Here is a 121735-nt window from a genome sequence, read left to right as displayed (position 1 = left end):
TGGGCAGTGTGGGGGGTGGGGCGGGATGGCCAAGGGGGTGGGCCAGCATCGACCCATGCATGCTTAATTGCTTAGGGTGGCCGGAGACCAACGAGATTGTCATCAAGATGACATTTAGGCCCAACATGAGAGCCTGCTGCTCCACAATAGTGCCCGAGCTTGGCGGCCCGCCGTCGCCTCGTGGCATTCGGGTCGGGAGCGCAAGGCCCGTGACCGGTCTCCCCGGGTCGTGATCAGGCGTACGACGGCTCGATCCGCTCGGTCGATTGAATTCGCGGGGGCTGCGAAATGGGAACGGGGATCCGTGCACCGAGCAGCGAAGTTAAGGCACGGGGTCCGGCGAACCGCTCGATGACGGGAAATACGGAGAGATGATACGGCGGGCATGGGCATTTGCACCTGCAAATGCTAGGAAGCATCCTGACTTTAATCTGTAAAAAAAAGGGTTCCATATCCTGCTTTCGAAAAGCATCGATGCGCGAACTTCCACTTGCTTTGGTCCTTCCTAAATCAAACGCTAGACATCGTTCACTTACAACTTTCGCAACCATTACACCCTTGAGTTTTACTTGGAAGACCAAAATGATCATCCCTAAGTTTTCCATCCGTGCCGACCGGATTGCTCGAGATCGTCGGTTCGGGATCCTGAGCGTCGGTTCGGGGGGCAAAAGCGAACTCAATTCAAAGAACCTCGAATGTCTCGATTTCTAGGATCGCGCATCTCTCTTCTTCTCGCTCTCTTCTCCTCGCCGAAACGGACCGAGCCCTCAATATGGACGGCTAAGGAGGGCATTAGTTCGCGAGAAATGGCATCAATTCACCTTTCCTGCCCTATGGCCTTTCGATTTGCGTACTTTATGCCTGCGCCTACGGCTTTTCTTGCGCACCGTGCCTCCGTAGATTTCGCCGGAAAAACAATAAAATCATAAACGTCAAGATCCGGATCCGTTAAACGATCGAGATTCATTGAATGTCGATCTAAACCACAAAATATCCACAGGGCGCCGCCACCACGATTTTGTACCTCCGTCCGGCCACCCCGTCAGTAATTTCCGATGCCACGTCAACTTCCGGGGACGCGATATCTAGCGACGGGTCAATTTATCTTTCAAGTGGGAGATTCACTATATATTTTCACAGATTTTTGCTGGGATTTGGCCTGGAAATATGGGGTAAAAGAAAGAGGCCGGAAACCCGAACGACGCGTTTGAGATGTAACCGCGCGCCTAGAGACTAGCAATCCCCCACCGGCTTATCGTCGCTCCACAAGAGTTCACTTATTATTAGTCACCATGCATGATGGGGTCCATGAAATAATTAAGTTCGTTTCGAAAAAAAAAAATGAACGGAACAAATCGCCCGTATTTATTAAGGTCGATCGGTTCTCGCTCCAGTTCTCAAAACCGGAGACCTAGGATCGGGAACACCGGACCAATGGAACCGGTCACTTAGGATTTAGTTTGCATTTTACTAATTTTTGCCAGTGAATTTATGTAAATGAAGTTTACTTGCGGTTTAGTTCACATTTTATTAATTTTTTTGATGGAAAAAAATTTAAAAAAGTATATGTAGTCGGTCCGGTTCCCCCCTTGGAATCGGGAACCATACCACATCGATCGGTTTGGTCCAGTCTGGGCGATTCTCGATTTGAGTGGTCCGTTTTGCACACCCCTAATATTTATGTCAATGTTTTCATTATCAATAATAATTTATGTATAAACATTTTCGTGAATAATGAAGATATTTTTTTATTAATTTATTATGCAAGCGATTTTATTTATTCATTTTTCGCGAAATAAACGCACCCTAAGTTCAGGACATATATGTGTATGCTTTTTTTTTTGTTACACCGCAGGTAAACTTAACAAATAATCATTCAAAGATTATCTCTAATATTTATTGAACAAAGTATAAATAGTTTTTGTATTTAATTTGTCCACGTTTAATTTATATTTTTTACGATTAGCAAATGTTACTTAAAAAGAACGAAAGTCGAACTCGGTATGGCCGCGCAATTCACTTTGTTTTCCATGAATTATCAACTAAATTGACTAGTTAGACCACTCATATTGTATTAAGGGTTAATACCACAAATATTCAAACCGGTAAACCTGTTACAAATTTACTCTGAACTGATTTTTTGACCACAAAAAATCTCAAACTGATACACTTACGACAAATTTACCTTCCGTCCATAAATTGGTAAATATGTGAGAAACGGAGGGATAAACTCTAAATTGGTACACCCGTTAAGCCACGTGTCATTCAACTCAGTAATTTAACGGTAAAATTTAATGAAAACTGACAAAGGATAAATTTGTCATAGATGTACTAGTTTAGAGTTTTTGGTGATCAACAAATTAGTTTGAGGTAAATTTATTACAGGTGTATCAGTCTGGGATTCTTTGTGGTATTACTATTAACATTTGTATTAACAAATAATGAATAAATTTTTTTAAAAATCGATCATTGACAAAAAAAAAAAAGAAAAAGCAAACAAACGTATTCGCCGAAAGGCCGATCGTTCTCGAGTTGCACCGTCGATTCGTGCGGCGGTGTCACCTCATGTCATGCATGCACGACGCCGTGGAAGCCCATGTGCTGCCCATTCACGGTCTTGCTCCCTCATCCTCAACCTCTCTAGTCAATAACATGACTTTTCTTTTTTTGGTCGGAATATAACATGACTTTTCATTCAGGGCAAAAGTTACCAAAAGTGTCGAATCATGCCCATTGCCATACATTTATTTTAAATTTTTTCTCTGCGATGCGAAAATCTCAAACTTGTACCGTCGCGAAACATGAAGTTCCGTCGATGAGGACCGTTAAAAATCTACTTACGTCGATGCCGGAAAGCAAACATTGCTGGCATGCACGCTCACGTGACCTAAGTGAAATAAAAATGACGCCGTTTTGACTGAAAAATTATCTGACGGGACCATGATGAAGGGTAAACGCGTCGCATAAGTTTGTGGCTTAAGTTTAGGGTAAATATGTTACGGTGAATATAGCTTGGAGGTTTTTATATCACAAAAAAAAAAAGTTCATGGTAGATGCATCACAATGACCATAATTTAGCATTGTTTTTTTAGCTGCTTTTTCCCTTTTAATCACATGTATTATTTATTTTTTTTCTTCCCTATTTGAACCACCTTATCCATCCAAAAAAATAATAAAGAAAGAAAATTAAATCCATGGTGCCCATGTGATCACCGAACCAAGAATTTGGCAGGTTGCTCTAAATTATCAAATTTATAGCCCCCCACTCCCCATGTGCCTTCACTTATTGTTTGCCTTGTCTCTTCTCCAATCGCCATTGCGTGCACGCTTCCTAGGGTTTCCCTCTTTTGAGATTGTAAATTTGCAATGCACATCGTCTCCTTTTTTGCTCGTTTCTCTCCTAATCGATGCACCTTAATCCGAATTCGAGCCGAGTCATGACATGATACCGATCGTGGCAACACGCGACATCTAGAAAAGTTAGATATGTTGGAGTACTCCCGGTTGGAGTACGCAGGCCACGGCGAGGAAAGAAATTAGGAGTTCGGCGCATCGTGGCGATTGAAATCAAAGTTCAGAGGCTCGATTGCGGAATGTACCTTTCTAGAAGCCAATCTGATCTTTACCTTAACTTTGTCTAGGTTCTAAGAGATTCGTCTCGATTCGTTGCCCTTGTTAATATTTACTCTCTTCGTGGAACTCTATTTAGATGGCCTATTATGTACAAGCCCGAACGAAATTGTTTCTTAAGCTCGATGGTTTGATTGTCGAAATATTGCCCGCTCGGCGTTCCACCATTTTCCTCCTTTTCAACGATTCCAAATCTATCGTGCTACGCGCTTCCCTTCTCCATCAATTGGTGTCGGAGTTGGATTCATACTTCACCATCTGGTATCGGAGCGAGTTCTTTGTCTCTTCGTCAATTATTATCAATTCTTGTTCCGTTCTACACCACAGCACCGAAGCAATATCTATTAGGGATAATGACACAAACAGTCCCTGAACTTTGACCCAATGTGCAATTTGGTCCCTGAACTTTTAATTTATTCAATGTAGTCCCTGAACTTTAGCCTAATGTTCAATTTGGTCCTTGAACTTTTAATCTGTTCAATGTGGTCCCTGAACTTTTAGCACATGTTCAATTTAGTCCATGGACTATATGAAAATGTTCAATGTAGTCCTTGCACTTGAATTAATAGAAGGACTACATTGAACATTTTCAAATAGCTCAGGGACTAAATTGAACACATACTAAAAGTTCAGGGACCACATTGAACAAATTAAAAGTTCAGGGACCAAATTGAATATCAGGCTAAAGTTCAGGGACTACATTGAATAAATTAAAAGTTCAGGGACCAAATTGCACATTGGGTCAAAGTTCATGGACTGTTTGTGTCATTTTCCCCTATCTATTACGCATTATTCGGTATCAGAGCAACTTTCGTCTTCATCAATTGGCACTCGTGCAACATATGCACATTATTGTTGTCCATTCTAATAATAATGATAGGGGATCATATGAAGTCTTGATCTAGCAAATAATTGCTCGATTCCCTAAGTTTTCTCTTGCGCACAAGGCTACTAGCCTAAAGCCATGTGAGAGCGCATGAGAAATGTGGCTGCATCTATGCAAGGCTTGCTCCAAATTTAGGGAAACCCTACGGTGCCAATCACAAGACAACTTCATCTCGACCACGTGAAAGTCACGATTGTTGATTAATTACAACCTAAATTCTGAGTGCATGAGAGAGAATCTGAACGTTAAATTGTAGTGGGTGTGAAATAAAATCAACTTACGAACCGTGTTTAAGAAAAAATTAGTCCTTTTTGTAATGTCAATGGGTATCCGAGACTTGCCGAGTATTCGAGTAATCTCTGCATTGGGGCGTGACACTATCCCGTCCCACATGAGCACCGGATGATTGCTCGAGCCACATATGTCTATGCTCTTAGGGCGGCCCCAAGAGAACGCGAAAGCGTAATGATTCGAACCCGTGTCTCGAACGAGGAAGACGAACACGTGTACCGCTCGAGCAACCCTGATTAATAAAGAATTAGCTGGTTCCATCATGGAAGTAGCTTAGGTCAGAGAGAGCTGAAATTGACAACTTGCAAACGCGAATTAACTCCACCATCTCATAATGAAATCAAGGCTTCTTAGAAAGAGTGAATGTTTTGGACATGAATGGTGGGTCAATGGCATTTGAAGGCTAATCATAGATGTACTATGTCTATGATTGATGAAATTATTGCCTTTTCCACCTCCACCATCAACCGTAGAATGATGAGAGTTAAGGTGGTAGTTTGGTGCTATTTAAGTTGTCTAACTCGTAGGCCCAAACATTGCAAATCCACCGCGTGATTTATGTTGGTCACGGATCATAATCCAAGTATTCGTGAAGCCCTAAAACTCAGTCCGACTCAAGTCGCTTTCTGGTATGCTTTTCATAAGGGAGAAATTAGGAATAAGGTAGAGAATCAGTGAAACTAGCTCGCGGGTTTGAGAGATAGAGGTGAAGTGCACATAGATAGTCGAACTGCTACGCCGAAAGGAGAGATCTAGACGGTCTCGCCATCTCGATTCTACGGAACTAGGCATATATGCACGAATCTGAGTCGCTAAAACAACTTTTAAAAAAAAACCAAAAAGAGAAAAAAGTTCCATTTTCATGGTACCTCCGTTTTAGTATCCAAATGGTCATGTAATATGCTTTTCCCCTGAAAATATATAAACTGACCAACATAAGTTGCTGAAGAGTCAAAGTTACAATGGTGCTCCATCGGCTCTGCCAAAATCTAGCCTCAACTCACCTACATCGACTTGGCCAAAATCTCGATGCAAATCCGCGGTCAGCCCTGCTAGTGCACTCGCCCTTCCGGCCTCCCCCTACGATCTCCCGTCGGCCTCGGCTGGGGTTACCATGGAAAATTGCAAACCTCGATGACCAAAGTTGTCCATGGCGTTCCCGACCTCATTCAGAGGTCGCGATGCCATGGGCAACCTGGAACGGAGGTCATCCAGGAGTGATGCAATGCGCAGAAAGAAAGAGAGAGAGTTATATTGGTTTGATAAATTAGATTTAATGTATCTAACATTACTTGAAAAGGAGAATTGTTGTTGCCAATTGTCAATTGCTCTTGCTGTGCACAACCTTCGTGAGAAGAAGGGCCAAATTTAAGAGGTGAGACGTGCTTCTTAGGTTTGCATAAACCAGATTCGTGTCTAACATTGACCATAAGGGTCTTACGTGAGCTCCGTACATAATTAAAAGTTCAAATTGCACTTGTTTATGAATTGCGATTTCCTTTTGTATCTTTCTTGCGTTCCAATCTTGTAATTTCCAAAAGCCTCTCGGTCTTCCAATCATTCGTCTTTTATATCTTTCTTGTGCTCAAATCTTATAATTTTCGAACGTCTCTCGATTGTCCAATGACTTATCTTTTTACAATAGTACAACTTCCTAAATCAAAGTTCAAAAATCAACCTTAGTAGAGCCCAAATCGACCACTTCAGCACTTTATTCGAGATAGATTCTACTTCGGCCATATACTGAGAAGACGACCCAATTTTAGAACCTTATTTGAAAATTTTCCTTTGATTTTTCACATTAAGAACGGAGCAAAAAGGTTGGATGCCTCGTGTCATGACAAAGAAACATTGATTTCATCTTTTGAAATTGACATTGAACCCATCATATAGATTAATGGATAAGCCTATGCTGAACCAGCATGCTACAAGCCGACACGAATTTTTTATTATTTATTATTCGGGACCGACAGAAATATATTGATAAGTGTGCTTTGACCGATCTTTAATCACTATTTATTTTTTTTATTTTATTTTGGTCAAATAATTACTCTTCATTTAGTTGCTGGACTTGCGTATGTTTTCCACACTCAGATCTAACTTACCATAGGAAACCATTTGTATATTTGTTTATAGAGTGATTGAACAAGGATTGATTTGATTCTTTTTTCTAAGCAAATGCCAGTACAGAATCTGCACTTTCACCGTACCCCTTGAAGTACAAAAATTTTCTTCACAATCACTTCAAATTGCATGTCCTCCTAAAAGATAAAAAGAGTCTCGCATATTAATTTATTTATTGGAATTAGAAGGCATAGCTCCATAGGTTGTCAACAATGGATAATATGTACAATCTCCTGCGCGTGACTGATATTAAATTCACGTGGAAACCGAATTAAAATATGGTTTGACTTAATCACCCATCTTCGCTTTGTGAATAGAAATTTTGCAACAACTTTTTAACAAAATGAAAGCTGGAGTTTTATTTATATATTATAGAGCTCACAACGTCAGTGACCAGCTCCAAAATGTCAAGATGGCCTAAGAAAATACGCGAGCATGATGATTCGAATCCACGCATAGAGCGAGGAAGACGAAGGCGTTTCCCACTCGAGCAACTCCGATGGAGTAAAGAAGTGATCAAATTTACCCCATGGAAGTAGCTAAGGCCAGAGAAAGCTGAATAGACACAACTTGCAAACATGAATTAAGCCCCCGCCATCTCATAAATGAAAGTAACACTTCTTCAATGAGTCGGTGTTTTGGACGTGAATGGTGGGCCAATGGCAATTTGGCGGGTGCTTCTGCTTTCTTATTTTTTCTGATACATAAAAAAGCTGCAAAGATGTGCTTTTCTGGTACATATCGAAGGCTAGTTATTGATGTACTATGTACATTGTTCCCGAAATTGTTGTCTTTTCCTCCACTTGCATCATCAACCATAACATGATGTGCTGTTCGTTGGCAGGCATCCGACATGTATCTCCCGAAGGTGGCACATGTGATGCATGTGTTCGCCGTCGGTGAAAATTTGATGGATTAATGAGATCGGACCTTATTAAAAATAAGATTCACTTCGAACCCCTTTTAAGAGAACGATCTCACTTGAGAATCTTATTTATAAATTTTTCTTGATTTCACCTCGAGAAACGGAGTGAAATGGTCGGATGCCTCGTGCTACGGAAAAAAAAACATTACTGATTTCACCTTTGTTATTTCAAAGATTAGATTGACATTTAGTAGGGAATGGAAGACATATAGTTAACGAGTGTGCTTTGACCGTTCAAACATTCGCTATTTATTTAGCAGCTGGTCTTTCCTATGTTGCTCCACCAGAGATCTAACTTACCTTTTATTAACATGTAGATGCTCAATATTTAAATTTGATCCTTTGAATATTTTGTTCATAGAGGGAATTGCGTATCGATTAATTCGATTCTTTTTTTTCAAAGCAAATGCTAGTACAGAATGCGCACCTTCGCCATACCCCTTGAAGTACAAAGAGTTTCTTGATAATCAATTTGATTTTTTATGTCGTATCGAAAAGGCCTTCACGTATTATTAGTTTATTTATTGGAATTCGAAGGCATCGCTCATTCGGTCGTCGACATTGCGTAATGTATATCCTCATCGACGGCAGCAGTGACAACCTATTCCTTCTAGCGCTCTCGACTAGTTTGGCCCGCAAGGTTGTTGAGCACTTCCGTGGACAACTCAGCGACAAAACCATTGAAATTGTCTCTCTTTATTCGAAAAGAATCGCCTTCGGAGCGAGCCGTCGTCATGGACGAGGAGAACCGACCCCGTGAGCACAATTCATGGGGACGAACACCAGAACAAGTAGAAAACTCATTTCGGTATGTGTTCTTTCTGTTTGAAACGTTCTCAAAAGACCCTAGAAGTCACAGAAGAGATTCAAAAAGGCCAGTTCACAAGCATATAAGTCGTGATCGTTCATGTCATTGGGGAAAGCAGGAGTTTGGGACAGAACTTCATTCCAGAAGACTAAAACTCAAGCAGACTCAATGGTACGATCATGTAATAGCCCTTGGAAGCACAAGGAAAATAGCTCTGCTTTGCTTTCTCGACTTGTCTTCCTTTTGGCTTACATCAATCGTTGTATATTACAGAATCGATACAACAAAAGAAATGGATTTTCCAAATCTTGCTAGCCAAAATTTGCGCTCGACTTTCCGCACGCCCTACCACCTCTTTCCAACGCAGAAGTTCGGGAGCAAATTTACTGCCAGATGCACTAGAATGAATGAATGAATGAAGAATGCCATCACCTGTTGGAAGTGAGAAGCGTCCGAGACAGTGTAAGGTGAATTTTCTTTTATTTTCCTAATGGAGCAAGATGAATTACCAACCGCAAAGACAATCTAACTCTCACGGTCAGCCCGCTTCTGCTGATTACTCCAAAGCGCCCATCGAGAAAGCACAGCAATGTGAAGAAACTCGTTGAAAAGATGTTTCGCCCACAAAAGCTCATTATATGTGTAAAGTGAGTCATCTGAGGTCTGCTGGCTTTGGGTTCCCAATTTTCTGTCAGTGGGTGATAGCAGCAACTCAGAAAAGAATCACTCTCTGAATTCATGTTGATAACAATGAGAACAGAAACTTGCTTTCTGATAATCAATCATGGACTCCCAACGTGACGAAAAGGTGTTGATAAGCCGTCGAATATATCTCTGTATGCCTCAAATGACCTCCCTGAGAGAAAGAAAATCGTCCCGTGGATGAGATTCTTCCACCCGAACTACTATTTCATCCCCAATGTCCCTCCCCACAGACACCCATGCCGAAGCTTGAAGTCCGACCTGAAACATAGTCCCAGATATTACTCAACAGAAGCATTCTTATTCTTACACGATAGGAATGTAATGACGGCCAGATAGCAAATCGAAATTACACCATTCCAAAAGGATTGCAGATACAACTCCGCGAAAATCAAAAGTACTTATAGGAGATTGCCATGGATCTTTTGTATCAGCTAACAATACTTTCTCAAAGGAAAATAACCTTATTTAGAAATATTAAGACCAATTCCATTTAGTTTTAGGTTGGGGTGCGGCAAATCTACCATGTGACGTCATAATGAGTTCCCCAACAAACTAGACAAGATGGTTTTGTCATATTAAAATAAGTATCCAGCCAAACGTAAATGATATAGACACAGTTGCTGTCCCATAGTCTGAGTGGTTCAGCTTCAGCCACTTCGCCACCTTCTATGAGAAAATCCTTGGATCCTCCCATGCCACACTGCTGTCGTAGACACGGTTTCGCTCAGAAATGAATAATAATGCACTACAAAGCAGTCACCTTCCCCCACCCCTTCCTTTTGTGATTATCTTTCTAAAATTTCCTTCCCTATATAGGGTTTGGCAATCAGACAGGCTCATCCACAAACTGACCCTTACCAGTCTAGATAGGTTGACATTCATATAGAAGGCAGATCTTCAAAAACACATGCTCAGTTCCTAAATCCTAACACTGAAGGGCAGGTTTAAGGTTAAAGATTCTAGTTAGCCATCTGAACCGACCCAGGACTTGGAGTCATAAGAATAAAGAAGTTAAAACTTACTCTGTTAAGAGGGTTAGACTGATTGATAATAAAATTTAAACTTGCATCTACTTGTAGAAGAATGCGACACTCTTCAAATCTGATTATTCGTACAGCGCATTAAACCGAAACTATAAAATGAAAAGGTCCTTACCCTATTTTCTTTTTCAAAAAAATGAAAAAAATATTTTCCTTGTTTGAGAAAGATAATCATCTCAATGGCTAGATGGAAACTGAAAAGAGATAAATCACCCATCATGCCATCCTCATAAATTTCTCAGCTCAACTGAATAAACCATACACTCCAGCATCTAGTAAATCAATGTCAAGGATCTACCACAATAATTCCAAGTGACAAACCGTTTTAATTAAGCAATTCAAAGGCAAATAACAAGCGCTCGGTAGATCTTATTAATGTTAAATATGCTCATTTGTCTCACACAGGCATAGATATATGTAACATAGAGGAGATGATGAACTACATAATCACAAGACGCAGAAGTTGCGAAGGATGCTCACCTCAACCAACAATAATGCTGCAATTCTGTCTTTAATAAATCTTAGAATCAGTGCATGATATCTCTTTTCCTTTGGTTGCCTTCTCAAAAATTCCAGTATCCAATAACGGAGACTCGTGTTGCAGATCTTCTTAGCAAGCCTAGCATTCATATTTACACTTGATGCAATCCCTTCAAGCTGTCCAGCTGAAAAAGGGAGAGATTCACCTCGAAGAAATGCCTTCAACTGCACAAGTGGACAAATCTAATTTCAGAAACCGGATAGCCCCTCAGCCAGGATAAATAATACAGGTTAAAATCCTCTACAATTCTTCTGTGGCTAAAACAATGACAATAAAATCACACTAGAGAGAAAAATCAAGAAAGTAGTGCTTTGAAGCAATCTCCTTAATCCTGGTGAAATTATGCTTCAGAGTCCATTTACAAGATAATTATTTCCTCTTTTTTGGATAAATAAAGAGAAATTCACTATTAGGCACCATGTGGGGCGATAATGCATTCACAAAAAAGAGCTTGAGGACTGTAAATTGCCATACTATGAAAAATATCTTTGCGAACAATGCATTGCATGGGAACACAGCTTGTTAAATCCATTCTTACTTATATCACAAAGGATAGCATGTTTTCTTAATATTCCACAACAAGCAATTACAGTGAAATAGACAACACTACCAACTGAATAAGTGCTACACTTCCCTTCCGATGACCCTTTCAACTCCCAGAAGCTTGACCATATAATTAATCATGAACTGAAATGCTTAGGTGCTTCTTGAGTCCTTTCTCCATTGTAATAATAAGCAGGAAAGATGGCTAAGGCAGAGTATAGTGCTTCTATATAAAATTTCTCCTTTTGTGGCCATTTTGTTTTCTTGACTTTTCATTCTTAATGGCAGGGTTCGGAATTCAGTGTTTCAAGTTTTGCCAACTTCTGTGAGGCTGATTAGAAATTAACGAAAATAAAAGAACTCACCTGATAATGAGCAAGAAGGTCCATATATCTACGGATAGGAGATGTAAATTGAACATAACCAGGAATTCCAAGAACGCCATGGCGTATGGGCTTCCTGAAGTCAAATTCTGCGGCACGCATAATCTTAACCAAAGCAGAACTCCTAACTGGTCCTTCTGGAAGGTGCGAGAATGCAGATACATCGATATTCGATTGTGGCTGCCCTCTGTAAGGCAAGGGAATGTTGTTTTGAGAACCATAGGAGGCTATAACTTCGCCGCAGAGTATCATCATTTCAGAGACAAGTCTCATTGCAGGGTCAGCTTGGTCTTCCACATAGAGTTTAATTTCCGGTTCTGGCTCCTCAGGATCAGGCACCTTTACGCGTGTTTCCAGAGTTGCTGTGTCTATTGCACCCTAAAAGTTTCAACAAATTAAATTTGGAAGAACGTGATAAATCAAGTCAAGTGAAGGAAAGGTTACTGCAGATTTACATATATATAGTCACTCTCAAGTCTAGATGTTCTAGAAGCACATACAAATCTATTCTTACATCTATCTTTCAAACCCGGGCCTGATCGATGAGAAATGGTATCAATTCAGGAAAGATAGATGAATGATACAAGCAAACTGTTCTTGAGCAATGTTTGGTTTTTTATACCACAAAACCAGGAAAGACTGTTTTGACACATTAACTCACTAGACACAAAGGGTTTCTTGTTTTTCTGGCTTGGTCATTTTCAAAACAGAACGTACTTGCTTTAAGAAATTCATTATTTGATTCATTGATCAATTTTATGCATTCTAATAGTGGAATAAAACCTCATATATATGACAACTAATTACACTAATTCAACCAAAAACCTAAGATTCAACCAAAACAGGTTGAAGCACTCTCAAGAATACATAAGATCCTCCAGAAATTTTACATTCATCATCCTTGAAATGAAGTAGTCAATACTATCAGATATATCAGGCCAACCTGTTGTCGACGCCATTGCAGTCGAAGAGTGGCTGCCTCTGATAGAATTTTCAATTCAATCTCCTCTTCTAAGCTCAGATGAATCAGCTCAGATGCACTCTCATAGGTCAGCATATACGTTGGTTTGATGATAGAATTATCAACTGCGAATTCTGCAATGCTATAGCACCACAATTTGAACTGTGTTATCATCTCTTGGAAATTCAAAATCCACAAGTTGACCACAAACAAGGAATGGAACACCCTATTACCATGAAGATGATAAATTTGAAGAAAGTAAACTAACATATATATTCATAGTTCAGATAGTGAGATAAGATTCCAGCTGTGTAAGCATTTGAATAATCCTCGTATATGGCAGTGATGGGAGGGGTCCCAGGAAAAATTAAGGGTCAAAACTCTGAGGGTTACCTCTTTTACCCACTTAAATGATTCCATATCATGATGTTCTTGCTTTTAACCGCACATAATCCAGAGGAACAAAGTACATACTCCTCTTTTCTTACAATAGTAAGACAATCGACCATAAAATTAACAAGCTCCAGGCCTGGAGTTATCACGGATAAATGGGCCAAAAAACCCTAGAGATTACCTTCCATCAGAGTGCAGGACAACAGAAACAGTAACGGCATTGCAGAGCTCTCCTTGTTTCAAACTCATTCCCGCCATAGCAAGTGTCTCAGGGAACATTGGATAGGTGGCCGTAGGCAAGAAAATAGAAGTTCCCCTCTTCATCGCTTCCCTAAATATCACAGACACACAGAGGATGAACCTCTAAATAGTATTTCTAGCCATATCAACTAATGAGTTACCAAAACTACCTATCAACTAAGCTTCCGGGTCGAACAAATCTGGCTGGGTCCGCAACATGTATCCAGACTTTGATTCGGCCATCCAGCAATCTTGTTGCACTCAAGGCATCATCAAGCTGCAAATCATTGCCAATTAGCCATTTGAGGTCACAGCATGTGAGAAAAACTCTCATTCTTTTTCTAAAACAGCACATCCATTCGAAATGCTTTAATTTGCTTGCCTTTTGTTTACATGTGATGAGAAGAAGGTAATGAGGATAAATATGCTAGTTACCCTTATTGTAGTTCAAAGCTCCCAATCAGCCACGAAAATTTTAATAGGGCTAACAATTCGTGTAAGCATGTCATAATGGCATTCATAATTAGTGTCGATTTTTGTTAGAATAAAACATCATAATGTTGATTCTACATGTCAAATAGTTAATTTATGATGGAAACGTGTTAATTCGTATGATTCGTGCCAAAATATAGGGCTGTGCGTATCATGTTGCGTCATATTTGAGTTCTCTTTCTGTAATTCATCTGTGTAAACGGTCCTGTCCAATATTACCAGCCCTAAATTAGAATATAAACTTTTGCTCTTATCTGGAAACATTTCACATATCAAACAGGTCATTAGTTCCTTCCAGCGTCCCTCCTACATATCATTTTCCAATCAAGTACATCCATCCTTCCTGCACTTACTCATATGCTCATATCTCACAGAAACAGATATTGGAGACTATAGTTCAAAGAAGCTAACAATAAATCAATTGATGCTTACCTCATCAGCCTCATCAACATCGATTGCATACACCTTCAGGTCAGTGAGATCTTTCCGGTCAGTCTAATCTCCAAAAAGAAAAAGAATGAAGGATTAAAAATCAAATTGAGGATTTAATAAAGAAAATAAACTTAATGGCCCATAACTTTGGTGGTTATTCGTGAATGCATCGTTGTTAGAACCTTACCCACAAATAGGTGGAAGCAATTGTTCTATCAACCATAGATGAAAGATTGCATACAAAGTTAGTTTAACCAATCTCAGACCTAAAAAGTGATTTCATTAACTTCGAAGCAAAAAATGTACATACCTCATCTAGGTCAACTAACTGTGACAGAAGAAGACTCTCAGCAGCTGATATTATCTCATCTGAATGCACGGTAGGGACATTCAGTTTTAACAGATCAAGATTGACATGTACGGGGAAATAGCCAATATCTATGAGAAGATTCACTGCAGATGAAGCTGTTTTTGTCAGTCCCATTGCCTTCAGGATCTGCCCGAACAATAAAGAAGAATAGTTACCATGCGACATTGCATTCATGCCAATAAAATGGAAGCGATCATAAGGCATAAATGGCTAAAATGAAAACTGATGCTCGTGAAATTGCATCACTAGTTTTGCTTCACCCAACCAAAAAACTATTAGTGTAATAAGTAATAATTGTTTTTCCCCTCATCATTCCAAGTGAAAAAACCCATAAAAAATTAAAGCCCAACACCACTAGTTCCCTCCACCCAAAAAAAAAAAAAACAGAGAGAGAGAGACACTGGTAAAGGGTTAACATGGATCTAGAAATGTACCACGCCCGCTAATTTCCTCTGCTCATCATTTTTGCATGCATCAATTGCGTAACATTCAAGAGACTCTATTTTCTTTCGAATTTTCTCTTCTGTAAGCCATGAAGATTTCCGAGGTTTAGCAGGGTAAGGCATCAACTTAGCAGATGTCAACAACTGAACAAACTCCTCAATTTCCTTCTCAGCAGCTTCTCGTGCAAGCTTCCTACGGATCTGTTCTTCCACCTAGCATATCATGTAGCCATAACCAGTGTTAAAAAAGGAAAACAAGAGAGAGAGTTCCGAAGATAAAAGGATGCAATATCTCATGTTTCAAATCCTTGAGAACACTTAAAGTCGAAGCTACTCAAAAAAGGAACCTTTTAAAGTTTTACTCTTGAATAATTCAAGGTGTCCGCATTCAAACTATACAAAATTAGAGTAGTCACTCAATAATTAAAAGTAGTATATTTAATCAAGATGGTGACTGGATACGGTTTCTCAAAAATGAAAAGTTTTGTGCAAGCGTTTTCAGAAAAATGTCATGCCCTCATTAATACTATAAATTGGGAGAGATTCAAAGTCATCTCACTGAAATTGCACTCTTCTGATAGAAGATATTCCAAGCTAAACTTCCTCCATCTTCACTGAATCAGCACTCTTTAGACATATAGTATGTTACCGACTACAAAGCTAACTATTCCATCAATTTGCCATCCAAATCTAACATGATATATTTTAAGAACAATAGTTTCTAAGAACAGAATATTCCTTCACATGTTATTCCATCCTATTGCAGACATTCTCAGTGTAGGATAAGCAACATGTACCTGTGCAGCAGGCCGAGGACCATAAATTCTACGCGAGCCTTTTGCTTCAATGACAGTGAAGTAAATTTCATCCTTTGAAAGCAAAAGATGTGCGCAATAGCTCTCCAAGGGTTCTGAACCGCCAAAGATCATCTGTAGAATAAGCCGAGGTTATTAAATGAAACGGCACAGCTAGCATCCCAAAATGCATCATATAGTACCTCCGCCAATTCTTCCGCTGTCACTGACTTATTTTTCTCCAGAAGCTCAACCCAAGCAAATTCAAGCAATGTTGGGTCCTGCATGAAGCCAAACAAAACTTACTTGCCAAGACAAAAACATGCCCGTGTTTGGAATATACAAGAGGAACTAACCAAGTTATCTTCAGCCCTCTGTAAAAAATCTGAAATTTCTTTCTGGTCAAAATTTTCAACACCGGGAACGATAAAAGTAATCTGCTGTGGCTTGATCGACGATGAGACACCATTCTGACATCAACCCGGGAATGAGTTAAGCAGCTACAACAATAGGTTCACGAAAGAAGATTTATTGCCAACAACTAGCAACCTATGCGCTTTAGTTGTATCAAGCAAAACCTGATCAGAAACCATCCAATTTTTCTTGCCATCGGGCCTCTGAGTGACTGCCAACAATACTTTCTCAGAATCTTTTTTGAACTCCAGCAGCAACCCTTTCTCCAGTGCTCGGTTCACAAGCTTATCTTGCAAAAGTTCTCCGCTGCCGGTGAGCGCCATTCTGTGATTAACAATATGATATTGAAAAATAATCAAAATTATCGAAGTAACACGCCGCCATCATCTATACCAAGCTCAAATGAGACGTAGGAATAGGAATTTCAACCATCGCGCACAAGAGCTGGAGAAATGATAGCCTATCAGGAGGACAGCTCAGATAAACTCGTCCGACGAGAAAATACTCTTAAGCAACAACTTATCGATACCAGGCTGACCAATGGCATCACCAAATGGATGTGTGTCGATAGAATGATCAATAATTAACCTAATCAGACTGAACTTGACACAGAGACCTCATCATTTTCGGCCCTCTCACGACTCGTCTATCACAGCTTCATCCACCCACTATCAAGGAGTGTCCTAATGAAGAACACCAGCTCGGAAACCACAATTGCGGAAGCAAGAAAACGAGGGAGCAGGACTTTTACTTGGAAGCAGAGCAGGCGAGCCTCCGCCGGCGCGACTCCCTAATCTCCTCGATGACGCCCTCGACGAGGCTGTGGACGCAATAGCTCCGCTCGCACCGGAGCGCCGCCGCCGCCGCCGCCGCCGACCACCGAGCCCTCGATCGCGCCGCCGCCGCCGGGTGGGGGGGCGCCCCGGGGGGGCGGCGGCGGGAGAAGCAGAGGCGGCGCAGGGCGCGGAGTGGGGGTGGGGAGCGGAGCACGGAGGAGGAGCAGCCGTTGGCGGCCCGAATCGTCGTCATCATGGTGGCTCCGATGTCGATCGACGGTTATCGGCGACGGACGGGAGAGGCGGGATTCATATCCGATACGAGCATCGAGCGAGGCGTGTTTTGTGCGCGCGGTTTGCTGCTTCTGTGGAGTGGAGTGATTGCTGCTTCTGCTTCGGTTCAAGCTTTTGTGTGGGAATTGCTCGCCGCCTCTAGTTTTTTCTTCTTTTCTTCCTTTTGCCTTTAGGAGAAAAAAAAAATTGAGATAAATATACTGAAAATCTTAAAATTTGTCAAAACCTGCCAAATCGGTGCAATCAAATCTTTCCGTTAATTCCGTCCAATTTGGCTAACGAGAAATTCTGGCGTGGCTTTTTTTTAATTATTTTCTCTATCCTATGTGGTGACGCTGACGTGGTTAAAGGTGATCATTTCGGTCAAAAAAACCTTTTAATACAAATTTTATTTAAATTAAAAAATAAGCAACAATTTAAAAAATACAAAAAACAAAAGGATGAAGGAAGAAGCAGGCGAGTTGGCAAACCTGGCGACCCCCAGTGGTGGCCCTTAAGGGTTGGCGAACCTGGCCCAGTTTGAGTGCGCTTGCGATCAGCGAGGTCGCCAAGCCTTGGCCAACCATTCCCCCACCATCACCGACCATCGAGCCACTGAGAGCGAGAGCGAGAGAGGGGTGGCGAGAGAGAGGCGACGGAAGTCATCGAAATTCACAGTAGAAGTGGAGCAGTTTGTCAATGGGGAATAAAGGATTTAGGATTTGAGTTTGTGTGATGGGTATGTAAAGAGTGATTTTCACACGTTGAGCATGCTGATGGATTATGTCCTAAACAGAATCAGAACAATTATACATATAATAAAAAAATTGACACACGAGTTTACTTAGATTCACCCCAGAATAGGGCTACGTTCTATAAAGGGATTCCACTATGATATTTAGGTTTTACAATCACAACCACTCGTCACAATGATTTCTCATATAAGTACAATATATAGGACTTAAAATTGGCCCGAAGCCCAAGTCTATCCGAATCCCTTTGATCCCACAACAAACGAGTCAGCAAACCCAATGTTGTTTCGGAAACCCCCGCCCGCTGTCCGAGCAGCGGAACCCCCGACATTCTGTGCGTAGGGGTCACATGTCGTCAGTTCATACTTCGATTTCCCCAAACTCACGTGGGCATGCCTAGTATGAGAAACAAGGGTCCCCGAAGTATTCGCTAACTCCAACATTCTCCCACTTGGTGGATACTTCACGCAAACGAGGCCATACCAACATCACTCCTCTTCAATCCAATCACAGCAGAGCACCATTCAAACTTCGCAACCGTGACGGCTTTAGTAAGGAAGTTTGAACTATTTTTTACCTTGTCGATCTTTTCAAGTTGAACTATTTTCTTCTCCACCTTCTCTCGGATAAAGTGATATTGTATGTCGATGTGCTTTGTACGTGAATGAAACGCTGGATTCTTAGCTAAATAAATAGCCCCTTGATTGTCGCATCTCACCTCCACGGTACCTTGCTCAAAACCAAGCTCCAAGCACAACCGCCGTAACCATATGGCCCCTTTTCCGGCATGAGTAAGAGCGATGTACTCAACCTCCGTAGAAGAGAGCGCTACCACGCATTGCTTCCGACTCATCCAACTCAGCGCAACTCTAAATAATGTGAAAACATACCCGCTAGTAGACCGTCTACTATCAATGTCTCCACCCCAATCTGCATCTACATGGCCCACGATATTGAGGATGTTTCCATTCCTTTGACCTTCAAAACATAAAGAAAAATTCCAAGTTCCACGAAGATACCTGAAAACCCTTTTTACTGCATTCCTATGTTCTCTACCCGGGTTGGACATATATCAGTTCAAGACTCCCACTGCTTGGGCTATATCCGGACGCGTGCACACCATAGCATATATCAAGCTACCCACTGCACTTGCGTACGGAACTCGGGCCATCTCTTCAGTCTCCTCATCCGTTTTAGGGCACTATTCGGCAGATAATTTGGTCCCTAAAGGTATGAGGGTACCAACAGGCTTGCAGTTCGTCATGTTGAATTTCTTCAACATTTCTTTGATGTATTTCTCTTGCCCTAGCCATAGCTTCCGTTTCCCACGGTCCCTGGTAATATGCATGCCCAAAATAAATTTGCAAGCCCTAAATCTTTTATATCGAACTTCCTAGCCAACAAATTTTTTTATGGATTTCACCATCTTCACGCTATTCCCGATTAACAACATATCATCCACGTATAGCGTGAGAATGACAAACTGATCGCCCACCCTCTTCACATAAACATAGTGGTAAGAATTTGAACGCACAAAATCAACCTGTAACATGTACGTGTCGAACTTCTGGTACCACATCTTCGGTGACTGTTTCAGCCCATAGAAAGACATTTTCAGCTTGCACACCAGATTCTCCTTTCATTTTGCTTCAAACCCTTCTAGTTGCCTCATATAAATCTTCCCCATGAAGGAAAGTCGTTTTCACATCCATCTATTCCACCTCAAGGTCATATGCAGCTGCTACAGACACAACAAATCGTATCGAGGTCAATTTCACCATGGGGGAAAAAATTTCGTCATAGTCAACTTCCTCGATCTGATAATACCCTTTGGCTATGAGCCTCGCCTTGTACTTTTCCATAGTACCATTCGGTTTCAATTTCCGCTTGAATACCCACTTACACCTAATTGCCTTTCTATCCTTAGGCAATTTACACAAGTTCCATGTCTCATTATGATCAAGGGACTGCATCTCATCTATCATTGCGAGCTCCCACTGATTCGCGTCATCCATGGATCTCGCCTCTTTTACAGTACTATGATCATCCCCGGTAATGCTCAAGGCATGAAACGTACTCAATGCATTAAGCGAGTATCGAAGTGGTACTCACCTCTCCTGCGTTGATCTCCTAAGAGCCGGCATGCTATCTGTGTCCGGGTCTTCATCCGAATCTGCAACCTCAATTTCATTAACCAAGTTCCCCTGTTCCGGATCAGAATGAGACTCCATTGATGTACCTGGTGGAGCCATCTCCACAGTTTCAGCTTTCAGGTTTTCTTCGAGCACTATTACTTTCTTGGGCTCATCATTTTCCTGTGTGCCTGCTTGGGATTGTTTTTCATGAAAGACGACATCCCTGCTGTATACGATGGTCTTTGATTCAGGATTCCACAGCTTATAGCCCTTGACCCCTTCCTTGTATCCAGCGAATGTGCACTTTTCGGATTTATTGTCAAGCTTACCCCTCTTCTTCTTGGGCACATGAACGTGTGCGTCACACCCGAACATGTGACAGAATCGGCTAATTCCCAAACACTGCCTCGTATGGTGTATGGTCCTTCACTGATGAGGTTGGTGATCGGTTCTTCAAATAAATGGTCGTGGCTACGGCTTCTACCCAAAATTCAGGTTTCAAACCTACCCAACTCAGCATGCATCTCGCCTTTTCTATGAGTGATCGGTTTAATCTTTCGGCCACCCCATTCTGTTGAGGTGTATATGGGGTCATTTTCTGCCTCGCGATACCATTATCCACATAGAACTGCTCGAACTTGTCCGAACAGAATTCACCTCCGTTATCCGTACGAAGTACTTTGATTTTCCTGCCCAATTGGTTTTCAACCAAAGCCTTGAATTCTCGAAATTTTTCAAATGCATCTAATCTACTTTTAATAAAATAAATCCAACTATATCTCAAAAAATCATCTATGAACGATACATAGTACATGGATCCTTCAATAGATGGAGTCGAAGTAGGCCCGAAAACATCACTGTGAATCAGCTCAAGAATCTCTGTTGCTCTTGTACCGGCGTGTTGGAAACTAACTACATTCTGTTTTCCATGAAGACAGTGTTCACAGAACCCGAAACCCATAGAGCAATCTAGCACTCCCTCTACCATTTGACTCAAAGCTAAGGTAGACAGTCCCTTTTCACCGATATGCCCTAGCCTCTGATGTCACAACATGGACGTATCATATCCATCTTCCTTTGGCTTTTCAGAGATGAACCCGTCACCAGCAATCACTGTTTTTCCGAGCAGCTTGTACAGTGTCCCATAACGGACTCCTCGTGCATTCACAATAGAACCCCGAGTCATCTTGCACGAATTTTTATCACAATTGAAAATAATCTCTTAATCAGCCATCGTACCAACCGATAACAAGTTTTTACTCATCGAGGGAAGAGTCTTCACTGTGCCATCAGACATCTTCAGCTTCACCCAGCCACGCCCGATATTCTGAACTGTAGTATAATCTCCGAGCGTGACATCTCCACCATTATATTGTTCATATTCACAAAACCAGTGTCTATGAGGCGTCATATGATATGAAGCACCGGTGTCGACAAACCAAATATCCTTGTCTGACTGCGCCATACATGCAGTAGCCACATACATATCTCCTGTCTCGACCTCCTTCTTCCCCAAGGATGATTCGCCTTCTTTCTTAGGAACGGGCTTGTTTTTACAGTCCCACTTCACATGGCCCCACTCTTCACATCTCCAACACTGTACCCTCATCTCCCTACTCTTCGATCGCCCACGAGATTTGGATCTGGACCCTTTCCGATTTAGTCCCTTCTCTGCTGGCCTACCCCTAGCCACCAGCGCCTCTTTATCGGAACTCTCTGACCCCTTTCTTCGTGTCTCCTCTGATAACAAGGCCGAACACACGGTCTCATATGACAGTTCCTTATCCCCACCACCGATTACTACAATCAGGTTATCCCATAAATCCGGCAGTGAACAGAGTAGTGTTATCGCCTTATCATTGTCCTGGAACTTAACACCGATTGATACGAGTTGGTTTATCAACATGTTAAAGTCATACGGGTGTGCAGAAAACGAGTCGCCTTCGTGCATCCGAAGATTATATAGCTTCTTCCTTAAGAACAACTTATTTACCAGCGACTTGCTTTGGTACAGCGGCTCTAGTTTTTGCCATAAATCCCTGGCTGTAGGTTCGTTCATCACGTTGGTTAGAATGGAGTCCGCGAGATAAAGCCGGATCAAACCCTTTGCTTTCCGATCGATCCGATCCTAGTCCTCAATCTTCTTTGGATCTGGCTGTTTGGGAGTTTCATCCGCTTCCTTACCCGCTTCCTTGCCTTTCACGACACTAGTCGTCGCAACAACTGGCCTTTCCCTTACGATTGCCGACCAAAGATCTCGATCACAAAGAAGATCCTCCATCTTCATCTTCCACAGATCGAACCGCTTCCCATCAAATTTTTCTATCTCAATCCATGACCCTCCTGACATCTCAGATAAACCCTAACTCCTCGAACTTGGCTCTGATACCAATTGATGGGTTATATCCTAAACAAAATCAGAACAATCACACAGATAATAGAAAAATTGACATACGAGTTTACCCAGATTCACCTTAGAATAGGATTACATCCTGCAAAAGGATTCCACTATGATATTTAAGTTTTACAATCACAGCCATTCGTTACAATGATCTCTCTTACGAGTACAATATATAGGACTTAAAATGGGTTCAAAGCCCAAACCTATCCGAATCCCTTTGATCCCACAACAAACGGGTCAGCAAACTCGATGTTGTTTCGGGAACCCTTGCCCGTTGTCCGGGCAGTGGGACCCCCGACATTCGATGCATAGAGGTCACATGTCGTCGGTTCATATTTCGATTTCTCTAAACTCACGTGAGCGTGCCTAGTATGAGAAACAAGGATCCTCGAAGTATTCGCCAACTCCAACACACGCCAATCGTTGATAATGTGAAAAATCAAGATGGGTTTCCAACCGTGAAAAGGACAAAACGAATGTCATGAAGTTTTCAAACTGCAAGTTACTGGTCGGATCCGCACTCTTCACACAAATTGCAAGCTTCCTCATGAATTCTAAAGAGTAATATGAGATCCTAAGATAGAAATTCGCAGGTATAAGTCTTACTAGGCTACTTGGTATGAGACTATAAGTCATCAGGGGAACATACGATATGATTGATACTTGGAAAATCATGCACTTCGAATAAGGAAAGCATCGACCGTCATTTGAAGAACAAAAATTGAACTCAATCAATAATCTATCACTCTTAGCAGTACATGTAATATGAAGATTCGAGTTAATGTTCAGATTTGTAATCTAAAAGCACAGTCTCTATGCCCCCCAGAAAATTTACATAAATTCAGTAACCCAAAGTCGACATGACTTTACAGCAATAAAAAAAGAAAGGTGATGCCTGCACGCACTGTGTTTTCTTGATAATCAACTGCAGAGCTGAGAACACAGCCCCTGAATCTGAGAACTACTTGCATCTGGCAACGTGTAAAAGCCGGATTTGCCGTTGGTCAAGCACGTCAAGTTCACCTGGCTTCCCAACTGTGTGGACTGCATTCAAAAGCAATTGCAACACGGGTCAAGGGGTTATGCATTTCTCGAAATAGATAGTAGGAGAGAAATGAGACTGGTCTCGCAAGACAAATACGGAGTCTTCATGTGCAAAAGACACGAGTTTAACGCTCGTGCCACAAACTATAGAGATCGGCAATTTCATTTTTTGCAATACAAATGAAATTAGAGTTCAAGCAACAGAAAATTCATATATTAAAGATCGGCACCGTGCATAGTTCTTATATTATCTGCGATAGATGTCATCGAATAACTAAGAGAGCTTACTTCATAAACCGAAATTTTGATTTGCTTGGCTTTACAATAATTATAATCATGAATTGCACATTAAGGTTATCTTTACAATTGGCTATAGTAAGAAAATTGTTATTTGCTACCCATGATCGCACATGAATCACATGGGCATTTTCTAGTCCATATAAAAGGTTGTCCAGTCTCAAATGAATGTTCCAGGATTTTGCAAGTGAACTGAATATACTGAAAAGTGTAAAAAGAATGGAGAGATTCCTTACATTGCAGTATCCCGGATTTGAATTGCAGCTCCATCTTGAAGTTGGGACACAAGACAAATAATGGCACCAAGAACAATGATCATTTGCGTTGAAACCCCAGAGCAGCAAAACCAGAGCAACGGTAAACCTATTAAGAAAGCGTAGATATCAAATTAGAACCCCTAAAAGTATTTTATAGTCCAAGTACTTGTGCATAATGAAAGCACCAACAACCTGAAAAAGCAAAGAAACACTACGATGGAAATGGAAGGAGGAAGCGACAAACAAAAATATTCAAGAGATGATGTTTTAGAAGCATAATTGGTGGGTAGAGTGACTGTCATTACTTTGCTAAGCTTTCATCATTAAGCTATGCAGATTTCCAACATTTACGTGCATAAACTCAGCACAAGATCGTATGTTATATTGGTTTACGCAATTACTTCCAATTAACCCAGAAAATCAGCTAACTATCAGCTAATGCCTGGAAATAGAAATTTGGCAGCTTTCTTGGTCTCAAGATCATTAAACGGTCATCAAAGTCGGCTTGTTTATAAATTCTGACAATCCTCTCTCTCCCTTGATTGTTAAGAACATGTGTACTGGGTACTTACCCAACTATGAAGATGATAAGAGAGGAAATCCACAGGACACACTGATACTTCTTGAATTTGGATATAACCGAAGTCGTCAAATATCCAGGGGGAGCATATCTTTGGCTAACCCATCCAAACTGGGGACGGATCAGAAAGACAAATCCCAGAAAAAAGCCGGAAAGAAATCCTCCGATATGGGCAAAGTTGTCCACATGAGGAAGTATCCCAACAGCCAAATTTAGCACAATGATAGACAAGAGGGTCACAAATGCTGCAACCTGGGAAAAATCAGTTAATGTTAAAAGAAAGAGAGAAGTTGCTGGATAGTAATACACGGGTCGTGAAAAAGTATGCATAATGGTGCTATACCTTGTTGGTGTAAATGCTCCAATTAATAATGAGTTCAGAGAGCATTCCACCTAGTAATCCAAATAGTGCACCAGAAGCACCAACGGAAATGTTTGACTGAAGGAAAAGAGCTGACAACAGACTTCCACCAATTCCTGAGATTATGTATAGCAAACCAATTCGCACTGCAAGAAAAGCTCTAAGTTAATGGAAGCCGCATAGATGAACGAAGCTTTTCTGACAGATCCACAGATCTTAGTAGCATGAATGAAGATATTCCATGGATACAGTGATATACAAAGTAATTGTCTCCATTGAACTACCTTTGAATCCGAACCAAGATGAAGTTGCATAATGAGGATGATGCAAATGCCATGTTTCTTCAGAATTTAATTTGCAAAATGAACATGAAAGACAAAGACTTTGCAGATTTAAGCATCACTGATGATGGCATTCGAGTTGCAGATACAAAAATATTGAACAAAATGTAAATGATAGAACTTAAACAGGTATAAGGAGGAGGAGTAGATCAGCAATGTTCTATTAAAATTAGCCCATGAAAGAATGTAGGCATCATGATATAGGAAGCTAACAAGAGGAGAGTGTACAAAAATAATACTTGCACATGATATAGGGAGCATACTAGGCTAAAACAAAACTAACATATCATGGTGCGCATGTTGATTAGGTAAGAAAGAAGAAAACCTCAGTTACATCCTAAAGCTGAAATTTCCATTTTTTGGGATACTGGCACATGAACAATGTATAAATCATGATACATCATAACAATGGTAGCACCAAGAGCAATGAATTTCACATGCAAACTAAAAGATTAAGGCACATGGACCATCGGAAAAGAAACAAGTTCTGCTATCCACTCCCCAGTGAGCATTTGGAAACATCTGAGCAGATCAAGACCAAAGTCTATCCATACCTTGCATTATCAAATTAGATACTTGTCTCCTCACAAATTTTTTCCTCCACATTGTTTTCAGAAGTCAGTAACAGTAGGTAAAGAAAAACAATCATTTAATGCTATCCAAAAAAACTTGCCTAAAAGCTATTGCTACATTGCAAATCATTAGATGTTATTAGTTCCTTCACTTTTGATGCCAAACCATATCTATGTAGATGGCATCTCCAATGAATTCAATGTCTCCAACCCCTCCACATGTTCTCTCTCCCATGCAAACCCCAGGTCAGAAGTTCTGAGTCAGAACTGAAGCAAACTCCAAGAAATTTAACAATTCTACATACACACTCAAATGGATGTTCACCATCATGAGATTTATGACAATAATGGGAAGCTTTGGACAATGTAAGAATTTTACATGAGATGGGAAGTTTCGTCAGAGAAGGCTGGTATCCAGAAGATATAAGTGCAATGAAGCAGAGGTGGGAAAAGCAGTTTATACATACCAAAACCAAATTCTTGCTCAAGCCGAATGCCAATAACTAAAAGACTCAACATATTTGCCAATAAATGGAAAACTCCTCCATGTAACCAAATGCAGGTGACAAGGAGCCACACCTGGTGCCGGTCAACCACTTTACTTGCCACTAGACCACCCATCTTCTGAAGCCTAAAAAGACGTAGCATAGACTTAAATTTGATAATTACCAATCAGCAAGGAAATTACCTAATACAGGCATGAAACAGCAGTCAAGTTGAAAAAAAGAGTCTGCACATGATTGCATATTGGCTACGAAGTGTAGAGGTAGAAATATCTATAATCTAAAATGACGAGGCAATTACATAAAATACTCGTAAAACGGCAGTCAAGTCGAATAAGGTCTAGCATCTTTGACGATTGCTTATTCACCAGAAGTGTAGAGATAGAAATAGCTGTCATCTAATCTCACAGTCACTTTTGGAGCTAAGATAGTAGCCCATCCTTCTTTTAGCTTCACCATGAAAAATCAGCTAACTAATACTCATGATAATGTGGACACAATCATTAATGCTAAAAAACATCTCTAACTTGCCTTGGTATAATTTCCCATATTTAGTATGTAGGCTACGCAGCGGGACTACTCCTCCCCAAGAGCTCAAAACACTTCTTTCTTTGAGAGATCATTACACTATATGGCTTACACAGGCTTCTTTAGTCCATAAACAATAACCTAATCCTTGGAAACAGAATCCCAAAAATCCGCAGACCGAAACAACACGAACATTGTCCGGAAACCGAAAGCGGCTGTCTTGCTTGCTTCGTTCCATGATGGTTCAGAACACTCAACACACCAAATTTTGAACACGACAAGCCTAAACTCGCACCACCCATGGAAAAAAAAAATCAAACTTTAACCAATCAAAGAGGCCAAAGAAGGGGAAGCTCGAATCGCAGGAGCAAGAAAGATCAATTCGACTCACGTAGCAGAGGAAGGGCCAAGAAGGGGGTTCTCCTTGAAGGGCTGGAAGGAGAACCGGCCCAAGAACCTAGCGATGCAGGACACCGAGTTCTTGGGGCAGTCGTTCACGTACATGGTGATGACCAGCATCACCGTGTTGGCCACCACGAAGGTCGGCACCAGCCACGGGACCCAGCTCCAGAAATGCTTCACCTCCCGGAACACGACCGGGCTCGGTGCCGCCGGAGCCGCCGCCGCCCCCGCCGGGCCCGGGGGCGGCGCGGGCATGTCCACCACCGGGTGCACCGCGTTCGCGCCCCGCCGGGAGTTGACACGGACGTGGATCTCGGACGCGGAAGAGGAGGAGGAGGAGGAGGAGGAGTAGGGGGGAGGCCGGGGGCCGGGCTCTCCGCGTGCCGCAGCCATTGGAGACGCCGCCGGTGACCGGAGCTCCGGCGGGTGTGAAAGAGGAGAAAGGGAAAGGGAAGGAAGGTGAGAAGGTAGGGGAGGAGTTGGTTGGTCAGCCGTTCATCAGAGGTTGGCTGCGGAGGTTGGACGTTCTCTCTTCTTTCTCCTTTTAAATATTATTAAAACAAATAATCTGGCGAAAAAAATTATTAAATATTTATCTCTAGGACACCTATTGAGAGTCAAAGTATGGTTTGAAAATATAAGGAATAAGTTCATTGAAAGTCCTAAAACTTATTACGAAAATACAATTGAGTCCTAAAATTTTCATAATATGTAATTAAGTCCTAAAACTTGTTAGAAAAGTGTACTTGAGTCCTAAAACTTTCAAAAAGTGAAAACATATCCTAAAACCTATCACGAAAGTGCAAACAAGTCATAAAACTTATCAAATTGGTTCAATCAAATCCTTCAATTAATTGTAATTTTTGAAAGTTTTAGGACTTAATTTACACCTTCGTGATAAGTTTTAGGACTTGATTGCACTTGTTGAAAGTTTTAGGACTTGATTGCACTTTCGTGATAAGTTTTAGGACTTGGTCGCATTTTTTTGAAAGTTTCAGGACTCAATTGCACTTTCCTGACAAGTTTTAGGACTTATAGTACACTTATCCCAAATATAAAATATTCGCATTTTAGGTAAGACGATTTATTTAAAATTTTCATTTATTGCTCGACTTTTAAGCTGCGTTGTTATATAGGTTATTGCAATCTTTCAGTGTCTCGAAGAGTGCTTTTAGAATACTCCCTAACAAAATTAAATTAGATGACGAGTATTTTTGTTTTCGTGGTGTAATAATAAATAATGCTAGATACACTAAAATTAGTTCGAAAATCAAAATACCTTTCTATTGAAGATATTGTTAACCGATGTCGTAAGGGAAATTGTCGCATACTTGATAAGGAACGGTATCGATTAGATTACAGATAAATACAAAAGAAAGGATACATCAAAACACTCCAGGCTTCATCCACATAGCTCTCGCGATGCCACAAGGGCACCGTTTAACAAAGCTCTTTTATCAAATATACTACACGACATCTCTTTACAGATTTGAAAAACAAAGAGTCTATTTTATTAATATTGATAAGCTCATTCGCCAGCGGCTTTTAAACAATTATCTCCGTGACATCGCACCAAGTAGCGTCGGTAACACAAACAACACTGGAGAGCATATTTACAAAAACAAAGCACAAAAAGTATATAGCTATGCCAAATAAATATTACAATTTCCGGTTCGGATTGGGCATTGAATATGATATATTAGTTTATAGGGAGAACGACACAAATGATCTATGAACTTTGGTCCAATATATAATGTGGTCCCTTAAATTTTAATTTATTCAATTAGTCCACAAAATTTAACCCATTGTTTAATATGGTTTATGAACTATTGTTAAAAGTTCAGGAACTATATTAAACATTGGGTTAAAGTTCATGGATCACATTAACATTAAATAAATTAAAATTTTAGGGTTCACATTAAAACATTGAGCTAAATTTTAAAAATTATTTGTGTTATTTTCCCTAGTTTATAATATATATATATATATATATATATATATATATATATATATATACAATTTAACGCGTCATCAATATTATTAGTTGCAGTCACATGCAAAATCCGTGGGAATATTTGGGCCCCACAAAATAAAAAACCGACGAGATCCGGCGGTGGATCCCACGCGGGTCCGGGGCTCCGAGTTCCCGACAGACGAGCGGGCCGCTCGCTTCCTCCCTCCATGATTGAATCGGAGTACGTTCCCGCGTTTTTTTTGTCTGCCCTCACGCACGTGGCACCGATTCCCCAACAACCCGGCCACGTGGCGTTTCCTGATTCGTCCTGTCTCCAGACGAGATTTGACCTTTGCTCAATCGGTAGGTAGGTAGGTATTTGCCGCTACCGCTAGGATTAGAAAGTTCTTTTCTTTTTTTTCTTCCATTTGGAAAATGGACCGCATTAATAGACCAACTTACCAACGGCGGAAGCCTCGGTTCATCTGCGACTTGAAGTTCGGTCGTGTTATGGTATAAGGTAAATCCTCAGCTCCGCTTTCGGGACGGCGGTGATGGGCTCGCTCAAAATGAGTCGTAACTGTGATTTGAGTCGAACATCGTGTCGCGCGGGTGTGGAGCTCCTGAAGGGTTGCTGGCGCTAGTCGCCTATTCCCGCTCCTTTACTCGAGGAAAAAAGGGAGAATGTGTCCAGAGTAACGGACATGTCGCCGTGCTCCTCAAATAAATTTTTTTTTTTTTATGATAGATTTGTTCTTTTTCCTTCTTTTTTTTCTTTTGTGGGGGTCAATGCCTGCCCTACTTCTTTGGGGATGACGGAGAGCAAATTCATGATTGAGATTAAAGAATTATGTGGTCCGGACACAAAAGACGCCAGGGCTTCAACTGCACCACAAGATCATAAGATAGATACAAAGATAATATTGCAATGTCTGGACCACTTAGTGTGCTAGCCATAGTGGTAAATTGATTATATAAAGGCGTGAAAACATATGGTGATTGTCTTGACCCTCTTATTGGGAAGTGTTCATTGTCTCTAACCTCGGCAGATCATGGATGTAAGAGAGAGATACCAAACAGAAATAGCACTCATGGACACAATATACAACAGGGGTAATATTCCACTAGAATCACAATCCTATCCAAATAGTAATACAAGAAAGCTGAAATCAATTTCATAGTACATTGCGATTCTTTTCTTTCCATAATTCAAGTATAGGAGCGCAAAGATCCGGCTACTTAAAGAGATATGGAATACCTTACAAGCCCCAAGAAAGAGTTGAATCTACGTCTTTTGGCCCGGACAGGCGGCCCAATCTAGAGCAGTTTGCATTAGGGGTGAGTATGGTTCCAAAGTAGAATCTGGAATTTGAGAACCTGACTAGTGGGAACCTATAGGTTCCAGATTCCAAGGTATACATGGTAGGTTTCGGGTTCCAAAATTTTAGGAACCTATTTCGATAGATAGGTTCCAGGCTCTAGATATGTGAAACTTGGAACCTGAAACCTAAACAAGTTTTTTGTGTTTTTTCTTGATCTATGTCTTCGTGTGATCATGCGGTATTTTATGGCGTTAGATGATGAGTGTATAATTTGGAACCACTAGTATGAGCTTTTGTTTTATGACTTGTTAATATTTCATATTTTTCGTGTGTCTAAATATAAGTTATGGTTAGTGAATCATAGCAGAAAGTGGTGGTTGTTAAAGATGATAATTCATTGTAATTGCTCAATTAATAAGGTGGAACCTAGGTAGACCGCGAAACCAACTCTCGAACCTGTAATAGGGTAGGTTCCAAGTTCCAAAAAATGAGGAACCTATTATCATGGGTGGAACCTATACGGAACATGGAACCGCTCACCCCTAGTATTGATTCATGTAACGACTTCTCATTTTAATTATATTTATTTGAATCATAATGACAGGAAAACTAGTCTTTGAATAATAAGCTTGTTCAGTATTATTGCGTTAATGAAAAAAAAAAAAAGAACCTGTTAGACCGTGGAACTTATCCTAAAACCCGTGATAGGGTAGGTTGTAGGTTGCAAGTTTCGATGGGTAGGTTCCAGATTCCAAAAAATGAGGAATATGTACCCAATGATTGGTTCCAGGTTCCAAAAAATGAGGAACATGTATCCGAGGGTAGGTTTCAGGTTCCATGTGGAACCTGTAAGGAACTTGGAACCACTAACTCCTAGTTTGTGTGTACTTAGTGGGATTTGAACAAGTAATCTGCAGTTCATGAGCTGAAAATTACCTAACGTAATATCATCGCGAATAATCTCAAGTGGACCTAAACCATTTGCTGTTTGGACTTGAACTCCATTAACACCCTATCACATCGAGGATGATAACTTTGCTAAGTATCCCTCTACAGTGTCGTATGAAAGCTAAAAGGATAAGTGCACCAAAATTCCTAAAAAACTTAAGTGATAGGTTGTTAATGGAGTGAGGGAAAATCCTAACGTGGCATCTTTAAAGATTTTTCGAAAACACTTATCACTGATGTCGTGTCAAGTGGGCACCGTTTATAAGAAAAAGGCCCCCCAAAAAAACATCACATGTTGAAAGCACGTGGGCAACGACAGCACTAGTTTCACCTAGCGCTCACAATATAGGAAGTTGGGACTACATTGGCTCATTAGACGGGCCTGAGCGGTCCTACCCAGGCCCGCCCATCAAGGCACCTTTCTTTTTCTAATTTTTTTGATGTTCAGCCAAAAAAAAAAGTAAATAGAACTGGAAAACAAATGACGAAAAATACCTTTAGGGGTGCGTATTGTTTTACTTAATTACTTTTCTCATGAGTTTTATACAATTTTCCCCTAGTATATTAGAAATCTTTGAGCTTATTTGCTACTATTGTTTATGAATATTAAACACTAACGTAGGATTGTTAACGATATATCTTTTATAATCTCTTTCGATAAATACATGAGTAAAGCCAGGCCGCTTGCATGTTTATAAATATTAAATTTTAATATAGAATTGTGACATCCAGCATGCGTTGCCGATTTTCGACGGGATTTAAGCAACGTTCTCGATCGGGACGTCTAGGTGTTGCCTAAAAAGAAAAAGCTCATCCATTGACTTTTTCTTGTAATTTGGAATGATAGGTTAATTTAAAAATCGCATTTTGATCTTGCCAAGTAATTAAGCAGATCAATTATCCATTACCATTGTACAAAAAAAGAGGAAAAAATCACAAGCGACATCATCCATCGTTGAATTTATGATTAGTGAGGATGTTTGTAGTCAAAACTCTCAAATTAAGGGTGGATAGAATCGGTTTTGTGTCAAGTTTTCTTTAAATTGACGGAGCATGTTTAATTTTCCAGTAAGATTTGCTGATAAGGCCATATATATGTTAAGAAAAATGATAGACTTTATTGGGACTGATTTAAAATTAGATATATTAAGTCATGCGTCGGGCTATTAATGATCATTGAACGTGACCCACTTGTTTAAAGGATTAGTCACGGTCCGATTTGCCACCAAATATATCAATTTTGTAAATTATCATAGTAGGCTTGGTATCGCTCATCTGTCATAGGAGTGAGCAAAAGGACCGAACCAAACCAATCGATTCTGGGCAGTTCTCGCAAGAACCAGTCCTAGTCCCGATTTCCAAAATTTGGCAGTGAATATCTATCCACTTCCCGATTTTAGGTGTGGACTCACCCACTCGAACCGGATCGATTTTTTTTTTGTTGATATTTATTATTCCAGATCTCCAAAACCCTAATTCCCATTTTTTTTCTTGCTTAGACTTGATCACGCAAGCTTGTCGCTTTTGTGTAAAAGTTGGAGGACGATGTCGCCCTTTCGGATGCCCATGGCGGAGAGGTGGGAGGCGAGGGAGTCGACAGAACAGTAAGGCTCGGAGAAGGGGACGTGGAGGTCTGAGGAGGCGTCGATGAAGGCGATAGAGCCGCGATCGGGAGGAGATGAAGGTGGTGATGTTGAGGGAGGGGGAGCGGGAAGGGAATGGGCTTGCGCTTGCTGTGCAAGGTGGATTTGGAGCTGCAAAAGTTGCTTCAAGGGTCGATTTGAAGCAGATAGGTGGCCATTGGAGATGAATCATGACTTCCTGACAAGTGACAACTTATGCTTCAAGGCAAACGATCTCTCTCTCTCTCTAAGATTGGTCTCTTTTGTAATTAAAGATGGATAAAATCGCTTTTGTGTAAAGTTTTATTTACACCGATGGTGTATGTCGTGATTTCCTCCTAAAATTTACTTACGAAATTATATATATGTCGAGGAAAATGCTAGACTTACCAGGACTGATTTACAAAGTCATGCGCCAGTCTGTTATTAATAATTGAACATGACCCACTTATTTTAAAGGATCGCAATCTGACGCATCACTTAATAAATCAATTTCGTAAACCAGTCTAAGTACGTTTGGTATTTGCTCATATGTCAATTAATGAAAAGATAGAAATGGCAAGTCGGTTTGGCGATGTTTGCTTCATTACCTATCAAGGCGATGCGTCAATAGATCACATCAGCAAAATAAAGCAAACTTGGTGGAAGGATCCTCAAAGAGCAGCCTCCATTCTCTTAACTTATGCAACGCAAGCTTATAGATCGACAAGATACTACTAACTAATAAGAACAAACGCGCGTCAAAACATTCCAAAAATCAAAATCCTATCCTTATCTGCGTTGTGTTTTCGAGGGAACGCAAAATCTGGATACATCTGGATAAGATAATCTCAATTGGGATATAATCCGGATATGTTCGGATATTACATCCTCATCTATTGCGGTTGGATGCTCGTCACCGCCTCCGGTGGTAGCCGCTACAGCAACAGTAGTTGCGGTGGTGGCTGGTTTTTTTTTAATCCTTTTTTTGCCTCTTTCAGTATTTTTGTTGTAATTTTTTTCAATCATATTCTAGGTGCACTAAACATATGACAGGATTTCTCACTATCCAAAGGAATTTTAATCCCACTTCATTCTATTCTATCCCTATCCATGTTCAAATAATCAAAAGCAGCTAAAAGTTTATCTACCCAGTATAGATCTCTTGACCCATACAATCTCCCAAGCAGTTCATATGTCTTCCACAACCATAAACCTTTTATAGTCGAAATGCCTCCACAAGGAAGAACCATTGCTGTCTAGGAGATCATCACCAAAGTCAGCCGTGAATGCTGAACCGTCTTCGTGGGCCAACGACAAACCTCTGATGGCGTTCACCCCGTTCGATATCGAATCGTCGGAAGCATTATTTGCAGGATTGAAGTCGACCGCCGCAGCTTGATCAGCCGGGGTCTGTTGTTGTCCACGAGTCAAGGAAATAAAGGGCGTGTGTGGAGGCCAAGCTACCGAATCGGTGGGAACATTAGGATAACTGTAATTGATTGCACCATCGTTGGCCGTCTGCTGTTGCTGCTCCTGAGTCTCCCACCAGTCGAACATGTCCAGAGGTGGGGCATCAACTCCCGGGTCATTGAGAGTGTCAGTGTCTTCAAAACAAACCGTGCCTTTCTTTGCTGCCTGCGGCTGTTGCTGCCTCTGATCAGGCGTGGGAACGCTGCCGCACACGCCCGGAAGCTCGGCGATAGGAGCCAGCTGGCCCCAGGGCTCGAGTGGCGCACCGTCATTCGGTCCGGGAACAGGAGACGAACTTTCAGCGTGACTTCCATGATTGCCCGGATCTTTGTGTGGAGCTTTGGACCCATCCTGGGTTGAAGCCACGCTCTTCCTCTTCCTCTGGCCAGTCTTGCGGCCCTCCTCTTTGCGGTCGTCCGATTCCGACTTGCTCCTCTTCTTGTGTATCTTGCATATCACATAGCCATCAAGCTGAACAAAAAGACGCATCAATCCATAAGGAAACAGTTTTATCACCACGCAAAGCGAAGTCACATTCGAACTTCAAAAGTTTCCAATGCTACGCTTATCGAACTAGTCGGTTGCAGAATGTTAGGGTCCCGACCTGCATGTCGTTCTCGCCCGTCGTTCCCTTGTGATTGTTGCTGTTGTTGTAATCAGCGTCCTTGGCTGTGAACTCGTGCATGATCCAATCGGTCTTGACGCTGTCCTGAGGCTTGCCGTGGTAATACACGAGCGACCTCTTCCAGCCGATGACTTGCCCGTCATGAACGATTTCCTCCGCCGACCCGCTGGCCCTCCAGAATCCGCCTCCGGCCTCTCTATTGGGTCGCGTCCCGTTCTTGTACTTCCGGTCTCTGGTCGTGAAGAAATACCACTCTTTCTCTCGCTCTCCACACCCGTTCAGTTCTGCGTGTCACCAAGAACGAGAAAGGACAACTTGGTATTTCAGAAGCAACTATAAAGCACATGTACCAGAGCAAATTGACCTTGTAAAATACACGAGAGGATGAGCACGTCATCGTTACAAATCAAACTAGAGAGATGAAGACACTGACCGGAGAGCTGTTGAGGGGTGTGCTTGTAGACATTGAGGTCCATGAAGGGATGAGGCAGCCGGAGAGGCCAGCCCGAGAGCTTGCGGCGCAAGATGGCGATGAGCTGGTGGTCGAGGGGGTAGAACACCAGTCCCGGCGGGCGTCGCTTCGCGAAGGAGGCGTGAGGCACCGGTTTCTCGCACCCGCATCCGCAGCTCTCTCTTCTCTCCGGAGTCTCCATTGATGGCTGAAACTTGCCTCTCTTTCGTCACTTGTTGAGGTCTCTATTTTTCAGGGCTTTGTCTCCTCACGTACGGATGGTACCTAAAACCTTGTCGGTTTAGGATTCTCTTATGGCTATATGAACTCCTGTACTTCTTGAGAAAAATTTTTTGTTCAAAAGATTGAGCAATCTATATTTTTTAAAATTTAGATTTGGTAGATATCTGCAGGGTAAGTTAGTTGTCATTCTCATTATCCTTGAACGCGCAATTCAAAATGTGTAACTGATAATCGAGACTATCCCGAATCTAAATTTTGCAATTAATTATAATAGAGACCATTTACACGCGTAATGCAACCCTCTAAATTAAAGATAGATGTCAATGGTTTCTAGGAGAAAAAGAAGGATGCCTAATTTCAAAAATAGGATACGTGCTATCTATAAAAGTGCGCGGTTTGTGAGGTAATCAATCAAGATATCGAATTTCCATTTATCATATATGCAATACACCGTTTACTCCTTTCATGTTGAAAATTGTGAGTAAGGGTATTTTTGTTCTTTTAAAGGGTAGATAGACACCTAATCAAAACTCGACGTTATACAGAGTAAAGATTATACGCCATGTCGGAGTTCGGGTCGAGTCAAATGGGTCGGGTTGCCTGCACCAACGATCGACCGACCCGAATTGTTTTATTTTGAATTTTTTGGGGGGGCTAATCCCGAGGGAAAATCATCATAAAAAATCGAGAAATTGAAAGGATGAATTTTCCCGGCTTACTGCTGCTCCTCCCGGGAAACCGAGCAGAGCCGAGCTGAGCTGAGCTGAGCTGAGCTTTATCCTCTTTCGTTCGGCTCCGCTGACGCTGAGGGAGAAGAAGATTCAGGGGCGACGGTCGGATGGGATAGGGGCTCGGGTGCAGCTGAGCGCGCGTTCTCGGGAGCGATGGCTATGGCGACACGTGTCCCTTCGGCCTTATCTACGGCACCACCACCACCGCCGTCACCGTCACCGTCGCCGTCATCACCGTCATGGGTGGGTCGACGTCATAAATTGAGTTCGGTGGTAGCTCGCGTCATTAATCGCCGCGGCCATCGCAGCGGCACCAGCACCAGTCAAATTGGGGTCTCTCCGTCGCCTTCGCCGCTTCGTTTCGCTTCGCCCGCTGCTTCGCCTTCGTCGCCGTCGCCGTTTCCTTCCTCTTCCTCTTCTTCTTCTTCGCCGAGGAGGCGGTTCCCGACCGTTGCTGCATCCATGGCCGGCGCGCCCCCGACGACGGTGCTCATCACCGGTGCCGGTGGTCGAACCGGTGAGGCCCTTCTCCTCCTCCTCCTCTTTCGTTTGCGACGCCTTTTCCTCTTTGGTTTTCGAGAGCTTTCGAGTTGCGAACTCCTGATTGCTTCCTCTGTTTGGGCTTTAGTCTTCGTTATTTTTCGCGTTTGATTCTTCAGAATTGACGTTACCCGTTTTTCTCTTTATTGAGGTGGATGATGGATTAGGCCTTAAGTGTTTTTCTCTTCATTGGGCACGAATTGTTTGAAGGGGGAGGTACTTGTTTTTTCCCCCATGCTCCGCTAGCACTGTTCCTAATATATTTCGACCATTGGATTTAGGAAATACGGCATTTACTTAAAAGTCTTACGCTTGACAATTTAGATGCACCAAGAGAAATGCTCCTAGAGCACCTACCGATTGTCCCAACTTAAAGCTAAATAGCTCTTTGAGCAGATTTTAGGAGGATATGAAAGACATTCTTTATGGATAAATACTCGGCGTGCAAAAGAAATTGAAATTCTACTGCTTAAGATCTGGTCTATGGTGATTCTTGTATTTTAATGGCTAGATTTCTAAGAGAGTATTTATGTACGCACCCACGCACGCATGCACATGTGAGAGGTGCTAATTTTCTATCTCTAGTTCTCAAATTTTGCCCATCTTCATAACATTCTGAGAAGAGACAGAATGCGGAGTTTTCTAGAATCCAGATGCAGCTGTCTTTACCTCACTTTCAAAAAGTCACCTTTCTTTCTTTGGGTTTTAAGGTTATCGTTATTATTTATTCTTTGAGATAATTTTGTCTGACAGGTCAAATAGTTTATAAGAAATTGAAGGAGAGGTCAGACCAGTTTGCTGCAAGAGGTCTTGTCAGAACAGAAGAGAGCAAGGGAAAAATTGGGGGAGCTGATGATGTTTATGTTGGTGATATAAGGGATCCCAGCAGTGTAGTACCTGCAATACAAGGCACTGATTTTCTTATTATTCTCACCAGCGCTGTTCCAAAGATGAAGCCTGGTTTTGATCCCACTCAGGGTGGAGGGCCAGAGTTTTATTTTGAAGAAGGAACTTATCCTGAGCAGGTCATTTTACATCTCTGTTTACACTCCCTGGGGACATCCACTGTCCTTTTTATCTGCTCTGACAAAATATTTTGCATCTCAGGTCGATTGGCTTGGACAGAAAAATCAAATCGATGCTGGTCTCTGTCTCCTGCCCATTGGAATTGATTTTGTTGTTCTGAGTTCCTTGGCATGCCTTTTACTGATATATATGGTTTCTTTCTACAGCAAAAGCTGCAGGAGTAAAGCAAATAGTTTTGGTTGGTTCAATGGGCGGAACAAATCCCAATCACCCTTTGAACAGCTTGGGGAATGGAAACATTCTGGTTTGTAATTCATTGATCTGCACAAAATATCTTGAAATGGTTTTTGATCTCTTTTTATTTGAGCATATATTTTGTGATCGAGCCTCCATTTAATCGACCATCACTGTGGGTAATTTTTCTGTGTTTGTTTTTACTGGGAGGAGGGGGAGAACGACAAATAAATCGTGGAAGGAAGATAGAAGAAGAGGGAAGAAGAGGAGGGGAAGGGGGAAGGGGGGGGGGGGGGGGGAGAGGTGGTGAGGATGGGATGTTTGGCCTTCTTCCACTACCGAAAATGTATGCAAAATGCAAATCACACAAAATGTTTTAGTCAAGTATGGTAGATGCTGGCTGACAGATTGTGGAAATTTGCTTAAGATAAATCGATATTGTCTGATGCCTATTTATGCCGTTGGGAAAGCAACCATGAGCCTATGGTAGGGAAAAGTGCATACAGTCAAATGCTAAAAGTTAAAGTGGTTGTTCACATAGGGACTCAGACTACTGTTTATTTCTGTGAGTTTCTACCAGTGCTGAGTAGCAGCTTTCCTGGTTTGAATCATCTTCCTTGTCTCTTGAGATAAATGTCTTTCTTTAATATCATTTACTGGGTCAATATGTGAGTAAGGAATTGTATATCGTTGCAAAATATTAGCTTTGCTATTTTACAGGTGTGGAAGAGGAAGGCTGAGCAGTATCTGGCTGATTCTGGTATTCCATACACAATAATAAGGTAGATTTGAACTTCTGAGATCTAAATAGTTTTCCCAACAATATCACTGATTAAGTCTCTCTTCTCTCTTGCCTGCGCTTGTGTGCATTACCAGAGACAAATGGATATTATAAGCCACTTTTTGCAATACATCTTATTTGTGGTATCTTTTCTTCCCAAGTGGCATGAAAACATTTTAATAGGAGAAGTTGATCTTATTTAATGTTCTAAACTGGTGATTAATCACCGATTGGTTAGTCATGAGCATCCCAACTGTCAATTACAAGGAGTATTGGTGTAGTAAATAGCATTGCTTATTGGCTGAAGATAGTCGCAATTGTTGTTACATTCACTAGACTAGAACATGCCTACTGATGTCTACCTGATTCAGGGCTGGAGGCTTGCAAGACAGAGAAGGGGGTATCCGTGAATTGATTGTGGGCAAGGATGATGAGATTCTTGAGACACCAACAAAAACCATCGCGAGGGAGGATGTCGCAGAAGTTTGCATTCAGGTAATTATTTATGCTGTTATGTATTTCGTTCTCTTAGTTTTTTTTTTTTTTCGGTCAGATTTCGTTCTCTTAGTTTAACTTGCGAATTTATATTTTCCAATCCAATCTTTCTCTCAAAAATAGGCGCTGTTCTTCGAGGAGTCCAAGTACAAGGCGTTTGATCTGGCCTCGAAGCCCGAAGATGTCGGTACACCCACAAAAGAATTTAAGGCTCTATTTGCCAGTGTGACCACTAAGTTTTAAAATTGCAAGTGGCCATAGATTAATAGTTGCTCTTTCTAAGTTTATGGAAATGGGGAAAGAGAGACATGGCAAATAAAAGTAGGTGTACAAGAATATGTCTCCACAGAATGTGTTGCAAGTGTCAATTCTGTGTGGTCGACTGCATATGATGTGGCCCAAGAATATGATCAAACAACAAAATTGGGCATTATTTACTTGTAAAAACTGCACGTCTATATGACTAATGTGCAGTGGAAGTGGATAAGGTAAGAAGATTGAAATCCTCCTTAAGTGATCATGGTCTGTTTCTGATGCTAGCGGTTATATGCTTACATCTCTCCCTTGTGTATGCCTGACCAGCCTTTGTTTGGAACGTGTCGATGGAAAAGCATCGCATGGTCTAAAGATCGCGTAGATCGAACCCATTTGGATTGTTGATCAATATCGGTCCGGCTGTTGGACCTGCATGATTAATGGTTCAGATGGTATGGATCCATTATGGCCTATGAACCATGCTATCTTCCATGGGCTGATAGGACAATATTTTAGTCGAGTAGGACGGACCAATCTGTTCAGAATGAGATAACTATATTTGAATTTGCCTGACGTAAAGTCAGGTAAGAAGATTGAAATCGTAATGTTAGTAAGAAGCATCGGATTTCGATTGAACTAAGGAGGTATGGATTACGTGTTCGGGAATCCTGAAAGCAGCGGAAGCAAGGAAACGGGAAACTTCTCTCAGTGCATATTTGCCGGATTCACAATTTGGTCCATTTATGCTCCATTTATGCTGGGTTGGGTCGAACAAACAGGTGCCTTTATACATCACGATCCTTTTGTTCGCCTTTTCGGTTAAAACTCGATTCGTATTTTCAGGACAAAATGTTTTACATATGCGAAAACTAAAGATGTTAGATATGAATAGAAGTTTCGGACACCTGTTATTGTGAAAAGTAGTGTATGATTTTGGGCCGTAGCCAAGAAGTGGCAACCAAGGGAACAAAGACTAAAAAGGAACGAGAGTTGAAATGCCTAGAGACGCCTCATCACAAATCCAAGAGCCACATCTGCAACACTTGTGTCTGCAACATACAAGGAAAACCTAGGCCACGCGGGAGTGGCCTTGGCTCCTTGATGGCAGTTTCTAGCCGGCGAGCGAATTGGCGAGTAACAAGATTTTGGTGACGAGACAGTGACATGGTGGAATCGGGGGCATGGAGTCGCGGATTGATTGCAGATGAAGAAGTCGCAAGGAGTCGTGGTGATAGGAACCAAGGTCTCGTGACGGATGAGAGGAGGACGCGAGTGGCGGCAGCGGCACAGAGCCGCCGCGATGGTGAAGGGGAGCGGAAGACGAGAGTGGCTGCGGCGTAGAGCCGCGGGGAGCAGGGTACAAAGTTGCGTTGGGAAGGGAGCTCGCGGTGACCGGCGGCAACCATTAAGATGAGGTGGCTAACACGATTGGTGCGAGGGTGTTATACGACAAACGGCCTTTAGGTGGTTCGAGACAGGGAGATAGCACCCCTCTCTCTCTTTGAGGATGTCCTCATCCAAACAGCTAAAAAATGAAACCCTACAATCACCATTAAGTTCATTTTATTCCAACAGCTAAAAAATGAAATTAAGGGCAAAATTATCAATTCAGTTGCAAACCTATTATATGGATACGAATATAATGCAAAATTTTTCGATTGTTTCAATGTAGTCTTAAATTTTCGCATGAAATAATCTTTTAGGGTAATCTTTGCTTGAAATTGCTGACTCTAGTTATTGTCGACTATTCTACGTGGCGTGGTCGGCGATCTAATATTGACAAAATGAATAGAAACAACTTTATTTCATAGAATTTTCCTATATAGGCATGCGGGAGAATCTTAAAGAGGACCGAATATTGTGGAAATTTGGAGGGGCAAATTTCAATTGAAATTGTCAGATTGCGTTTAGGACACGTCAAGTCACCGACAGAATGCCGACTCTTTTTCGACCTGACAAATTTGGTTGAACTGTCCCACTTTGAAGGTCGGTTTCTGACCAAAAAAAAAAAAAAAGGTCGGTTTTTTTTTTTTTTGGTCAGACTTTGAATGTCGTTTGAGAGTGGTCGAATTTGATGATGCGCTTGGACATCAGCTAGAAAATCTGAATTATTTGGAAATGTGCAATTTGTCTGAGGTTAATACCGCGAAAAACTCCAAATCGGTACACCTGTTAAAGATTTTTCCCAAATTAATTTTTTGACTACAAAAAATCCCAAATTGGTACACCTGTGACAGATTTACTCAAAACTAATTTTTTGACAACTAAAAATCCTAAACTGGTACACTTGTGACAAAATTACTCTCCGTTAAATTGGATTAATACCACGAAAAATCACAAACGGATAATTTTGTGATAAACAGACGGGTAAAATCCTAAACTGATATACCTGTCACTTGTTACATATTATCCAACTGAGCAATTTGACAATAAAATTTAACGGAAACTAACGGAGGGTAAATTTATCACGGGTGTACCAGTTTGAGGTTTTTGGTGATCAAAAAATTAGTTTAGGGTAAATTTGTCACATATATACCAATTTAGGGTTTTTTGTGGTATTAACCCATTTGTCAATTGCTTGCTAGGCTATCGGGTCTATCAAGATTAAAGGGCCTCCGATAATAGAGTGTGCAGAGTTGCAAGCACTAATTGAGACTCAAAGTTTGGAGAAATTTGAATTGTTGGAGCATTTGTTCATTCATAAATGTGGTTCCTTAAAAAAAGTTGCCGGATCTATCAAAGTTACAGAAGCGGCAATGCTTGAATTTCACGCATTGTGAATCACTGCAAAATTTGCATGATCTACGTCTAACAGACACGTGTCCTCTCGACATCGCAAAACTGCGGGAGGTTACGTGTCTTCAATGGCCATTACAAAGATTGGAAGAATACATGCAGTCATAATGTGGAAGATATCAACAGGTGACTCTAGAAAGGGACAACCACCACTTTCTTGACTTGCGGTGTTTCTACCGTCTTATTGGCTCCTGACACCTCGTATTATATTGAATTGACTACATTATTTTTCACCTTTGTTTTTTTCTTCTGTTTCAATTTTACTATAAATGAAACTATTCATGCTCCTATCAATCAGCGTTTATTAAGTTAAATGGGGGGCCCACTTTTGATTTAAGATTATTGCTTGCCTTCATTTCTTCTTTTTTGGTTTTTTCCTTTTCTTTCTCCATTTATGAAAAAATTGGTGTACTTCTTTTCCAACAAATAGTTTATTTGGTGCATAGCTATCTAATTAATGTGTTCATGACAAAAAATAATAATTATTTTGTTAATAAGTTGTATATTTCTTCTTCTTTTTTATACTAGGAAACTATTATTTAAAAAATAACTCAAGTACAAGTAAGAGTAAACAAAAACCATCTAATTTTGTAAATAAGTTGTATATTTTTTTTTGTACGTGGAAACTAATTATTTTGTTAATGTGTTGTACATTTTAATATGTGTCATTAAATGATAGCCTATGTCTTTTAATTGCTCAATTTTCATTTTATCGGTGAATCTAATAGTCATTTTTCAATTATTTATTGTGTGATGCATTCAATATTTTGAGTGACCATGATTCGTTCTTCGTTTTATAGCAAAGTACCTCAAAGGACATTAGATTTGGTTTTTCGTCTCCGACGTGCAATAGAAATATTATGTCAATCACGATAACTATTTTCCCTATCACAACTGAGAAGAACGCATTTTGTCTCTCTTTGACTTTTTTATTGAGATAAAATAACCTTGAGCAAGAAGATACGTTCGCACATTACTCAAAAGATACTCTTGCTTTAGAAAATTTCTTGGTAAAGTTTCAAATGAACTTGTTGAGATGATTGATTGCTATTTTCTCCATTCACAGTTTCATCATAAATAGATATCTTTAAGTAGAAAACAATATTGTATTCCATAGTAATTGCACTACAAGAAACAATACGATCAAAGATGAGTAAATTGTGGATAATGTTTACATCAACCACAATATTTAGTCTTTGAGTAAATTTTCGTAAATTTGTACCAAAAATCGAAGTTGAAAAATTCACAATCATGAAGATAATCTAGGGAAATAAAGTAAACACTTTGCAGATTAAACTAACATTTCTTAACTTTGATATATGATTAGTGCTTGCTAAGATTATAACAGTGGAGAACAAGTTCAAAAGAAGATAAACATGAAGGAAACATTGAAATGCAATGGGTGTGGAAGAAGTGGCTAGGGTGAAAAAAGTTATTTGGATGTGGGTAATTTTGTCTTTTAGTAAAATTGGAAAAAAAGAGAGAAAAAAGGTAAAAAATTATCTTAAGTCAAGAATGAGACCCGCAAGGGATAATGTAGTCAATTCAATGTGATTGGGCATGTTAAGAGTTAATAAGGAGGTGGAAATAGTGTGAGCCTTCTTTACAGTTGGTAAAAATTTGCCGCCTTCTTTCCTCCGAGCAATTTTCTGTTTTTTTTTTTTTTTGGGGTTTACATCATGCATGTTCACCTTAGCATTGAATAATTGAAGCAACAATCTCTTTGTAATATTCAGGATTTTCCAAAGAAAGGGAAACGGAAGAAATAATTCATGACTCATGACTTAATATTTACATTATTGTTGAAATTATATAGCCGTTCATAAATTGAAAAATGTCTGTAGACTAAGTTGACGAATCGTCATTTGATTGTGTTCTCTTGTCTGTTGACTAAGTTGGTAAACTACTACGATCGTCAACGTGAATAAACAACAACATAATTGACCCACAAATGTTCTTGTAGTGAAACAATGCAATTTTTATATTTTAATAAAAAAATTTGGTTTTATTTCTTCCAAAACATACAATGGGCCAAATCATTCGTAGAACCGGGAATTGGAACAAAATCGACCAGGGCAGGAACTGGCGGTTCGAGAACAGACCGGTTCGATTCTCAATTCTAGGTCGAGAATCGTGCTTTGGGCGTTCAGGTCAATAATTTCGCCATTTATATATAAATGGATGACTTTTCAAGGTTTTCCAAAATGATGTTTCCTTTAAAAATTTTCTGAGGGCGGAGGATTTGGTGGAGAAGCTTTTCACATTAAGGCTTCGTTCGTTTGGCGGAAAATATTCTCCCGAAAAATATTTTTCGGGTTTTCCGGTGTTAGGGGGGCGGAAAACGTTTTCCGTGGGAAAATATTTTCCTTCCCCCCTCACAAAATAGCCTAAGTTTACGGAAAATGACTTCCGCTTCTTCAAAAGTGGAAATCATTTTCCGGAGCTTTTTCTTCTTTTTCTTCACTAAGGTCGCCGGCCGCCGCCATGCCGCCGCCGCCGCCGCTTTGCCGCCGCCGCCGCCCGGCCGCCGCCGGCGCCGCCGCCCGGCCGCCGCGGATGTTGGCCGCCGGTCGCCGGCCACCGCCACCGCCGCCGGACGTTGGCCGTCGGTCGCCGGCCACCGCCGCCGGCGAAAAATATTTTTCGAAACTTTTTCATATTGGTCGCCGAACACCGGAAAATTATGTTCCGGAAAAACATTTTCCAGGAAAATGACTTCCGGAAAAATATTTTCCAAAAGGAGAATATTTTCCGCCAAACGAACGGAGCCTAAGAATGTAATAAAAGCTCTTCACATTAAAGAATGCAAAATTATTTTTATCGTAATTCTTTTAATTCCCGAAGATTCTCATAACTTTGAATTTGATGACTTTTTTCAAAATTTTACCAAATTCATATCTTGGAGTGTATTTAACACGAAATTCTTAAAACTTATCAATATAAAAATATAAACATGTTATTGTAATTATTAAAAGCTTAAACAATTTTACATTTTGGAGAGAGAGTCTTAGTAGTAGAAGTAGTTGATAAAAAGTACCAAATAGGTTTTTTTTTTTCTTATTTGATAAATTTATAGTATTCAATGCAATGACTTAACGTACATTTGTCGCTTTTGAAGTTGTCAATATTGACGGGAAAATTACCAAAAAAGTCATAAACCTATTACAATTGTGTCAATTTAATCCTAAACCTTTTAATTCGATCAATTTAGTCCTAAGTCTTTTGACAATTTTCCAATTCAGTCCATATGGCCAGTTGTGGCTGAAATTGCTGACGTGAACAATTTATATATATAATTATGAATTATTATTATTTTTTATCTTATTTTTTTGTTTTTTCACTATGGCTGGCGAGGGTCGCCGTCGCTTGGCTGGCGAGGCTTGCCCTCGTCGGCCATGGGCACGACCTTGCTAGATTTGACAAGGTTAGGCCTTGTCTTGGCGAGGGTTGCCATGTGACCAGCCCTCACCGACCATAATGAAAAAACAAAAAAAAAAGAAGAGAAAAATAACAAAAAAAATCATAAAATTGTAAAAAATTATAAAATTTGTCTACATTAGCACTAGTGGCACCCCGTAGGACGGCTAGCATCTAAGTTAGTGATTTCCGATTAAAATTGGTTGGATGAACTGAATTGACAAATTGTTAAATAATTTATGACTAATTTGGTTAAATTAAAAAGTTTAGGATTGAATTGACGCAATTACAATATGGTTAATACTTTTTTGGTAATTTCCCCGATATTTTGACTGTTGACAAAAAAAAAAAGAAGCACTTATGCCACTTTGGAGGACTGTCATTGTAAAAAAAAAGCACTTATTCTGACCGTTGACCGTTGACTTCGTCGCTATTTTTTATTCTTTCCGTGCTGAGACAAAGCAAACAAATCCAAGAAAATACAGCCAAAGCACATTGCTATTCTCCTGCCTCCGTCGCTTTGCTAATTTTTCTTGAGGAATCCCAGGTCAGAATAAGAAGCAAGGACTCCACATCTCTCTTTGATCAATCTGGTTAAGATTATGAGCTCCTGAAGGAGGATGAAGAGAAAGACGGACTCACCAGACGTAGCGACGACATCTGCATCTGCCGATGACTGCGATTTGTCGTCAGGGGCTGAGTTTGAGGTGTTCTTAAATTTTAGAGGCCCCGACACTCGCCTCAGCTTTGCTGATTGTCTCTATCACTCCCTGGTTCGAGCTGGGATTCGCGTTTTTAGAGACTTCGAAGAGATCCGAACGGGCGAAGTGATTGGAGATAAGCTCCTGCAAGCCATCGAGTCCTCCAAAATATACGTGCCCATCTTCTCTAGGGACTACGCATCATGCACGTGGTGTCTTCGCGAGCTCGCGCACATGGTGGAGTGCTCGAGCAAAGAAAACGGCAAAGTGATCCTACCCATTTTCTACTACGTGAATCCCGACGACGTGAAGCTCAAAACTCGATTATACCTCGACGATCTGAAGCAGCATGAGAAGAAGTTTGGCTGCGATGATGTTCGACAATGGAAGAACGCTCTGACCGAGGTCGCAAGAATCAACGGATGGGGCTTGAAGGACAAAGGGTACGATTGTGGGTTCGAAATCTGCTTTCTTCTGTTTTTTCTGGGCAATTAAAAAGCATAATTATACATATTCACTAGAGAAGTACGTTTTTTGTTGAGATGATGATGCGTTCTCATGATGCTTTACTGCTTACTGTCCCAAAAGAAACAATGCCACACTGCCTTTATAGTTAATTTATCTGATGGAGAGAAGAGCAATGAGGAGAAAAGAATTTTTCCCTACTTCATAGTTAATATTTTTGAAGATCTCTACACTAGTGAGATGATCATAATGAATAGAATCTTCTCCCATTTTTCCTCTTTTAATTATTCCTACCAAGCACAGGATATTAGTCTATTCTTTTTGTTTTCTTGCCCGGGGCTGGCGAGGGCCAGCCACCCTCGCCCAGGGCTGGCGACCTCCGCCGGCCCATCCGGCGATGGGTGGCGGGGCCCCACGGCAAAGCTCCTTCTCTCCTTTTTTTCAGTCTTTTTTTTTTTTAATTTTTAGCCTTTTAATTTAATTTAAATAAGATTTGAATAATAAAATAATTAAAAATTCCACGTAGGAGATAGAAATTCATTTAAAAATGTCACGTCATTATTTTCCGTTAGACAAATCGACGATGTTAACTTTAGGACTTGATTGAACCAATTTGACAAATTTTAAGACTTAATTGCACTTTTTAAAAAATTTTGAATTCAATTGCACTTGTGCGATATGTTTTAGGACTTATAGTGAACATATCCATTGACTTAAGAAAGTGATCTTCTTTTTGGTAACACCTTGCCGATTCAGAAATCCAACTAGTTTTGTGTCTTCAATGGTTCCCAACTTAAGAGTTTATCTGCCATCTGTTTCATGCTAAGATTCTTGTGTCAATATGCCAGCCATGGTGAAATCATCAACAAGATTATTGACGAGGTTTTGACCAAGCTGATGAAAAGAATAAGAAATCTGCCCGATCATTTAGTTGGGATTCATGATCATATCGAAGCTATCATGGACTTGTTAAATGAAGGTTCTCATGATGTTCGTTACCTAGTCATCCATGGAATGGGCGGTATCGGTAAGACAACTCTAGCAAGTGCTATCTTTAATCGAATCTCCAATCAATTTCAAGGCTATAGCTTCCTCTTGGATGTTTGGGAATCTGCGCAGCATGGTAGAATTATTGACTTACAAAAACAGTTATTATCAGAAATTCTCCAAGGCAGATCTCTAGAGATCTATAATTCTATTGATGCACGGATTAACATAATTAGAGAAAGGTTTCGTGATAAGAAAGTTCTCATTATTCTTGATGATGTAAATAAGTGGGACCAATTCTCTAAGCTTGCAGGAAAGAGCAATTGGTTTGGTCCAGGAAGCAAAATCATCATCACAACGAGGGACATCAACTTTTTGCCAATCAAAGAGAGGGACAAAGAAAGTAGTTTCCAAGCAAGTTATGAAGAGTTTAAAATTTATGAAATGACAGAAATGGGTTCTTTCCATGCTCTTCAACTTTTTAGTAAACACGCCTTCAGGTTGGATTTCCCACCACCTGACTACGACGAAATCTCACGCAAAATTACTAGCAAAACATGTGGAATTCCATTAGCTCTCGAGGTAATCGGTTCTTCACTTTGTTGCAAAAGCAAATTTTTCTGGAAAGACACCTTGAAAAAATTAGATTTGGTACCCAAGCAGGAAGTCTTCAATAAATTAAGGATTAGTTATGACATGTTAGACCATCGTCAAAGAGAAATCTTTCTTGATGTCGCATGTTACTTCATTGGAAAGGAAAGACTCCATCCGTATTATATGTGGAAAGCTTCTAACTATTTCCCAAAGAGTGAAGTTCTTATCCTTATCCGTATGTCTTTGATAAAGATTGTTGAAAATGACACATTGGGGATGCACGATCAACTTAGAGATCTTGGAAGAGCAATTGTTCAGCACGAAGATGTCAATTTTCCGGGGAAACGCAGTAGGTTGTGGTTACCGAAGATTGCGTTGGACGTGGTTCGGATGAAAGAGGTAAGCTACGGTCACCTTGCTATTTTCTTTAGGAAAAAATCGACCATGCATTTACCAACAGTGTGGAGTAAGTTTCTTGCAGGTAAATATTTTTGTTCAACTTTCCTTTTCGCAAAGAAAAATGGAAATGTTTTTATAGGGGTTTATTGATGGTTATATCATTATCTTATATAAAAAGTGTTGCAGCCACCACTTCAAGGGATACCAAAATTTCTAAACAAAATGATATGAAAACAGGTGCAGATTGCGTCTTCCTTTTTGCTAAGTTGGCAATCATTAGCGACATTAATCTAAAACGAGACATCGTCGACCACCTCTTACTGGAAATTTGGGAATAGAATTAGAAACTAATTGCTCTGTTTGTTTCGCGAAAAATGAATGATCTAGATAAATATTTTCGTAAAAATATTCGCTTAAATGCTCCGTTTGTTTCGCGAAAAATGAATGATCTAGATAAATATTTTCATAAAAATGATCGCTTAAATCGCTTAAAATAATCAGTTGATGAAAAATATTTTTATTATCGATAATAATGTACATTCAAACATTTTTGTAGACATTAAAAATATTTTTCGTTCATTCATTTTTCTAAACGATATGAGTGATCATTTTTAAGGAAATGTTTTTCAAATCATTCATTTTTCGGGAAACAAACGGAGCGGTAATTTACTACAATCTTTTGTGTATAGGCTGGCAAAACTTTCCTGCAATATATGGATTTAGCCATTAATGGTCTATCTCTAACATTTCAAACAATATAAGGGCGACTTTCATGAGGTTGGTCGAAAATCTCTACTATTAGAAAGCATATCTCTTTTGTGCGTTGATCCTTTGTTCTGTAGAATCCGCAAGAAACTCCTAAAACAAGTTTGACTTTCCGGTTCCTGTGCCTCATCTTGTAATAAAACTCATAAGAAACCTAATAAAGTGACCAAGCGGGAATCCATCCATAGAGTCGCAATCGGTTTACAAACTCAAGACATAGTTAGGAATTTGGTCCGGCAACTTTTTCCTGCATTGCAAAGGGTTAACACCACGAAAAACTTCAAACTGGTACATCTGCGATAAATTTACCTCAAACTAATTTTTTGACCACAAAAAATCCTAAATTTGTACACCTGTGACAAATTTACCATCCGTTAGTTTTCGTTAAATTTTACTGTCAAATTGCTTTGTTAAATGACACTCGGCAGTTGACGGATATACCAGTTTTGATTTTTACCCTCCATTTGTTACATGTGTACCAATTTATGATTTTTTACGGTATTAATCCAATTTAACGGAAACTAACGGAGAGTAAATTTGTCTCAAATGTACAAGTTTAGGGTTTTTTATAGTCAAAAAAATTAGCTTGGGGTAAATTTATCATTGGTGTAGCAGTTTGGGGTTTTTGGTCAAAAAATTAGTTTGGGGTAAATTTGTCATAAGTGTACAAGTTTTAGATTTTTCATGGTATTAATCCTATTGCAAAACCATTGCAGGTTTGTTATGTTTTAGAAAAATTAAATAATGTAGGCAGTATTTTCTATCAAGCTGTTTTACCCAGTGATAACTAAGTTCTTTTTTATCGACAGAGATTCACTTAAACTGAGTGATTAGTAATATATTTATGCTTTATACAGTATAGAAAATTCTTTTCAGCTGTACGAAAAAGTCGGATTAACTTGATTAGGTCTTTCTTGTTCTTTTCTCAGTTTAGATACGTACAAAGCAATATTGTATGTTCCATTGCTGACAAAATCATGTTCCTCAGACTTGTACAGCACCGTGTTTGTCATTCAATTGAAATGTTCACTTATGCTTTTCCTATCACCAGGGGACAGATAAAGTCGTAGCACTCAGACTAACGGGACTCTCCAATGTGCATCATTTCACAGGTGAAGAATTTTCAAAGCTGCCCAATCTGAGATTCTTGGAATTAGAGGGGGGGAACTTGGTAGGGGACTTTAAAAATATTCTCTCCAAGTTAACATGGCTCTCTTGGAGTTTTTGCCCTTTGAAATTAAACGCGACAAATTTAAGTCTCGAGAAATTGGCCGTGCTCGAGCTCTCAGGAAGTAACATTACTGAAGATTGGACCGGATGGGGGCCATGCTTGGTACAACATCATACTATGCAGTTTACTTTTTCTGGCATTTGTCTTGCTAACCAAACTTACCCATTTGCCTTTCTTGACTTGGCTGATTCTTGGTTTGTTATTCCAGGTGAGCGAGAACTTGAAAGTTATACGAATTACTCATTGCCCAAGCTTAAAAAGGACTCCTGATTTCTCAAAATGCTTGAATTTGAAGATATTGGTTCTTCAAGGTTGTACGACCTTGCTAGCGGTTGATGGCTCTTTCTCTAAACTAGAACACCTGAAGCACTTGCAAATCGAGTCGATTGATATGGTAGGGGAAGACGATTGGGACATTTTTGCAGTGTCTTCCATAGGTGGTCTAGAATCCCTGTCAACGCCAAAAGTAAGAAGGAGGGAACTTCAAGTACATGATGATCATGTTGCACAAATTAATCATCTGTGGTGTTTGGGTTTAGATGATTGTTCACTTTTTACACTTCCAGAGTCCATTGGAAAGTCAAAATCACTGCTTGAACTGAAATTGGATGCCAGGGGAATCGAAGAATTACCTCACTCTATCGGAGATCTTCAAATGTTGAGGAAGATGAGTCTTCGTAGAACTCGGATAAAGGAGCTACCGAACCCAATAGGAGAGCTCGAATCCTTGATTGAGCTAGATTTATGGGGAGCTGATATCACAAAATTACCTGCTTCTATTGGGAATCTCAAAAGGTTGGAGATTTTATGTCTAGAAGGGAGTGCGATAAGAGAGCTCCCAAAGGCAGTAGGGATGCTAGAGAATCTTAAAGAGTTGAAAGCCCGAAAGTGTAGAAATCTGAGAGGGGAAATTCCAAGTGAAATTGGGGGTCTATCATTTTTGAGGATGCTAGATCTAAGAGAGAGCAAGGTTAGGAGATTGCCCACAACTATGAATCAACTTTCTCATCTCCAACAACTTTGTTTGGACGACTGTAATGAATTAGAACAGTTGCCAGAACTCCCTGTGAGTTTGAAGGAGTTAAATTTCTCATCTCATTTATTGTGGACAGCCCCTGACCTTTCATACCTAACTAACTTATCCAATCTTTATATATGGGACAACACTCCTCAATTGTCAGAATTCAGACAAAGAGCTCCAAAGATGGAGTGGATTGAGGGATTATCTAATTTGGAGAGCTTGACACTTGTCATGGGAGATGTTGCATTTCCTTTTATTAATTTGGTTACTCTTTCTCGACTTCTGATTCTTAAGATAACTTGTGTTGATGTTCGATTTCTGATGGGGCTTCCATCTAGTCTTGAAAACTTGGCTCTATATACTGTCAAGTCACCAATGGAAGGGTCACTCTTTTCCAACTTGACAAATCTGTCCAATTTGGACCTTTATGGATGTCGGCTGAGGGAGGTTGAATTTGATTATGTCCTTGGACAGCATTTGGAGAAACTCCATAGTTTGTATGTGAGGGATAATGAATTTCTTGAGAGGCTATCAGTATCAGGATTGAAGGGGCTCCAACGGTTGAGCGTGTTTGATTGCCCAAGGCTAACGGAGATTCAAGGTGTAGAGAAATTAAAATCATTGCTTGAATTGGGATTTTATAGGACGGGAATCACGGGATTTGCCTAATTCTATTGTAGATCTTAAAATGTCGAGGAGGATGAGTCTTACTGATACTTGGATAAAGAAGTTATTGAACCCAATAGGAGGGCTAGAGCTCTTGCTTGAGCTAGATTTGAGGGGAACACATCATATAATTATTTGCTTCTGTTGGAAATCTGAAAATATTGGAGGTTTTAGGTCTAGACAAGAGTGCAATAAGATAGCTACCAGGGCCATAGGGATGCCAGAGAATAAAAAAGTGTTGCATGCTGGAACCTGTGAAAATCCTGAGGGGGAAATTCTAAGTGAAATTGGGGGTCTATCCTTTTTTTAGGACACCAGACTTATCAAGAAGCAAGGTTTATCGATTGCCCACAATTGTGAATCAGCTATCTCATCTCCAAGAACTTCATTTGGATCAATATGATGAACTTGAACAGTTGCCGGAACTCTCTGTGAACCTGAAGGAGTTGAAATTCTCATCTCATTTAATGTGGATAAGTCCCCAACCTCTCATATTTAACTAACTTAGTCGATCTGAACATACAGGGCAAGACTTATCGATTATCAAAATTTGGTGAAGGAGCTCTGAATATAGAGTGGTTCGAGGGGTTATCTAACCTAGAGAGATTGACACTCGTCATGGGAGATGTCACGCTTCCTCTAATTAATTTGGCTACCCTTCCCCGGCTTCGGGTTCTTAAGATAACTTGTGAAGACCCCTAATCCTCGATAGGGCTTCCGTCCAGTCTTGAAGAATTGACTCTACACGGTATAAAGCCACCGATGAAAAGGTCATCGTCCTTTGCCTTCTTGACAAATTTGTTCTATTTGCTGAGGAAGGTGAGATTGATGATGGCTCGGACAGCAGTCGAAGAAACTCCATAATTTGGATGTGAGACGATCTGTGAATTGCTTGAGAGGCTATCGGTATCAAGATTAAAAGGGCTTCAATGGTTGACGGTGTCTGGTTGCCTAGGGCTAATGGAGATTCAAGGTGATGAAAAATTAATTAAGCTTCAAAATTAATTTAAGCAGCAATCCCTCCTGTAGTATTCGTAAATTCCGAAAGAAAGGGAAAAGGGCAATATTTTTTCATGAAATATGCACAATCATGTATGTGACGCTTTGAGAATATATTATAAAATTTTTGCGACGATGGATTTTTCTCTTTACCTAATAATATTCATTTTATTGATTTCGTAATATTCGTTTAATTCTTTATAGTGGTATTTTTTAATTAATCCTCTAATGCCGTTCATACACCAAATAGAGAGTATCATGTCATATGACTTCTTATAAGGATTAATACCACGAAAAATTCCGAATTGATACATCTTTGATAAATTTATCCCAGACTGATTTTTATAATGATCTTTTAATATCATATATATATATATATAATATACATATATGAAATATGAACTATAGAGCTAGGGGTGAGCGGTTCCCGGTCCGGTCTGGTCCAACCCAAGAACCAGGAACCGGGCCGGTTCCCAGTTTCTAGGACTGGGGACCGGACCGGCGATTCTTGGGATCGTGGATCGGTTCCAATGGAATCAATATTAAATATTATTCGTGAACTGAGAATTGATTGTTCCGTTCTTTCTTTTATAGTTCTGATTTGATCCCGTAAGGCCATGGAAAAAATTGGAATCGATTATTCAATTTTTTCATATATATATTAAATATCATATATATGAAAAAATTAGAAAAATATATATTTATCGATCCGGTCCGGTCGGTCCGATCTGGTCCGGTTCCCACCCTAGAATCGAGAACCGGATTGCCTGGAAATCGATTTCACTTTTAGAAATCAAGAATCGGACTGATATTTCTGAGAACCGGACCCAACCAGTTAGGGGTGTAAACGGTTCGGTTCGGTTCGGTTTTCTTGAAAAACCGAACCGAACCGAACCGAACCGAACCGTTAAGGGTGCCTCCTTGAACCGAACCAAATAGGAACCGAACCGAATTGGAACCGAACCGATAAGTCGATTTGGTTCGGTTTACTTTTCGGTTTCTTCTTCTTTTATTTTTTTTCGCACTTCTTCCCTACCCCCTCCTCGTCTTCTTCTTCCGCTCTCTCTTCCCTTCTCTGCGAGACTGCTTCTTCTTTCTTCTTCCCGTCAAGAAGCAGGTCAATTGATGACCCACCACCAAAAGGTCCCACCAGATCACCACCGGAGTCGGCCATGGACACTCGCCGGAGACCGAACTTCCGGCGACTGTACCCGCTCTAACAACAAAAAAGCGAGGACCGGGACTCGGACGACCCGTTTGGTTAATGGCGGCCATCACAAACACCTCGGAGCCGCCGTCGCCGGCCCAGGTGGACTCGATCTCGATGTCGGCATCGGCCGACGAGCTGACGGTCGAGGCCGTGAACAAGCGCTACAAGGGGCTTGTCATGCTACGGCCAAAGGCCGTCAAGGGGAAGGGCGCGTGGTACTGGGCGCACCTCGAGCCCATGCTCGTCCACAACGCCGACACTGGCCTCGCCAAGGCCGTGAAGCTCCGGCACTCCCTCTACGAGGCCGTCTTCTCCGCCTCCAACCCGTCGCGGACCGCCTCCGAGCACCTCAAGCGCGGCACCTGGCCCAACTTCAAGAAGCCGGAGAGAAAAATGTCTTTCGTCACTTTTTGGGAGATGATAATGATGCGAGCCTGCGAGGGAAGAGGAAGAGAGAGAATAAAGCAGGAAAGAGAGAGAGAGAGAGGAGAGCAGTGAGAGTGTGAAGACAGAGGAAGAGAGAGAATAAAGTAAAAAAGTGAGAGAGAGAGAAAAGTCAGTGAGAGGTGAGCAGTACTGCAGTAATGAACAGTGAGATTGAGGAGAGAGAGCGCGAAGGGAAGAAAACCACATTAAAAAACCGAAATCCGAACCGATTTGAACCGAACTGAACCGAACCATTGTGTTAACCAAATTCATTTATTTATTATCCGAACCGAAACCGAACTGAACCGAAAATACATGAATTTTCGGTTCGGTTCGGTTCGGTTCGTATCTCGGTTCGATTTTTCGGTTCGGTTCTGACACCCCTACAACCAGTCGGTTCAGTCCGGTTCCGATTTAGGCGGTCTGTCTTGCTCACCCCTGTATAGAGCCACTGCAAAACTTTTCTTTTTTCAACAAGTTATTTCCACCGGACAAGCGCACCCTCTCTTCATTCCTATTCCCGCACAGGTTTTGGTGGTCTCGCATGGCGGTCGTCGCTTCCCTGAACTCGCAGCAGCTCTTCCCTCCTCTCCTCTCTCCCAATTCCCATTCCTCCATCCGTCCCTTCCCTCGAAACCCTCGTTCGAAACTTCGAACTTCCTCCAAGTTCCAATCCATTACTTGCGAGCTCAGGAGCAGCTCCGACCCGAGCAATTCCCCAGGTATCGTCTCTGCCTGTGCTTGAATTGAAGTACTTTTCGTGCTACTGTGAATCCCACGTCGGTTTTTGTGCCCAAGTTGCGGAACCAGAGACAGAGGCGAACAGTTTAGGGGTTAAAGCTGCGTTGGGTATGCTCAGGTTCTACAAGAGTGAGTCTCTCCACTTGCATCTCAGGTGTTCGATCAATTGTCCGCCTCCTAGTTAAATAGTTTGATGCTTCGGTTGCATCTTCTTTGTCGCTTCTTGATGTTGTTGGTGGCATGGGAGGAAGTAATAGAATGGTGGGTGTTTCGTTGAATTGGATGTGGAGGATGAAGGTTGAAAATTTTTTCCTCTTTCTTATGCTTGGTTGTCTTCTGTTAGGGGAAATATCGCCGATTCTGCCGAATAGTTGTCGATACGTGCCGACGTGTAGCGAGTACTCGATGGCAGCCTACAAGAAGTATGGGGTTGTTAAGGGCACCGTCCTGACGGCTTGGCGTCTCTGCCGTTGCAATCCTCTTGGTAATTGCCTTTCGAGCACCTTATTATCTGAAGGTTCTTTTTAAGCTTCAGTATGTTTTGGAAATGATGTAGGAGAATTTATCTTTTCTATGTTAATTTTATGTTGTGCTTTAACTCATTTGCATACCTGGAAAGTACAAACTTCACGACACAGCAGGGTTCCACCAGTGCCCTTAATGCCATTCACACTGTATCAGCAGTTCGCAACCCTTTCTGTTCATCGAGGAAACTATGGCGCGCTCCGTTGAGCTCTTGCTTTCTCCATGATAAATGTAGGTAGAAAAGGTTTTCATTTTCCCCAGGTGTTCATTTTGCCAGGTGGATCTGGATTTGATCCCCCGCGCTGGTTTGGTGAAGAACGTCCATCTGAAGAAGAATGAGAGTTTATTATATTGACTTCTGGGCCGACAGGTATATTTTCCACATCTTCGAGGTAACTTGGCTTAGCCTGTCTCTGAGATTGGTTCTGGGAGTTGCAGTCTCTTTCGACTCAGGCGAACAAGTCTTAACATCTATCTAGTGGTTCACTAGTTCTTAATGTTGACTTTGGATCGATTTTTTGTTTCAACAATAGGAGTAATATTTTAGGGGATAAAGGCACTGGAGGTCCGTCAACCATTACAAAATATTCAATAGGTCCCTCGATTTTTTTTGTTGTGCAGTTGGATCCCTATACGATATTTTTTTTTTGTTCAAGTTGGTGCTTCAGTCAAATTTATGGTGCCACTACCATGAGTCTTGAACAATTTTTACATGTCTAGGACAACCGGGGGATGAAATTTTCAAGCTCTTGATAATGCTTTCTTTTGCATCGGTTTCATTGGTATTGCAACAGACTGGCTGCCCCTTTTGTTTTCCTTTCAGGCATTATTTGAGGAAAACCACTTACATCACATAGATTTTTTTAAATTGGCACCAAAATTGCACTACAGAGTTCTATGAAAGTAAGTCAGTTTCAGCCAAGAATGAGTCGAGGAAAGTGGGGAAGTTTTGTTGTCAAACCATATCGCGGATTGTGAAACAGGATCGATGAGCTGTTCAATCTGAAAATCCTTTTTTGCGCCGGTTGGTTGGACATACAAACACGAAAACTGATGATCGTGTTTCTTGTGTTTCCTGTGCAGGTCTTCGAGTAGAGGGATGCTTATGATTTTGGCCATCCTGTTTCGTGATTGCAGCTAATATTGAATGCTTATGGTCCATTATTGTTCGACCAAGTGTATTATTTGCCGTCTTATGGAACTATCAGGAATTGCAATTTGGGAACAGATACATCCTTTTGCCATTGCTCGCTGGATGTCAGGTCCCTATGGCATAAATCCTCCAGAGTCCTCCTGCCATCCCCAATGTGAAGGAGTTTGCAAGCTCGAGATCGTCAAAGAGCAATCGTAGCAATGGAATCTCGACACTGGGAAACGGTGAAAGGACTCAGTGATTCCGTCTGTAAAATATCATAAATGGACAAGTTGCGCTTCTCGTTTTGACAGACAAGAAGGGAAGCAAAATCAAAGATGATTGTTGTTTGCAATAAGCGTCTTGTAGACCAGTGCTCCTGGGACATTTGTTAAGCATATTTGATAAGGAAATGTTCTTTTTTCAATGCACCAATTACACATAACAGGAGAGGCACTGCTTTGGAAGTCACGAATTCTCTTTATACGACTGTTTAAACGGTGCCTTGGAGGCGCAAATTTTGTCAAACTCGAACCAGTCTTTAAGATAGCTTGTGTAGGGTTCTGCTGCGAGTTCAATTCTTTTTCCAGCATTGCATTTGATGTTGACATCGCTTTCCATGGCCACTCTTGCTCTACCATCTTTGAATTTGCTCTTCTAGACTAATCTCCGGAAAGAACTATTGTTGAGAGGCTTCAGCGTATCACCTTAAATCATCCTGGAAGCCGATGATTCTACGGTGAAAGTCTTGGGCGACTTTTATACGCTCCACGCGAGTCGCACAAAGCTCCTTGGCAGTGGCGCCCGTTTCTCAAAATTCCCCCGAAAACTTAATTTTGTTTCGACATATCCCGCCTCCATCGGCGAATCCGTTCCATTCGATATTTTTCCAAAACGGTGTATTCTTCTTATCTACAAATGAGAACATGGCAGATGCAAACACGAAGAGTTCTCTAGGTGAAGTAACGTGGGTGGGACAATTCTATTCGGCGTTTCCGTCTTCTCAATTGCCCAACATCGACTGCTTCACAAAAGCAGGAGCTTGTTTTCTACAAAACCAACCCATGCGACTTGTTCTTTTGCCCACCCTCAGGAAATTTTTATAACGTAAGACAATATATAATTATAATGATGAGATCACACTGATGTGATTGGGGCACCGCCGGGGACAAGGACCATGATCACCAGCCTCGTCCCCATCCCTATCAATAATCTCCCCATAGTGGCACCTGTTTTTCTAAATTCCTCCCAATCTTGATACTGTTCCAAAGTATTCATGAACTTGATCATTTTGACCAGATAAACGTTCCTAAGCTTATCCCCGTTGGAAGTAATGTCCGATCAACGGACACTGCTCGACACTTGCACGTTTCGCCCCTTCTGCAGGAGGCATTTTAGTCCAGAAACAAAAAAAAAGGGGCACGATTCTTCCGTGCCACTCACGTGATCATCAAAAACGTTAAAAAAGAAAAACCCGTAATTTACCCCAACTTCACATACCAAAAAGTAAGGGCCAGGGCTTTTCGAGCATAGTTAAAAAGAAAAATGGAAATGGCGAGTCACTGCAGTTGTGCCAATAGAATGGTAATGAGATCGTCAAGGACTAAAGCAAACCCTACTAGGTGCTTTTTTGAGTGCATGAAGTAAGGGATAAGGTTGACGGCTGATTATTTTAAACTCAACTTGAAGTTTTGGGTGATTTTTGGACTGAAATAGTCGAAAAAAGGCGCAAAACGTGCACGTGACAAGTACATGTTCATCGGTCGATGCAACGAGCTCAGAGGTTAATGGGTCGACACGATCAAGTTCAAGGGACATTTCAAAGCAAAGTCAAATTTGTGAGAAATTTCATGAAACAGGCGCCAATTTAAGGAGATTATGGAGTCAATGTGATCGAATTCGGGAGGCATTTTTTTAAACAAAGACAAGTTTGGGGCAACCTAGAGAAACGGCCGCCACTTCAAGGGTACTTTCAGATTTCTCCTAGAATACTTGGGTTGAGTTTGGTGCCCTTTTTAAACTGATTGCTTTGGATTTTTCTCCAGGAAGAAGGGGACCCGTCTCGTGTGGACACCCCCGGTCCCAATTCCTTTTTCTCTTCTCGACACATTTCACACACTTTCTATTGGAAGCCTTGAATTTTGCCAGAGAAGGGAATGCAAAGAAAATCATCACAGAGAAAGGCGGGTTTCCCCTTGGAATCAATGTGCCATCCTTTGACTCTACATGAAAACACAATGCATGGTGACAGGACACAAGGGAAAATTCAAGCCTGCTCATTCATCGGCTGCGACTATACACCGCCAATCAGAGGCATCTATGCAAGATCACAGCGACCAACTTCCCTCCAAAGTCTCCATCGGGCTATCGACCTCAAGCTATGGACCCGATTGAAGAGTATGGACTCGATTGAAGAGCAGCACCTGGTATTTGAAACAAACATAAACCAACTAAAAAAGGAAAAGATGGCCATGTATTTACCAAGCTGTAGCAACACCATAGGCCAATCATAATCATATCGTTTCAGGGACGGGTTAGAATCAACTGCACGGACTCCTTGCAAATGAGCATGTCATATTCAGGGAAGATGCTCTAAATTTGAGAATTATGTGCACTTGTTTCGTTTACACTTTGTGCTGGACTAACTGTTTGACATTCTGTGGAAGAAGACAAGGCACAAATTCTGCTTTACCCCGTCTTCTTCCACAGGACTTTGACCTCTAAATCTACATCACCATCTGTTGCACAATTGAACAAAGTCACCAGACCGAACCATCTACCTGCCAGTTTAACAAGGTTATATCAAACAAAAGTGCCAGTGGAGGGACGGGTCACAAAAGCAGGTTCCAGGAGAGAGAGAGAAATAGAGAAACAAAAACTCACCTCGGTATTCCATCTACTGTTGTATGCCCAACATTGTCAAGCCCCATTGTTAAACCCTTGATCGTAAATTCACTAGGCAGGTTTCCAAGCAGAGAGGGCATAGATGATCCGGCCCTTCCATCCTTGTAACAGCCACCGGCCATCTTCATTGATCATAAAATCTTTGTGATAGCTTGACCGTACTTTTTCTTTTGCCAGCTTCACGATGTCCCGATCAAAAGGAAGCTGCACAAACCCAGCTCTCAGGTTACGTACTTGCCACTGCTTGTATGTCTCTGGCCTTTCAACTCGTTCCCAACCCTCACAAGCTATAACATTTAATGCCTCCCTTCCAAATATTTCTTTCTCGATCAGCATTCTCTCCCGATTTTCACGGGGAACTAGAGTTTCGAGCATATCAAAAAGTGCAGAGAAATGGAACAGTGCCTCCCGAAATCGTGTAACAAAGAAGGGTGCATTGTAAGACCCGTTGAGAATCCCGTGGATATAAATATCAGGATCGATTCTTCTCATCAAATCAGTGACCATATTTCTCGGACTGACAGCTGCTACCGATTCATCAAGTAAGTTTTTAGAGCGATATATACAGTTAACAACAAGTAACTCATCCTTGTCAATTTTGAGTTCTTCTATCTGAATAGTTTCCCATTTCTTTGCTATTGCATTATACTCGAATGGGACATGGAAAAACTCTGCATAAGCTGCAAGTCTGCGGCCTGTTTCCTCCACTCGCTCCGCTGGCCGAAAGCCAGGTTGGGGGAAATCTATCCCAGTAATCCGAATTTTTGGGGGTCCACCAGGTCTTGATGAGAGCCGCTGAATAAGCGTTGGCCACTGGAAACCATAAAGAATACCAAAATCAATAATGTGGACGCTCATGGAATCAGATGCTAGGTTTTTAATTGTCCTATTTGCAGTGAAGTTAGAAAGCTTCCTAAATGGGCAAGCAGCTAGGAAAAGATGGTAAGCTTTCAATATAGCGGCAGCAGAAGTTCTCTTGCTAATGAGGCCTTTATAGATCTGGCTACCCGTGCCAGCCTGGCGAGCCTCAAGCCCATCTGCAAGGCAGTGAGCCAATCTCTGATTTCCATCCCCAAAAGGAGAAGAATGCTGCCTAATCTGCTTCAAAAACTCACTTGTGCTTATACGGTCATCAGCTGCAACTGCTTGTGCACAATTGATCAAGAGAGTTCTCAAATCCACGACTTCCTTCTTCCCATTTTGTTTTCTCCCACGTCCTTTACCACCATTTAATCCCTTAGGTTGCCCATTGCGCAACATATTTGCAGTAGTTCCATCCTGCAAGGTTTCTTGAAGTACGGTTATGTGACTTGGACCCTTTTGAGGACAAATCAACACATGATCAAACACATCTGATCGGAGAGGCGATTCAGAGAAAATAGCAGCTTGCTTGCTACTCCTCTCTTCTTCAAAATCTGTATCCCCTCTATGAGGATTCTTCCTCCCCCGTGAGCCATTAGGAGAACACTCGCAATCATCCTTCCTCTCTAGCTTGACCACCTCACAAGATCTCACCTTTGACTCAGGTAAGGACCCTTTTGACTCCGCATTATCGAAAAACCCATTACCACTGGGAAGAAACTTGCTAGCTTCTTCAACTCCCTTGTTAAACTGCCAAATAGATTGACTCTCGCCACCCATATCAGGAACCTGAGCAATACTAGCTGGGGAATCTACAAAGCAATCCATACCACCGACGACACTATTGGAAGAGGCATAAGATGACTGAGAAATGCCATAAAATGAAAGACTCTGCACTTGAGGGAAGGAAGTGTTCTCACAAGAATATGATTCCAGAGGATTATGCATCAAATAGCCGTAGCTATTTACAGAGAGGTCATCCTCAGGACTCTCCCCACTTAGATAGGTATAATTTGGGTTCGGTTCAGGCGAAGGGGGATACTTCTTACCAATAGCCTCGTAAAGAGATTTCTCAGCAGCTTGAAGGTCCAAAGACTCTTGAAGCATACAATTCTTTTCCTCCATATCTTCTTCCATAAGCATCTCACTTATGTACCTCAAAACCGCATCAGAGAAATCGCAATCTTCCGGCGAATCCTCCTCTTGAGTCATGCACGAATTCGAGGCACTTGGGGTTCCGCTAATCTGTGTCGCCATGGGGGGTGGAACGTATTGAATTCCTCTCCTGAAGCCATTGGTCTCGTATCTGGGTCCAGGAACTAAACTCGAATCCGCACACCACGGCAACGATTGATTGTCCAATGAAAGTCCGGCTACAGAAGCGGAATACCCCTTAAAGGGAGGATCCATATTCATCCACTCCACAAGATCTCACCAAACAGAGCTTGGACCAGAAAGACCAATCCAAGCCCCCACCAGGCCAGAATTTCCGGAAACAACAGACGCCCCACGCGCGACCCCCTTCTGATACCCCCCGAACAAATCCTTGCAACCCCACAATGCCAATGCACAAAGAAGAAGGTGCAAAAAGTCAACCGATCCGACCACCGGAGTTTCAGGGTTTTGACATGCCTAACACCCCTATGCATATATCCAGCGAATCACAAGGCGACAGGACAGACAAACCGCAATATCCAAACGAAGCATAAACGAACTGGAATACCCAGATAAAGCTTTCGGTCACTCAAGTCCGAGCATCTAAAAAGCCGCGAGCTTTAATCAAATTCACGAGAGAGAGAGAGAGAGAGAGAGAGAGAGAGAGAGAGAGAGAGAGAGAGAGAGAGAGAGAGGCAGAGGAAGCGGCTTCAGCAGGCAAGAAACAAAACCCGGAAACACTGAACCCCGGCGAAGTAAAATCTCCAGACCAAGAACAAGTGAACGAAGTGCGCACCTCGACGAAACCCAGCTCTTCCAGAGAGAGAGAGAGAGAGAGAGAGAGAGAGAGTGGTCAGAGAAACTGGAGATGGCGTCGCGCTCCGCCTTAAGAAGAGAGAGACCGAGTCGTGGCGAGCCAGAGAATATTGTTTAGGTGTGGGGTTGGAGTCAGACTAACCACTCTGAATAATCTCGGTCGCGCTAACTGTTCGTACTCTAAATAAGCACTTTCAAGAAGGAAAGCTGGAATTTTGATGAAGGCCCGTGTTTTTACCTTTGTCTCTCCTAAATTTCCGACTTTTTAAACGGCATCTCGGCCTTCTTTTTACGAGAATACTAGGTTCAAGGCACGCGCGGGCCGCGCGACACGACTGCGCGCGGAAGGAAACGTGCAGCTGTGCAGGAAATAGGGTGGGTTCGAGGAAGCAAGGGCAATTTAGGAAATCCGATAGTGAGATGAGATTAAGGAAAGAGCCGGACTAATTACTCGTCATTTGTTAGGGGGTCTTGTTAGAGAGTGTCTCGTGGCGCCTGGTTAACGGTCTTGATAATCTCGGTTAAGCTAATATTCGTACTCTAAATAGCACTTTCAAGAAGTAAAGTCGGAATTTTGATAAAGACCCATGTTTCGATTAGATTGGTGGGTGTTTCTCTTTAGCATCGGCTTTTTCCTCCTAATGTTCTGACCTTTTAAATGGCATCTCGGCCTTCTTTACGAGATACTAGGTTTAAGGCACGTGCGGCATATAAGGTCGGTCCGAGAAAGTAAGGGCAATTTAGGAAATCCGATAGCGAGATAAGATAAAAGAAGGAACCGGACCGATTACTAATTCTTTGTTAGGTGTATGGCTAAAGCGTGTCCCATGGCACTTGTTAACGATGTCTGACAATGAGAGATATCCATTTTTAGAGACAATGTGTAGCACGAGGAGGACGGTACTTTGAAAATGACAAAATTTATTTGTTGACATGTGAAAGAGAGAAAGCAATAACAAATTTAGGAAGCCTAAAAGTGAGAGAAACATGTGTTTTTCCTCTATTAGAAACCTAGTTTTATCAATATCTGTATCTCGCTATTAAAACTTAAAAAGTTACCCCATAACTTTTTTCACAATTTTTTAGAATAAATTGCTTTATCTATGAAAAGTTTACGCGCGGCTCCACGTACTTCCAATTACATAAAAGATATTTCTACATTTATCTTTCCCTTTTCTCTTCTCCTCAAATTTTTGTCATGATGTAAATGGTCAGACAAAGTAAAAAATCAAAATTACTCAGGTGCATTCGTTTCGCAAAAAATGAAAAATTTGAAAAACATCTTCCTAAAAATGATAGCTTATATCGCTCGCAAACATGAACTAACAAACAATATCTTAATTGTCCGTGAAATTATTTAGATATAAATTATTGTCGATAATAAAAATATTTTTTATTGACTAATTATTTTAGGAAAATATTTTCGAATAATTTATTTTTTAAAAGAAAATTGTGCCGAATGAAAATTTGAAATTTCTTTTTTTTTTTCTTGGTTGGATGGCAAACAAAATGTCACTAGGGAAAATTATCCAAAAAATCTTAAATTTATTATACGGTGGTCAATTTAGTCATAAACCTTTCAATTGTGTCAATTTAATCCTAAATATTTTGACTATTTGCCAATTTAGTATTAAGAACTTTCAATTGTGCTAATTTAATCCTAAATCTTTTGACGATTTGTCAATGTAGTTATTTTGGCTTATTATTTAAATAATAGGTTGAGGACTACATTGGCAAAACTTTCGAAAGTTTATAACTAAATTGACAAATTATCAAAAAGGCTTTATGATTCAATTGATACAATTAAAAAGTTTAGGACTAAATTGATCGCCGTACAATAGGATTAAGATTTTTAGGACAATTATCCCAATCCCAGTGTCACTGTATGCGAGGAATTCCATAAAATCTGATCACATAATTTTTCCATTTTTTTTTTCTTTTCGATTGGAGCCTTATCACATAAAGTAATTTTGTCCCTAACCGAGTGAGCGGACGTGGACCGATCCCCACCGTCCGCTAAAATTGTCCCACCACCTTTTGTCTCCCTCCCACGTCAATGCGCACGGGGACTCTTCTCTTCTCGCCCGCCCGCCCGCTCGCCCGCCATACGTCGGCACGCAGGGGGGTCCGACCTAGTGTCCACGTCGCGCGTCCCGCCGGGCGGGGACCGAACTGCACAGTCATTTTCACTTTGCTGGGGGGGGGGGGGCGCAAAATTACTGTTCTGCCCCCTCGAAGCCTATGCAGGGGAGGTGCGCGTCGAGACAGGAGGGATACGATGGAACTTCGATTCGCACATGCCGAGGGGTGACGTGGCGGTGTCGGCCCCCACCCCCAAAAACACCAGAAGAAGTTTGCATGCACTGTCGTCTGTCTTAAGTTTTATTTTTTTTTTGTCAATCCTACTCTTACTTCTATTTTATCTCTTATCTCACTTTTAAATTTTTATTCTACCTTTTTGCAGAGCGTGAGAATCGAAATCCTGAAATTACACGTCCCCATCTTAACGATAAGTTAAGACGGGGAGACATTCTCAAGTGGGAAGAGTGGCGTTGGGACAAACCCAGTGCTTGTCCGGCTTAGGTTGACCGGTAGTGCTGCTGCGCGTGAGTGGGAGTCCGACGTGTCACACTGCCTAGTGCCGAGGTTGTCTTGGCAGTTTGCAACTTGTCTTTTTTATCGCTTTGTTTTCTTTTCGTTTATTTTTATTCCCACGTTCTAGGGTAACAACAAAAAGTTATCGATACGGGGATCACATCGAACCGTGTGCTAGTGCACACCATCTGATAAAGTAATTTATAATTTTCGTATTGGTCCCAAACGCCCTACCCTATTAAGTGTTGCCGAATGTCCGAAAAGCCCCCGTAGTTTCCTTAATTAGATGGAAAGTAATTTATATAATATGAAGATACAGAAAAGGGAATTTAGGTGCTGTTTATTTCGCGAAAAATAAAAAATTAATTATTTTCCCAAAATTGCCCAGAAAGATTCAATTAGCAAAAGGTTTAGGATTAAAATGACTAAATTGAAAGGTATAAGACCGAATTGGTACGAGCGCGATATGTTTAGTTATTTTTTTTTGGGTAATTTTCCCTGACGATTTTTAACCCTAAACTGGCCGAACAAGTCCTCTCAAGACCGTGGAGCTTGCCTTCGCGCAACGCCCGCCGTTTGTGTGCACAGAGATGAGCATCCCCCCGAACCCGACCTTCTCGCCCTACCGCGAATACTGGAGGCAAAATGAGCAAGATTTGCGTCACAGAGCTCTTGGGCGCACCGCGCGTCCGGTCTTTCGAATTCGTTAGAGAAGAGGAGGCGTGTAATTTCGTTGACTATATGTATATGGTCATTGTCCTGTTTGCCTTTCAATGTAAGCCAGAAGATCTTCGCTTTCTCAAATAGCGTAATTTCCAAAGTGGCTGTCGACAAAAGGTGCAAGTGCAAAGCAACAACAGGCATTTATCGCGTGCATGAAAGAGTCCGTCGCGTTGGCTCTACTTTGTAGATGTCAATATCCATGCCACATGGTTCTCGATTGATCAATGGCTTGGATTACTTTCATCAACCAATCCCACCCGAGCGATTAAACTTCGTTATACGTTGACCACAACGAATTGGTTACTTCTGTGTGTAAACAATGTTATGGGCGTCCGGTATGAATTGTCATTTCTATGCAATTCTAAGTAAATACTGTTGAGATAACCTCATAATATATTTTGAAGTTAGACAAAATTATCCATGATTTTTATATCGATATTGATAAATGCAAGAAGCATTTATGTTTCAAGTAATATTCACGTTAAAAAGATTATTTATGAGTGAAAAACCCATAGAATGGAGAGTTCATATTGACTTGAAAGTATCGAGATTTTATGTCTACAATATCTACATAACTATCGTTGTCAAAGTATACTGATTAGAACGGTTGATCATATCCAAAAAGCCAGAAACAACGAATTGCAAGGATATCAGCAAGGTAACTATGTAGATATCAGCAAGGCGAAGGCTGGATATCAGCAATTATCAGCAGGGCAAAATGCTGGATATCAGCAAAGTGTTGAATATCACCAAAGTACTGCGATAGCTGAATATTAGCAGATTACTCATATTACTTGAGACAAAGTCCTTGTCATGATTTTCAAGATTAATACTTTGAGATATTTTATCTCATTCTTGACAACTTATGATCTGGTATGGATTCTCTCGTTAGGAGATCGTGATTGTTTATCAATCTTAAGGATTATCTTCACGGAACATTAAATCATGCGAGATATCTTGGTTAACAATCATCCTGAAGGCAAGATTCTTTCCTTAGCCGAAACACTCCATTTTGGGAATCAAGGTTTGATTGTATGGGCGGCCAAATCTACGGAGATTCTGATTGATCGACCTTAATGGTTACCTAATCTTCTCCACAATTGTCCAGCGGGTAGATTGGAGATTCATCCTCCTGAAAATTGTCCAATGAGAATTTTGGAAGCTGAGGAGTATTAAAGAAGAAACACTATAAACTATGTGTGCATTATCTTCTATCTCTCTGCTCATACTCAATCACTGCTTGATAGAGACGCTGCACGACACTACTTGAATATTACCAGAACTTGATCATATTCATATCCCGTATTAATTGATTACCTTGTAATCAAATTTGGTGCTATTACTTCCAAGGTTTTTTAAAATCACATGTCCCCCTTTGAGGTGATATTGCTAGCCAACATTAATTAACTCAATTACGTCCGATAAAAAAAAGGGGATGGGAAGAAAAAAACCAATCAAGTCAACGTGTTCCAATAATTGTTGGCCACGAAAACGACACCCAAGATCTCAATAGCTAGAATGTAGAATGCATATTATCGAGTAAAAGGAATTTGCGCACATAATTTGGAATCCATTGTTCTTGATGTGGAATAGCGACGATCCTCTTTATTACCTCTGGCTCAATTAGATTGCCTCTTACAGTTAGTGTCTGCTCCTTATGTGAAATAATTTGTGCGTTAGGTTTAGAGAAGGGACTTGAGCACTATTTATAAAATTTTAAGCCAAACCCTCTCATCACAGGTTTGGCCTTAGTCGGCCCACACTAGCCAGTCCTTATATTAGACTAATTAAGAATCTTTATATCTTAAGCCCGTAAAATGGTTAATTACAATCTCAATTAATGAAGCTCATATTAGAAAAACTTTTACAATAAGCTCATCTTAAGAGACGAGGTTAAATCTAACTAATGAATCCGCCATTTGGACTGAAAATTAGGCATGAAAATAATTCTATCAATATTTATATGCCTCGTGGAACTCGTTGGATAATAACTTTGGACTTGCAAAATTGCAAGTAAAGATAGATAATCCAAACAGTCTTTGTCTATTTTTTTTTATCTACAAATGTCAAATATATCAATCTTAGGGTGTGTAATTTAACAAGTTGCATTTTTCCATATTTATTTACTTAATAAATGTTCTAAAGACACTCTTCAATGAAATCCTTCTATGGATAGCTTCGCAGGGAAGTTGTCCAATCAGTTCTTTACCAAAGTAAGAATGCAAATTATGTCCCAAACTTCCTAATTTTGCCAATTAAATTTTACTTGAAGTTCTAATATAATTCTTCTAGCCAATTTTCACTGGAAATTGTTGACGTGACAACGTGTCACAAATGATGGCCGGCGATAACTGGACCACCACATCAGCAATCCCAGGCGAAAATTGACTGGAAAGGCTACATTGAAATTTTGCACAAAAGTTTAGGATTTAATTGATAAAATTAAATTGGTATTTGTACAATAAATTTAAAAAGTTTTTTTAGTCAGAATATGATAAATTTAAGATTGATCGGGTAATTTTTTTTCACTTTCACGTTATAAATTATTATTTTATTTCTTTAGACCGCATAACCTGTGACGTACTCTCACTATCTCAATTATGGGCCCCACGGGAATTGCCTGTCCATCTTAGGTTGACCGGTACTGCCGTGTGTGAGTGGGGAAGCGCGACGTGCGACTGCCTATGCTTTCTTTGTCGTTTTCCCTTTTCGCTAGTTTTGTATTTTCCCACGTTCAATGTAACAACAAAAGTTTCAACATCGACATAACGTGCATTTAGGTAATATCTAGAAAAAGAGTTAAAAAAAATCTCAAATTATGTCAATTGTAACGTATTTACTCTGAATGACATAAACAATATCAAAATTATACCCACCGTAAAACATCCCTAAACTTGTACTCATGTGACCTATTTACCTTTTGTCAAAATTCTGTTTTTCAGTAAAAACAACATTTTTATTATTTTACTTAAGCCATGTGAGCGCCAGAAACACCGTTTGCTTTCCATGTAGGTAGATTTTTAATGGTTCTCATTGACAGAACTTTGACGGATGGTAAATGCGTCACACATGCACAAATTTGAGATTTTTGGTGTCACAGAAAAAAGTTTAGGATAAATGTGTTCAGTAGACATAATTTAGGGCTTTTGATAACTTATGCCCTAATATCTAATACAGTAAATACATTTTTATTATCGGTTTGGAAATTATAATGTGTTGGCTAACACGTATTTTAATTCGAAACAATTTAGTTTTCAGAATGATTGATTCCATGTCACACGAGAAAGATCAATGTATCGTTATCACCAACAAAATAGCAAATGGAAGAATGATATTTTGTGAAAAGAGAAAAAAACATTTCCACTTTGAAATTTTTTAGTAATTTCATTTTAGAATAAAAAATATGCAAACCTTGATATTGAAATTCATGAGAAATAAAGTTAAATCATTAAGTTGCGCTTTTGTCCGTGGACATCATATTTGTTGTAGGAGATCATTTGTCTTTTATACAATTATATAGATAATCGAGTTCTCATTTAATTGCATGAAGCGTGTAAAAGCATTTCAAATAATTTTAGTTACTAAAACACTATATGGAGTTGAAATTTTTTTGAACTGATTGTTGCCAAATAACAGCACAATATCAAATGCCCCTGCGAGGTGCAGAGCAATTGATGGCACTGCTAGGGGTGATCGGTTTTTTACCTCGAAACTAGGAACATGATCATCTGGTCCTGGGATTGGACCGATCGGTTTAGTTTCCAGGTGGTCCAATGAAACCGGTGGAGGAGGAGGAGGAGGCATTGAGCGTGGTTTTCCAGAGGAGCGTGCTTTGATATGACCCATGGGATGCAAGTTCGAACCTGCCAGTTTACGTTGTATCTCGAAATTATTCAAGATTAGGCATGTGGCCTTCCTGATATCCCATAAAAGAGTTTACTCATTGTAACCGACGCAAGCCAGGATGACGCGAGTTCTTCTCATGTCTGTCAACCAAAAAAAAAAAAACACAGCATCAAATGATGAAAGTAAAAATTAGAATAAAAAACTAAAACATTGCAAAAGGTTACCTACTTACATAACAAGATCATAGCAAAATGGTAATTTTTTGCTCTATTTATGTGATGTTTGAAACTATACGCGTGTAAATATCTTTACTCGTTATTTTTTGATATGATAATTTTTAACATACGCGCAGAGCTTGCGCATATTCGCCAGCAATACACAAGAGACTAAATTTGTCGGACTCCTGGAAAAACATGACAATTGCTACATAAATGACTTTTTGACCTAACATTCTCTTCTCACGTGTGCTTTGAAGGGAGAAAAGGAGGGAGAAAAATTGGGCCAGTCAATTGGAAAATTGTGGCAATCGTTGGGTCAAAATGAAAAGAACTCAGACATATCCAATATACAGCTCGAATATAGAGAATCAGTTCAGAAAAGGAAGCATCAAACAATAGAAACCAAATCACTAGGGTTTGCCCGAGTGATCACCTTTCCTACTTGGTAAAGGGGAGAGGGGGAGTTCGAATCCCCACCTTCTTAGGGCGGGCTAGTAGTAGAGATGTGTAGTTTCAAATATGGATTTAGACTCCCACGTCTTGCAAGAGACTGAGCAAAAGTCTGAGAGTGAGTTGAGAGTTAGAGTATGACAAATAAAAAATAATAGAAATCAAGAAAAATGAAAACAAAAAAAGTAAAATATAAAGGAATTTGTCTTTTTCTTAGAAAAATAATGTTCACGTCGTACTATATAGTATAAAGATGTTTATTATATAATTGGGGTTGGAATCTCTAGCACAAATTGGAGATTAGCTACCAACAGTGAATTTTTGTGAGATTAATTATTATGAAAATATAAATTAATGAACGAAGATATAATTTAATATTTAAATATTTTAACGTAAACTTTCTTGTTCCTTTAGTGGGGTATCTCTCTCCTAGAGTCAATGAAACGTCAATTCTAGAGGAGGGAAAGTAGGCTTTGACCGTGGAAAAAACAAAAGCAGACTTAGACCATAGTATCTAGATGGCCCATGACCGTTGGAGCAAGCCATTAGTGGAACGACCATAAAATAGTAGAACTAGCATATCCACACGTTATAGATTCATTTGATGGAAATTATATTGTACTTAGTAGAAGGAGTAATCATTTCCAAAGTGGATGGTTCTCAGTCTAAAATCGGAAATCGACCCCATAAATCTTGGTTCTAAATAATTAGAACCGGGAATCAATCCAATTGTTTCTGCTTTTTGGTTCTATCCAGGAGCCAGTCCATTTTTTCTTTTGTATAGAAAAATCAAATTAAAATATTAAAATTGTATCGTTTCACTGCAAAAATATGTATTGGTCAAGTGGTTATATTGTTGTATGTTTATGTTGAAAACCATTGCTCGATTTTCAATTGGTGCAAATATTTTTTTTTTTTTCAAAAAGAGACTACAAAACTGGTTTAGAATCGGTTCAACCCAGGAACCAGAGGTTTTCGCCTTGGAACCGGAAAACGAACTGGTCAAGAAGCCAGTTTTAGGATCGGTTCTCTCGAGAATTAGCCTTGCAATGGTCGGTCCAAGCCGGTTCCCAGTGCACACCCCTAGTTTTTTTTTTTTTAGAAGTATGTAAATGTGTTGAGTTGGGTTCCTGACGCAAGTTTGGCTAACTAATGAGCGCATTGACTTGTTGCGACCCAAAAAAGCCAATTAAGAGAGTTCAATTTCTGATCTTTCCCTGATTCAAATATCAGACTTCTAATTTTGAATGGTAGAGGTCAACGAGTTCTTCCTACATGTCATGGTTGTCCAATGTGAGTTGTCATTTGTATACAATACTAATGTTTCGTTTGTTTAGCGAAAAATAAATAATTTAGAAAATATTTATTAAAATTTATCGCTTGTATCATTTACAAAGATGAATGGATAAAAAATATTTTTATCATTCATGAAAATGTTTAAATATAAATTGTTGTCAATAATAAAAATATTTTTCATTGACTAATTATTTCGAGCGAAGTGTATCCACCGCTTGTGAACTGTCTTGAATAGTTAATAAGTATGACCATGACTCTATCAATATCATCCACCTTGTAGAATTCGATCGATAATGACTTTTGAGTGGCAACTGCACGTAAAGAGCGATTATCGAAAGATTGTTTTATCTGTTTTTTCGTCTACTATTTGTCAAGTATACCCATTTTAGGGTAATTTAACAAGCATTATTTTCGTCTCACGAAAAAACCTAAATTCATACCCTTGATCCAAATCTATCCTGTCAGCACTCCGTCTAAGATCCCTTCAAAACACATATGCGTTAACACACATGGTAGACTAATGCAAAACAGATTTGACGTGCAGAATGACGGATTCGGTGTGAAAAATCTGTATGTGCTGACACGCATGCAGTTTAACGGAGAGTAGTATTTGGGTCGGGGTTATGAAGTTTTTGTGAGACGATAATTAGTTCGATGTAAAAGTGTCGTAAGGTACCGGTTTATGATTTTTTGTGAGACGAAAATCAATTCCGAGGCAAATGAGTTATGGACTATCGGTTTCAGATTCTTTACGGGACGAAAAGTAGTTTGGGGGTAATTTATCGTAAGAGTACCGAGTCGAGATTCATAATGATATTAACCCCTATTATAATTGATTCCGTCCGTTACATCAGGTAGCCAATGTGCGCATCACCATTAACTATAATGGAGATTTTAAAGAATAGAATCATATGTAATCCCTTATATTATATATTTCAATAGGGGAATGGCATTTTTTTTTATAAATTCTTTTTGCTCTTTTTTAATGTGGGGGGAACAAACAAAAGGAATCACGTGGAATTGGGAATGGCATCCAGATTTAAAGTAAGAGGGCACTTGAAAGAGAATGCAATGAACGTGGTCCGTGATGGGTCTCCGACCCAATGCGCACACGACGCCGCAGGAGCAGCAGTTAACCTCCCGACAAAAGAAACAGTGCGTCCTCGTACGAGAAATCCGATCGTTGCGCCCCTTTTTGCGCGCTCATGCCGGGGGCGCGACGATCGAACCTGGGCCAGTGACATTTTTATAATAGCACCAAATCTAGGATTAGTAGTAGGAAGATCTCTCGCTCCATTGAAAAGCAAGGTCAGAGATACTGAAATTACAACCGTACTTTTCTTATTATTACCGAAACCACCGTACCGTGTACAACCCTCCATCCTCAACATAACCTTATTTATACTTTCATGCCTAAGCCTTGGATCGACAAACGAGCCAGTGACATTTCCTCGTCGGCCCAAACCAACGGACTAGGTTAGGTTGCCATCTAGGTCTCGTCTCGATGAGGGGTTAACGAGCGAAGGCGCTTCTTTGGATCGAATTTGATTCAATGTACAATATTTCATTAAAAGATCTTGTATGATTTTCTTGCCCTAGACACATTTTTGTTCTCACAATATTATTTCAATCGACTTATTAAATGACGCGATTTTGGAATTGATAGACCCATTTAAATATTCGAGAGGAATTTCTTACATTACTTAGACTCTGTTTGTTTTGCTAAAAATATTGCCCTTCTAGAAAATCATTTTTCAGGAAAATGATAATATTTTCTGGTGTTTGGATGAAATCTGAGAAAGAACTAGAAAATATTTTTCATCGTTTGGAATGGAACATATAATTTTATTTTCTTAAACTCATAGACTAGTCGGATACCTGGGTCCCCCTATTCCCCGGTGCTCGAGCTTGGGTCCCCGACACTTGAGCCTTGTTCGATTGAGGCTGGGATCGAGACCCTAATACTTGTGTCTCGGTCCCCGACAATCAGGTCCACAGTGGCCGGGGACCTCGGCGCCTAGGCCTAGGTCCATTGAGGCCGGCCTCGAGACCTCGGTGGCCGTGCTTGGGTCCCCGGACCCGGGCTCAAGACCCTAATACTTGTGCCTGAATCCCCTACGCCCGATCCCAAGTCCATCGAAGTTGAGGCTCGAGACCTCAGCACTCGTGCTCGGGTCTAATTGAGGCCAGGCTCATGATCCTACTGCCCATGCCTGTGCCCAGGTCTTCGTGCCCATGATGGGGTCCATTGAGGTCAAGGCTGAGACCTCAGTGCTTGTGCCCAGGTCTCCATGCCCATGACAGGGTCCAATGAGGTTAAGCCAGAGACCCCGCTGCTTGTGCCCAAGTCTCGCGCTAGTGCCCGGGTCCATCGAGGCCGAGCCCGGGTTCATCGAGATCGAGCCCGGGAACTCAGTGCCAGACTTGGTCGGAGGGACCCGGGCCCGACCATGATGGACATGGGCCTGGCGCTAGGGACCTAAGCATTGGTACTAGGGTCCCGGGCCCGACGTTGATGAACATAGACGCATGTGTGGAGGACCCAAGAACTGCCATCGGGGTCTCGGGCCCGGCGTAGATGGACCCAAGCGCTAGAGACTTAGGCTCGGCATAGATGGACCTAAGCGCTAGGGACTCGGGCCCAACCTCGTTGGACTCATGCACTGGCATAAGGGACCCAAGCCTGGGTGCAAGCGCAAGGGCATCGAGCGTGGGCGCAGGGACTTGGGCATGGGTCTTGGGCTCGGCCTCAATCGACTCGGATGCGAGCATTGGAGACCCAAGCACTTTTTTTATAGGACCGGGGATGGGCACTGGTGTTCGGTGCTCGGCCTCAATGGATCCCAACTCGAGCGCCGGGGACCCAAGTACGGCCTTGATAGACCGGGGTGTAAGCATCGAGGACTCGAGCGTTGGTGTCCTGAGCCCAACCTCGATACACCCAAGGGGACCAGAGGCGGCGCTAAAGTCTTGGGCCCAACCTTGATGGACTCAGGCATAGGCAATACTGGGCTCAACTTTAATGGACCCAGGCATGGGCACTGGGATCTTGGGCTTGACCTCGATCTACCCAAGGGGACTCGGGGGCTAGCATCGAGTTCCCGAGCCCATGCCTCGATTGGACATAGGGGGATCCAAGGTTAGCCTCAATAGACATGGGCCGGGGCGCCCCAAACCAGTGCACGGACATCAGGGTTGATGGAAAATGATTTTCGATTTTTTAAAGAGGAAATCATTTTCCTAAATTTAAACATATATTTTTCGTTGACTCGTATTCCTGAGTGATCCAATCGCCGGAAAATGTTTTTCGTGGTTATTTTCGCGGAAAATGAATGATTTGATAAACATTTTCCTAAAAATGATTACTTGCATCACTTGAAATAATTCTTAGTCAATGAAAAATATTTTCATAAACAGTGAAAATATTTTTTGTTCATTTATTTTTATATGTGATATAATTAATCATTTTTAGGAAAATGTTTTCTGTGAAACATCGTTTGCTTTGCAAAAAACAAATGATTTGGAAAATATTTTCTTGAAAATGATTGCTTATATTGCTCAAAAAAATGAATGAATGAAAACATTTTCCTTTTCGAGCGATATAAGCAACAATTTTAGGAAAACATTTTCCAAATCGTTCATTTTTCATGTAAAAATGAAGCTTTTAATAAACAATTTGGTAAATAAGTTTTAGTGTATAATGTATTAATACAAAAAGAATCTTTTACTTCAAGGGACCACAGTCCTCTTCATTCTTTTCCAAAATATTCTCAATTTATTATTTTATAAACCTTTTATCAATGGACTAATGCGTAGATTAATAATTCTATTTTTGTTTCTCATTCATCTCAATTTTAAAATTCGAATCTATTTTATCTTGTAAACAACTTTTTAAAAAAAAGCCCAAATCTTAAGATGTTTCTCTTTCTATATCTATGTACACAATTTTCTCGTATTGTGTAAGCAATTTCTTATATCAATTGATAGTTCAAATATTTTGAAATAAGACGATTTTGCAAAATGTTTTAAATGTCAAAATTTTTTGCATACATGCAAACCGTGTGTACTTTGGCTAGATTTTTCTTTAAATAAAGCATAAGAATTCTTAAACCATAAGGGAAGCTATTACTCACGTAAACTTTCAGTCACAAAACAATAGAAAAAACCAATCTATTTGACTAGTGTGAACCACCTCAAAAGTGGGAAAAGAACAAAGGAATAGAATCGTGAAACTCTGTTCAAGGCGTGGTCCTAAAAGAATGCGCAAGTTCAGTGATTACTAGGGACGAGAAAGACAAACCCGCATACCGCTTCTCACTTGGGCAATCCGGTGATGATCAAAATGTTTTTATGTTCTTATCCACTCACAATTCTGCAGCCTGCACGAACCTTCAGAAACCCAGAATGATGAACAACCCGTGACATAAGAAGAGAATACCCACATCTAACCATGAAGCTCTTATAAATCACATATGACCCAGTCTCTGAAACGAGTTGAACTGCATTATTCATGGAAAAATTGTATTATCGGGTATAAATGTATAACTTTTCTAAATGTGGCTATGGTAGGATGATCATACATGTCTTACCCACGGTATAATGAGAATGTCTGCAGCACTAATCTATGTGGCCCCATTGGCATCCTATACTCGCTCTTGAGGTATTGGCATAGGGTATAAGAAAATCCCAGCAGCAAAATTACACAGAATAAGGAAGCAACTTCACATCCCGGTTTGCAGAATGCAGCAATTGCACACGGGACCCACGTCATGCTGACGAAGAAAGCCCAACTCATAGACATCAATACAAGAGAGACAACATGAAATGCATAATACTCGGAATGAAATCGTGCTATATAGGATGAGCTCATATGACTATTTTAACACCATGCTGCAGCCACGGGTAGATTATACCAAACGATCTCCCATGAATGAAAGAATGCCGAGAGAAAGAAGGGGCGAATGACATGCTAATCGCATTCAAGACGATCTAGTATGATATACATTGGCCACTATGTAAAAGAAAGGAGGTAAAAAAAAAAAATTCAAGAAGTAGAATTTGCACTAGATAACTTATTCAGCAGAAGTTGCCTCGTACTGCCAGGGGTTGAACTCGGTTGATCCAATGTCAAGCTCTTCGATGGCGTCTAGACTATCTACAACAGCCCGATGTTCAGTATACTTTCCATTGTAGCGGTACACTTCCAAATCGCCCCAAGGTGTGGGACTAATTTCGTCAGTCAGATCAAACCACCTTGGAGTGAATTTATGACCTTTCATTTCTCGGTTCTTTTTCTCTTCTCTTTGCCTTTCCTCCAAACTGAAAAAAGAACAAATTGCCTATAAATAACCCTTCTCTGTTTCTGCCTTTTTCCAGAATGTTGCAACCAAACGAAAAAGGAAAAGGAAAAGGAAAAGGAAAAGGAAAAGGAAAAGGAAAAGTATCCATTCCAACAATGCAGAGTACACCATATTCTCAAAGCAAATTAGTCTTCATTTTTTTCGCATGTACCAACTAATGCCAAATTAAAACATCACATCTAAAGTCAAGAAGAAGAAGAAGAAGAAGAAGAAGAAGAAGAGAAACCTGCTCTTTTCAGCACCAGCTTTAGGGAGGTCACCCTGCTCAAGTGCATATCTATCGGGACGTAAACGAGAGTCAGAAGCCAGAACTTTTTTGGGAGCAGTATTGAAACTGTTTATCTTGTGTCCGAAGTATGTGTACTGATACTTGTCATTTTTCGGAGCCTCAGCAACTCTCCAGGCCTACAGGAGAGAAAATATCAAGATTAAATTGAGGAATTTGGCATGGGTTTCTAACATGACAAAAAGTATGACAGTAATCGCTGAGAAACTGTACAATTCGACATTGAAAGTTACAATGCATCATGAATCTGAATGAGTGGAATATGTTTATCCCTTTAACCTTTCAAACTTTGTAATTTGCCTCAGCAGGGTGGTGTTTAGGTGCAGGGAACAGCGGGACAGGTTCCCAATGTGCATGGGTAAGATTTAAGCCTGGTAGACGAGGAAGCAAGTATGATAGTTTGACAATGACTCCAAATACAAGGGTCATCTGATTCTGCTCCTTACGAAAATACGCCAATGGTTGTTCATATCAAGATATGATGAATGCCTCACAGCATTTGATAGTAGTTCCTACTGCAAATCCCAGACGCTCTCTCTCTCTCTCTCTCTCTCTCTCTCTCTCTCCAAATACAAGGGCCATCTCATTCTGTTCCTTATGCAAATATGCTTATGGTCATTCATATCAAGATATGATGACTGCTTAACAGCATTTGATAGTAGTTCCTACTGCAGATCCTAGACCATCTCTGTCCTCTGTCCTCTGTCCCTCCCTATCCCTCTCCCTGCCCATCCCCCCGCCCAACAACCCCCCCTCCCCCAAACCAAAATAAAAAAAGCATATTTGCACTACTAACTTTTATAATACCTTATATATAAGAACAAACCAAGAGGTCATATTTGTGTGGGACTGCAAGCTTCTCATCTCATTCAAGTAAAAAGTGATCCACCAAAACAAAAAGCCATTCCTATGGTTAAGACTGGGAAGTTTACTTCTTCCATAGCAGGAGAAAAATCATAAAGTAGAAAAATACAACAAGATTCCCGAAAACACATTACAGTAAAGCAAAAAAAATAAAAAGAGTAGGCATATGCCAGTAGCATATACTATCAAAGAGAAGAGGTCATACTAGTAGTAATATGCGCGCGTATCTATTGATTCATGAAAGCCAAGATTCAATGATAGATGCAGTATGATTAATGTAAGCTAATAGGTGTTCCAAAGTCCATTTTTCTATTAAAATACTGCATCCTGAACCCGAAAAGAAGGGCTAGAAAAGTCAAACTATATGGATGACTAAGATGTACAGATGCTCCAAAAGGTAGTAGTTTTGTTTCTTTTTACTCCTGTAAATTCCAAAATCAACCGGGATTTAATATATACTAAAAGAGTACATTTAATGTCCAAACATAAGCAAAGGTCTACCCACATCACCAATAAGCACATGATACACATACAAAATCACCATTAAAGCATACACAACTAAACATTTATGTTGATCAAACAAGTACTCTGGGGGTGTGTGTGTTTGGAGAGTGTATAGAGCATGTAAGTAATGCTCAAAAGTACATGATGATCTATCTGTCACGGCCAATGTGAGAGACATAAAAGCCAATAAATGCCATCTTTACCAAGAAAGGTTGAACACGGATAAGAAAGAACTGACCTCCTTTAGTTCAGAGCCTGGCAGTGGTTCCCCTTCTTTGTCGCAGGGTTGGTAGCTCATGTACTCATTCCACTTCCCTGTCATCAATATCTTGGGCTCCTCAGCAGCATCATACACATAGCCATCGACTTCATAGCGACCAGCCCTGCAACAAGAAGAGATTGAACTGCAAATGTTAATACTGAATACAGATTATTTATCACCATATTCAACACAGAAGGAATGACTGAAAGAACTTTCTCGACAATGTGGAGTAAATAATGCCACCCGGATTTAGTAGTTCAAACTGATTGCTTCGCAAGTCTATACAGTGGTAAAAATGAAGGAAAATCAACATACATGATCAAATGACAAAAGCAATATGCAGAGCAGAAGTTCCCACATCCTTGATGATCAATCTATCAAGGCCCTAAGATATCAAAGCTTCACTACTAGAAATGTTTGCTTTAGAAAGTATGTAATGCAAGTGATCAAAGTAGACATCTATCTAAAGCAGATGCAAGGGAAAGACTCTTAGAAGAAGATAACATTACCCAAACCAGCCGCATGGTTGAAAATATAGCACAACTTTTTCCCCAGTTGTCAAGTTTGTCATGACCATTTCCCCTGAAGAATCGATCCAAGTACGTCCAAATATTAGATTGTTGACTTTTGTGGGCGGAGGGACCAATTCAAAAACAGCTCCATCTTTCTTGAGGGTCACACGAGACCTGTATATTTGCATAGACAACGCATATTGAGCACAGACCTCCAGGAAGTTGACATACACAATAGCACAAAGAGATGGAGAAGCATCAAGGATCAGATGGAGACTGATCAAACCGACATATATATTCACCTTCCAAGTGGATAAATGTCAATTGAGTTCCCCAAAAACTTGGTTTTCACTTTTGAAGTTATATCATATATAAAATGTTCATTTTCGGCATGTGCAGCACTCATTGGAGGGTGATGACTGACCTGAGAAGTAGAAATTTGAAGAAGAGACAGAAAGGTTTCATTATTTTCCTGCTCAAAAGGTATCATCCAAAAAGAATAGGAAAAAAAAACTGAGCTTTCAACAACTCACCTGCTCTGCTATAAAAGTGATGCCATCATGATTTGTCATTTCATAAGTCTCACCAAGAATAGGATTAAATGGCTTCCAGGGCCTTTGAAGCGCATAATAGATGGATATGAACCATGACACTGCAGTCATAAAGACCATGAGTCCAATGCCATATACCCAAACATACAAAGGCTTATATAAATATAAACATTCATATATTTATGTACATATATCTATGCATCTATGGGTACATACACCAACAGACAGCCGCATGTTCCCCGTAAATACAAAACAAGAGATTCCTTACCCACATATACCATTCGCATGTAGGGATCCTCACATTCATCAGCCCGATCTAAAAGGTGAGAGTACTCCGTGATCTGCGACCGATGTTTACGATATCATAAAGTGTTCCTCTAACATGACAACATCCAGACTAATCGTTTCATTGACTCAATGAAGATATTGGTGCAGACAAACCTCGGCCATTCTCTGCAACATGGTCATGGGCTCAAATATGAGAACAGGAAGTGTCACCATCGATGTGACATCTGAACCAATATACTTCTGCATCATCTTCCAGTAACTATCTCGATCCTAGAATGACAAGAAAGGATGCAGGAAATGAGAGTGCATCTATCATGTTCTTATTGGTCATAAGACCAATTATCATCTTAAAAGAACAGGGATGACCATTGTGCAGTTGCGAAGTGTTCTCTTCCTTATTAAAGAGCAAGGTTCGACACACAGGCATCAAAATACCAACGAACATGCTCATATTGGGCCTCTTAATCCGTTCAATAAGAACAACGATTTTCTAAAGTTCCCAATGAAGTGATAATATGAGAACCCCAATACCATGTCACAGTGAGTAGATGTATGATGTGACAAATAAGCAAGACCCCTGTTGAAAAACTCAGGTGGAGAAGAGAAACAATTCCACACTCTTTTGTGTGGTCTTAATTTCAATTTTTTCAGTGCTCGTGATAAGCCATAATTTATTATTGACATCACAAATGCCCTGGTCCATTTAGCTAGCGGAACAGTCATAGTTAGATTTTTTAGCTCATGAACTTCAGAATATCATGTTGCTTGTGCGACTGTGCATTTCCTTCTCTAAAAATCATGGCAATGTTATCACGAAAAATCAAGTCTCACATGCATCACGGGCGGATGCTTCATGTAGTGAAATAAACAAGGCTAACATGGCTTTTGGTGTTGGACCATGACATATGCAGATGAGACATGAAAACAGTAGGTTGCAAAATACTAGGTAAATAATATCTAATTATGCATAATCACTTAACAATTTTATATGGACCAATAGAGCTTACCACGGGTCATTTTCAATGATAAAAGTAGCGACTACGATAGGCTAGCCAGGAAACCAAGTACCCAAATGTGAAGAATAATCTATTGGCTATGACAAAAAAGAAAAATGGCCAAATGTAGATGAGGCAGCATTGAAATGTCCCCGATTCCAACTTCCCAATGCCAATGATCCCTTGTAGATAGTATCATAGATATTGTACACAGAACAAGAAGCCTGATGATATGTTGACAAGAAATTTGCTGCCAACCCAGATGTAAAAGAATGTTCCATTCTATCTATTCCTCAGTAATAATGACATCCAATTAATTCAATTTCTGATTACAGCCGAAAAAGTACACAGTTAAAATTCATGAAAGAAAAAAAAGCGCACTTCCTGTTTCCACCTCCCTTTTGCCGCTTCCTCTTCTGCATCTTGTGTGCCTCCTTCTGGATTAATGACCTGCAGTCCCTCGTAACCCAGAATCCTAGAAAAGGAAACACCAATTAATGTTGCAAGCCCAATATGTATCCCGCAGATTAGTCTGGCATTATTGAGCATTATTAGCGCATCCTAGAAAAGGGAAAAACATACAGTTCAGATTTCGTGTTTTGACCAACTTTCCTCTAGCCTGATTTGCTCTGGGAACCGCTCTCAAAACCCAGCTAATCGGTTCAAAAAGTCGGAGGAGAGAGAGAGAGAGAGAGAGAGAGAGAGAGAGAGAGAGAGAGAGAGAGAGAGAGAGAAGGGGGGGTGTAATGGCAGAAGCAATAAGACTTCGAATCGGATGGTCATGGTATTGGTTTCACATAAGACAAAGAAGCCAACTTCAGTTCAACAATCTATCATGAGAAAAACCAAATACCATCAACTAAAACAAGTGAAATCATCACTTTTGTCACTGCAATGTTCTTTAACAGCTTAAACTTTTTTTGATCTAACAGGTTGCACGCTCAGTTCGAAAGAGAGAAACATATCGAATTTCAACGAGGTGGGAATCTTATTCGAAACCACAGAACAACAGATACCCACATGAAGTAGCAATCTAGCACCCACGAAGATCAAACAGATAAAAAGCGAGAAAAATTAGGTTCCCCAGACATAGTCGCACATCTCAATCGAGCTTTTTTCTAAAGCCTCTAAAGCAAGCAAATGACGCTATACACAAGCGCCAACACATCCCAAAGACAAACGCGAATCTCAAGCTTAGATCGGCTCCGAAAATCTGCGAGTAAAATTTCCCCGGAAGATGAACAAGCAGGAGGAAGAAATCAAAGCGGGGAAGTGGGCAGTCACCCGTTAACCGATTTGGTCATGGCGCTACCGAAGTTGGAGAAACTCGAGGCTATGGAAGCGAAGAAGCCGCCGCCGCCGCCGCCGCCGCCCTCGCCCTGCTTGGGATCGTCCGCCGCCATTCTCCGTCAGCCCGGGTCCTCGGAGATCCGGCTCAGCGGCGAAACCCTCGCGAAGCTTTCGCAGAGACGAAGCGCCGAGCGATGAGAGACGGACTAAAGAAGAGGACGAAGGAGGAGATGGAGGAGGAGAAAAGATAGAAAGAGAAGGGCGAACGATCCAATTTGGCGGCTCGGTTCGTTTGAAGTCCCGGCTCGAGAGGGTCGAAGATTTTTGCGCGTTTGACTCGAGTCCCCCACGCGGTTCCAGCCGGAGAAAAACCTCTTGGGGCTTTCTTTTGGCCCTCCTTCGTCGATGGATCCCTCCGCCGTCAGACGAATGAATGCAAACATTGGCCGGCGCCATAGACACGCCATCGCCGGAGGCATACGACGGGCTCGATTCCTTACCGCTCCTTTTACTCGTTTACCGTGTTCTGGTTGTATGGATTTCTAATCAGGATTGGATTTGATATGATAAGATAGAAAAATATAGGATTTTACTACTGTTTTCGGTGAATCGCGATAGTAAAGCCGGATATTTTACGTATCCTATTATATCAATTGTTTAGCATGAACGGCATATTGATATAAATAAACCCGAAATTGCATTAACGGATATGGTAAGAATTTCTTACTGTTCGCTCCTAAAGAAATCATAAATGCATAGACGGAGATAGCCTCTACCAATTAATTCATAATTATTGTACGATCTACGTCAGAAACGGGTTTGACAATGACAAGAATTGTAAACGGGCTACAACAACATAGACGGGGTAGATTAGCTAGTAAACGTAAAATCTAGTAAGAGAAAGAAAACATGATTATTGACTTTCGTGATTCTGAAAAGTATATTTTTTCTTACTCTCTCGACACCTTCGTGAAATTTCAACATGAATCACAGAGCTACGAAAAAGAGGAGTTTCGACTCTTTTGCTGCTTTTGTGGATTTTTGACGTGAACTAGAGAGTTGCAGAGGAATAGGAGCTTTGACTCTTTTGTCATTTTCGTGGAGCCTAATCGTGAACAAAAAATTACAGAGGAGTCGTGAAGCTTCAACGTGAACTAAAGATACGGAGAAGAAGGAAGATTCATTTCAAGTTTGAATTTGTTCATTTTAAATTAGGGTTTTTCTACTTAATTTTTATTTACTTATTTCTTTAATTATCTTTCCTCTCTTTTTTTTTAATTTCTTTCTTATTCCCTTCCATCATTCCTTAATAAAATTTTTATTAAATAATAAACTATATTACTATACCTAAAATATGTAATAAATATAAATACTATATAAATATAAATATAAAAATATATACAAATATATCTTATAAAATGGAAAAAAATTCAAACATATAAATTAAAATAGAAATAAATAAAAAACGAAAGTTGTCCATTATTTTTTGTTATTTTGAATTTTCTTTTCTTATATTATAATCCAAATATTATTTTAATTTATTCATGAAAAATAACTTTTATGCTATGGATATAAAAAATCCTATCCACCTTTATCTCATTTCCCACAAATGATATTTTTATGTGGGCTCTATTTCCCTTATATCCAACTTTATGCTATCTTGGACAGGAACCAAATACGGGATAAAATATCTTGACTTTTATCCTGACTATTAAACGTAGCCTAAGAGGTTTATCTAAAAGATTTGCGCTTCCTTGATCACTTTCATTATTTCGAAAAATTTGACTCAACTAAACTTTGTATTTCTTTCGGGGAATCTCTATGAAGATTCACACGAGCTTAGTGCCGTGTAATTCGGACCAAATTCCATAATAGAAGGACATTGATTATGCAATTATGTGATCAAAATTGGTACAAACTTTTTTTTTGTTGAAAGAAAATTGTATTTATTACTCAAAATGAAACATGATAAGTACATAGACTTTAATGACGAAGAAAATAAATGCAGAGTAAAGCCTAGAATACCACAAAACAAAGTCAAATTCATAAAACAATGAGGATGAATAGAGCATCGGCAGGGTTAAGTATACACTCGTTTCATAAGAACGAATCTTTCAAGCAAAATAATCGACAGCCGATTATTAGATCTCGTATCATCATCAGTGATGAGCACACGCCGGAAATTTCTTCTTCAGTAACTACAGCGTTGCTAGTTGGCGGTGGGGGTGAGCGGTTCCAGGTTTCTTATAAGTTCTGCCTAGAACCTGGAACCTATCCTCATGTACATGTTCTTCATTTTTTAGAATCTGGAGCCTATCCATTGAAACGTGGAGCCTGGAATCTACCCTGTTACAGGTTCCAAGGTCGGTTCTAGGTCTAACATGTTCTTTTTTTTGTTTTATTTTTAGTTAAACAAAACGAAAGATTAGTTATTGGAAAAATCACGGAGATCGTGAAGGTGTAAAGAATAAAGAGTGGCCTGTTACACAATGAATTTGTTTATCATCTGCGACTAAAGATGAAAACTCTCATCAAAATCAAGGTGGATCTCACAAAGTCAAACTATCTTCTTGAGCAAGATTGATAAAGCATAAATTAGGCGAGATTAATTACCACAGCCATATCTATGACAATAATAACAGTTCATAAATATTATATATTACAGCTATCCTCATGGTTCCAAGTTTGCTTGCATTGACCCCAAATGGTTCTAATGATCTCCTTTCCCCATAATCACATCGCAAACCCACCCATAAGAAAATTCTCAACAAAAGAAGCAGACACAACACAGGGCAAAATCACATAACCCATATTCCCCTTCAAGCTCCTCCAGAGTAGAAAATTTTGTTTCTGGTCATCAAAGCAAGTTGCTCCTCCAAGCTCCTCCACCACCTTCAATAATAAAAGGAAACAATAAAGATTTGGTGTTTTAATATTTAGATGCTTTAACACATCTCTGCATTAACACATCCCACAAGCATAAGCTAAGATTTGGCGTAAGACTAGCAAAACCCAAGTCTTCATGAATAACAAGCTTATGATTTCTAGCAAAAAACTTATGATTTGGCGTAAGACTAGCAAAATCCAATTGGTCAATATTTGTTTCAGTATTGATTGAGATTTCTTCTAATTAATAACAAACTTATGATTTCTAGCAAAAAAACAAACAAACAAACAAACTTTTGGTAATAAAAGTGGCATTTGTACAGGAATTTGAGCTCCAGCATGTTGAAAGGGGGTGTATCCGAATCCTTCTCCAATCTCACTGCTTTGGTCACCTTGTAGGTTTAAGGGTTAATACTACGAAAAATTTCAAACTGATACATTTGTGACAATTTTACCAAAAACTAAATTTTTGATCAGGAAAAACCCCAAACTGGTACACATGTGATAAATTTACCCCAAACTAATTTTTTGATCATAAAAAATCCCGAACTGGTACATTTGTGATAAATTTACCTTCCGTTAGTTTTCATTAAATTGAATTAATACCACGAAAAATCATAAACTGGTACGCCTATGACAAACGGAGGGTAAAACATAAAATCGGTACATTCATCAATTGCCACGTGTCATTTAATAAAGCAATTTGACAGTAAAATTAATCAAAATAAATTGAGGGTAAATTTGTTACAGGTGTATCGGTTTGAAGTTTTTGGTGGTTAAAAAATTAGTTTGGGGTAAAATTGTTATAGACATACTAGTTTGGGGTTTTTCGCGGTATTAACCCTAAATTTAAATATCTCCTTCCCAATATATCTCCCAATATATGCAAATTAGGATTTTGATCTTTCATCAGCTATAGTATTCAACCTACACACTTTTGAGAATACAAAAAAGTGTATATATGCACGCACATAAGAAAAAGAAGACCTTTTGATATGTAAAAGCTACCTCTATGCGAATTGAAAATTCAACTAACTGGGTATATATGCACGTACATGCATATGAAGTTTCTCAGTACTTTTTTGGCTTAATTTTAGGGATTTATCCAACAATTCATTAACTGGGTATGTGCCCGACTTTTTAGCACAAATGCCAAGCTTGAAAGTTCTGTGAGTTACCGAGCTTTTAACAAAAAGATTATGTGTGGTTATCTAGCTTGAGTAGATATGACTGTCAACTTCTAGTCATGAATACTTGTAGGAATTTAAGTGAAAATAACTTGAATGGCTCTGTTCCTCAAACTCTCTTGAAGAAAAAGGCAGATGGATCGTTACTACTAAGGTTCGCTCATTGTCACACTATTGTAACGTTACATATAATCGCTTATTATTATCTATACAATCTGCTTCCTTTTTCTATGTACACACACTAGTAGTTCAACAGCTTCCTCAAGTTGAATTCAACCTGTTCCTACAACCATGAACCCAAAACCCAAGTCTCTACCATCTATACAAAAAAAATGCAACATCCAACTACCCATTACACAACACTTTACAAAGGCTCCAAACAAGCAGCAAATCGGGGACAGAATCATCCAAATATCAAAAGAATGCATTGTAGCAACATCACAAATTAGCATCTAGAAATAAACAGAATTTAACAAAATAAACAGAATTTAACGAGAACAACAACTCTCCAGAAAATAAGTATTAGAAAGTCTCACCACATGTATTCATTGATTCATTCCGCTTCAACTTGTCAACTCTATTTATCATTGATAATTTTCTCATCAAGACAATCCATATCTAAAAAAAAAAGAAATTAAATAAAATATTCACTTATTAGATATATAAAAGAAATTACAATATATAAAGATATAAACATCACTTACCAAGTTCAAATATTTCTGCATTTTCGATGCACTCTTCAACATTAATCAGCACGCGAACGGTTCTCAACTAATATTGAGTGCAAATCAAAGCTTCAACTACTTTGAGAGTCAAAGAACTTCGAAAGACATCAAGCACCCGACTCGATCTACTAAAAGTCGACTTTGAAGCAACAGTAGTTACGTGAATAGACAAAACATCCTGAGCCATCAAAGATAGGATCTTATATTTTGAGCTACTAGTCTTCCACCACATCAAAAGATCAAGATCAAGAATATTTTCATTTTTATCTTCAAGATACTAATCAAGCTCATATTTGTTGTCATCGCACATTTGTTGGTTCGAGTGCATAAAGGTTCTCTGCCAAGCTTAGATGTCATACTTCTTGATCTTGTTACCTTCGCTACCACCGGCATCGGCATTGGAACCGCTACTATTAGCACTCAAACTTTGGACACCAAAATTTCGATCACTTGAAGCAAGAAAAGATTGCTCATAAAATTCATACAAACGCTCCAATGCGTCCTTCACCTTGTAATACATCTCAATTTTCGATTCATCATCATAAATTTGTCCACACAAGAAATTCACATAATTTAACTTAGCTACATGATCCAACACAACCGTAATAAACACGATCATATTCACTTTATCCAAACTCCCATAATATTTGTCAAATTTCTCTTTCATATTCGTACCCATAGCTTGAAGCTTAGGATTCGAAGCATTCGCCACATCTTTCAAATGTTTATAGAAAAGAGTTATCCCTTCAATATAATCATTGCAAGTAACATATGAACACCTCGACATCCGATTGGTGGCATCATAGAATAGTTTTAGAAATTCCGAAAGAATAATGACATTTTCCTAATCATCATCTTTAGGAAGATCATGGTTAAGCTCACTGGCAAAAGATGGATCGTCTTCTTCCACCCTTTTAAAAGCTTTTTTGAACTTTATGGCGATATCTAACATGAAGTAAGTGGACTTCCATCTAGTGACAACATCAAAAATAATTGAACCCTTATAAGTGATCCTTTCACTCTTAATGTAAGATTGAAATGTTTTGGCTCTTATGGGAGAACTCTTCACATACCTAATCACATATTGGATACATACAATAGAAATTTACATACAAAAATTCACATACTCCTAACATACAAGAAATTCACATAATTCAACTTAGCTCTAGGATCCAACACAACCGCAATCAATACCATCATATTCACTTTATCCAAACTCCCATAATATTTGTCAAATTCCTCTTTCATTTTCGTATCCATAGATTGAAGCTTTGGATCCGAAACATCCGCCTCAGCTTTCAAATATTTATACAAAAGAGCTATCCCTTCAAAATAATTATTGGAAGTAACATATGAACTCTCCGACATCCGATTGGTGACATCATAGAATAGTTGTAGAACTTCCGAAAGAATAATAACACTTTCCCAATCATCATCTTTAGGAAGATCATCGTTAAACTCACTGCAAAAGATGGATCATCTTCTTCCACCTTTTTAAAAGCTTTTTTGAACTTTATGGTGGTGTCTAACATGAGGTAAGTGGAGTTCCATCTAGTGGCGATATCAAGAATAACTGAACCCTTGTAAGTGATCATTTCTCTCTCAGTGTAAGATTGAAATGTTTTGATTCTTATGGGAGAACTCCTCACATACTTAACCACATTTCGGAAACGTACAATAGATTCACCTACCGTAGTTCAGCCATTTTTCACAACTAATTCCAACATCATTTAAACTAGCATTATCCATGGTGATTGTGGACACCTTTTTTCTATTCGCCACTCAATTGTGAGTGCGATCCTAGAATTAATATTACCAAAGTAAGTTTTCAAACAAGTTCTTTCACAGAAATACAACTTCATGTAATCTTTAGCAACTATAAAACGTTAGAAATGTTTGAAGAGAGGATGTAACTCAATGAAAAACTCACGAAATCCAACACGCTCAACCAAGGAAAAAGGGTATGATGAACTGAGCAAGCATTTACCTACAATATTCTTGATTAAACAACCATGTTAATAAGACACTACTAGTACTAGAATCTCTCCCTGCCCTACCCTGCTAGCCAAGTTTATATTACATGGTTCAAAGAATTTTTGCCTCTTATCCACATTGCAAGGAAACTTCTTGCATGTTTTCAAGTGCTTCTTCATTGCGGAAATACCATTAGCAACATGGTACTTAAACTCAGACCTACAATGAATGCACTTGACCTTATATGTTTTTCCATCCATATCTTTTATTCTCTCATGATGATTCCAACAATCGGATATATATTTCTAATCACGAGGAGGAAGAGGGGAACCAAGTACCTTGTTTGTCGCACTCATGGTAGGGGATGGCTCTTCTTCATTTTTATCGCCCCACAATTCCAATTCTGTGATTGGAGTCATCTTCTCACATCCCTCAACCTCCACTGACATGTTATCTTGAATTCTTGATAGTTGATACGTCAATCAAACAACATTGGCCAAGCAAACAACACGAGAACATATTAGCCGAGAGCACTTGAACAGTCAATCAAACAAAACGAGAGCAAAACAGGACATCATATATATTTCCTAATTTTCATCCCCAGCCTACCCATCATTCTATCAATTATCTTCTGCAACAGTGAGAAAGATGGGCAAATGCATAAGCATCCAAAGCCAATATGCAAACAAAACCAATTTATGGCTATATATCAAGCACAAAACATAACCCACCCAGGTCCACCAACTACGCACCGTGTAGCATACACGTATCGAGCTAAGCTAAACCAAAGCAAGCTCTCTGTTCAAACTGTGGCATCTACATTTAGTCTCCGAGTTAGACAATTTTCCCGAAGGGAATTTATAATGTGGTCGACAGTAGCCCAATGTGGTTCACCACCACCACCACTGTCACACAGGCGAAAGCAAGCCGCCGTTCTCTACCTCTAAGCAAAAGAAGAAGAAGAAGAAAAACCCAAGCTCCTTACGAGACCCAAAAAATCTTCTATACATAGCTTTTGAATTTCTAGTCCTTTTCTGATTGTAAAAGGTGCTAGCTCAAAAACAGCTGGTTAATAATTGCGTGAAGAGAGAGAGAGAGAGAGAGAGAGAGAGAGAGAGAGAGAGAGAGAGAGAGAGAGATGCATCTCAGTCCAAATGAACGAGGTTTGCTCAGCGTGATCGACTGATTGATTTGAAGTCTCGGAATGAGTTGAATTGAAGACTCGATGGGGAAGATGTGGCCTTTGTCGCTGACCTTCTTCTCGTTCACTCACTGCGCAAAGCCCAAAGAAGGAGGCGGCGGTTTGTCCATTAATAGCAAGCGCCCGTGAGTGCTTCACCAAGAGTAGCCCTAGCTTATAGTTTCTTGCTGAGCCTTGGTCGGCAGTGGTGAGTCTGTCGGTGACAGCAAACGAAACGAGATGCATCGTGGAGAGGATCGACAATGACAGAGATGAGAAGTGAGAGCTGCGTCGCGGAGTGGAAAGAAAAGGAAATGTTTGAAGACTTTGGACGGGGAAGAGAAGACCGGAAGAGAAGACCGGAAGAATAAATTAGGGTTTCTAATTTCTATTTCAGCCTTTTAGGGACCCCGGGAATCGGAACCAGCAGTTCCTAAAAATGGAGAACCGGGAACTGGACCTTCTCTCCGTAGAACTTGGGACCAAACCTGACCCATCGATTCAGTTCTTCAGTTCTCGATTCTACCTTGGAACTACACTTACCCCTAGTTGGCGGTATGCAACTAGATTCTGTTTTCTTTACACCACTGTCGTATGGAGACAACCAAAACAGGTGGAATAAACATATATCTAACTTTTGGAAGAGTAAATCTTCGTAGTTCAACGAGGCGTCAGAGCCCCCGCGATCACCATTGAAACTAGAGACAGATGACCTATACACGGACAAAGTATAGAGATATATAATTAAACTCTTAGATCTAAATTGAGAGATAATAGCTTATAGATCTATAATTATATTAGGAGAGTTCAAACTCTTAGATCTAAAACTAGATTGGGAGAAAAGAGTTCACACATCTAGATTGGGAGAGGAAAAAATAAGGATAGAATAAGAAAACTCAAACAAAATCAACAAGAGGGAGAGAAGGGTGATACTAGCTGAAACCCTCCCTCATGGCTGAAGGTTAAAGAAGACGAAGGAGAAGAAAGAAAGAGGGAGAATTGGCATGAACTTTAAAGCAAAAAAAGAGTGTCAATTTTCATATTTGGATCAAATCTGGCCTAACCACATTTGACACGAATTATTTCGTAAAAAATCACCTAGATTTGCAATTCTATCCGGTCCCTTGCTTGTTTGTGAAAATTTCAAGATTTTTCTTTTCTACAATTATAGAATGGCCCAAATGAAATAGAAATTAACCAGTTTTTTTTTTCTATTTGAGACTTAATTATATATGAAAAAGGTTACCAATCTAGATTTGAAGAAAGCAATAATATCTGGATTTCTTGGAATAGAAAGAGGTAAATAAGTATTTACATGCATATACTTACCTTCTTATTACATCACATATCCCTCAAAGCAATGAAATACTTTATTCAAGCAATTAAGTAAGAAGAAGTATGTGATCAGACTCAAAAGTAAATCTATTCAAGTTTAGAAAATAAAATCTACTCGGTTCGGAATGTAAATCTACTCAAGTTTAGAAAGTAAATATATTCCGGTTCAAAAAGTAAAATTTGCTCAGGTTTAGAAGAAAATATATTCGGTTTCAGAGAGTAAAATCTATTCGGGTTCAGAAATAAATGTGTTCAGATTGAGAGAGAAAAATCTACTCAAGTTCAAAAATAAATATATTCAGATTTATAGAGTAAAATCTACTCAGTTCAAAAACAAATATGTCTAGATTCAAAGGATATATTTTATGAACGACAATTAAGTCTGAATTTACAAATATGACTTTTCCAAGTTCATATTCATCATTTCGACTTACCAAATATACCCCACTTTAAGAAAAATGATCAATTACCTTTTAAAAATGTATGAGACTAGAAAGATGAATTCAACAATCACCTCAAGAATGATATTTCAAAGTTCAAATTTAACAATTTCCCTTGCCAATTATACCACACTTTAAGAAAACAATTCACACACATTTTGAACATGTGTGAGACTGGCAAAACAACTCCAACAATCACCATATCTACAATATTATAGTACATCGAAATGGTATATCACAACCAGTAAAGTTAAAAGTGTTAAGGAGATTGAACTAACTTAACATCTAGAGTCTTCACTTACCTCACGCAAAATCTAAACAACCCAAAGTTAAAGCCCACTTGTAGATCTTGGATTGGGTAGTGGTGAAAGTAGAGTATATTTGAAAGTTGAAGGTGAAGAAGAGAGTTATAGTCAAGATGAAAAATTCGCTCCAATGTTACCAAGATGAAAGTGATGTGTAGGAGTAGATTTCAGGTAGAAGAATGCATGCACTCATAGGTGGCAAATCTTCACTCAATCTGCAGCCATGTGCAAGAAGTTAAGATATATTAGAGATGGCTAATAACCAAAGGTGATGATAGCTTATGGTTATGTGTCATATTAGTGCGAGAGGCTAAGCTTAAGAGTGGCATGTGGCCATGCATTAAACCTCCAATAGCCACGTGAGCTCTTGGTGTCTTTAAGAGGAGTTTTTGTGAATAATTATATTGAAAACATAAATTCCTCTCCCCTTTAACACCAATTAGCAAATAATTAATTATTATCAGTAATTAACTAAAGTTTCAACTAATAGTATCACGCATCAACTACTAAGACAACAATTAATTAATTAGCATTGCTATTAATGTATACGTTGACGTTTATAAATTTTTAAATTTTTAATACGTTGAACTCAGAGCAATTTTGTTCACGAAAATCATTCTTCACGCCTCACAAAATTTACGATCCAAACTAAGATTTCTACCTGTCCATCGAATTTTAAACAAAATAATACTTAGCTTTATGATCTAAGTATCATTACCGGATACGTAAATTTCCGAATGTCATATAAATACAATTACAAAAACTCCGGATGTCACACCTAGCTAGAAGCCCACCCACTTACATGCATGGAAAGTGAGTTTTGCTACTAGGTATGTTCCGAGCATTGAAATATTAGAGCCGGCCGCCCACTTTGATCCTTTCTTGAACACGTCTACAAAAATCATGAGTAATTAATGGTTTTGTAATAATCTAAACACATAAAGTCAACAATCTCCCCTTTGTTATGATGCTAAAACTATACAAAGTTATCACGAATAACAACATACATTATCACAAAAACTTTAAAATTCGAAGAACTCAAAAACTCTGCCTTAATACATGCATATTAAGCATATACGAATATTTAGCAGTCTCCCTCCTATTGTCATTAATCAAAAAGGTAATTAAAATAGATTTTTATAGATTATTTCAAAAACTCCCACCCTTTAAAAACTTATCACATAATGAAACTCCCCCTCAAATTAACAATAAATGCTACCTTGTGTCCAAGGCAACCTTGGATTCATGCAAAACTTCTTTAAAAATTCAAATCTTCTTAACCTTTAAAAAGGCATTTCTTTTAAAATAATAATTTCTTGCAATATATCTAAATTTACCACAACATCGGCATACATCAGATGCAATCTTCTAGATTGGAAATGTCTATGACCACAATCATTTCTACGAGTAAAATCATGTCTACCAAACATAACTTGTTTTCCCTTCTTACTTCCTTCCGCTTTTTATAAGGAAGTCTTCATTTTTCTTCTTCAAAATCTCATATTCATTTTTCAAATTTTTAAGTCCAATTTTGAAAGACTCGTGTCTTTTCTCCAAATCAACATGTTTTTCTTTCAAGAATTCGTTTTTAATTTTCAATGCCTTGCTTTCATTTGTCAAAGTATCAATCACCTTTTTCAAGCAATAGATTTCTTCATCTTATTAGGATGTTCTTCTCTCTTTGGCTCCACTTTTTTCTCGAGTGTAAGAAGGATTCCAAGAAGCTAATCAAGCGTCATTTGGGAGAGAACATGAGCATCATCAATTGCCTCTACTTTTAGTTCCTTTTGCATGTAACTTGTAATATTTGCCAAATTTCTTTTGCACTTTCATAAGTGGAAGTACGATTTAACTTGTTTGCATCAGGAGCACAAAAGCACTCAGCTTCATAGCTTTAGCATTTAATTACGACCTTTTTCAAATCATTTTAAATCAAATGTCTTCACTTTTATTGCAAATGAGGACCATTTTGAATAACTGTCCATACTTATAATATTGAGATAGAATGAAAACCCTCGTTCGAGTTTTCTTATATTTGTAATTACAAAATAATGGAGGCTTAACAGTTGATTGCCCTTCACTAATACAAGAAGAAGTAGATGTTGCCATGATGTTTAACTCAAGCAGATATGGGCACCCGCTTTGATACCAATTGTTGGCACAAAAATACGATCAAAACTATTTGAAATCAAGATTCAAGAAACCAAGAAATATAACAAAAATAACTAAAGCAAGCAAATATAATCTATGCACAAATATAAAGAGAGTAGGGATAGAGAAAGCTTGCTCAAAGTGATTTATTGTGGTTCAGCCCCCGCACACCCCCCTCCGGGAAACCATTCGGGAATTTCCCCAAATCTACTAATACAATCCACAAAATAGAAAAGGTTGGTTGATCACGGAGCCCAACTCAACAAGTACAAGCTCGATCACAAGCCACCAAGGATTTACACTTCACACTCAAGTCTATCTCTCACCTCACTTGTGATTTACAATAGCAAATTTGTGTACAAGAGGTTTTTCACATTTACATATCTAATATAACGTGTGTTGTGACCCCCTTGAAGACCCTAGAGGTCTTATTTATACTAAAACCAAACAAGACTAGCCGTTGGACACAATTCAAATGGCTAATTTCTCGACCGTTGGGACTTCCTAGGGTGCGTTTGGTAACCATTCTGTTCTCGGAAACAATTTCTGCTCATAAATGATTTTTTTTATTCTGTTCTCAGAAACAATTTCTAGGCATTTGAAGGCGTTTGGTAACGGCTCAAAATTTCCATTCCTGAAATAGAAAAAGAACATAAATGCGTTTGGTAACTGCACATAATTTCTTTTTATTAATAATATTTTAAAATATTTTAATATTTATTTCTTTTTTTTTCTTTTTTCTTCTTCTCCTTCTTGGCCGGCGACCAGCTGGCGAGGGTCGCCCTCGCCCAGGTCGTGGTCCTCCCCCTCGCTGGCCCTAGTTTGTGGCCTGCCACTGGCCTCCGATCGCCAATGACCTGGCCATGGCCAAGAAGAAGAACAGGAATGAAGAATAGGAAAGAAGAAAAAGAAAGAAAATATCTTTTCTATTTCTCATTCTTGTTTCCAGAATTAAGAAGCAACTTTTTTTTTCTTCTTGATTCTGTTCCAAAACCGATTCTTGGAACAAATTTGTGCACATTTGTGCTCGGAAACAAAAAATTTACCAAACGGATTTTTATTCCAAAACTGATTTTAGGAACAAAAAAATAGAATCAGTTACTATTTGACCAGTTACCAAACGCACCCCTAGTGCCCGCCTTCTGAATTCTGATCGCCCACTCACCTCTTAACAAAAAAGTGATCAAAGTAGAGTTATAGTCGGAAGCCTAGACATGAGGGCCCGGTAAAGTGAGTTTTGCAATGGGGCATGTCCTGGGCAGTTTGAACATCTGAACTAGGCAGTCTAACTTGAACACATTCATAAAAAGAATGTGTAATTGATGATTTTGTAATCATCAAGACACATAGGGTCAACAAGATTTTCCCTTGAGAAAATAATCCTCAAATTCACTTAGTCTTAGAGTCACTTCTTCCAAAATTTTGGAATAATTCTCTATCTCCTTCGACGATTTTTTTTTTATCAAGGTCGATCGGCTAGTAAGTCGGCAAAATAAACGATTCAAGAATTCAATAATCTCGTAGTTCAATCCCAACCTAATTTATGATGTGAATTCGGACACTCTGGATTAGGGCATTCAGTCATCAAAGACTCGTGCTATTATTAGCACATTCAATTCTTTGAGCTAATATCAAGGTCATGTCGTACTAAATTGTAACTATCTCTTCCTTAAAAAGGCATGATCCTTTCGTTTTATTGACATATACCTTCTTAGATTCGACTTTCCTTTTCAGACAAGCTCCTCGGTCCACCAAGCTTATGCTTCCGTGCTCCACACTCGTCACAGGCAACTGGAGGTTCTTCTGTGCTTCTGGATTGCCTCTTTTTTATTTCTCTCGACGTTTTAAATTAGCACTCCTCACTGACAAACCGTTATGGAACACATTCAAGGTATACTGAAGACTAGTATTGCTAATAGAACACAAAAACTGGGAAATGCAAATTCTCTATGGATTTTGCCTCCCCCAAAATCCATAGAACCTACCTTTGCGCAAAGCTCTTTTTCTCTCTCTGGTGTGCACCATAACGTCTTGCCATGTGCATCCCACTAATCGAGAAAAAGAAATTCTTTGTAACTTATGCTAATGTCGTGGGTGATTAGCAGTCACTTCATGAGAAAGTCGGCCTCGGGCTTGCTCTTGAGGTTAGGCTTGACTTTCTCGGGGCCTTCCTTTCTTCGAGACGCTGAACTTGGGCTTCAACAATCTTCTTCCTGGCTTCGAAAACATCAGAACTGATTAACCAAGGTCTCTATCCCAGAATTTGGTGAGCAGATCCCACTGCTGCTATCTCCCATCCTCACTCTTGGGCGTCTTCATCCTCAAGCTAACTCTCTTCTGCGTTTCTTTTCACTGGTTGCCCTTTCCATGCAAGACGAAATGAGTGGTTCCCCTTACAACGTTACTAGATGAAACCAACGGCTGGATGTAGGAATTCCACACTTATCTATCACATTCGAAGTGCTTAGAAAGTTAAAAAGCGATCTCTATAATGGTTATTCTTTTTTTAGTTTCTCATATTTGGAATCAACACTCATCTTTCCGTGCTTATGTGTATTTCAGGCGCATAGTGACCCGTCCTAAAAATTACTATTATTACAATACTCATCAACGTGGATGATCAACAAAACATGCCACTCCACTCTGGATGCCTAAGCTAAATTGAGCTTGGTATGATTAATTATGAAGATGCGATTTGACATATTGTCCTTGAGAATGATCTATTGAAGGAAGTTTGGCCCAGTGTTCCGACTCATCAGGTCCTGCATAGGGTTGTTTGCGGCCAAGAAACTTCGGTCCGTGACACTGGCATGCCACATTGCGTTCGTGAAAGAGAATAAAGATGGCATGAAATGTTATACTAACAATAGTTGGGGTTCCCCATGCCACAACTAATCTAGTGAAAAAGATGAATCCCTTTTTAATATGTACACGATAGTACTTAATTGACCAAATACATGTGCTTTAAGTTTTCTTGGGAACCAATAATTGGATCCCAAAGATCATATGCCAAAGGAAAAAGTACACGCAAAAGTTCAAAGATGAAATAACGGGTTTGCAGATACAAAACTAGGAGGGTATTATTATATTTTTCTCTCTTTCACAACTCTCAACTATGGCCTAAAAAATTTGGGAAGAAAGTTACGCATTTGAGAAGAACCATTGAAGTTGGTTCTTGTGAAAGCACCATTTCTAACTCTTTCCCTCCTCAATTATTACAACAACCACCGGGACATCCCCATTATATAAACTTCAATTGCATTTGTTTTTTTGCCACTAAAGACTTTCCAAATGTAGCCGTCATGGGGGGCTCTAGGTTCCAGTAGGTGAGGTGGTTTGGTTGACTTGGAAAGGTACAGCAACGAGATAGAAGAAGGGATGACCGGCATTCAATCCTTGCAAAGAGAAATTGGGTGATTGCTTCCCAAAGCTGACTGAAGAAGCATAAACATTCAGTCCTTGCAACTGCAAGTCTGGATCTTCTTCTTGTGCTGTTCCAGTCTACTACTTCGCCAATGAACTCCCAGCCAAATGAATATGATGCTCGTGAGTCTGACCTAAGACAGATAATAACACTAGTTCTAGAGGTTTGATCGGCATATCAGCTTACTAGTGCACATATCAGCCTATCGGATTTAGAGCTTTACCATTTGGGAGAGATGCACAAATGGGGATTTGTAGCTTCATTCTAGACGTAGTGTTTGTTTTCCATGTTAAGGCTCGTACTTGTTTGAATGTTTACTGTCAACAAAAGGGAAAAGAAGAAATGAACAATGACATCAACATCCAGAAGACATACTATTTCTGGACTAGATTCAGGGTGGAGAACTAGAGATCCTATACTCAGTACAAAAACATGAAGATTTTCAGGACATAAAAGTACTATTATTATACTGGCCCTAAACAATCATGTCATACAAAACGATATGTTCGTTTTCCGTAATAACGTCAACATTCATCGTCATGGCCTTCCTACTGTATTGTTTATAGTCTGAAGCCGACTGCCATTTCAATGATAAAGGCACTCTTCTAGAGGGATCGGTCCAATCAGTTTCAAAACTCGTTGCTATAACCCTGACTCTGTTGACCATTGCCTGAACAGTTTCAAAACATTTTTAGACTCCATTGTTCTCCTCATAAAGCACCTGGTCATGTGAGATTGTTCCTCAATCTACCATGATACTTGCTTGCTAGCCATTTAATGCATAACTGAGAAAGATATAGAGTTCCATTGCATATGTATACAGGCTTGAAGGTTTTGACTCATAAAGCATGCTCCATCTACACTTTGGAAGCGTATACGAGCCAATCAAATCTCTTAGAACACACTACTCTCAACTTATTTGGTTCATTCTTAATGAACTCACTCGTCTCCTTTTTTTGATGGCATAGTTCCCAACGGCTTCTCTAAACTCCTCAGCATTAATAAAACACACCCCCAACCTGAAGACATGATTCTCCATATCCACTCCAGCATTGAACTCAAGATGTCTGTACTCATTTTGACTTTTCATATTCAAGAAATCTATATTTTAAGCTGCACATCTCAATATTCACTACTACCTACTACTTCCCTATCCCTCTCCATTGAATCATCACTATCGACACCGTCATTTATTAAATTTCTTCTTACAAATTGTCCAAATCAATAATGGCAAACTCGTCTTATGCAGCACCCTTGCTATAAGAGATTTTTGTAATTCACATATTTGCATCCCACACTTGGTGCAAAATGGAAGAAAAATTAACATCAATTTGTTTTGGTGCAATACAAAATAAACCATAACAAAATGGTGAAAAAATTCCAAAATAGGGACCACGACATCACCTAGGGACCACAACGACACCATTTGCAATTACAAAATGTAAATATATATACATATATCACTTGTAATTACAAAATGCAACTCACATGCATCAATTCGCACAAAAGGAGAGAGAAAGCAGAAACAAATCATCCCAAACAAGCCAAAGTAACACCAAAGAAAAAAAAATACTCCTCGCGTACCATCACTACCATCGGTCTCACAATTCGACCATGCATGACCAACTTGATGACAAGTTGCTTCAACGAACGGCAATTGCCTTGACGAAGGGACAATCCATTGAGTTTAATTGGGCAAACTTTTGGGATTGTGAAATTTGGTTTAATTGTTGTGACAATTGTTCAGACAAATTCGGATGCAATTGCCCCTGTCCATTGATGCACATAATGCCATGCGACACGCACGTGATCGTTGCCAAGTGGGTATTTGTCCCGTGGGTGAGTTGAAGGGTTAATTGGGACCACCTCACCAACTTCAAGGACTATTTTTAGACAAACACCCCTAGGGTGAGTTGTTACGTGATTCCAGATTATATACAGGTTTCACCTAAAATATAGAATTTATCCGTGTTCCTCATTTTTTGGAACCTGAAACCTACCATGTATATCCTAGAACCTACCCTGTCACAGGTTATAGGGTCTATCTAGTTTTCACATGTATTATTAATCGAACGATTGTAATGAATTATCATATTTAATGATCTCCATTTGTTACTACAATCCATAGGTCACAACTTATATTTAGACAAATGAAGAATATGAAACATTAACAAAGTAAAAGTATGAGTCATAAAATGGAAGCTCGGACTATTGATTTCAGATTATACACTCATCATCGGATGCCATAAAATACTATAGGATCACGCGAAAACATAAATCAAGAAAAATACAAAAACTTGTTACAGGTTCCAGGTTACTGTCGAAACATGTTCCTAATTTTTGGAACATAGAATCTACCAAGTATATCTTGGAACCTGAAACTTAGAACCGGACATGTTCCCATTAGTTCGGTTTTCAAATTCCAGGTTTTACCCTGGAACAATGCTAACTCCTAAGCATGCTGATTTTGCAAAAATTGCCTCACTTTTCTTTTCCGGAAAGATTACCTCACTTCAGTGGGGTTTTTTTTGGTTTTGAAATTTTCCCTTAATTCTTTATCAAACTCAAAGAATGCAGACATTCCACACATATCTATCACATTCAAAGTACTCAAAAGATTTTAAAGCAATTTCTGTAATGGTAATTATTTTAGCTTCTCATATAATCGTAATCAACACTTATCTTAGAGTGCTTACGTGTATTTCATCTTTTTGGCGTCAGGCACATAGTGACACGTCCTAAAAATGATTATTATTGCGATAATCATCAGCGTAATCCATGAAATAATCATGCAAATTAATGTGTCGGTCTCCTAGTACTACATAACGTGATTATCTTGATTGCTCGACAGTTTCATCTCCACAATTGAGGGGGAACCCCATATTGTGAATAAAATATGAATGATAATAACATCCATCAATATCAAAACACCTCTATTAGACCCAAAAAAAAAAACGATGGCCTTATTATAATATCGTTCCAAGTTAATGAAATACGTGGAAATTTAAGGAATAATTTGGTAAAAGAAGGCATGGCCAATTGTTAGGGTATTTGGACAGACTGGCATGCCACGTCGTGTTCGTTAAAGAGAAAAACGTGGCATGAAATGTGTCTTGAGTTGGGGTGATTGGTAGTATTTGGATACTAACAAGACATGGGGTGGGAGTCCCTACGCCACAACTAATTTAGTGAAAAAGACGTACCCTTTTCGGAGGTACATCATAGCACTCGACTGACCCTATACATATACTTTTTGTTTTCTTGAGAACAAATGATTGGAGCCCCAAGATCATGTAGTACTTGGGTACTTACAATACTCGGGAGTCCCATTGCATCGCTAATTTAGTGAAAAAGACCAACGCTTTTTGTAGGTACATGATGTTACTCAATTGACCATGTACATATACTTGTATATTTCTTGAGAACATTATAATTGGAGCCCTAAGACCGGATGCCAGAGGGAAAAAGTGCAAGTGAAAGTTAAAAGATGAAATAAAGGGTTTGCAAATACAACACTAGAATATTGGGAAGAAAGTTACGTATTTGACAAGTAGCATGGCTGTGGCTTCTTGTTGAAAGCACCATTTCTAACTCTTTCCCTCCCCAATTATTACCCCCGTCATGGGACTCAAAGATATTCGATTCCATTTGTTGTTTTGCCACTAAAGAACTTCCAATTGCGGTTGTCATGGGGGCCTCCAAGTGACGTGGTTTGCTTGACCTGGAAAGGTACAGCAACGGAGAGTAGAAGGAGGGATGATCTAGCATTCAATCCTCGCAACCGCAAATCTGGATTTTCTTTTTGTCCTGTTCCAGTCTGCTACTTTGCCGATGAACTCCCGGTCGAATGAATTTGATGCTTGTAAGTCCTACCTAAGACAAATGACAACACCAGTTCTAGAGGTTCGATCAGCCTATCCGCTTAGTAATGCACGTCTCATAATGAGTAGATATAGGAAAACGATATCTCAATGCTTGCATATTTATATCAGATTTAGAGCTTTACCGAGGATTTGTAGCTTCATTGCGGACGTCGTTTTTGTTTTCTATATTAAGGCTTGTACTTGTTTAGATGTTTTTTTTTTTGGTAAGGAATACTTGTTTAGATGTTTATTCTCAAGAAAAAGGAAAAAGAAGATACGAACAAATACATCAACATCCGGAAGACATACTACTTCTGGACTAGATTCAGGGCGGAGAACTAGAGATCCTAAACTCGGGACAAAAACATGAGGATTCTCAGGACGTAAAAGTACTATTATTATTCTGCCCCAAAGCAATCATGTCATATAAAATATTATGTTCGTTTTCCGTTTTACCGCCGACAATAATTGGCACGGCCTTCCTACTGAATTGTTTATAGTCGGGAACCGATTGCGACTTCAATGATAATGATAAAGGCACTCTTCCAGAGGGATCGATCCAATCAGATTTTGGTACAGCAGCATGCGAAAGCAAAGTTGTAGTATTGAGATTTTGTTATCACTGCAAAAGAAGACATCTACAGCGACTAGGCAACGAAATGGTGAACACAAAGGGCGACATACATCTTTATCTCACCATTTCATATTTCATGTGTTACAAGGGAGAGGAAGAGGAGTGACGACACAAGAAATGAATCTAAGCTGTCACGGAGGTTTCCACAGCAACCTCGCCAGAGTAACCCACTTCAGACTTCACTTCGAATTCCCAAAGCTCTGGGATTGCCTCCCTCAAATTGTTGATGTTCTCAAGTGCATAGTCTGCACCTTTTGGCCTGTTAGAAGTGCCAACCTGCAAAAATATTACCGGCAACGCATCAAGGATACATTACAATTATATCCCTTTACGGATTCTTATTTGGTAAGCAGTTAGTGTGGTGTTTGGTTCACATGACTGTTAGTGGAGGACTAAAATAAATTGTTACCCTATTTAATGACTTACCAGCACGGTTCGAAGGACGACCCGCTTCCCAGCCTGTGTTCCTAACACTATTCTCGAAGAAAATCTGCAGTCGTAAATTTAGATGAATAATTGGCAGTCATTGACAGGCAAATTGAACGATGCAGCAGTGGAATTTAGAGAAAATGTCTCACTGTTCTCTGGGGATTGATGTTGGCGACTCTGAGAGCCCCGTTCGATGGTGTCTTCTGATGGTTTGCGAACAACGGGGATTTTTGGTAATCCTGACCCGGCACCGTGTCTGGAGACATGCCAAAATATGTTGAAAATCTCAGACACGGAGTCGCTGCTTCAGGTTGTGTTCGGCAATCCCACAATCTTGATATCATCTTCATCATCGGATGCAGCATTCTTGTGAACACAATTCAGTGTCTCGATTAAATAATGCCACAATTCAGTGTCTCAATCTAATAATGCCATTGAAACATTCTTCATGTCCGAGCCTACTTCGTTAGCTCTCCATTGCTAACTTAAAATCACATACCCAGTTGCCATTGCAGTTTTTCTAAACCAACTTTTGAAGTTCCAACCCGTTGGGATGCAGCATGAAGTTCTCATAAAAGATGCCTCAAGCAAAATTTTATGTTCTGCTTTAGGAATTAGATTTGCAATGCTTGTAACAATCCTTTTAGTTTATTAGACAAGCCAGTCCAGTACTTTGAATGTTTCTTGTCCCTCTACTATCCATGCAAAGGATATATCAAGTTATTGTCATCTATACCTTTGTATCCTGATGACACATGGCAACTATCAAACCTTACAAAGCGATTTTTTTAGAAAGTCCATCCTTAATGCATCTAGAAAAATGTGGACTCTAAACTTGAATTACTCTTGACATGTCTCAGTCTTGATTACACATATGGATCTCGGGTTGGCATTAACAAGTGCTTGGCAATAGCTATCCAAAATTGCTCATCCTCCTTCCCTATGATCATACTTCTTGTTGTAGTCCTGTCTCTATGAATTATTGCCTTGACAATTTCAAAACATTCTTAGACTCTATTGTTCTCTTCATAAATCACCTGGCCACGTGAGATTGCTCCTCAATCTATCATGGTACTTGCTTGCTAGCCATTTAATGCTTATCTAAGGAACATATAGAGTTATGATAGATGTGTACAAGTTTGAATGTTTTGACTCGTAAAGTACGCTCCGTGTTAAAATATGTCTCGAGTTTGAGCCGGAAGTGAAAATCTGAATATTCCAAATTAATATTTTGCGGACATTCGAAATCGAGCAAAAAGGAAATATCTAAATTTACTTTCCTAACGCACGTTGGAGTCTCTGTTCTCAAACTAGAAATATTGGACTTTGACTGGGATCAACACATGTCAGACAAAGAAGGAAATAAAATTTCTTCTGGAGTCAGCTAAGGCAACGAAATAGGAAAGTTCGGCTAGACTTGTTTCCTTATCCAAATTCGGTGTTGACTTCTTTGACCGAGACAATTATCCACATCCCTTGGCGGTGAATTATATATAAAGTGGTGGGTTGCTCCGAGAAGTTACAGAAGAGAAGTCTTGAAGCGCCGCGGTTGACGTCGAGTGCTTGGCGTGGGTTTATCTCACTGGGATTTTGTTCGTGGAATTACACCAAGAACTCAAGTGTTCGTAGCGATTAAATCTTGTGTTAAGATTTGTGTACAATTCTTTTGCGAGATTGAGAGATTATTTCGTGAGGAATTGTGAGGCTAAACACTGCGTGAGTTATTAGGTGTAATTGGGGCTTGGGAAACACTTAGAGTGTTTGAGTAACTCGAGTGTGGTTGTAATCTCCGCTATATCGCTTGATTTATAGTGGAGTTCCGTACTGCTATCCCCGTGGACGTAGGTCACTACGACCGAACCATGTAAATCTGGTGTCCGATTTATTTTCTTGTTCTGTCAATTTTATTGTTTGATCGCTTGGCTTCCGCAACAATTGGTATCAAAGCTAGACTTGGCTGAGTTGAAGCGAATCGATGGCGATAGAAGAAGGAAAAGTGAGAATCGACAGATTTGATGGGAAAGATTTTGGTTTTTGGAAGATGCAGATTGAGGATCATCTATATCAGATGAAACTGCACTTGCCCTTGTCCGGGGAGAAGCCAGAGACGATGAAGCAAGCTAATTGGGAATTGCTGGATAGACGAGCTTTGGGTGTTATTCGGCTGACGTTGGCACGTAACGTCGCGTTTAACATCGCGAATGAGAAGACCACTGCGAGTTTGATGAAAGCCCTGTCGGACATGTACGAGAAGCCCTCTGCGATCAACAAGGTCTATTTGATGCGACGTCTGTTTAATTTGAAGATGAGCGAAGGTGCGTCAGTTGCTGATCATATTAATGAATTCAATGTGATCGTTAGTCAATTGAGTTCAGTTGATATTGACTTTGAAGATGAGGTACGTGCTTTGATTCTATTATCCTCATTACCTGATAGTTGGAATACTACTGTTACTGCTGTTAGTAATTCCTCTGGGTCAACAAGTTTGACGTTTGATGGTGTTCGAGATTTAATTCTAAGTGAAGACATCCGTAGAAAAGAATCTGGCGAACATGTATCTGCTGCTTTAGTAGGTGAAAATAGAGGAAGAACTGGTACACGTGTTAGCAGAAGTAGTATGAACTCGAATAGACGAAGTCAGTCTAGGACTGATGGTGTTGTCTGTTGGAGTTGTGGCAAGAGGGGGCATCTTAGAAGGGATTGCCTTAAGCTGAAAAACGATAAGGGTAAGGGAATTAGAGTTGATTCTGCGGATGATGTTGCAGCTATAGCTGATGGTAATTCGGATGATGCTGATTATGTCTTGTCTGTCACTGATAATTCGTCGTTTGGCGGATGGATTATGGATTCTGGTTGTTCTTTTCACGCTACACCAAACAAGAACTGGTTTACTACTTATCAGTGCACGGATAGTAGTAAAGTGCAGTTGGAGAACAATTCTGAATGCGATGTTATTAGTGTTGGTAATATCAGAATTAGAATGCATGATGGTATTGTGAGGACATTGATTGAAGTGAGGCATGTTCCAGAGTTGAAGAAAAATCTGATTTCCTTGAGTGCCCTAGATTCAGCTGGGTATCGGTATTCTTCAAAATGTGGAGTTCTGAAAGTTGTTCGAGGTGTCATGGTGATAATGAAAGGAATCAAGCATAGTGGCCTGTATGAGCTTCAAGGTGAGACAGTGACGGAATTCGCTACGGAGACGTCGAAAGCATCGGTTCGAGAGTCTAAATTGTGGCATATGCGTTTGGGGCACATTAGCGAGAGAAGCATGAAGGTTCTAAGTGAAAGAAATTTGCTATGTGGTTATGTTGCTGACGAATTGAATGTATGCAGGTGCTATGATTTAGATCAACGGCGGAAAGTGCAGTTTAGTACGACTGTCAGAGAAACCACGGATATTGCAGAATTGATTCACTTGGATGTTCGCAGGTTGTCGCAGTTTCCTTCGAGGAAGAGTGCCAAATTTATGCTAACAGTTGTTGATGACTACTCGAGGAAGACTTGGGTGATTGTGCTAAGGCACAAGTTTAATGCTGTTGTTAGGATCATGCAGTTGAGAGCTTTGATCGAAAAAAAGACTGGTAAAACGATCAAGCAGGTGCAGACTGACAGTAGCATGGAGTTTTGTTCAAAGCTGTTAAATGAATTCTGCATGAAGGAAGGCATAATGAAACACCGCACTAGTGCCATTGAGCCACAACAGGTTGCAGAGTTGATGAGCAAAACATTACTAGAGATGGCCCATAAAATGCTCTCTAGTGCTGGTATGGCTAGAAGGTTTCTAGCGGATGCGCTTAGTACAGCGAGCTACTTGAAGAATAGATCCCCATCGACTGCGTTTGAATGTCGGACTCCCGAAGAAGTGTGGTCAGGTAACGTTGCTGATTATTCTGTTCTTAGAATATTTGGTTGTCCATGTTATGTTCGAGTTAGTGATGGTAAGCTCAATGGAAGGACAATGAAGTGCATGTTCCTAGGTTATGCACAAGGTGAGCGCGGCTATAAGTTGTGGTGCCCGGAATTAAATTCATCTATTATCAGCAGAGAAGTTACATTTGACGAGTCTTCAGTACTTCTGGCTAGGAGTGTTAATAGTAGTGTTCATACGGATCTGGACGGTGTTCAGCTTGAGGTAGAGTTGCAACCAGAAACTCCTAAGGTAGCGGGTACTAGCAAAGTAATCGACACGGATGGTGCTTGTAGCGAGGTGGAGCCTATTGAGCCAATGGTTGCTGTAACTGCTGAAATTGACAAGGTGCGTATTCGATCTCTCGATAGATATGGATGCAATAATGGTTTTGCTTTATCTATGGTTGAGGAGGTTGTGTCGGAAAATCCTTATGGAGCGGTTAAAGGTGCATGTGGAGTTGGTGTTCTGATGAGGTCCACGGCTATGGCGAAGTTCAAGCGAGGCTTGGACTTGAAAGACATCTGTGGCGGTTGAGCCCATCGGGGGCTGTGGGAGAGTAGTAGCGAAATTCGGATTCTATCAAAGCGATTGTGACTTAGCTCAAACGTCGAGCCAAGGTGGAGATTGTTAAAAATATGTCTCGAGTTTGAGCCGGAAGTGAAAATCTGAATATTCCAAATTAATATTTTGCGGACATTCGAAATCGAGCAAAAAGGAAATATCTGAATTTACTTTCCTAACGCACGTTGGAGTCTTTGTTCTCAAACTAGAAATATTGGACTTTGACTGGGATCAACACATGTTAGACAAAGAAGGAAATAAAATTTCTTCTGGAGTCAGCTAAGGCAACGAAATAGGAAAGTTCGGCTAGACTTGTTTCCTTATCCAAATTCGGTGTTGACTTCTTTGACCGAGACGATTATCCACATCCCTTGGCGGTGAATTATATATAAAGTGGTGGGTTGCTCCGAGAAGTTACAGAAGAGAAGTCTTGAAGCGCCGCGGTTGACGTCGAGTGCTTGGCGTGGGTTTATCTCACTGAGATTTTGTTCGTGGAATTACACCAAGAACTCAAGTGTTCGTAGCGATTAAATCTTGTGTTAAGATTTGTGTACAATTCTTTTGCGAGATTGAGAGATTATTTCGTGAGGAATTGTGAGGCTAAACACTGCGTGAGTTATTAGGTGTAATTGGGGCTTGGGAAACACTTAGAGTGTTTGAGTGACTCGAGTGTGGTTGTAATCTCCATTGTATCGCTTGATTTATAGTGGAATTCCGTACTGCTATCCCCGTGGACGTAGGTCACTACGACCGAACCATGTAAATCTGGTGTCCGATTTATTTTCTTGTTCTGTCAATTTTATTGTTTGATCGCTTGGCTTCCGCAACACTCCGAATATACTTTGGAAGCATATATGAGCCAATCAGAGCTCTTAGACCACACTGCTCTCAACTTTATTGGTTCATTCTTAATGAACCTCACTCGCTTCCCATTTTTCACGGCATAGTTCTCAACAGCTTCTCTAAAACCCCTAGCATTAATAAAGCACATCCCTAACTCGAAAACATTATTCTCCATATTCACTTCAACATTGAACTCAAGATGTCTATACTCAATTTGACTTCTCATATTCACGAAATCTATGTTATTAGCTCAACATATGCATACTCACAACTACCTACTATCCCACTCTATTGGACAATCACGTTGACACTGTCATTTATTAAATTCTTGAAGTCATCCGAATCAATAATGACAAACTCGTCTTATTCAGCACCTTTGCTATAAGAGATTCTGTAGTTCACATCTTTACATCCTTCATTTGGTGCAAAATGGAAGAAAAATTAATGTCAATATGTTTCCATGCAATACACAATAAATCATAACACCGTAAAAACCACAACAGAAGATAAATTTTTTTTTTCCAAAATAGGGACCATGACGTCACCTAAGGACCACAACGGCATTAGGGGTGAGCATTGTTCCAAAGTAGAACCTGGAACTTCAGAACCGGACATGTAGTTCCAGATTTCAAGGTATGTAAGGTAGATTCTAGGTTTCAAAAAATGAGTAACCTGTTTCGATGGATATGTTCTAGGTGTGAGGTAGGTGGAACCTGGAATAAAGTTTTGTGTTTTTCTTTGTCTATGTCTTTGCGTGATTCTGCGGTATTCCATGATATCTGATGATGAGTGTATAATCTAGAACCACTAGTCTGAGCTTCCATTTTATAATTGAGACTTTTACTTTGTTAATGTTTCATATTTTTCATGTATCTAAATATAAATTGTAATAAGTGGATTGTATGAATAAGTGGTAGTCATAAAATGTGATGATTCACTGCAATCGTTTAATTAATAATATATATGGAACCTGGGTAGACCCTGAACCGACTCTAGAACCTGTGATAGGGTAACTAGTGATAGGGTAGTGTTGCGACCCGCCATTATCTTTGGTTTGAATGGCGTGTGTTTGGATGCATTAAGTCTAGATCTAGGACTTAACTCGAGCTCTCCTAAACCCATACCATATCGCGACTTGTAGTTTAGGTTTTTTAATCTGCAAGTGATTTTTATTTAGGAATCGCCATTAATTAGTTTGGGGTGAGTCGATCAGAAACCTAAGTAAGGTCTCGGGAGAATCACCTTACTCTTACGAACTAAAGACTCTAAGAATTCGAGAACTTGATTACACTAGTTATCTAACTAGTGCCCTTTCGGTACCTAATCTTTGTTCAAACAGCATTTAAAGGTATTAGTACAGTTTTCCTATTGATTGTGAATCCTAGGGTTCTGATACTAATCAGGCTAAGGAAACAACAATCAATCTTTGTTCAAACAGCATTTAAAGGTATTAGTGCAGTTTTCCTATTGATTGTAAATTCTAGGGTTCTGATCCTAATCAGGCTAAGGAAACAACAATCAAACCATTGGAATTGCACAAACAAAAGCCTAACATGCCTCTAATCGGCCATATGCAAAGTCGAATTACACACGCAATTCAAAACGTGCGAAGCAAACGACGTACAATTAAGCATGGCATTAATCATACCAAGAGAGTGAGAAAAAGCATTTCCAAAACCCAATTTCCATTTTTTTGAATTTTCGGAATTTTAAAATTTTTTTAATATTAAAAATAATAATGTTATATTATTATGCTAATATAATTTAGGGAAAATTTCAATTTGGGGTCCAAAGTGGGGCCATTTTCTCAAAATGGGGCCCCAAGTGGACCTAGTGCCAAATTGGTACCCAAAGTCCCCAAAAAGTGTCATATAAGGGTCTGGGTCACTGGCCGGCCAAAATACTCGCCGACCGGCGATCCCGCGACTGTTTCGGCGAACGGAACAGTGCTTTTTATATTTTTTTCTTTTCCTTTTCCTCTTTTTCTTTTCTCCTTTCCCTCCGTCGACCATTGCCGAGGCTAGAGGAGGTCGCCGGCCTCAGACGGAGGCGGCCCTCGCCGGCGAGGGCGACCCAGGGTCGGGCGAGGGCCGCCGCCCGCCGCCCGGCCCGAGGCGAGGCGAGGCCGCCTCGCCCGCCCGGCCCGGGCGAGGCGAGGCGCCGCCTCGCTCGCCCGGCCCGGGTGAGGGCGGCCTCGTCCCAACGCCGCGAGGGCGACCCTCGCCTGACCCTGGGTCGCCCTCGCCGGCGAAGGCGAGGGCCGGGGTGGCGGTGGTTGGTTCGGCGAGGAGGGGCTGGTCTGGCAGTTGAGCAGGGAAGCCGAGCGGAAGTAGAGGCAACGAAGCAAAAAAAATGAAGAAGGAGCAGCAGCAGAAGATACGAAGCAACAGAAAGGAAGAAGAAGGGGAAAAGAAGAAAAGGAAGGTCGACCTCGCCGGCATCGGGTGAGGGCCGCCCAACCTTCCCCAACGTGAGCGAGGGCAAGGGTCGCCCTCGCCGACGCCGACGAGGGCAACCCTCGCTTGTACAGGCGAGGGCACGCCCTCACCGGATCTGGCGAGGGTCGGCCCTCGCCCGACGCCGGCGAGGGTCCCCCTCGCCCGCCCAAGCGAGGGTTGCCACTCGCCGCGGCGTCGAGCGAGGGCCGCCCGGCCTTTCCCCGACGTCGGGCGAGGGTCGCCCTCGCCGACGCCGGCGAGGGCAAAGTCGCCCTCGCTTGCGGCGTCGGGCGAGGGTCGCCCTCGCCGACGCGGCGAGGGCAAATGTCGCCCTCGCTTGCGGCGTCGGGCGATGGTCGCCCTCGCCGACGCCGGCGAGGGCAAATGTCGCCCTCGCTTGCGGCGTCGGCGAGGGTCGCCCTCGCCGACGCCGGCGAGGGCAAATGTCGCCTCTCGCTTGCGGCGTCGGGCGAGGTCGCTCGCCGGCCGCCGCGAGGCGACCCTTGTCCTAGCCGACGTCGGGGAAGGCTGGGCGGCCCTCGCCCGACGCTGGCGAGGGCAGCCTCCGCCGGCCATAGCGGGGGCCGGCGGAGGGAGGAGAGAAAAAAAAAAAGCAAAAAAAATTAAAAAAGTAAAAAATTACTGCTCGCCACCGGAATCAAAGAAAAACTTGGGTCAATCGCCGATGACTATTTGGCCTACGGCGAACCTGGTACCAATTTGAGACCGATTGGGCACTCGAACCCCATTTTGAGACGGTTGCACTTGAGGCACTCATTTTGAGAAAATGGCCCCACTTTGAACCCCAAATTGAAAATTTCCCTATAATTTATTATAAACGGACCTCGGGTCGAATCCCCACATTCGACCCGGGTTAGGACCGGCCCGGGCCCAACGCTGGATTGGGACTAAAAAACCTAAAAAAGAAAGCCCATCCCAGAAGTAAATTAAAACTAAACAAGCCCAAGTCAAACCCATTTAAAACCTAAGCCAGCCCAGCCCACGAAACAAAGAAAACCCTAGAGAGTCGGGTCAGACCTCCAGGCCTGACCCGGACCGACCCGTTCCTCAACAGACCCGGCTTCCCGCATGTTCCCCTGCCTTCGCGGCCTCACCCTAGCTGCTCGCGGCGTTTCACCTGCCGCGGCCGCACGCCGACGCCCGACACCCGAGCCACCGTCGCCTCGCCACCGTGAACCGAACCCGGCACCGCTCCTCCACCCGTGTCGCCGCCGGCTCGACTCACCCCAACGCCCGGCCCGACGCCTCCTTGCCCCTCACGGCTTTGATGGAGACAACTGGAGAGAGAGAGCTGCCGCTCGTCTCGGTCTCGCCGAGGGCACCCCCGGCGGTGCCTTAGGCTGCTCAGCCTGGCCTCTCGGCCTCGTCCGACGCTTCACCTACCCGCGACTCCCACGGCTGGGCTGAACGCCGGCCCCTGCACCGTCTCGGCCGCGACGCCTCATCTTCCTCGGCCGTGTGCTCGCCCGAGCCGCCGCCTCTCTCAAACTCTCTTTAGGCCTTTTTAGGGCTGGTGGGCCACGCCCGACGCCCCTGCCGCGGTCGGCCGGTCGACGACCGCCAACCCCCAAGCCCGCCCGTTTCAGCCGCTGCACTTTCTCTGTTACTGCTCCTTTGTCGTTCAGTCCTTCACCGCGACGGAGACGGCCGTGGTGCAACGCCGCTCGTTTCCGTCAGGCTGGGGGACCTCCGAGAGTTGCCTCGCTGGTCCGGGCTGAACACTCGGACCAGCAGCTGTCCGCCGACGCCTTTGCGAAGGCCACGGTGAGGAGTCCAAGGAACGCTGTCTGCGGCCTCCGCGGACAGCCACGATGACGGCCACGGATCCGGCAACACCGGTGCCCCGGCAACACCGGTGCCCCGGCAACAACATCCCCTTAGCCCGGACCGCCGTTCCCCAGACGGCCTCGACTTCAGCCAAAAGAGGGATATAAAACTGGATTTCATCGAGGCTTTTCAACAAACAGGTGGCGGGTGCTTCAAGAACGAAGGATTCTCGGCTCGCTCGGCAGCTCGGCTCCGAACCAGGACTCTGGACACGCGACGTATGAGGTCGTGGGGACTCGGCATGGAGACGGCGTGAGTCGGAGTTCGCGTGAACAGAACGGTTGCTAACTCCGACCCGAGATGCCCAAAAACAGAGCCCAAGGGACTCTCGAGCAAAACAGGGGCTTACCGATTCGTGCTTACCTACGTCGACCAGAGTTCGGGTCGTTGTACGAGGCTTGCGAGGAGCCAAGGCGTCGACCGAGGTTCTCTCTCGCTCTCACTTTGCCTCTTTACTGATGGACTCCTCTAGCTTCTTACTCGGGCATTTTTTCAAACACCTAAAGTGCGTGGCTTCGAAGCAGGAAAAGGGGCGTGGTCGCGGCTCGTCGGTAGTGGTTCCGGCATGGTGAGCACTGGGGAGCTTCACACTAGACGTCTCTCCCCTTGGTTCTCTTACTCTCTTCTCACTGTCCCTACCTCCCCTGTTTTTCTCTTCTTGCCCCTCTGTCCTCTGCTCCGCGCTTCTTCTTCGACTTTTTATTGCCAAAATCCACTTGCTTCTGCTCCATTAACTTACCCTGCATCTTCGTCGCCTAGCCTAGCTTGTCCCCTTGACTTTCGGGGCTGTTTGTTTGGACGGTGGAGGAGCGCTCGGGGAGAGAGGAAGGAGGCAGGGCATTGAAGGGCATCCCTTCACTGACGCTTCCCCTTCGTTCATTTTACTTGGTGGAACGGGAAAGCCGTTCCACCGTCCGTCGATCCGACGGCGACGATCAGCAGGGGGAAGGAAAGAGCAAGGAAGGAAGGAGAGGGGGCTGACTTGCGCGAGGAAGGAGGAGGAGGGGCTGGGCTGGGCCGGGCCAGGCCCAGTCCCCCGCGGAAGGGAGGAAGAAAAGAAGGTCGGGTCGGGCCGGCCTTGGCCCGGCCCGATCTGATTTTTATTAATTAATTAATAAATAATTTTTAAAAAAAAAGGAAATATATTCTAATAATGAAAAATACACCTAAAGTCTACATGTCATGCAATTAAATGAAAATATTTTTTTTATGAATAAAAAATTTAGTTCCTAATTTTGTATAATTTAATTGGGCAATCAAAAATAGGTGTCAACAGGTAGGTTCTAGGTAGAAAACGGAACTTGGAACTGTTCATCCCTAAATGGCACCACTTGCAACTACAAAATGTACACATGGATATCACTTGTAAAATGGGACTCACATACATCAACTCGCACAAAAGGAGAGATTACGAAGGCAAATCCTCCCAAACAAGCTAAAGCAACACTAAAGAAAAAATTAGTCATCTCATACCACCACAGCCATCAGTCTCACAATTTTGATGATGTATGACCAACTTGATGACATGTTGCTTCAACAAACGGCAATTGCCTTGGACAAAGGAACGATCAATTTAATTTAATTGGAAATTCTGGGAACTTTTGGGATTGGGGCATATTTTAGTAATATTGGGGATTAGGATTAATTTGAGAAATTTGATTTTAGGTGTTCAGATAATTTTGGACGCAAATGCCCCTGTCCATTGGTGCAGTTAATGGCACGTGACATGCACGTGCTCGTTGCCGGACGAGTACTTGTGTTGCGGGTGAGTTGGAGGGTCAATTGAGACGACGTCACAAACTTCAGGAACCTTTTTTTTAGACAACCACCCCTAGTTTGCGAAAATTGCCTCACTTCAAGGGATTTTCTTTTGTTGCAATTTTCCCCTAATTCTATATCAAACTCAAAGAATGTAGACATTCCGCACATATCTATCACATTCAGAGTAGTCAAAAAGTTTTAAAACAATCTATGTAATGGTAATTCTTTTTAGCTTCACATATAATTGTAATCAGCACTTATCTTAGCGTGCTTTATGTGTATTTGAGCCTTTTGGCATCAGGCAAATAGTGACACGTCCTGAAAATGATTATGCAGCGTAATCCATGAAATAATCATGCAAATTAATGTGTCTGTCTTCTAGTACTACAAAACGTTGAGTATCTTGATTGCTTTGACAGTTTCATCTCCATAATTGAGGGGGAACCCCATATTGTGAATAAAATATGAATGATAATAACATACATCAATGTCAGAACACTTCCATTGGACAAAAAAAAAAAAGGTGGGCCTTGATATATCTCGACCTTAGTTAATCATATAAGGGGAAATTTAGGTGCTAAGTTGGTAGATGAAGGCATGACCAATTATTAGGGCATTTTGACAAACTGGCATGCCACGTTGTGTTCATGAAAGAGAAAAATGTGGCTTGAAATGTGTCTTTGTTTTTTGTTTGGTCAGAAGAAAAGACTGTTCATTGATATCTAGTAAAGACAGAACCCACTTTCGGGGTCTCAAAACAAAGCAAATCTCTAAGGGCCTGCGGAGGATGAGTCAACCAGTGTTCAGTGAGTGCTTTTTTACTGTGATGTGTCTTGAGTGGGGGTGATTGGTAGTATTTGGATACTAACAAGACATGGGAGCCCCGGTGCCACAACTAATTTAGTGAAAAAGACAAACCATTTTTCGGAGGTACATCATAGTACTCAACTGACCATATTCATATACCTTTTGTTTTCTTGGGAATAGATGATTGGAGCCTAAGATCACATGGTACTTGGAAACTTACAATACTTAGGAGTCCCCATGCCACAACTAATTTAGTGAAAAAGACCAACCCTTTTTGTAGGTACATGATAGGGATAATAAAATAAATGGTCAATGAACCTTTAATTTGTTTAATGTGGTCTCCGAACTTCGGCCCAATATGCAATGTTGTTCCTTAACTTTTAATTTGTTTAATGTTGTTCCTAAACTTTTGATACATGTTCAAATTAGTCCCTATACTATAAGAAAATGTTCAATATTGTCCATGAACTTAAATTAATAGAATGACAGCATTGAATATTTTCATATAGTTGAGGGGTTAGTTCGAACATGTACCAAAAGTTCAGAGATCACATTGAACAAATTAAAAGTTCAGGGACTATATTATGCATTTGACTAAAGTTCAGGGACCTAGCCAAAGTTTATGGATCATTCGTGCCATTTTCCCTACGTGATAGTACTCAATTGACCATATACAAATACTTGTATATTTCTTGAGAACATTATAATTGGAGCCCTAAGATCGCATGCCAGAGGGAAAAGTGCAAGTGAAAGTTATAAGATGAAATATAGGGTTTGCAAAAACAACACTAGAATACTGGGAAGAAAGCTACGTATTTGACAAGAAGCATGGCGGTGGCTTCTTGTTGAAAGCAACCATTTCTAACTCTTTCCCTCCTCAATTATCACGACAGCCACCTGGACACCCCCGTCATGTGACTTAAAGATATATTCGATTGCATTTGTCCTTTTGCCACTAAAGAACTTCCATTTGAGGTTGTGATGGGGACCTCTAGGTTCCAGAAAGTGAGGTGGTTTGGTTGACCTGGAAAGGTACAGCAACGAGAGTAGAAGAAGGGATGATCTAGCATTCAATTCTTGCTTCTGCAAATCTGGATTTTCTTGTTGTTCTGTTCCAGTCTGCTATTTCGCCGATGAACTCCCGGTCTGATGAATTTGATGCTCATAAGTCCGACCTAAGACAAATGATAACAGTAGTTCCAGAGGTTTGATCAGCTTATCAGCCTACTAATGCACATATCGTAATGAGTAGATATAGGAAAACGAAATCTCAATGTGGCAAGTTTATATCAGATTTAGAGCTTTACCCTGGATTTGTGGCTTCATTTTAGACGTCGGTTTTGTTTTCCATTTTAAGTGTTGGACTTGTTTAAATGTTTATTGCCAAGCAAAAGGAAAAAAGAAGAAATGAACAAATACATCAACATCTAAATGACATCCTATTTTGAACCGGAGATAAAAAAACTCAGGACAAAAACGTGACGATTCTCAGGATGTGAAAGTACTATTGCTAATCCGGCCCGAAAAAATCTTGTCATAAAAAAATATACGTTCAATTTCCGTGTTGCCGTCGACATTGATTGGCACGGCCTTCCCACTGAATTTTTTATAGTCGGAAACCGATTGCGACTTCCATGATAAAGGCACTCCTCTAGAGGGATCGGTCCAATCAGCTTTTGGTATGGCAGCATGCGAAAGTGAAACCTTTGTAGTATTGAGTTTTTATTATCACCGCAAAAGAAGACATCTACATCAACTAAGCAACGAAATGGTGCATACAAAGGGCGACATACATCTCCATCCCACCATTTCATATTTCATGTGTTACAAGGGAGAGGAAGAGGAGTGACAACATTTAAAATGAATCTAAGCTGTCACAGAGGTTTCCACAGCAACCTTGCCAGAGTAACCCACTTCAGACTTCACTTCGAATTCCCAAAGCTCTGGGATTGCCTCCCTCAAGTTGTGGATGTTCTCAAGTGCATAGTCTGCACCTTTTGGCCTGTTAGAAGTGCCAACCTGCAAAAAATTACCGAAAATCTATCAAGGATACATTACAATTTGCTCTAATATCCCTTTACGGATTCTTCTTTGGTATGCAGTTAGTGGGGTTCACATGACTATTGGTGGAGGACTTAAATAATTGTAAAAATACCACAAAACATCCCAAACTATGCACATTATCACACATTTACCCAAAACTATGCACATTTTAACACATTTACCCTCCGTTAAGGTTCCGTTAAAACTTTGACATGGCGCTGACGTGATGCCCACGTGGAACCACATCAGAAAAAAAAAAAAAAGTCATTGTTCATCGTCTTCGAAGTTACTGTTCATCGTCTTTTCGCTCGGCCAGAGCTCTTCCGAAGCTTGTCCGCCGTTGCCCACTGTTGCTTAGACCTTCGGGAGCTTCGTCGTAGCTACTGACCATGGCGGCCGCGAGCTTGAAGCTTGGCCATGGCCTCTCCGCTCGAGCTCGAAGCTTGGCCATGGCAGTCGAGCGGAGCGGCCATGGCCAAACTTCAAGCTTGCGGCCGCCATGATCGGCAGCTACGGCGAAGCTCCTGGAGGTCTAGGCAGCAGTGAGCAGCAACGGACGAGCTCCAGAAGAGTTCGACCGAGCGAGAAGACGATGAACAGTAACTCGCGATGAACAGTGACTTTTTTTGAAATTTTTTTTCTGACGTGGCGCTACGTCAGCTACCGTCAGAGTTTTGACGGAGATTTTTAACGAAACTCTAATGAAGGGTAAATGTGTCGTAATATGCATAGTTTGGGCTTTTTAGTATCACAAAAAAATTTACGGTAAATGTGTCACAATGAACATAGTCTGGAATTTTTGGTGGTCTTTTCCCTAAATAATTTGGTATCCTCTTTAATGACTTACCAGCACAGTTTGAAGGCCGACACGCTTCCCAGCCTGGATGTTCCTAACACTATCCTCGAAGAAAATCTGCAGTCATAAATTTGGATGAATAATTGGGCATTCATCGACAGTCAATTGAACGATGGAGCAGTGGAATTTAGAGAAGATTGTCTCACCGTTCTCTGGGGGTTGATGTTGGCGACTCTGAGAGCCCGCTCGATGGCGTCTTCTGATGGTTTGCAAACAACAGGGGTTTTTGGTAATCCTGACCCGGCACCGTGTCCGGAGAAATGCCCAATAATGTCGAAAATCCCGGACCCGGAGTCACTGCTTCTGATTGTGTTCGGCAATCCCACAAACTCGATATCATCTTCATCATCAGATGCAGCGTTCTTGTGAACTGGATTCAGGGTCTCAAAGCAAATAATCCCTTCGAAACAGTCTTCGAGTCCGAGCCTACTTAGTGCTTTGACCGCATGAATCTTGTCCGCGTTTGTGAATATCTGTTTCATTTACCAAACAGGTTAGAAATACCACAAAAAATTGACGAAAAACTTCTGGCATTTCAGGATGCATGAGCTTACGATTTTACGGTAAGGCATGTTGAGCAAAAGACTCCTCAGGACCGGGTCGGGTTTTAGGTTCTCGTATGGCAGTCTCCCATGGACAAAACTGTTGAATTGGTGCAAAATTATCCTCAGCAAAAGCACATAAATGCACAAAATGCTCAAGACAGTGAGACATGTTCAAATGATGATACACTAGAGATTTTTCTAACCTGTGGTAGTCATCATAATCGAAGTCGTAGCCGATTGCCTGGAAAGTGAAAAACACCCAATTAAGCGTAAATAACAGTTGATCTTTTTGTCTACATTGCAAAGCTGGATAAAATTGTGAAATCTTACCCTAAGACCAGCCATTGTTGTGCCATAATTCTTGTATAGAAGGTTGCACAAGGTATCGATCTTGTCCTCGTCTATGCCGAGCTTTTCAACCATATAATCTGGCAAAGAGCTTCAACGTCAGAACAAGAAACCTAAACAATCTCAGTTAATGCAACATGACACAGCACCATGGAATTGGCTGTGGGAAAAAGCATAGCTACCTCCGATGTTCTTGCGGCATGATGTGGCGAGGCCAGAGCTTAGGGGATAGAGGGTGTCGTCGAGATCTAGAAGCACGTTAAAGTCAGGGGATTACATAATTAATCTATGTTCGTGTCCATTCAATCAATCGCATCTAATGGAATAAGCTAAAACTTACCGAACAAGAGACAATCATATTTAGGCCTCTGAGGTTGTCGGTACATCCCTTCGAACTCCATTTCACTCGTCTCCAAAGGACCTTCAATAGACAGTAAGAAGGCGTAAACAACTTGCTTAAAGTTGAAGACCGAAAAAGCTTTTCAGCTTGTGTGAAGATTCATGTGTTCTTATTCTCTCAGCCTCTTCATAATCAACAAACGAAGCGAAAAGAACACCGCTCAAATCAAATGAAACTAGCTGCAGCATATCAAACTATCAGTGACGAACAATCGAAACTTGCCTGACCCGACATAAAAGCAAACAATTTGAAGGTCATAACTATTGAACTAGAGCTAAATAGTTCGACAAAGATCAGAACTTGCATCTCCCAATTTGAAGATCATTTACGATGTCAAGTCAGGCATATACTCTCAATCACCACCCTTTAATGGCATGTGGGTACTCTTTCCAAGAAGAAACAGAGCTCACTCTGTTTCAGGTTTGTCTTGCTTTATCATACATCTCCGATTTTCACTTTCATTAAAAGGAATCAAATAAATTGAAAAAGGGTGTCATAGAAGGTAAAATGCCACAAAGAAAATCCGCATATGAGATGAGCTCGCATTGGAAAATCGACTCACCAAGATTGAACGAGCAAATGTTGACTGTTTAGGCAAGACCAACAGAGTTTCGGAATGGAAGGTGATCTGTTCAGACTTCAGAGAGAGAAGTTGATCAGCAGCTCAACTCA

The 121735-nt window shown here is 40.6% G+C and overlaps 10 protein-coding genes across 16 annotated transcripts in view; 4 read left to right on the top strand and 6 right to left on the bottom strand.

The window, feature by feature from the left end:
- Window positions 1–8855: 8855 nt before the first annotated feature.
- LOC115672227 (ribonuclease II, chloroplastic/mitochondrial) lies at window positions 8856–17611 on the bottom strand. Of its 3 annotated transcripts, none has more exons than XM_030594002.2 (14): window positions 17167–17610; window positions 16580–16739; window positions 16358–16471; window positions 16205–16282; window positions 16005–16136; window positions 15199–15420; window positions 14705–14890; window positions 14395–14457; window positions 13641–13747; window positions 13412–13561; window positions 12820–12979; window positions 11859–12254; window positions 10890–11114; window positions 8856–9627 (listed from the first exon to the last, which is right to left on the bottom strand). In XM_030594002.2, exons 1-14 carry the CDS (start codon window positions 17445–17447, stop codon window positions 9508–9510), a joined length of 2394 nt encoding a protein of 797 aa, XP_030449862.2. In that variant the 5' UTR covers window positions 17448–17610; the 3' UTR covers window positions 8856–9507. The 3 variants fall into 3 exon arrangements, with proteins under 3 accessions (XP_030449862.2, XP_056172558.1, XP_056172559.1); XM_056316583.1 differs by lacking the exon at window positions 8856–9627 and adding an exon at window positions 9811–10072 and having other exon boundaries at window positions 17167–17611; XM_056316584.1 differs by lacking the exon at window positions 8856–9627 and adding an exon at window positions 9811–10072 and having other exon boundaries at window positions 16580–16721; window positions 17167–17611.
- Window positions 17612–23458: 5847 nt separating this feature from the next.
- Window positions 23459–28169, bottom strand: LOC115665091 (RHOMBOID-like protein 1). The gene is made up of 6 exons (XM_030586977.2): window positions 27627–28169; window positions 26672–26835; window positions 25274–25437; window positions 24923–25182; window positions 24330–24456; window positions 23459–23796 (listed from the first exon to the last, which is right to left on the bottom strand). Exons 1-6 carry the CDS (start codon window positions 28028–28030, stop codon window positions 23674–23676), a joined length of 1242 nt encoding a protein of 413 aa, XP_030442837.2. The 5' UTR covers window positions 28031–28169; the 3' UTR covers window positions 23459–23673.
- Window positions 28170–34446: 6277 nt separating this feature from the next.
- On the bottom strand, window positions 34447–36349 carry LOC130139536 (NAC domain-containing protein 67-like). Its single transcript, XM_056316723.1, has 3 exons — window positions 35994–36349; window positions 35540–35844; window positions 34447–35406 (listed from the first exon to the last, which is right to left on the bottom strand). Exons 1-3 carry the CDS (start codon window positions 36211–36213, stop codon window positions 34654–34656), a joined length of 1278 nt encoding a protein of 425 aa, XP_056172698.1. The 5' UTR covers window positions 36214–36349; the 3' UTR covers window positions 34447–34653.
- A 780-nt stretch (window positions 36350–37129) lies between these two features.
- Window positions 37130–40600, top strand: LOC115672328 (uncharacterized protein At5g02240-like). The gene is made up of 7 exons (XM_030594112.2): window positions 37130–37502; window positions 38279–38550; window positions 38633–38669; window positions 38758–38855; window positions 39506–39567; window positions 39938–40061; window positions 40185–40600. Exons 1-7 carry the CDS (start codon window positions 37139–37141, stop codon window positions 40302–40304), a joined length of 1077 nt encoding a protein of 358 aa, XP_030449972.1. The 5' UTR covers window positions 37130–37138; the 3' UTR covers window positions 40305–40600.
- A 6413-nt stretch (window positions 40601–47013) lies between these two features.
- LOC130139557 (disease resistance protein L6-like) lies at window positions 47014–47822 on the top strand. Its single transcript, XM_056316770.1, has one exon. It carries the CDS (start codon window positions 47150–47152, stop codon window positions 47723–47725), a length of 576 nt encoding a protein of 191 aa, XP_056172745.1. The 5' UTR covers window positions 47014–47149; the 3' UTR covers window positions 47726–47822.
- Window positions 47823–49459: 1637 nt separating this feature from the next.
- LOC115672226 (disease resistance protein RUN1-like) lies at window positions 49460–53361 on the top strand. Its single transcript, XM_056316377.1, has 4 exons — window positions 49460–49675; window positions 51492–51773; window positions 51880–52238; window positions 52287–53361. The coding sequence occupies exons 1-4, from the start codon at window positions 49460–49462 to the stop codon at window positions 53359–53361; spliced, it is 1932 nt and encodes a 643-aa protein (XP_056172352.1).
- Window positions 53362–56454: 3093 nt separating this feature from the next.
- Window positions 56455–58862, top strand: LOC115672170 (UPF0161 protein At3g09310). Of its 4 annotated transcripts, none has more exons than XM_056316298.1 (5): window positions 56455–56715; window positions 56804–56863; window positions 57078–57218; window positions 57537–57651; window positions 58343–58862. In XM_056316298.1, exons 1-4 carry the CDS (start codon window positions 56538–56540, stop codon window positions 57596–57598), a joined length of 441 nt encoding a protein of 146 aa, XP_056172273.1. In that variant the 5' UTR covers window positions 56455–56537; the 3' UTR covers window positions 57599–57651; window positions 58343–58862. The 4 variants fall into 4 exon arrangements, with proteins under 4 accessions (XP_056172273.1, XP_056172272.1, XP_056172274.1 ...); XM_056316297.1 differs by having other exon boundaries at window positions 56792–56863; window positions 57537–57629; XM_056316299.1 differs by having other exon boundaries at window positions 56792–56863; window positions 57521–57629.
- A 1779-nt stretch (window positions 58863–60641) lies between these two features.
- On the bottom strand, window positions 60642–64335 carry LOC115672289 (scarecrow-like protein 9). Its single transcript, XM_056316494.1, has 3 exons — window positions 64108–64335; window positions 61275–63914; window positions 60642–61171 (listed from the first exon to the last, which is right to left on the bottom strand). The coding sequence occupies exon 2, from the start codon at window positions 63570–63572 to the stop codon at window positions 61347–61349; it is 2226 nt and encodes a 741-aa protein (XP_056172469.1). The 5' UTR covers window positions 63573–63914; window positions 64108–64335; the 3' UTR covers window positions 60642–61171; window positions 61275–61346.
- A 13868-nt stretch (window positions 64336–78203) lies between these two features.
- LOC115672299 (oxysterol-binding protein-related protein 3C-like) lies at window positions 78204–91484 on the bottom strand. Of its 2 annotated transcripts, XM_056316484.1 has the most exons (11): window positions 91278–91484; window positions 88777–88858; window positions 83259–83352; window positions 82036–82152; window positions 81863–81935; window positions 81577–81695; window positions 81346–81467; window positions 81041–81217; window positions 80508–80652; window positions 78842–79020; window positions 78204–78574 (listed from the first exon to the last, which is right to left on the bottom strand). In XM_056316484.1, exons 2-11 carry the CDS (start codon window positions 88779–88781, stop codon window positions 78328–78330), a joined length of 1278 nt encoding a protein of 425 aa, XP_056172459.1. In that variant the 5' UTR covers window positions 88782–88858; window positions 91278–91484; the 3' UTR covers window positions 78204–78327. The 2 variants fall into 2 exon arrangements, with proteins under 2 accessions (XP_056172459.1, XP_030449936.1); XM_030594076.2 differs by lacking the exons at window positions 88777–88858; window positions 91278–91484 and adding an exon at window positions 84162–84394.
- Window positions 91485–118576: 27092 nt separating this feature from the next.
- The window catches only part of LOC115672181 (uncharacterized), a 3238-nt gene continuing 79 nt past the window's right edge, over window positions 118577–121735 (bottom strand). The window contains exons 1-9 of the mRNA XM_030593959.2: window positions 121626–121735; window positions 121004–121084; window positions 120846–120911; window positions 120646–120743; window positions 120519–120556; window positions 120325–120412; window positions 119917–120243; window positions 119762–119827; window positions 118577–118890 (exon numbers count right to left, since the gene is read on the bottom strand). The exon at window positions 121626–121735 is cut by the window's right edge and continues 79 nt beyond it. Of these exons, the coding sequence (XP_030449819.1) occupies window positions 118738–118890; window positions 119762–119827; window positions 119917–120243; window positions 120325–120412; window positions 120519–120556; window positions 120646–120743; window positions 120846–120911; window positions 121004–121064 (897 nt within the window). The 5' untranslated portion in view covers window positions 121065–121084; window positions 121626–121735 and the 3' untranslated portion in view covers window positions 118577–118737. The remainder of the gene's footprint in view (window positions 118891–119761; window positions 119828–119916; window positions 120244–120324; window positions 120413–120518; window positions 120557–120645; window positions 120744–120845; window positions 120912–121003; window positions 121085–121625) is intronic.

This window comes from Syzygium oleosum, unplaced genomic scaffold, assembly GCF_021117445.2.
Source record: "Syzygium oleosum isolate NSW1041296 unplaced genomic scaffold, Sole_v2.1 Sole_v2.12, whole genome shotgun sequence".
Lineage (NCBI taxonomy): Eukaryota > Viridiplantae > Streptophyta > Magnoliopsida > Myrtales > Myrtaceae > Syzygium > Syzygium oleosum.
Note: the sequence above shows the minus strand (reverse complement) of the source record. Positions and strands in the feature narration are given on the sequence as shown.

What these genes read in the sequence shown, in the direction of transcription:
- LOC115672226 (XM_056316377.1), top strand. Translation starts at nt 49,460, where the DNA reads ATGTGGAAAGCTTCTAACTATTTCCCAAAGAGTGAAGTTCTTATCCTT. An exon ending in ACGTGGTTCGGATGAAAGAG is followed by an intron (nt 49,676 to 51,491) that starts GTAAGCTACGGT and finishes TCCTATCACCAG; the next exon opens with GGGACAGATAAAGTCGTAGC. An exon ending in TCACTTTTTACACTTCCAGA is followed by an intron (nt 52,239 to 52,286) that starts GTCCATTGGAAA and finishes ATTGGATGCCAG; the next exon opens with GGGAATCGAAGAATTACCTC.
- LOC115665091 (XM_030586977.2), bottom strand. Translation starts at nt 28,030, where the DNA reads ATGGCTGCGGCACGCGGAGAGCCCGGCCCCCGGCCTCCCCCCTACTCC. An exon ending in CTTATCATCTTCATAGTTGG is followed by an intron (nt 24,457 to 24,922) that starts GTAAGTACCCAG and finishes CTTTCTTAATAG; the next exon opens with GTTTACCGTTGCTCTGGTTT. An exon ending in CAAATCCGGGATACTGCAAT is followed by an intron (nt 23,797 to 24,329) that starts GTAAGGAATCTC and finishes TTTTGAATGCAG; the next exon opens with TCCACACAGTTGGGAAGCCA.
- LOC115672289 (XM_056316494.1), bottom strand. Translation starts at nt 63,572, where the DNA reads ATGAATATGGATCCTCCCTTTAAGGGGTATTCCGCTTCTGTAGCCGGA.
- LOC115672170 (XM_056316297.1), top strand. Translation starts at nt 56,538, where the DNA reads ATGGCGGTCGTCGCTTCCCTGAACTCGCAGCAGCTCTTCCCTCCTCTC. An exon ending in CGACCCGAGCAATTCCCCAG is followed by an intron (nt 56,716 to 56,791) that starts GTATCGTCTCTG and finishes TTTGTGCCCAAG; the next exon opens with TTGCGGAACCAGAGACAGAG. An exon ending in TATGCTCAGGTTCTACAAGA is followed by an intron (nt 56,864 to 57,077) that starts GTGAGTCTCTCC and finishes GTCTTCTGTTAG; the next exon opens with GGGAAATATCGCCGATTCTG.
- LOC115672328 (XM_030594112.2), top strand. Translation starts at nt 37,139, where the DNA reads ATGGCTATGGCGACACGTGTCCCTTCGGCCTTATCTACGGCACCACCA. An exon ending in TGGGGAATGGAAACATTCTG is followed by an intron (nt 38,856 to 39,505) that starts GTTTGTAATTCA and finishes GCTATTTTACAG; the next exon opens with GTGTGGAAGAGGAAGGCTGA. An exon ending in ATTCCATACACAATAATAAG is followed by an intron (nt 39,568 to 39,937) that starts GTAGATTTGAAC and finishes TACCTGATTCAG; the next exon opens with GGCTGGAGGCTTGCAAGACA.
- LOC130139557 (XM_056316770.1), top strand. Translation starts at nt 47,150, where the DNA reads ATGAAGAGAAAGACGGACTCACCAGACGTAGCGACGACATCTGCATCT.
- LOC115672227 (XM_056316583.1), bottom strand. Translation starts at nt 17,447, where the DNA reads ATGATGACGACGATTCGGGCCGCCAACGGCTGCTCCTCCTCCGTGCTC. An exon ending in CTCGCCTGCTCTGCTTCCAA is followed by an intron (nt 16,740 to 17,166) that starts GTAAAAGTCCTG and finishes TGTTAATCACAG; the next exon opens with AATGGCGCTCACCGGCAGCG. An exon ending in AGAGGGCTGAAGATAACTTG is followed by an intron (nt 16,283 to 16,357) that starts GTTAGTTCCTCT and finishes GGCTTCATGCAG; the next exon opens with GACCCAACATTGCTTGAATT.
- LOC115672299 (XM_030594076.2), bottom strand. Translation starts at nt 84,280, where the DNA reads ATGGCGGCGGACGATCCCAAGCAGGGCGAGGGCGGCGGCGGCGGCGGC. An exon ending in CATGCGAATGGTATATGTGG is followed by an intron (nt 81,696 to 81,862) that starts GTAAGGAATCTC and finishes TTATGACTGCAG; the next exon opens with TGTCATGGTTCATATCCATC. An exon ending in GCTGGTGCTGAAAAGAGCAG is followed by an intron (nt 78,575 to 78,841) that starts GTTTCTCTTCTT and finishes TTCTTTTTTCAG; the next exon opens with TTTGGAGGAAAGGCAAAGAG.
- LOC130139536 (XM_056316723.1), bottom strand. Translation starts at nt 36,213, where the DNA reads ATGGAGACTCCGGAGAGAAGAGAGAGCTGCGGATGCGGGTGCGAGAAA. An exon ending in CACCCCTCAACAGCTCTCCG is followed by an intron (nt 35,845 to 35,993) that starts GTCAGTGTCTTC and finishes GGTGACACGCAG; the next exon opens with AACTGAACGGGTGTGGAGAG. An exon ending in CGGGCGAGAACGACATGCAG is followed by an intron (nt 35,407 to 35,539) that starts GTCGGGACCCTA and finishes CTTTTTGTTCAG; the next exon opens with CTTGATGGCTATGTGATATG.